The 101,836-nt window shown below is 38.3% G+C and overlaps 13 protein-coding genes and 2 non-coding genes across 18 annotated transcripts; 9 read left to right on the forward strand and 6 right to left on the reverse strand.

The window, feature by feature from the left end:
• Positions 1-7,956: 7,956 nt before the first annotated feature.
• On the reverse strand, positions 7,957-10,017 carry dynlrb2 (dynein light chain roadblock-type 2). Its single transcript, XM_060886745.1, has 4 exons — positions 9,931-10,017; positions 9,335-9,410; positions 8,257-8,424; positions 7,957-8,160 (listed from the first exon to the last, which is right to left on the reverse strand). The coding sequence occupies exons 1-4, from the start codon at positions 9,931-9,933 to the stop codon at positions 8,117-8,119; spliced, it is 291 nt and encodes a 96-aa protein (XP_060742728.1). The 5' UTR covers positions 9,934-10,017; the 3' UTR covers positions 7,957-8,116.
• Positions 10,018-10,949: 932 nt separating this feature from the next.
• rccd1 (RCC1 domain containing 1) lies at positions 10,950-15,812 on the forward strand. 2 transcript variants are annotated; one of them, XM_060886345.1, is made up of 8 exons: positions 10,950-11,239; positions 11,313-11,507; positions 12,910-13,075; positions 13,794-13,915; positions 14,707-14,808; positions 14,917-15,069; positions 15,164-15,193; positions 15,301-15,812. In XM_060886345.1, exons 1-8 carry the CDS (start codon positions 11,038-11,040, stop codon positions 15,456-15,458), a joined length of 1,128 nt encoding a protein of 375 aa, XP_060742328.1. In that variant the 5' UTR covers positions 10,950-11,037; the 3' UTR covers positions 15,459-15,812. The 2 variants fall into 2 exon arrangements, with proteins under 2 accessions (XP_060742328.1, XP_060742327.1); XM_060886344.1 differs by having other exon boundaries at positions 14,707-15,069.
• Positions 13,939-18,120, reverse strand: cib1 (calcium and integrin binding 1 (calmyrin)). The gene is made up of 7 exons (XM_060886346.1): positions 17,960-18,120; positions 17,608-17,642; positions 17,259-17,358; positions 16,728-16,881; positions 16,091-16,209; positions 15,897-15,985; positions 13,939-15,810 (listed from the first exon to the last, which is right to left on the reverse strand). Exons 1-7 carry the CDS (start codon positions 18,008-18,010, stop codon positions 15,789-15,791), a joined length of 570 nt encoding a protein of 189 aa, XP_060742329.1. The 5' UTR covers positions 18,011-18,120; the 3' UTR covers positions 13,939-15,788.
• Positions 18,121-23,062: 4,942 nt separating this feature from the next.
• Positions 23,063-30,816, forward strand: metap2b (methionyl aminopeptidase 2b). Its single transcript, XM_060886678.1, has 11 exons — positions 23,063-23,255; positions 26,318-26,416; positions 26,580-26,630; positions 26,727-26,829; positions 26,931-27,092; positions 27,239-27,420; positions 27,537-27,631; positions 27,796-27,892; positions 27,999-28,102; positions 28,575-28,690; positions 29,853-30,816. Exons 1-11 carry the CDS (start codon positions 23,105-23,107, stop codon positions 30,103-30,105), a joined length of 1,413 nt encoding a protein of 470 aa, XP_060742661.1. The 5' UTR covers positions 23,063-23,104; the 3' UTR covers positions 30,106-30,816.
• Positions 30,817-33,109: 2,293 nt separating this feature from the next.
• On the reverse strand, positions 33,110-34,987 carry LOC132856629 (galanin receptor 2b). Its single transcript, XM_060886260.1, has 3 exons — positions 34,956-34,987; positions 34,794-34,857; positions 33,110-34,027 (listed from the first exon to the last, which is right to left on the reverse strand). Exons 1-3 carry the CDS (start codon positions 34,985-34,987, stop codon positions 33,110-33,112), a joined length of 1,014 nt encoding a protein of 337 aa, XP_060742243.1.
• A 1,614-nt stretch (positions 34,988-36,601) lies between these two features.
• pthlhb (parathyroid hormone-like hormone b) lies at positions 36,602-39,304 on the reverse strand. The gene is made up of 3 exons (XM_060887104.1): positions 39,024-39,304; positions 38,359-38,480; positions 36,602-37,683 (listed from the first exon to the last, which is right to left on the reverse strand). Exons 1-3 carry the CDS (start codon positions 39,087-39,089, stop codon positions 37,296-37,298), a joined length of 576 nt encoding a protein of 191 aa, XP_060743087.1. The 5' UTR covers positions 39,090-39,304; the 3' UTR covers positions 36,602-37,295.
• Positions 39,305-52,224: 12,920 nt separating this feature from the next.
• Positions 52,225-58,323, forward strand: tmpob (thymopoietin b). Of its 2 annotated transcripts, none has more exons than XM_060887015.1 (7): positions 52,225-52,440; positions 52,710-52,979; positions 53,072-53,192; positions 54,299-54,475; positions 55,668-55,765; positions 56,507-56,607; positions 56,721-58,323. In XM_060887015.1, exons 2-7 carry the CDS (start codon positions 52,752-52,754, stop codon positions 57,097-57,099), a joined length of 1,104 nt encoding a protein of 367 aa, XP_060742998.1. In that variant the 5' UTR covers positions 52,225-52,440; positions 52,710-52,751; the 3' UTR covers positions 57,100-58,323. The 2 variants fall into 2 exon arrangements, with proteins under 2 accessions (XP_060742998.1, XP_060742997.1); XM_060887014.1 differs by having other exon boundaries at positions 52,227-52,440; positions 56,504-56,607.
• Positions 58,324-58,698: 375 nt separating this feature from the next.
• slc25a3b (solute carrier family 25 member 3b) lies at positions 58,699-64,115 on the forward strand. 2 transcript variants are annotated; one of them, XM_060886586.1, is made up of 8 exons: positions 58,699-58,838; positions 59,173-59,322; positions 60,471-60,595; positions 61,247-61,426; positions 61,891-62,072; positions 62,597-62,769; positions 62,972-63,082; positions 63,560-64,115. In XM_060886586.1, exons 2-8 carry the CDS (start codon positions 59,184-59,186, stop codon positions 63,718-63,720), a joined length of 1,071 nt encoding a protein of 356 aa, XP_060742569.1. In that variant the 5' UTR covers positions 58,699-58,838; positions 59,173-59,183; the 3' UTR covers positions 63,721-64,115. The 2 variants fall into 2 exon arrangements, with proteins under 2 accessions (XP_060742569.1, XP_060742568.1); XM_060886585.1 differs by lacking the exon at positions 60,471-60,595 and adding an exon at positions 60,713-60,840.
• On the forward strand, positions 62,141-62,367 carry LOC132857598 (small nucleolar RNA SNORA53). The gene has a single exon (XR_009649592.1). It is a non-coding gene; the product is annotated as a small nucleolar RNA SNORA53 (small nucleolar RNA).
• Positions 63,283-63,495, forward strand: LOC132857597 (small nucleolar RNA SNORA53). Its single transcript, XR_009649591.1, has one exon. It is a non-coding gene; the product is annotated as a small nucleolar RNA SNORA53 (small nucleolar RNA).
• A 1,075-nt stretch (positions 64,116-65,190) lies between the features above and the next one.
• On the forward strand, positions 65,191-69,546 carry ldhbb (lactate dehydrogenase Bb). The gene is made up of 8 exons (XM_060886475.1): positions 65,191-65,330; positions 65,805-65,941; positions 66,743-66,860; positions 66,987-67,160; positions 67,243-67,416; positions 67,596-67,713; positions 67,813-67,936; positions 69,150-69,546. Exons 1-8 carry the CDS (start codon positions 65,276-65,278, stop codon positions 69,315-69,317), a joined length of 1,068 nt encoding a protein of 355 aa, XP_060742458.1. The 5' UTR covers positions 65,191-65,275; the 3' UTR covers positions 69,318-69,546.
• golt1bb (golgi transport 1Bb) lies at positions 69,539-74,179 on the reverse strand. The gene is made up of 5 exons (XM_060886477.1): positions 74,024-74,179; positions 71,575-71,666; positions 71,282-71,460; positions 70,827-70,908; positions 69,539-70,250 (listed from the first exon to the last, which is right to left on the reverse strand). The coding sequence occupies exons 1-5, from the start codon at positions 74,046-74,048 to the stop codon at positions 70,212-70,214; spliced, it is 417 nt and encodes a 138-aa protein (XP_060742460.1). The 5' UTR covers positions 74,049-74,179; the 3' UTR covers positions 69,539-70,211.
• Positions 74,180-74,502: 323 nt separating this feature from the next.
• Positions 74,503-80,371, forward strand: slc35b4 (solute carrier family 35 member B4). The gene is made up of 10 exons (XM_060886476.1): positions 74,503-74,728; positions 74,899-75,012; positions 76,397-76,499; positions 76,600-76,649; positions 77,179-77,260; positions 77,388-77,448; positions 77,567-77,676; positions 78,477-78,552; positions 78,962-79,037; positions 79,666-80,371. The coding sequence occupies exons 1-10, from the start codon at positions 74,652-74,654 to the stop codon at positions 79,910-79,912; spliced, it is 996 nt and encodes a 331-aa protein (XP_060742459.1). The 5' UTR covers positions 74,503-74,651; the 3' UTR covers positions 79,913-80,371.
• Positions 80,372-82,516: 2,145 nt separating this feature from the next.
• On the forward strand, positions 82,517-88,361 carry chchd3b (coiled-coil-helix-coiled-coil-helix domain containing 3b). Its single transcript, XM_060886913.1, has 9 exons — positions 82,517-82,719; positions 83,422-84,439; positions 84,572-84,665; positions 85,190-85,370; positions 86,356-86,370; positions 86,643-86,726; positions 86,805-86,875; positions 87,643-87,778; positions 87,960-88,361. Exons 1-9 carry the CDS (start codon positions 82,639-82,641, stop codon positions 87,984-87,986), a joined length of 1,707 nt encoding a protein of 568 aa, XP_060742896.1. The 5' UTR covers positions 82,517-82,638; the 3' UTR covers positions 87,987-88,361.
• A 1,602-nt stretch (positions 88,362-89,963) lies between these two features.
• gpr22b (G protein-coupled receptor 22b) lies at positions 89,964-94,733 on the reverse strand. The gene is given in 4 exon segments (XM_060886746.1): positions 89,964-91,628; positions 92,519-92,540; positions 92,543-93,558; positions 94,329-94,733. Coding segments are annotated over 3 exon segments (1,404 nt in total). The 5' UTR covers positions 92,601-93,558; positions 94,329-94,733; the 3' UTR covers positions 89,964-90,304.
• Between the last annotated feature and the right edge of the window lie 7,103 nt (positions 94,734-101,836).

Below are 101,836 nucleotides of genomic sequence, written 5' to 3' on the forward strand. Positions count from 1 at the left end.
AACTATAATAATGAATGCTGTTTTTAGGTCATACTGTATATCATAATTTATTATTGGATATCTGGTTATATGTTACATGCAGCACTAAATGCACTTGTTTTTCATTTACCCAGCCTAGTGCAATGCTGAGAACAGATCATATCTCTCTGTTTCACACAATATGATATTTATGAGCCTTTAAATTATCACTGTGCTCATCTATTAAATGAATATTTTATCTTTTATTTTATATTTATCGTTGTCTTTACTGCACCTGACACATATGTATATGTGATCATCACTGACACAAATTTCAACACTTTTCCCTGCATGAACAAAACAATAGAAAATGTCTTTACTCATTACTGTTAGAATGGAAGTCCCAGGGCAATTGTTTAAACTTGTAATGGGATTTTTACTAGTGTAGAACAAAAGAATATATTTAAGCATGTATTGTACAGATGTTATTTTAAAATTCGCATGTACGATAAAAACATTTTGAAGCTTTCGATAAATGTTCAAACAAACGCTCTCTGCACATGTACATATGAGAATGGCTATACCTGCTCCCTACACAAATTGTTCTATTCTAGCAGATCTATACAGTTTAACACATGCCTAATGTTATATGATTTTTATCCCCTCTTCTCTATTGGTAATATAATGCTCTCAGTGCTACATGAGGCTTACAGGACAGAGGGAAAAAGTGATGCTGTAGGAAACTGAACATGACAAAGCTGTGATAGCTGTGAAAGCTGTTATATACTTTATATAACCCAAATATCTTACTGCAGATTTATTTTTAAAAAAAAGTTTCTTATGTCGGTTACATAAGTCTATTACATCCTAATACAGTAGATTTGATTTTGAAAAGTATATATAAGTGTTTTATTGACATGCAACAGCTTAGATGTCCATTCTAAATGAGTTTTTAGGAAACTGGGAAAGTGGGTTTGTTTTTTCTCCACTGCAGTAATTACACAACCTGCAGATGTGGTGACTAGAAATGAGATTGAAAATGCGACATTTGTCCTTTAATGATCGACAGGAAGAAAACAAAAACCTGAAAACTACAGAAACCAATGATGTCATTAGACAGCTGGGGGCGCATCCTCCCAAATGACCTTTTTGACCTTTGTGATTTGGCCATGTGACCCGATCCTGCCTGACCCTCTTTGTGTATGTGTGATCATACTTAATAGGTCCACAACCTGTGTGATTGTTAGCTGAATCTAAACACACACACACACACACTCACACACACAGTACCTATTCACTCAGGATTTGCTTTTTCAAGAGGCTGCAGCTGAGTTATTCAACCATCTGGTGAATCCCAATTACAGACTGTGGACTTAATGTAATAACACTAATCACATTATCATTGTGCATCACAGCAGCTCGGTCAAATGTGCACAAGAACCCTGTGTGTCACTGGGGAAACCGATAGACTCTCAGATATCACATTGGTAACATACTGTGGTCAATGATCAACATGTTTAATCCCCTAAGAGCTGTTTTAGATAAGCAAGTGTAAAATGACCAGCTCAGTGTATTGTACCTGTTCCCAGGGCAGCTGTGTTCTCTCCAGTGTGAAGGCTTTAACCAGTGCTGCACACATTAAAAACAACAACAACAACAACTGTGTTAATAAGAAAATAGATCACACCTATATAAAGAAAATCTGAAGTTAAAAATCATATTGAAAAACACTGTTAGCGCTTATAATGCTAAAAAAAAATAGAGGAAATAGAGTTACAATAAGAGGCCTGGGCCTTTACTCATCCTCATGACTCAGAGAAAAGTCTTGTAACAGTAGTAAAAAGATTTACAGATAAAACTCTGAGTGACTAATTGAATGAAACCAAAGTTCATAATTTCAAGAAAAGAAAAAGTCATCTAATGATCCACAGATAAAAAAAATCTTATTGATCAGTGGGTGCAATTCACACATAAAACCTTTCCATATAATATTACTATGTATCTATATCTATACTTTATTTCAGAGCTGTAATGTTTTATTTTTGCAATAAATGTTTTATTTCTGTGACTCAGATTAAATGAACATGATTGATGTATATTTTCCATTTTAATCTGCACATTTTCTGTTTTTTTTTTTTCCTTTCCCACCTGTTGCAAAATTTTCTGACTATGTTTGTAAAGCAGCCAGTAAGAACGACATCAGTTTGTCAGGGCAGATCCTGAGAACTGGTGGCCATACAGAATTGTATTGACTCGTTGAATATAGGAATTGTCGCACCAGAAGGAAAGCTTATCAGCACTATGTCAGCTGCATTTGGTTTGGGGGGGGAAACGCAACACAAAACTGAAGTAAAAACGTAGCTTTGCTAGATCATTAACCATGACTATTAAAATGAAGTGCTAGGAGGATATCAAAATACCTCAAGAAAGATAAGTAGCTTGTAGTGGCCTGGATCACATGATTCTGCAATTACAAATTCACAAGAAGCTTTTAGCAGGTGTTAGAAGACATTAGCAGTAAAAGCCCTGGCTGTGTCCTTTCTTTAGGTACAGTTCTATAGCTTTGCCTATTTTCTGTGGCTCATTATGGGTGCAGCCCTAATGGAATAACAGCCAGGTACATCCCCAGGCTTTAAAGTCCATGAAGTCCATCTTGCCAGCAAAACACTAACACACGCATGGATTTGGTAACACTGACAATGAAAAGCTGACAGCTCCTGACCACAAATTGTTCATAGGATAAATCATCATGGGATTAAAAGCAAACACTGGAGACATACAGAGAGAGAGAGTGCGAGAGAGAGAGAGACTGAGGCACTGTACCAGATAACTCCTTACAGTGATCCTTATTAAACAAGCTCTACACAGAAATTAAATATTTAAGAACTGCCTCTTCACACAAAGTATGGTAAAGTCAATGCCATTACAGTGATGTGTTCATTGAAGCATTCTCAGGCCACACTTAAACACCACACACACACACACACACACACACTCACTCAAACACACCCTCTTGCATGCACAAGCACCATCTGCGTTGCGGTAATGTGATGCAGGAAAAATACCTCAGGCATACTTACTTATTTATAATTTAATGAATCACTCCTCCCAACACACACACACACATACACTCAAACACACACACACACACAAATGTGATAATAGCTAATAGATTCCCATGAGCCAGAAAGCAGAAACACAGGTTAGAGAGGAGAAAGGACCGCTCTGCTGCTCAATGTTACTGCTTTTGGCTATATTGTGCTCCAAAAGTGCCTTCGCCTCATTAGCAGCCTATTGTGTCCTCTGTATAGTGTAGTGCACACAGAGAATGAAACCTGCTATAAAAACACCTCATGCATGTATGAGCCTTGGGGCATTTGTAGAAAATGATGATGTCTCCAGCTATGTTACACATTTAACTTGTCAAGTAGCACAGCTGCAGGCACATACCCAGTGTATTGCAATAACTTTACTACATTATACTCTCCATGCAGCATAAATATCAGCCGCCAAATTGCAAATATACAATTAAAGTAAAAAGTGGATAAACAGAGAGTGCTGAGTGAACGCATGAGTGAATACTAAAGTGTAGTGTTTCATCTTTAAGATTTCTGACAGATGGCTCACAGCAGCTGCAGCAAAACACTTCATCTCTCAGCTAAAGGATGGGATTTGATTAATTTACCAGTAAACTGATGATACTTCTGAGACATTCATTAAATGTTGTAAATTACAGGTTATATACTTAGATCAACCTCATAAAGACACCGTTAAAGACGTTAGAGTTAAAGCGGCATTGCCTTCCATAAACACACCCTGAAAATGCTTTCCCTACTGTAAGAACATGTTTGCCAGTACCACATTCTACTTTAATCACACTAATTGACCTGCTCTTTAATTTGTTGCTTAATTGCCTTGCACTGATCATCCCTTCACAAGGCCCTGGCACCAGAGCAGGAGGCCACTGAACCTGAGAACCCGCCTGCTCTCCCAATGCCACCTGCCAACAACAGGCACTGATGGGAAGGTAAGATGCAGCAGAGAGCAGATGGCATGCGCGCAGGAATTAGATGAGCAGAACATCCCAGCTGAGCTGTACCAAGCTGGAGCAACCAGATCCCTCTCAATGCTATTAGAAATTATAACTGAGCCATTACTACACATCAGGGATTTCCTCTCACAGGGTGATGTATAGAGGGGCAGGAAAAGAAATAGACTGTCTGCAATCGATCAGAGGCAGGTTTTATAGACTGCATGATCCTGCTGAGCTTCTGTGCATACGTTATACCAGAGAAAGAAAAAAGATTAGGGCATCTTATTAAGCTTATTTAAACAAATAATTTTGTGAAAAATCTAATTTTCTCAGCTGTTTTCTGCAACAAAATATTGTTCTAGATTCTGTAAATAGGTTTCATGTCACACAGTGTAAATATATAAGGTGGATATTTGTATCTAAATCCCAATTCCAATTTAAATTCAAACAAACAAGGTCCCCTGTAATTGTAGACCACAAAACACCGTGAATAAGGCAGAAGCAGGACATTATCAGTGACAGCCACATCACAACAGATGAGTTCAATAAATTCTTTGCCTGCTTTGAGGCCCTCAACACCGAGCCTCTGGGGAGTAAGCTGGTTATTGGGAGAATGCAGAATCCACCATTTACAGTCTCATCAGCAGATGTAGCAAAGACCTATGGGAAAATAAACCCATGGAAAACAGCTGGCCCAGACAACATCCCTGGAAGGGCTTTCAAAACCTGCTCATCAATGCTATCTTATGTCTTCAAGGATATATTCAATTTGTACCTCACACAAACCTCAATTCCCAACTGCTTGAAGGGGACCATCATCATAGTGCTGCCTAAAGTAATAAAAGACCTTGTCTCAGCGATCGCAGGCTTGTTGCCCTGGCTCCACCAGTGATGAAGTGCTTTGAGAGAATTGTTATGAATCACATGCAGACCATCACACCGGACACTCTGGACCCCATAAAGTCCAAACAGCTGCATAATGGACACCGTTGGCACAGCCACACACACACTTCCCTCACATACCTAGAGGCTAAGGACAACAATTTTTAATTGACTATAGCTCATCATTTAAAAAGACAATACCATCTAAGATCATCAAAATGTGTTCCTCCCTTGGTGTGCCACCCACTTTCTGCAACTGGGTGTTGGACTCTCTAATAGGCAGAACCCAGTTTGTTAGAACAGGGAACCACACATCCAGGACAATAAATATAAATCACAGAAACTCTGTAGAGATGTGTGCCCCATCAAATGAGTGCTTTTAACTTACTTCAAATTCACATTTTAATGCATATTTTACATTTTCTGTTAATCCAATAAACCTCATTTCACTACTGAAATATTACTGTGTCCTTCAGTAATTTGATAGATCAAAATAAAATTGCTGATCCAAACACCCAAATATTTATAAATGAAAATCATGGAAATTGTCAGGGGTTCCTAAACTTTTGCATATGCCAAGCTTTACCGCACTCAGGGCTCAGGAAACACCAACATCAGAGGTGACCTCTAGTCTCGCTCAGGCTGCTTCACACTTATCTCTTCTCAGTACATAAGCTGGACACCATCATGAAAGTGAACTGCTGCAAGAAGATCTGCTTCTGTTAGTAAAAAGCTGATCTGAAGACTCAATAATCTGAAAACACAATAATCATCATGAGTCTGAAGCACAGCAGCTGTCTTCTGGTTTCCTGACACAGTCTTGCTGAATTTACAGTTAATGATATACAATATAACTGGAATTAAATCCAACAGTGAAGATTTTGGGTCAGATAGACCTCTATTATTTGCTGTCCAAATTCACCAATTCGTTCATAGAGAAAATCTAAAACAGGCAGCAAATGGACAGCAAATACTATAGATGACTGATTACATTTGGAGTAAAACACTCAAAAGATATAGGATGTTTCCTGCTTTCACTTATCATCTAACACTAAATAAAGTGATGGGGAACGAACACAACAGATTCACATTCTGTCCTTATTACTATTTACAATAAAGCCTGAAGTCAGGATGTACATTCTTTATTTTCTAAGTGCAGTTTACTGAGAATTAAGACTGTGCACATACATGACAGAAAGTGGAATAAGTGTTGACGGATTTTAAACAGTGATGCAGAGACATTGCAAGCACCTATACCACTCACAGAAAAATCATACAATCTTCAAGTGTGTATAAGCACACGACTTGCATACGAAAGTGACACATGGTTTTTTAAGTGGATTTAAAAATTTGAAAATAAATAGAAAATAAAATGAAAAATACAAATGAAACAACATATATATGTACAGGAATGTGCCAAAAATAGTAACCTAACTCAACCATTTATGGTGTAATAAAATCAGAGAGATTGAATTCTCCTGCCATTAAAAAATTGCCTACACAGGTTATATGAGTCTCCAGAATGAAATGACAGACTAAAGCCTCATTGTGCTTTATTAAAATCTGATGGTGTAATGAAGCCAAATGATATACTCACCTGACAACATTAGCTAATTTAGGCACAGCTGAAAGCATTGAAGCAGAGCATCAGCAAACAGAAGCAAATCAGTCATAGCAGGCTCAGGCTTGAGCAAAGCCAGGTTTCGGGTGACATTTGCCCTGGCCAAGCCTGTGTCACCAGAATGCTCTCCTTCTCCACACAGTACAGCTGCTGCATATGAACTCTGATACTGAGCGGACGCTACAGCGATCAAATTATAGCAGCCATTTAATTTATTAATCCGCCATGGGTGTGTGAACTTGCTTGTGTGTCAGAGAAGGTTCTACCTTACACACTCATACACAGTGACTTGTAACATGCTTATGGAAACAGATTGAGACTACAAACCTGTGGACTTTGTTCTGCTCCACAGAATGTTATTAAATTAATCAAGAAAAAATCATACAAGTAGATTAGCTGCAAATTAAAGTCTAGTAGTAGGACTGGACCTGTGGCATAATACAAAGCATGTCATAGTGACACAATACATTATTATTATTATTATTATTATTATTATTATTATTATTATTATTGAATAACCAGTGTCATATTTTAAATTGTGATTATTCTTTGGATGAGGTCCAAGTCTAATGTAAGAGTATAAGGTGTGAGTAGAGAGACGGACTACAGGTCATCAGGGAAAGAGCCTCCGTTCCTCAGTAAGTGAGCAATGATTGCAATATTAATGAGCTTAGCTCAAGATAACTAATAGCTTAATGGTAGATATTGTTTAAATCATGAGCTGCATCAATTGTTTTAACTTTGTATTGAGATGCACACTGCCATGGCTTCTTTTTATAAGAAAATATTATTAACATTTCTTTATTATTATTATTAGTAGTAGTAGTAGTAGTAGTAGTGGTGGTGTCTAAAAGATCCCATTATTTATTTTGACTATATTATTGCATACCCTTACTTTGATGTATCTATCTGAGTATATTTTTGAGTATACTACTTATGAAGTACAGTCTGTAATAAGACTGAAATAAAATGATGTTTTCTCTTGATAAAGGTTTGGGTGGATTATAGAAAGAAAGAAAAATTATTTAGTTCTTGTACTGATAATAATTAACCAAAAAAGAACTGGGATTATCATTAAACCCATTAGTCAGCATGTAATAAATATAATAAAAGAACGAGGTAAAGATGACTGAAAGAATACATAGCTGTAATGGTAAATGTGTTAGGAAATATCTAATGCACTCCTATGCTAATCAGTGTGACATTTATTGTCCCACCAGCTGCATCTCTTATCACTATAAGTTTTTGTTCTTTTCCTCCTTCTTCCTAGCATCCACCATCATGTAGCCTTTATTCTCAGCTTTCTCTGAGATTTCAATCCTGAAAAGAACCTTTAGAAGAAGTTAGGTGAGGAAATCGTATATTCCATGTATATAGCAACAGCTCCATCTAGTGGACAGTTTAATGAAATAAAAACTAAGCACATTTAAAATGTCACTAAAATGAAATAAAGACCTTCCACTCCAGTTGACATTTTATTTCATTAAAGTTTTCATTGAAGTGTTTTTGTAAAGTTTTATAGAAATGCTGTTAACATGTAATTTCATGTGCAGAAAGCAGATTAACAACGAAGGCAATTAGCAAATAAATGAATGTGTGTTTGTTGATTCTTTCCTTCAGTTCTATTCACTTGGGTTCTGGATCACTATCAGAAGATAGTCTTTGTCTGTGAATGAAAAGGAAAATCAAAACTAGCGTTAAACTGCATATTGTTTATTCTCTGTATAAACACAATATAACTCTGATATGTAAAGTTGTTTACCAGGTGCCACCATGATCTCATGTTTTTTGGACCTCATGCGTAGAAAAGTGAGGTCATTCTGAGGGTCTATGTCTCGGACTGTGCTCCTTGCTTTCATAGCGAGCTGATGAAGTAAGCCTGCGTACTGCACTGTGGTGGAATTGTCCAATGTCGTTCTAATGGGAATACCTGAAAACATCACGGTCAAGGGTGAGGTTTTATTGCACAACAGTGATTTTAGAAAGAAACAACCATTTTATTCAAAACACAATATAATGAAGTACATGGATAAAGTATTAAGTTGCCCAAATGTCCAAAAATGGGATTTTACTTATTTGCTTTGTTCATGTTTGCAAATAAATTGGCTTCAGGTCCAGTGTTGTAATGAGTTAAATAGTAGAGAAATAACAGATTTTTAAATAAAGTACAGTTTAAGTACATTAATTATAACCTATGATGCAAGTGCTGAAGCAAATCACTGATTTCAAACCACTGATTTTACTGCTGCAAGTTTTCTTGAAAAATCTGCATGAAAATGTAAGATCAAAATGTCAGATGCTAAAATGCTGCGAGTGGATGGATGGACAGAAAGTTGAGCCGAAACGGAAACAAAACATTAAGGCAGTTGTTGTCAAATAAGGGTCCGAGAAGCATAGCCAGAGGATCTGTTATATTTATTTGTTTGTTGGCAGTGTAGAAAACCTTACCTATCATGTTCATAAAGATTACTTTTATGTATGATTGAGCTATTTATGGTAATTGTTATCACTGTTTCCACTTGAATTGTGCTAGTTTATTTCAAACCTCAATTTCTTACAAATGTACTGTCTATAAAATATCAGTTTGAACCCAATATGTTCTGTGGGTGAAAATGTCAAATAAAAAAACCTGTAAGCCAAGTTGATGTTGCAATAAATAATAAGCCTTTTATTGTAATACACATATGTGCTTATGTTTCACTTAAATCACTGTCTTGCTTCAAAAAAATCAAGATGCATATGTGCATCAGTGTTGTACAGTAAAATCATTTAGAATAAATAAAATAAAAGGGATTCTCTACTGTAGTGATTAAAGGGTTAAAAACAAACAGGTGTGTTACCTTCAGCATTGACAACTATTGTCCCTATAACACCTTTGTGTGTCTGAATCCTTTTCAGTGTTTCCTCCACTTCAGCCTGGAAAACATCAAGAGAGGAAAATACAACTTACATCATGGTTTGGTGGCGAGCAACATATTTACACACTAAATAGCTCCATTACAGACTGTCAAGCTACATCTGTCTGATCTGTTCTGTCTAATCTGTCTGATCTGTTCTGTCTGATCTGTTCTGTCTTATCTGTCCTGTATGATCTGCTCTGTTCGATCTGATCTGTCTGATCTGTTCAATCTGCTCTGTCTGATCTGTTCGATCTGTTCTGTCTGATCTGTCCTGTATGATCTGCTCTGTCTGATCTGTTCTGTCTTATCTGTCTGATCTTTTCTGTCTGATCTGTTCTGTATGATCTGCTCTGTCTGATCTGCTCTGTCTGATCTGTTCTGTCTGATCTAAGTATGATTAGTCTACATATTTATATCCAGTACAAAATTCGAAACTAAACTGTAAACAAAGCATTTACAAGCTAGTGAGCCTTTGTAAAGCGGTATAAGAAATTAGCGCTCATTGCTAACGCCGTGTTAAAGATCACACACTTTACCATGATCCTTTCTGCACTTCCCTGTGCGTCGCTTTTGTGTTTCTGTATTGTGTCTTTTGGTTACTGCGTGGAAACGGAAGTGTGAAGCAGGAAACAGTCAAACGGTTAAAACCTTTAACGTTAAAAACATTGTTTTCTTTTCAGTTCTGAATTTTTATTTTACCTCGAACGAAGATTTGCAATGTTTTGAGCCCCTACTGGTTTTATTATATAAATTGTAAGATTATTTGAATACATGTAAAATTCATTGTGAAGCCATCACTTAGAATCAGAATCAGAACCAGAAAGACTTTTATTGCACAGGAATTTGTTTTAGTGTCACACTTTTCCAGTCCGCAGAAACAACAACACAGACAATAAAAATAAGATGAGAATAATTAATAAATAAATAAATAAATCAATAAATAAATAAATAAATAAATAAGCAAGCGAATAAATAAATAAATAAATAAATAAGCAAGCAAGCAAATAAATAAATAAACATATGTAAATACAAATAGACAAACATATTAATTGAAAAATAAATACAAATAGACAAAAACAATTTATAAATTGAAAAATAAAAAAATTGTATGTACAGTTGTGCTATAGATGATAGAATTCAATGCATGTATAAGTGCGTCCTGATCCTGTATCACTAGTGATTCAGTGCTTCAGATCCTGACCACAATAAAGTATTTACTGATGGTGGATGAATTAATAAATGTATTTTAAAACACATATTATTAATAATAATAATAATAATAATAATAATAATAATAATAATAATAATAATAATAATAATAACATTAAGACTTTTATTTTGAAATTCTTACAAAAATTGAATGCTGCTGATGTGGAGGAATTAATAAATGTATTTTAATAAATGTCTTTTAAAACATTTTAATATTGAATAATATTTAATAATAATATTATTAATAATAATAATAATAATAATAATAATAATAATAATAATAATAATAATAATAATACAATTAAGACTCTTATTTTGAAATTCACTTACAAAAATTTAATGCTGCTTCGTTCACACTGTTCCAATAACTTAAAGGGTGTAAAATGTATTAATGAAAGTCTTAGTGGTTTGTTTCTGTTAGGAGATTAACGTCAATGAATTGGTTTGGTTTTGGTTTTAATGGCTTTGGACAAATAGACCCCCAGAGAAAAGATGAAAAGAAAGGCATGACAGTGCTCAGTCCTGTGGAGCTGGACTCTTTGTGTACTTGTGCTGAGACTTTTAGTAAAACAGGTTTAAGTCCAAAACAAAAAATTGTTGCATGTTGGAGCCGAAGTGCTGCCCTCCTCATAACAGGTAAGGGTTTGTGTTTTAATGTTGTATAGTTGTGTGTATCCACACGTCATGAGCTGTAACGTCTCCCTTGCAGGTGAGCACCAGTGTGTGTGTGTACATGGAGCTGACAGCAGTGGTTTGGTGTCAGAGAGTGAAGGATGTCAGGATGTGCTGATCACTGAGAGCTGTTTAACCCTCAGATTTACTCACACTGTCCAGTGCTGGAGTTTACACAGAAATGGAACAGCACTTGTTTGGAGTGAAGAACTAAACACAGCTGAAAAGACTGGTAATGTGATTATATACAGCTGAAAAGACTGGTAATGTGATTATATACAGCTGAAAAGACTGGTAATGTGATTATATACAGCTGAAAAGACTGGTAATGTGATCATATACAGCTGAAAAGACTGGTAATGTGATCATATACAGCTGAAAAGACTGGTAATGTGATTATATACAGCTGAAAAGACTGGTAATGTGATTATATACAGCTGAAAAGACTGGTAATGTGATTATATACAGCTGAAAAGACTGGTAATGTGATTATATACAGCTGAAAAGACTGGTAATGTGATTATATACAGCTGAAAAGACTGGTAATGTGATTATATACAGCTGAAAAGACTGGTAATGTGATCATATACAGCTGAAAAGACTGGTAATGTGATTATATACAGCTGAAAAGACTGGTAATGTGATTATATACAGCTGAAAAGACTGGTAATGTGATTATATACAGCTGAAAAGACTGGTAATGTGATTATATACAGCTGAAAAGACTGGTAATGTGATTATATACAGCTGAAAAGACTGGTAATGTGATTATATACAGCTGAAAAGACTGGTAATGTGAATATAAACAGCTGAAAAGCATCCCAAGTGTCTTGGATAAGTAGAGTATTGATACTTAAACCTTTAACTGTAAAAATAAATTCTGTTAATCCAGCTAGTCATATAGTAAGCTAATTAGTAATATTTGTACAATGATATTCTTGTTATTTTCTGAATAAGATAAGAAACCCCCAAAGCATGAGGAGAACATGCAAACTACATAAACTCTAGAGCCGAGGCAGGAATAGAACCCTGGAGGTGTGAGGCAATGGTGCTAAACACCAAGCCACCATGTTCCCATCCCCAAACTAGCTAATATGCTAATATTTAAAAGTTCAATAATATATCTATTAGTTTTCATAAGAGTGGGATGTGGTGTATAGTACAGTAACATCTGTTGATGTCACAGACACACTGCTTATGCTTACTGGACCCCACTTTGAGAATTCTTGGCTTAGAGCATTCATTCATTATCTACAGTAACCCTGCTCAGGGTTGTGGTGGATCTAGAGTCTGTCGCAGGAATGCTGGGCAGAAGATACCCTGGATATGACAGTATTCCCTGACACAGAGCCAGATTAGTACCATCAGTGTGGGATGAATGGCTAAAAAATCCTCATAGACTTTAGGTCAGAGATAAACAATTCCAGTCCTTGAGAGCCTTCATTCAGCCCTTCTTTGCACTGATTTATTCCTCTGATGTGTTTTTATCTGTTTAAAAACACAGACTGGCTGCTGGAGGTCCCTCAGTGCTGGATCAGTTTTGTTCTGAAAAGTAAAAGCATTGTATGCAAATTGCATTGGATGATTTAGTTGTATGCATTGTATCTAACTGTTGTGTTTATTCAATTGAAAAGAGAATGCTCTTCCGTTACCGCTGGTCCCAGGGGGATATATAGCCTCCAAGCCTCCATTTTTTCGCCCCCTACCTATCCAACTGCGGTCAGTGAGCCTGGCACTGGGCACCGAGCACGCTGTTCTACTCACAGCCTCTGGGACTGTGTATACCTGGGGACATGGCAGGTAAGATATCCAAAATATCAATTACCCTGAGGAAAAAAAGATATAATTTCCTGATTACTGATTTCCTGTTGTTTTTTTAATGAAAGAATAACTAATACTAAATAAACAGCATTTAATCAAGTACCTGCACACAGCACTGTTAAATTCTCAAATCTAACTGATCAGAAGGTGTTGATTCATTTTGTATTAATGTGCTCATTTCCATATTATCATGAACTGATTGAATCTTTCTGTAAGGAGACATTTGTTTAACATTTATGATTGCAGTGCAAGGTGTCAGCACTTTGTAACAGTCAGTAAGTTTTCCTCCATGGGAGCGTTTTCAGTAGAGGGGCGATTGTGCTTTTGTTATTCCTAGGTAAAATAATAAACTGCATTTTTCCTGTATTTCTAAGAGTTTTTCTAGCTGCTATGACATAACGAATAAAAATGAATTTGTCTTATAACATTAAATGTAATTGGTTAATTTAATGCAGTTAAAGAGCAATAATACATCCCATACTGTCACTTTTTTCTCTAATAGCAGTACACCCATTCATTTATTATTTATTAATGTTGCAGCCTTTTGACCTTTTGCATACTTATAAATGGTTTATACACGGCTCCTGTTTGCATTGCTTCTGTATTCTTGCACTTTCTTGCATTATACCCCTTAAAGCATACTGTTGAATGGTTGAGATGACTAAAGTTGCTATGGCTTGTCTTGTTCCTTTGGCAGTCATGGTCAGTTGGGTCATGGCACTCTGGTGTCAGAGGATGAGCCTCGAGCAGTAGAGGCTCTGTGGGGAGTCCCGATGAAATCTGTTGCTGCAGGCGGCTGGCATTCAGCATGCATCAGTGGTGAGAATAAAATATTCCAATAGTGCAATAGAGTCACAAGTCTGCATAGACTTTTATTAGAACTGTGGATTACTGGCACTCTTTAATATGAAATTTAAAAAAGTTATTATACACAGATATTTTATACATTCTACAAAGAATTGCCCTGTTGTCTGTGTGATTTGTTTATTTATTTTAAATCTTTTTCATTTCACTTTATACAGGTTGCACTGGTTCAAGAAAAATTAAGTTACATGTGTCTAAGTGATTATTAAAGCTTATTAATAATTTTCACACATGTAGAAAGCAATGATGAGAATTATCATTTCTGATGAAATTGTAAAAAATGTTGCAGTGATTTTCTCAAAACACATCATTACATAAACTATTCATTTTAACAGGTGTTTGGGGTGAGGTGATTTGATGCATAACATCACCCTAACTCGATTCCTGCATTTCTTGAACCTACAATAAGGATTTACTCAGACTTATTTTTGTCACTTGGTTCAATTATCTGTTTATGGTGAGCCAACTACAGGAACAATCCAAATATCGTTTATTCTGGGTCATGGGTGACACTTATGTGTCGATGGGAGCAGCTAAACCAAGGTGTACACTGAGCCAAAGGCTTTAGAACAATGAAGATTTAGAAGTACATTTTCAACCATGCACAGATTTTTCTTTTCTGTTTCATTTAATTATGTACCAAAGCACGATGCATTTTTAAAAAATCCTGTGTGGAAACATCCTACAATGCTGCAAAAGCATTATGCAAAGCTGAAGTAGTTCACCACATGTGTTCATGAACACAGCTGGAGGAGATCTGTACGTATGGGGCTGGAATGAGAGCGGACAAATTGGCCTGCCGTCAAAAGGCCTCAGAGAAGAGCGTCAGAGTGGGGAAGAAAGAATTGGTGAGTCAGGCCAAAACTGTTCTCCAGGCACACAAACATCTCTCTCCCCCGCTCTACCTCTGCCAGTGTGTGTGTTTTTCTTTTTGATGTGTGCATGTTTCTCTATAGAGCAAGACAAACTGAAGGGGAGAAAAAAGGAAAATGAGGGCACCGCTGATGTGTTTATCTCAATTCAAGCGTTCCCTGCCCTGGTTGATGTATCAGAAGCAACTGAAATTAAGAAGGTCAGCTGTGGATCCCGCCACACAGCAGCCATCACCAGTAAGACTCTGTAACATCTCTTTCCTGTTTTTTAGATTTTGAGTCTTTAGAATCTTATGGTGTTGGAATTATTTAAATATATTTTATTCTTTAGGCACTGGCGATCTCTTCACCTGGGGATGGGGTAAGACATTTTACATTTTAGTAAGATTTGTAAGGTTTAGTACTAGTTTGTGGACTGTTCAATTCGGTGGCCTGATCTGATGAGCTTCACTTTGCTTTTCGAAACAGGTCTCTATGGCCAGTTGGGTCATGGTTCAAGATGCAGTTCAGATGAACCAAAGATTGTGGAGTTTTTCTCCAATGGTAAAATGAGTGTGGAAGATGTTATCTGTGGATTATGGAACACATTTGTGGCAGCAGTTCCAAAGGAGCGTGTCCCATCATAAATATAGATAAATACTGTATCTCTTCCCTAAGGACTTTTCACTTTTGTCTTAAAACTGAATAATAAAAAAGTTCACAAAAAGAAAAAGGAAAAATACAATCTTATCAAATATACAAATATCTGTCTAAACAAACGTGAAAGTGAGTTTTAGACATAAACGGAGATATTGAAAATATTTGCAACTACAAAAGCAGTTGAAATAGAGATACAGGAAACAACAACCACAATTATAATTAACATGTTAACATATTAGTAATGTTGGCTGAAGAGCAAAGTGCGCACACGTTGAAAATGAGCTGGACATAAAAATGTCTCTTGTTCTCAGTAGTCTTCACAACACAATCTTGAAAGAACTGGAAAGTATAATGTTTAGTTAATAAGTGGGACAGGAATGTACCTGGAGTTAAATCATCAAATACAGTAAATCTCTGTTTCTTACCTAACAAAATCTGGAGACCTGGAGATAACATGCTGAAATTCAGAGAGGTTTACAGTCCCATCTTTATCAATGTCCGATTCCTCAAGAATCTGTAAAGTAAACGTTGTGTTCATTAGAAGAGTAGGCAGCATTTATAGGCATGAAAAAATGTCTAATAACGCTAAGTTAGAATTGTGTGTGCACAGCATATTCACATTATTTATGAGCTGACTCATTTCCTCAGGAGTAAGTCTTGTGTCTGCAGACTCCCCAGTCAGACAATTCACCAACTTCTCGAGATCTCCATAATCAAGTGTGCCATCATCGTCAAAATCTGTAATGATTCAATAATGTGATCAATTCTTAACATTTATTTCATGAAAAATTACATTTATAAATTGCTTTTGTTTAGGTACATAGACTTTAGCTCACATATAAGGCCCCTATTTGTAGTTAGTAAAGCGTTAAAAGAAGAAAGTGAGTTTGATCATGGTATGGTTGTTGGTGACAGATAACCGTTTTGAAATTTACAGAAACTGCTGCTGACCTGGGTTTTTCCACACACAATGATCTCTAGAGTATACACACAATAGTGTTCATTACACAGCAGTTTCAGAAATATTAGCCTGTCTGACAGAGTACATTTTCCCCAATTATGACATATGACTGAAGGCTAACTGAAGCTCTTGTCTTGTATCTGCATCATTTCTTGCAGTGCTCCTAATAAATTGGGCAGAAAGTCTATTGGCCAGTATTTTACGTGATATACATGGTTAGCAAGTGTATGTTTGTATGTATATATATATATATATATATATATATATATATATATATATATATTATATTCCTTACCAAAAATTCTGAAAGCATAGTGTGATTTGATTTCAAGCGTAGCTGAATCGCTAAAGGCACTCAGGAGATCCAAGAAATCTTCAAAGCATAAGCTCCCATCCTTTGTGTCTGAGGTGGAGAAGACGTGGCAGATCCTTTTTCGAAAGGGATTGGACTAGATTGTAGGCAATGAATTGCACAAAATTATCCACAGATGTTGGGTGTATACATACACATAAATAACATAAATGTCTTTCAAATAATGTAAATACGTAAGGGGGTTACGATAAATATGATTATCGAAGGCTACTGAATATCATCTGGCAGAGATGGATTTCAGTTATGGTTCAGGTTACATTGTGATCATCTGATAACTAAAAATGCAGTCACTGTACATCAGTACTGTTCATCTAAATGGGTGATCTCATGGTCTTTGCACTAATACACCTGCTTCAGCTTATCATACTGACCCATACTGCGTATATGTGCATCATCATCATGAGTAATGTCACCTGAAACACAAATAAACCTGTTCCTGATGTTTTTACTCACCTTGAGCTCCGGCAACGTACAAATTTTATTCACCGGTACCCTGGAACCGACTTGTTGCCTGTCATTCCTGTCCAGGAGCTCAGTGAATCTTTTATGTGCCCTTGATTGTTAAAACACAAACAGTAAAACGCATGACTCTGGTGTATTGTAACGATACACCAACATGTCAGTATTCACTAGCAGCTCATTTCCCATAATGTATCAGATAAGTCATACATTAACTACAACAAAGTTCTTATCAGTTATTAGTGATGCACGTAAACTTCTAATCATTTCTTAACACAGGCTATAATTCAGAATGAGACAGTATTTGGTTGCATGAGGCAGATTAAAAGTTTGTTTTACTTACAGCAGTATTTCCTGTTTAGTGAGGAACGTGAGCTCCTAAACACACAAAGCGACATCATTAAACGGTGTCAATTTACCTTTAACCGTCAGCTGATGAGTTCATATCGGAAACCATTTTCTCTGGACGGATTTATGAAAACGAGCTTCATAAAACAAAGAACAAGTGTTTTTTTTTTTTTTAAAAAAAAAATAACTAAATAAATAAATATGCGAGAAAACAAACGGTGGTCGTAACCTAACACCAACATGTTCCACTTTGTAATATGTACTAGCTTCCGATGCTAACAGTTAACTTGGCTAGTTTTCTAACATGCCCAGTAACCACAAAACAAATAAGTATAATAATTTAATACCTGATACTCCGACAACTGATCCTTTGGTAATTTAGTTGCTGCGTTACCCATAATATTAAAAGCGTTAGTTGTCAGACGACGGTAGGTCTGTTATGGTTAATTTTCACAAACAAACTTTACAACTGAGGCGAACTTCACTTCCTCTTCCTGCCTACGTGTGAGTTTCCTTGGAAACGTATTTGCATAGAATTACGAAGTTCACAGATAACAAAAATACGTCTTTGTTAATTTCTAAGCGTTTTATAATAGACATTTTCCTATGTACACATTAGCATGTAATAGCAATAAACAAGTGAACACATCTGTTAAGTACTGTAACGTCTTTACATACCAGTGAATAACATATAATCCACTATATCTTCTCATCCCTGGTGCTTTAAACAAATACATGAATAAAATAGAATTGAGGCAGGATTTAACGGACCTGAAGGTTATGAGTCTTGCCCAAGGATCCAATCTTGGCAGTTTTAGTGCAGGAAATTGAACAACTGTCTGTTCCTCTATAAGCTGCATTACAGTCATGATTGATTGATCATGTTACGTTGCAGGACAAAGGCGAGTGAGGATCCAAATGCAGATTTTCAAGTTTTAATAGTCCAAAACACAAGAAACAGAAGAACAGACAGGCAGCAAACAGGGCTAACAGGACACAGGAATAGGCACACCAACATCCAACATGAGACAACGACCAACACCAGGGAAGTGAACAAACAGAGTATAAATAAGAGACAAGGACCAATCACACAGCAGAACTAATTAAAGACAAAGACAAGACACCTGAAGGAGTACAATGAATGTCCATGGAAACCAAAGAGTGGGCGGGGCAAACAATTAACCACAGGAAAAGACAGCAGACAGAAACAGGACAGAAACACAGACAGACTCATTACAGAGCCCCCCCCCTAGGAGTGGATTCCAGACACTCCAACGCAGAACTGGAGGGTGGCGGAGCGGAGGCGGAACAGGGGGTGGGAAGGCGGGCCAGGTCCACGTGGCGGAGCAGGAGGCCAGGGCGGAGCCGGCAGAGCAGGAGGCCAGGGCGGAGCCGGCAGAGCAGGAGGCCAGGGCGGAGCCGGCAGAGCAGGAGGCCAGGGCGGAGCCGGCAGAGCAGGAGGCCAGGGCGGAGCCAGAAACCAGGGTGGCGCCGCAGGCAGGGTCAGCGACCAGAGCAGGACCGGAGACCAGGGTGGCGCCGCAGGCAGAGTCAGCGACCAGAGCAGGACCGGAGGCCAGGGTGGCGCCGCAGGCAGAGTCAGCGACCAGAGCAGGACCGGAGGCCAGGGTGGCGCTGCAGGTCGGGCCAGAGACCATAACGGCGTTGGCGGCCAGGGTGGTACTGGAGGCGCTTTGAACCTGTAAAGACGGACAGGAAAGGGAGAGACTGACAGAGACAGGGAGACAAAGCTGGGGACCGCTGGTTCCGTCGACCCGGTCGGTTCGGCTGGTTCTGTCGACCTGGTAGGCCCGGCTGGTTCTGTTGACCCGGTCGGTTCCGTTGACCCGGTCGGTCCGGCTGGCTCGGTTGACCCGGTCGGTCCCATCGACCCGGTCGGTTCGGCTGGTTCTGTCGACCTGGTCGGCCCGGTTGGATCCGGTGTTTCAGCGGGTTCGGCAGGTTCGGGCGCTTCGGCAGGTTCGGGCGCTTCGGCGGGTTCGGGCGCTTCGGCGGGTTCGGGCGCTTCGGCAGGTTCGGGAACCTCAACAGGTTCATGTGCTTCAGCAGGCTCGGGCGTTTCAGCAGGTTCGGGCGTTTCAGCAGGTCCATGCGCTTCGGCAGGTTCATGCGCTTCGGCAGGTTCATGCGCTTCGGCGGGTTCATGCGCTTCGGCGGGTTCGGGCGCTTCGGCGGGTTCGGGCGCTTCGGCGGGTTCGGGCGCTTCGGCGGGTTCGGGCGTTTCAACAGGTTTGGGCGCTTCAGCAGGTTCATGCGCTTCAGCGGGTTCAAGTGCTTCAGCAGGTTCGGGCGTTTCAGCAGGTTCAGGAACCTCAACAGGTTCATGTGCTTCAGCAGGCTCGGGCGTTTCAGCAGGCTCGGGCGTTTTGGCAGGTTCAGGCGCTTCGGCAGGTTCAGGCGCTTCGGCAGGTTCAGGCGCTTCGGCAGGTTCAGGCGCTTCGGCAGGTTCAGGCGCTTCGGGTGCCTTCGGTGCTCCAGCCGGTGCCGTAGGGATGCCGGCCGCCCGAACCGACGTCATCGGGGTGTCCGCCAGCTTGGCGATCAGCCGGTTCCCCCGGGCCTTGCCCGAGCTTTCCGGTCTGGCACCCATGTGGACGGGTTCGGTCACCGGTGTGCACAGGTCTGGGTCGGACCGAGGTACTGTAGGGGCCTCGGGCGTCCGTGGCTGGCCTGGCTCCGCAGCCCACGGACCCCGATGCCTACTGCCCCCCCCCAAAAAATATTTAGGGCCGGTGTCCGACTCTGTCCTGTGCACGGTTAAGGAGGACCCACCCAGGAGCAACGCTACGTTGGCCAGGTCCGAGAAAGGCCCCACCTCTCGGCCCAATGGCACTAGGTAGCGCAGCCCGTCCTTCAAACCATGCCTGAACAGGTCCTTGAGGGCCCTCTCCCCAAAATCCACCTGATTGGATAAGTCCAGGAATACCTCCGTATATTCCTCAATAGGGGAATCTCCCTGACACAAACAAAACAAAATTTCACAGTATGAGTTTATTCAGTGATTGAAAACCAGAAGATCAGAACTACTGATCGGAAGGTCGTGAGTTCGAATCCCAGTTCCGCCAAGGTTCCACTGCTGGGCCCTTGAGCAAGGCCCTTAACCATCAACTGTTCAGTCGTATAAATTTAAATAAAAATGTGAGTCACTCTGGATAAGTGTGTCTGCTAAATGAAATGTAAATGATTTAACTCATTCTAAAGATTGCATTCCTTTTATGTTTGAATACCGGGCAGATCCAAAAAACATTTCACTGCATGTCGTACTCTGTACGTATGTGTATGTGACAAATAAAATTTGATTTGATTTGATTTGATTGCATGGACTCGATTTGAGCTAGTTGACGCAGCGACTAAGTTGTTAAAGCTTTGACCTGTGGAGCAGAAGGTCATGAGTTCTACTTTCAGCACATCTATATTGTGTACTGGGTTCTTGAAAAGACATATATTGCAGCTGTAATGGATTGTATGTTATTTTATACCTCATAAGACAGTACTTCATTTGTTTATAGTACATTTTACAGTGTCTTGCATCCTTGTTGAAAGTAAATTACTTAAAGTCATTACTGTATTGTTGTGTGCCTCAATGAGACTGGCCGGTTTGAACAAACACAAAGTCTATATCTATCATTGCCTTGTATTTTCGGCTTGTGAACCTGTCACCTATTGTTACGACCCCAAATGGTGTTTAGGGGTATGGTTTGGATGTAACAATATGAAATGATTATAAAGTTAGATTTCTGGTGTGTATGTGGCAATCAACGACAAGGACAACAAATAGTGGGCAAAACCTGTCTCTATTATCATACAAATGGTGGTGACAAAAGTGGTAATATGTATGATATCTACAGAAACAAGATAACAAAAAGCACAAAGTGGAAAAGAGCCATGAGCGGTGCCAAAACAAAGAAATTAGCAAAACAAAACTGTGCTAGCTTGAACATAACCCTCTAACCTGAACTACAAAGAAAAGTAATAAAAACAAATCTTCAGCGTCGATGACGCCCTAACTAACCTATACTTCCTATAAAAACAAAAGATACAGAGGGTGGCACGCGCTCCTAACCTAGTGTGTCTAATACAGAAAAGCTTACCTACGTGTTGCACAATGTATGTCACGTGACGTACTCACCTGTCCAGTTTTCCCCAAAATAAACAAAGTTATATCCACAAAGCGAAGAACACAGGCATCCAGATGCAGAACGAGTGACCCGCAAGTCACATACACAAAGTGACCCTCAAGTCACGTACACAAAGTGACCCTCAAGTCACGTACACAAAGTGACCCTCAAGTCACGTACACAAAGTGACCCTCAAGTCACGTACACAAAGTGACCCGCAAGTCACATACACAGTGACCCTCAAGTCACGTACACAAAGTGACCCTCAAGTCACGTACACAAAGTGACCATTCTGGTTGATTGGTGGATCGACGGGTGATGTCACACAGGATAATGAAGATTGACAGGAGATGCCCAATGGTAGGATCTGAAAAGATAGTGGAGAAAAGAGAGAGAGAGAGAACAAGAACAAGCAAAACAGCGAACCCACAAACATAGTTCGTAACACCTATCATGTGCATTGTGAGATCAAATTTTTTGTAAACAAATATAGAAATTATATAGATGTAGACTGATCCTGGCTCAGTGTCAGAAAAATCTGTTCTGATTCACACAGATTAGCACGTCATACAAATAGGGAAAACTATTACAGTTTTAATGCTGAGCTTACTAAATAGCCATTAATAATACATTGAAATACTTTCTACATGTACAGGCTTTAGGTTCTGTAATGATTCTAATTCCAATTTCCAAATCTGCATTCTATCTGTTTGAAGTCAATCTAATTACAGCACCACACTTTATATGTTTAAATAGATATTAACATTTCATAATAGAATTTTGCCTTTTATTATTAAACATTTTTGAGTGTTTACTTTACACACTAAAGACTCGGCTAGAAAAATGTTTTTTTTAAATCACTTAATTAATTAATTAATTAATACACCTTAATATACAATATGGTAAGATTTTTTTTGACCACATTAATTTTGTTTGTTTAATAAAAAGGATAGAAATGATAGACGGGTCGGATTTGGGGCTCAATCCACAAATTTGATTTGTGGATTATTTTAATGCAATTTATTTTATATAATCCCAAAAGAATTACATATTTGCCAAAATATACCTGATTTTTGTGGTTATAAATGAATAATACATTAAAATTGATAAAAGATAACAGGAGAAAAGGAGGAACCCATATGTGAAGGATCAGGAATATGGTTTGGAATTAAATTACATTTAAAGTGACACATGAAGTACCATCAATGGAATAAAAACTGAACTTTGTAATTGTTGTTATTTAATCTTTGCTGTGTATGTTTGTGCGTGAGTGTATGAAAGGTGTAAAGCGTGTGTTGATGTCGAGCCGCGTGTCTCCCACGTGTCTGCGCTGTGGTTCTCCCCTGTGCAAACATGGCGGACCAGGAGATGGTGGAGCAGGAAGCTCGAGTGGAGATCCTTCAAAACGGAGACGCACATGAGCCGAAAAACGAAATAAATCACGCCGACGACGCGTCGAAAAAGAAAAAGAAGAAGAAGAAAAAGAGTAAAGCGGCTGTCGAGGGTAAATAAACAACAATCATAACACAAATCGTGTTCATGCTCGCTAACTATCTAGTGTTTCCAAGTCTTGTTCAGATTACGTGCTATTTCCAGACTCACTGCTAACTTAGACTGAGAAACACTAGAAGCAGTTTCTAAAGAGTTCTTACAGTCCAGAGTAGACTGAATATGACTAAGTGTCGTGTTTCTGTAGTTAGTGCTGTACAAAGCGGTTGGAACGGTTACGTAGGCTAGCTTTAAGCAGCTAATGCTAGTTTGTGAAAAACATGCTAGCAACAGTAGAACCGGTAAAAATCTGATACAGGCCGCACTACTGGGACAACGTGTTCACAGACAAACATAACACTGTTAGGATTAAACATGGGTAATGACACACACTTAGCACTGCTGGAACATGCAGTCCTGATCTAATCACACTCATTTGTGTTCATTTACTGCTCCAAACCTGCTCAATGCACAGCTGGTCTCATAAATCTGAACTGCTCCTCACCTGTAGTTTGTGAAGGACTAATTACATCAGATTCCTGCTTTGAAAAAAGGTCCATATTAACAGCTGACAGAATGACTGAATGGCAACAACAGTTACCTTTTAATAGTCAGCCATTAGTGATTAGTTCATGGCTTATAAATAAGACATAAGTATTGAAGAGTTTTGATGTTCATGTTAAACCTTTTGACTTGAGAAATAGATGTAAGATTTGTTTTTTCTTTTTTTTTTTCCTCCAAACAAGCTATGTCATCAATTTGTTTATCATAATACAGAGGATAAAGAAACGAAGAACGTCTACTTTCTGGTCTCATGTTTCTATCTCTGTAGCTACTAGGTTCTGGTTCATTCAGCTTTCTTCTTCTTAAATAATTCACATAAGCACCAATTTCTTAAATACTGTCTCTCTTATCTCTGTTTGTCTGCTATGGTATACTATTATTTTTATATAGTAATATTTCTCAGTTTACTGCATCCACATCCAAACTAGTTCATAATCCCTTTGTTAGATTGACAAAGTGGACACATTGATTATGTTGATGTGAAATGTCCGGTGTGGTGGTAACAGGTTTTATCGCAAGTTTGCTAAAGTTGTCAGTCCATGATCAACATAATAAAATGCACCAGTGGACTGGATCAAATGGACATAATGATCCAACATTTCAAGCCTCAGTAGAATATACACCCTAATTAATACAGCTTGTTCTATCCATTAATAAAACACATTAGTAAGAATTTTATGATAACCCAGTAATAACAGTGACTGTGGTTGAGAATTTCATTAAGAAGCTAATTTTTACATTTGTACTAAATTTGTATGCAGATGTTTTTAATCAATTGTCTGACTATGGTAAAGGAACATTGTAAACGTATTGAATATCATTATATTTAATTTTTTTGTAAATGTTGTACAAATTTCTTGGCCTTTGCTGTAAGTTTGTTATGCCTATGAGAGGTTTGTTTGCCATTTTAAGAATTAGATTCAGAATCAGGTTTATTGGCCAAGTAAGTGTGTTGACACACACAAGGAATTTGGTTTCAGATGTTTGTGACTCTCAAAAGTACAGACATAAATAACACTATACTATACAAGACAAGACAATACAGACTATACAAGACAATGCAGATGATGTGATACAATATAGACAGTATGACTATTAACTATGAATACAGATTATATGACTGATCAGTTATACATAAAGTGTGAGAAGTGCATGGAAGTGCAAATAACAATATTGTTCGATAATATTTTGTACACTATACAGCAGTAGTGTAACATACACGGATGATGTGATGACGGACAGTTCTGATAATGCTGTACTTATAGATATGAAGCTTGAAATATAGTTATGGTAAGTTGTTAATCAGGGTGATTGCCTGATTGTTCCTGTGTCTGGTAGTTTTGGTAACCAAAGCTCTGTAGCACCTGCCAGAAGGGAGGAGCTGAAAGAGGTTGTGTCCAGGGTGTGAATGGTCAGTAGTGATTTTTACTGCCCGGTTTCTGGTTCTTGTATCGTACAAGTCCTGGGAAGTGGGCAGGGGGGCACCACTTATATTTTCAGCTGTTTTTACTGTGCATTGCAGTCTGTTCCTGTCCTGTTTTGATGCTGCTCCAAACCAGATGGTGATGGATGTGCACAGGACAGATTCAGTGACTGCAGCGTAGAACTGCATCAACAGCACGTGTGGCAGTCCCGTACAACCTTAATTGACATAGAAAGTACATCATCTGCTGGGCCTTTTTGATGATGCAGTTTATGTTGCACTCCCACTTCAGGTCTTGGAAACTTGAAGGTCTCCACAGATGATATAGGGCTGTTGGATATTGTGAGGGGGAGTAGTGTTGAGGGGTCTTTCATAAAGTCCACTATCATCTCCACACTTTTGATGGTGTTTGGCTCTAGGCTGTTCTGACTGCACCATTACACCATGCAGCTGCTTCACCTCCTGCCGGTATGCAGACTCATCGCCATCTTGGATGAGACCGATGAGTGTAGTATCATCTGCAAATTTCAGGAGTTTAACAGTTGGGTCACTTGAAGTGCAGTCATTAGTATAGAGGGAGAATAGCAGTGGGGAGAGGACACATCCCTGAGGAGCACCAGTGCTGATTGTCCGAATACTGGAGGTTATACCTCCCAGTCTCACCTGTTGTTTCCTGCCTGTCAGGAAGCTGGTGATCAACTTCAGATGGGAGGGGGTATAGTGAGCCTTAGGAGTTTAGAGTGGAGAATGTCTGGAATTATTGTATTAAAAGCCACTGGTGAAAAATTGTCTGGAGTGAACTACCCAATGTTAAGCAGTTCTTCCCTGGTGTAACTTATCACGGTAGGGTGACCAAACACACAGAAAGTAAACAAAAAGAAAGAAAGTACTAGAAAGAGTCGTGCCGAGGCTACCATGCACGGCACCATCTTGGTTTGTATTTGGTGACAGTGTTAACAGGAGAAAAGCCTAAGCATTATCTCTTCTGTGTGAGATCGCTGATTTTTTTTCTGTTAGCTCAAAAAACTTTTAAAAAAAAAAAAGCGGTGCATTCAATACTTTTTACATTTGTGTGTTTTTGAAATGAACAGGAAATGCAAACGGAGAAGATGCTGACATCAATAAAGTAATAAAACAGTTGGAGCAGCAGGCTTTGGATGACCAAGAGAAAGAAGAGGATGGCGAGGATGGTTTGTTCTTTTTTTTTTGTGTGTGTGTGTGTGCTGAATGAGTAATTTTGTAATGATTTCCTGAGTACTCTGATCAACATGGCATGCTGTTGAGAAACTGTTTCTTATGGAGTTTTTTTATCTATTTTTTTTTTTTTAAAAAACATTTATTTCTTTTTTAAAGATGGTGATGAAACTGGAAAGAAGAAGAAAAAGAAGAAGAAGAAGAAGGGTGGCAAGTTATTTATTATATAATATTATGGTTAAAGTGCCCCAATTTAACAGTGGTAATGTCCAGGAATTTATTGTTTGTGCAATTTGTCCTGTTTAGGCAAGGTTCAAACAGATCCTCCGTCTATTCCCATCTGTGAACTTTATCCAAGTGGCATTTTCCCCAAGGGGCAAGAATGTGAATACCCACTTGTACAAGATGGGTAAAGATTAATAGCACCTCACTCATTCTAGATGTCTCATATTGTCTAATGTTGGAAAGTCATAAGTGGTTTATGGTGGCCCGGTCCTGTGTTCCAAACAGTCGTGAGGCTGCATGGAGAATGAGCAGTGAAGAGAAGCGTGTCTTGAATCAGGCAAGCGAGGAAATATGGAACGATTTCAGACAGGCTGCAGAGGCACATCGGCAGGTCAGGAGCTATGTCATGAGCTGGATTAAGCCAGGCATGACCATGATTGACATCTGGTAAGTTCACAATTTTACTCTTACCCTAATTTTTAATTTTTTTTTTTGGAGACTTCCACAGTTTAGTACTATTCAAAACAAGTTAGTGTCCATCCGCCCTGAGTTTTTGATATTATAACTCCTTGCTGTGGTATTACCCATTATAGTCAAAAGCTGGAGGACTGCTCAAGGAAGCTTATTAAAGAGAATGGGCTCAATGCTGGCCTTGCTTTTCCTACCGGCTGCTCCCTCAACCACTGTGCTGCTCACTACACACCCAACGCAGGAGACCCCACAGTGCTCCAGTACGACGATGTCTGCAAGATTGACTTTGGCACGCACATTAATGGTCTGTAGGATACATATAGGAGAGCAGCACAGTGTATCTGCTTGTTATATTTATATTTATATTTATATGTCTTGTAATAATTTTCTTTTGTTAAGTCTGTGACTTTTGTCTTGCAGGTAGAATTATTGACTGTGCCTTTACTGTCACTTTTAACCCAAAGTATGATAAACTGCTGGAAGCTGTTAAAGATGCCACAAATACTGGAATTAAGGTAGACCTTCACAAGGATAGTGTAATGTTTACTGTTTTCATATAGATCGTAGTTGGTGGTAACTTGGGACTAGTAGTTTGCTTTCACAAATCATACATTTCAATTAGTATTTCAACAGTATTTACTTTATATGTTTATATTCTAAAATTGTCTGTGTGTGTCAGTGTGCAGGAATTGATGTCCGTCTTTGTGACATTGGAGAAGCCATTCAGGAAGTCATGGAATCTTATGAAGTGGAGTTGGATGGAAAAACATACCAAGGTAGATTTTTAGTGTGCCATGGTACAACTGATAATGCAACTAAAACTAGGCTCTATTTCAGGTTGGTAATGTTTTGTTGAATTATATATTATGTAATTTTCCACAGTAAAGCCAATTAGGAATCTCAACGGCCACTCAATTGGGCAATACAGAATACATGCGGGAAAGACTGTGCCTATTGTCAAGGGTGGAGAAGCGACCAAAATGGAGGTTAGTGTCTTTAAAAATGAATTTTACCTTTTTAAAAAAATAAAATGAAATGTCTTCAAATACATCTATATCTCTATATTAGTATGTTTATTGTGATGATTGTTAGCCTTGGTCTTATAACTAGTTTTTGCATGTTGCTCTCAGGTAGCCCTACAATAATATAAGCATATTGTATAGTGTGTGTGTTTTAGATATTTGTATATGAGCATGCATGTATATATGTGTTTGTCTTAAATTTTGCTGAGGGTGTATAAAAATCTGTTAAACCTGTTAATCAGCTACTGGCAGCTTGTTAGAAGTGAGGTGTGGTTAAAACCCATTTTTAACCCTCCTTTTTTCTTTTTGACACAACTTTTTTTTTGTCATTTGCAAGTTACATAGTAAAAGTTAGTAAAATGTTGAGAAATGTAATCTTTTAATCATGGATGATGTGCCTTTTGTGTGTAAGTCTCACCACCCAACTGTTTTACAGGAAGGGGAGGTATATGCTATTGAGACTTTTGGAAGCACTGGAAAAGGCATGGTGCATGATGACATGGAGTGTTCACATTACATGAAAAACTTTGAAGTTGGACGTTTGCCAGTCAGGCAAGTCTTCAAAACCTTTACAAATTACATGCAAGTTTAAAGATTACTAACCAAGAAAGAAATACAGCATAAGAAGTGTTTTCATCAGAAATAGCAATGTAGTCACAATGTTATTCTTCCTAACACAAAACCTTGTTACATATACCAAGTAGTTCTGCAAAAAACTATTTTAAATATGTTTTTATGTTGATAACATATTTCCAAATAGAATGTTTCTAGAATTTTGCATCAGTTCATGGGTTCAAGCAATTATAACAAGGTTAACAGTTGTTCTCAACAACCTCTTCTGCTGCAATCGTATACATTTTTACCTGATACGTTTTTGTGACACTTAGCAGTAAACAATGTAAAATAAATAAAAATATTACCCTAAAACTTTCATCCATTTAATTATTTTTTTATTTGGAAGCATGCTGTATATTGGCACAGCTAGAACACATTTTTGCCAACCTATCAGAATGTGTTGGTTTACACCCCTTCTTCACCCATACAGATATTTCTGGTGCTGACATGATTGTGATTACGTGTTACAGTCTTACATGCTATGAACCGTTTATCAGTGTTTTAGTACATGCATCCTCGAGAAGACATGCCAGAATATGATGCAAATATATATGATGTACTTTTCCTGTATCCACACTCCAGCAGCACAAGCTGTACAGATTTCTGATAAGAGCAAAGTGTAGCATTAAGTAGTAGTTATGCTTCTTTATCATATCACTCTACATTTGAAGGAGTTTGTCTTTGAGTTTGTGATTTTTCGTTGTAGAAACTTTGGCCTCCCTCAACTGTGACCAAAATAATGCAGTTATTGATGAATGAATGGATGAGCTTTTAACCATGTCTGCATTTCTTGTTTTCTTGCCATCTATACAAAACTCTTTATTTTATTATTCTTATTTTGAGTAACAAAATATATATAACCATATATAAACCAGTCACATTTTAAGTACAATGGAGTACTTCAAATGTTTATATACAGTTTTATATATACTTTATATATATATATATATATATATATATATATATATATATATATATATATATATATATATATATATATATATATATATATATCCGAGGACAGGGCCTTAGTAATTTCTGAAACATTTGTGTGTTCTATAAATTGTAACGTGGTCTCATATTTTCTTCACCCTCACAGGCTTCCAAGGGCTAAGCATTTGCTAAATGTTATCAATGAGAAATTTGGTACATTGGCATTCTGTCGTCGCTGGCTTGACCGTCTGGGCGAAACCAAATACCTGATGGCACTAAGGAACCTGTGTGATCTGGGCATCGTTGACCCATACCCGCCTCTGTGTGACACTAAAGGCTGTTACACGGCTCAGTTTGAACACACCATCCTACTGAAGCCAACCTGCAAGGAGGTGGTCAGCAGAGGCGACGATTACTAAAGCTAGTACTCACCAATTTCTCAAAATTTCACTGGCACACATGGTCATGTGTTGTTCAAGTTGCTAAAACAGCTAAATGCATAGTGGGTCTGTGCCGGAGATTACAGAATCTGGAAACATTGTATGGAAATTGTTCTCTTTGGTGCTGGCATTCTGAAGGCCATTTGCATTTACCATGCAACAGTCCAGTGCTCTCTTTCTACACATACTGAGCAGCCTCAAGATTAGGAAATGTAAAATTTTGAAAAATTGGTGGACTTCTCTTAATGTATAACATGCTTGTTAGCCCAGGGAATACTAAGGTTGACTGTATTATTAAACAACAATGCAAAAAAGTATATAGAAAGTGTGTGGAGAACATGTTCACTGATATATGTGTAATGTTCCTTCAGCATCTTTTATTTGTAGCCATATTTGATTACATTCTTTATTAGAACCACGCACAGACTAATAAGACTCAGTAGAAATTGGATTGCTGAAGTTGTTTAATCACAGTGTACATACAGCTTATACATGCATTCATGCTTTTTTGCATTTAGGGAAAGAAATAATATGCCTTGCTTCACTTGGACTAGAACAAAAGATGATGGGTGTGTATAATAGCCTGGAATGTTTTGGCTAAGCTTTTTCAGACTGAAAACAGTCATCTCTCTGGGTAAAGCACAATGCTGTTATATTTTGAATTATAAATAAAATTTGTAAGAAATTACAGTCACTTTCTCAGCTTTTCTAAGCAAGTTGAAATGTTGAAACAGTGATTTTTAATTCAAGCAATGCAATACAATAAAAAAATCATAACCCAAACTTAGTGTTTACTAACATGAACAACAGAAATCTCGTAAATGGACTTCATACTTAATTTTATGTGTATTGTCATTTGTATGTTTCTTGATTTTACAAGATGCTGAAAGTTTTGAACAACTCATTTGTCTGTTGTTGACTGATTTGGCCTGTATAATGGTAGGGTTATAAACCTCTCCTTATGGTGATCCTTCATCATCTACAGTTGAAGGAATGCTATATTACAAATAGTATTTGGTCTTCCCTAGACTGATTTTTGGAGGCACAGAGGATGACCCTTTACTGACTCCCAAGTGTGCCAAACCTGTACCAGCATGATGGTACCCTTGTACACCAAACAAGGTCCAAGAAAATATAGGTTGCTAAAACTAGAGTGAAAAATCGAGTAGCCAGCACAGAGCACTGACCTCAACACTACTGAACACCTCTGGGATGAACTGGAGCACCTAATCCCCACATCCATGCTCCAAAATCTAGTGGAAAGCTTACAGGTGGGGGAGACTAAATCTGGAATCCAATGTTCACATGGACGTCAAGTGGACGTGACGGTCAGCTGTCCACATATGTTTGACCATGTAGTGCATGTAAGAATCCTGACCCTGACATCACTGACTTTAACATAGTTGTGTATTGGTAAACACTTTACTAACAAATCTGGGTCTGTGGCCAGAAATGGACACTGATAAACACCAGAAGACTGAATTAAGACAAATTTGTCCTTGGAAAGATTCACAGTTCACTGGTGTATGGCCTATCAACCAAATGATAATAATATGGTCTTATGCAGTTCCTTACCATTGATGGAGGTAGAGGATGGCTAAAATTAGGCATAGAAACAGTCAACTGCAGTGAATGACTGTATAGGTACAAAGAACACCTGATAAAACAGTAAGTGAATGTAGCTATAAAGCTTTTTGACACAAAAAAGACCAGAAAGTATGTGTTGCTAACAGTCTTAAGTCCAGTGAAACAAAAATAATTTCCATTTAATACATGTTTGGTAATATTATCTACTTTATAGATTTTTCTACTAATTTTTAAGTTGTTTTTCCTGCATCTTTTTCTCTTGTTCTTGGCTTTAAGATTTTTGGATGCATGAATAACTTTGTTGTTCCAATTCTGCCACAACTCTCAATACCTGCTTGTGATCAGAAAAAAAACAACAGAACATTTAGTTCAGTGTTAGGCTCAGTTCGATATCTAGGAGATTATGACATATTAACTTTAATTCTGAGACACTCTGTGAACCACAAAATATGCTGTGGGTGACAGAGATAATGAAATAAATGGTTAAATCTGGCAAGGAAGGCCAAATGAAAAAAGCATCATAATATTTATAGTCTATATGTTTCTTACTCTGTCTATTTATATATAATTAAATATTAACTAGTACTGTAAAGTAGTACAATGTTACTGTGGCTGTGATTCACTAGGTGGTGTTGCAGTGCCCTTAACGCAAGTGCCCTTGCACTTGCTACACACTTTTTTTATCCAAACCTGGGTTGAATCGGTGGTATTATATAGCATCAAACATTTATCATGCATAATTGAGAACTAATCATTTTTAGTGAAAATTATAAAATTTCTGGTATCATTATATTGTTATATATTATATTGCCATATATTATTAAAATACAGAACAGTTGCAATCTCAACCTTATTGCTAATATCAATGTAAATCACTGAAAATAGAAAATAGTAACTTACTAGTAAAGTTACAAAACCGTCCAGAGCACAGAACATTCAGTCAGTTGGTCAAATTCATCTCCGTGGAGTTGCAAGATGGTTAAAGAGGCTGAATTTTCCCTTTACAAACTGTCAAGGCAACTATGGGATGAGGATTTTAAAATAACACAATTTGGGCAACTATTTGATAAAATACAGACTCTGGGTTCTCTGAAAGTGTTACAGTCTTCATGTCTATTTGGATAGATATAAAAAAAAAGACCCACTTCTTAGTTGGACAGGGCCCTTAATTTTTAAATGCATTTGCTGAAAAAAAGTTTTTTCTGTTTTTTTTGCATTCAATAAGTTTATCTATGTCACATAGTAGCATTCCACTTTTCAAGAATGTATATTTTAAAGTGACTTTTTTTTGTTTTTTTGTAGATTGTTTTATATATATATATATATATATATATATATATATATATATATATATATATATATATATACACACAAAATCAGAACAGTGTAGAACAGTTCAGAAGCTTTCAGTAACACTAGTAACCTGGGGGTGCACCCTGGTACGATTGCATTGAAAGAGCCAGGCTCGCTGCATTCCCCGGTAGCGCTTAGCCAGCAAAACATACAGAACTGGATTAACACATGGGTGCAGGTACTGTAACACTGTGCAGGTAAAATAGAACATCTCCCAAGCTTGGCCATGTTTATAGAGATCCAAATACACACACAGCTCAAGGACATAACCAGGCAGCCAGCACACAGAGAATGTCCCAGCTGCCAGGAACACCATGAGTGAAGCTCGCCGTGTGTTCCGAGCACTGGCCATAGACATCACTGGGCTCTTGTGGAGAAACAGAGCCAAGCGCACATAATTTCCAGCAATAACCAGCATCGGTATGAAGTAATACAAAACAAACTGGCTTAATATGACTTGGTAGTGGTGCTCTTTGATGGTGGGCAGGCAGAAAGTAAAGCTGGGGAGCCCTGGGCCAAGATGCTCTTTAGTGGCAAAAATACGCAATGGCAAGCTGATGAAGAAGCTCAGAGCCCAGGCCAGGATGAGCATTAGCGCAAGGAGGTCTGTAGAGGGTGGGTGGTAGGGGTTAGTGATGACCATGGCTCGAGCTATTGAGACAGCACATAGTGAGTAAGTGCTGGCAGCCAGAGAGAAAGCCAGCAGGAACTGGTAAATCTTACACGATGCGTCGCTTAAAGGCCAGGAGAAACTGACAGCTGAGTGTAGAGTGAATGGAATGAGAAGCAGCGTGAGGAAGTCAGCCAAAGCCATGCTGAGGATCAGCACGTCCAGACGATTCTTGCGTAGAGTGTTGTGTTTAGCGAAGAGGGTGAACACTAGCAAGTTAGCCCCGAAGCCCACACCCAGGATCACACCACAGGTACAGGCGAAAATCACACCATAGCAATTACTGTAAACCTGCAAGTCAACAGCTTAAGCTTTAAGTATCACTGTGACATATATATATATATATATATATATATATATATATATATATATATATATATATATATATACATATATATATATATATATATATATATATATATATATATATATATATATATATATATATATATATATATATATAAAGTAAGTACTATATAATAAGTAATCCCATCATGTATTTAAAAAAAACTAAAATAAAATAAAAAATTTTATATATATGAATTTATATATAAATTTTTTAATTTATTTTTTAAAATCCATGATGGGATTACTTATTCTTATACAAACTCTTTTACATAACTATTTGCATTACCATTCATTATCAAGTTACTCACCATAGTTATTCAGCTTAAGAGAAGGCTGTGTTTTACAAAAAGTCCTTTCCCAATGAAGAACAACATCCAAAAAGTACAATTACAATAAATGAAATGTGCTGTTGTGCAGTGAAACTGGAGTCATCATTTCAAATCTCAGTTGTAAGAGATGAGACTTCCCATCAGGATGTTCAGGCAATTAGTCACAATCGTCAAGGAATATTTAAAGGGGAAGAGACAGATTTGTGCTACAAGGGCAATACTACATATACAGGGCCAAGAGCGTGTATGCTTTAATGCTTTCAATAGATAAGCATAATATGCTTTATATTTTTCAAATTTATACATCAAATTAACAAATATACAATAAGCCCTTACTGCTGATACATTTACTTGTTTTTTGCTCAAATGTTTTGACATACTTGGAGAATGTAATTAAAAATGGCATAGAATATTGGGCTTCCTGACTGGAAGACCTCAGTCAGTCTGGATCGGGAACAGCATCTCCAGCACCACCACACTGAGCACTTGGACCCCTCAGGGCTGTATGCTCAGTCCACTGCTATTCACCGCTGCTGACTCACGACTGTGTAGCGATGCACAGCTCAAAACACATCGTCAAGCTCAACCATCGTCAAGCATCAGCAAGAACAACGAGTCAGCATACAGAGAGGAGGTGCAACAGCTAACTGCCTGGTGTATAAAAATAAAGAGATGGTTGTTGACTTCAGGAGAACACAGAGAAACCACTCAATGCTGAAAATTGACAGATCTTCCGGGAAGATTGTTAAGAGCACCAAATTCCTTGGTGTTCATATGGCAGAGAACCTCACCAGCTCCATCAGTAAGAAAGCCCAGCAGTGACTCTACTTCCTACAAAGTCTGAGGAAAGCCCCTCTCACTCCCCCCATCCTGACCATGTTCTACAGAGGGACCATTGAGAGCATCCTGAGCAGCTGCATCACTGTCTGGTATGGGAACTGCACAATCTTGGATCTCAAGTCCCTTGAGCAGATAGTGAGGACAGCTGAGAAGATCATCGGAATCTCTCTTTCCTCCATCATGGTCATTTATAATACACGATGCATCTTCAAAACAAACAGCATTGTGGATGACCCTACACCCCTCACACACACTCTTCACTCTCCTGCCATCTAGAAAAAGGTACCATAGCATTCGGGCCCTATCAACCAGACTGTGCAATAGTTTCTTCCCTCAAGCCATCAGACTTCTCAACAAACAGAACTGAACGATACCAAACACACACACTCAAACCCAACTGTGAACTACACTGGACTTTACAAATCAGTCACTCACTCAACTGCTGTTTTTGCACACTACATAAGTGTGTACAATTGTGTATACAATTCTTCTACAATGTACTTTATGACAAAGTATGCACACTGGTCAGTGCTATTTTGTGTACTTTGTGTATTTTGTCTTGTAGTGTTTTGTATTGTCTGTTTGTACTGTCCTTGTCTCGCACCGTTGCAGTAGGTTGCACATGTTGCACTTTATGTGGCTAGGACTTATGTCCTTAGCTAAGTGTTTTATGTAGCTTTATGTCATTTTTTGTAGCACCATGGTCCTAGACAAATGTTTCATTTCACTATGTGTACTGCGTCAGGGATATATGGTTGAAATGACAGTAAAAGCTTCTTGACTGGACTTGATGTGAGAATATTGATGTGAGAATTCATTCTGTTTTTTGCATCATATAATCAGTTCTGTCTCCTGCATCATATAATCAATTCTTCTGCTAGGATGAATTGATTTGGATGAAGCAATATCCTTTTCATTGACTGACTGTTATCACTCTCTGCTCTTTATTACAACTTCTCCCAAAACACTCAGGATGTTGACTTAAGGATACATTATCCATTAACATGTATTTGAGTGCATGACTGTTACCACTTTATTTACACATTAACAGCATTATGCCGTTGGAGGCAACACGTGAAATGGAAAAGGACTAAATTTGCAGCTAAACTAAAGAAAATATAAGGGGTTGTAGATACAAAATCACTGATATTTTGTGGACTCCCTTTTCCATGACCACGTTTGTTATGGAAACATGACATTTCTCTTAATTACATCATGCTCATGAGATTTATTGATGATGCTGAAAATGGAAAGCATAGCAGGAGCTATTTTTTTTAACAGAATTTTTTTAACATTGATCAAAAGAATACTGACATACAGGTGTATAGCGCAGATTTCTAAAGTGCATTGTTTGAAACTTTTAGAAAAGAGCAGCATTGTGATACCTTTACAGAATAAATATACAGTTCTAGTCAAATAAATAAAAAGTATGGGTTATTAGTTTAGTACATGAAAAAAATGCATATGACTTTTTATTATATCAAGCATGGACTGATGCCACAGTGGCGCAAGTATTTATGCTGCCTCATAGCTCTAGGGATTCTAATTTGATCCTGAGCTCAGGTTACTGTCTGTGAAGCATTCTCTCTATGTCTGTGTTGGTTTTTGCCAAAAACATGCCCAAAGGCAGACTGGTTAGTGTTAATTACTCCTGTATGTGAATAAGTGTGCATAGTGTCCAGTAATTGGCATCCCATTCCCTAGATAGGCTCCAGATCCACTGGGACCCTGACCAGGATGAAGCAGTTACTGAAGTAGAATGAATGAATAAATGAAATACAGACTTATTAATGTATAATTAGATTCACCTTTCCACTAAAAAACTTTCAAGATTTCTGTAAAGATTAAATAATATATTGATGTAATTGTGAGTCAAACAGTGCATGGGACAAAGAATTCTACTTCTAAGGGACTGTTTTTTATGGTGATGAGAGAAACTAATCTATGGTAAAGAGGTTTAGAGGCCATGGTCCAAAGTGTATGATGGTGTCATTGCCTCTTGTTTCACAGTCGTCTCCTCACTTACTCTTAGTTTTCCCTGCTTAGTGAGCTCTTAATTCTACTTGGGCTTGTATTGAGCATGGCCATCCTCTTCGTTTATTGCTCTCTCTCCACTTAACCAAACATACTCTTTTCTTTCTCCCAGTGCCAGCTGGCTGCTCTTTGTTGGTCTCCTGTGGCAGGGAGTTGATTGTGCCTGTGCTCTCTAACTGAAAGTCCAAAAGAAAGTCTTTGGTGCTGCTGGCAGTTTTGGGAGCTTGGGCACCCCAGGTTACATGCTGGAGGTTGGCTCCACTACTGGATGGAGTGTCCCACACATTGGCAGTATGTACTTGTTTAAAAAGCTCCTGCAGCCAGAGTTGTCGCTTCCTGTCTTGCAGATAACTTCCTCGGTCATGCATAAGTTGGGCTTGACTCACTGACCGTTTCCTGGAATTTTAAAAACAAACCCACTTATTATAGACATTTGCTTGAGCTATCTCTTTCCGAACAGTGTATCAGTTCATGAGATTATTCTCAGACTTGTCTGATTGTACTTGGATTCTCTGCTGTATTCCTGAGGTACCACTGCTTTGACTACCAAAATTCCTATCTGCCAACATATTATGCGTAATACTTACTTATTAAATGGTTTATATAATATAGATTTTTTTGGTTTTATTTGGACTTCTTCTAAATGGTTCACTTTCTTATGGGTTCCTGTAGAGAAAAAAAACCATAGAACCATGAAAGATTGAATATAGTAACATTAAAGCACACAAACAAAAAATGTGCTCTGTCACTTTTCCGATGTAAGTACAGACTCTTCAGTCCTATTCAGCCACATGTAGGCTAGTAATTCTATGCTGCAAATTTGCCAAGGTTTCAGACCAGACCATTCCATCAGAGAGAAGATTAAAAGCTCATGGAAGCAGAGAAATAGTTTTAAACTGTGCAGAGCAGTTGGTCTCCTGAAGAACCCGTGATTTTAGTAAATAATGTCAAATGAATGTTCCCCTTGGAATCAGAATTTAAAGTGTAAATATTGTGTTAGGTGTGGTCAGTACTCTTAACAATCATGTTTACTTTTAATCAACAGAGTGTTTACAGGACATCAACACATACATTCTGTTGCTGAGAGCGTGTATGGGTTGCCCTTGGACAGGTAGAGGGATGCTTAATAAGAGCACAGCAAAACTCCATTGCCTTAGCATCATGCTCGTCCACAAAACTCTGCAGACCCTCATCTGGAAAAGAGTTAGACTAGAGCTAAATATGTTTCAAACAAAAAAAGTGCAGTTACTGATTTAAGATTATGTTCTAAACATGGATATATCATTTCAAGATGGATTTTGTAGTCGAGCAGTTCAATAATAGTAGTTTTCTTCAAAAGTATTTATGTGATATCTTTGTCATACAGTGTTTCTATATAGCGTTTTTCTATATAATAAGGATGTGATATAATCTGATAATCAGCATAAATGTAAATTTCTGTTACTGTGTATATATTTTTCTAATGAAGATTAAATTATTAATGATTAAATGGTAAAATCCATAATAAATGTCCTTTCACACATAAACACAGAAATTAATTAGTTACAATTAATTTAAGTAAACTGACCTGTAATATCTAATATTAATATAGTAATATTATATAGTATTATAGTAATGTAAATTAATATATAAATTTACATTACTATACTGGAGAAGTAAGTAAGAAATGTAATAGTGATTTTGAATTTTAATTGATTAAGCAGCATAAAAAACCTTTTCATGGAAAACATACTTACATGTACTCCAGAAGAGCAGTTCATTGTGTAATGCATCTCATGGCCATTTTGCCGTACCCCATACATGTAGCCACGTTCCAACTAAACCATGTCTGGATCACATTAGCTCTTGGCTGAACAACGGTATATCCAAATGCAGAACGTCCAGCAATCAGTAAGCCAATATCAGCTGAAGTATTTTTGCCTCCAGATGCGTGGTGGAGAACCTGCTGGCTGCTCACACTGCTGAAAGGGATTTATGGCACTCAATCTAGGCTGTGGGCGTCTCTGATGCTCTCCAATGGTCCACCAAACAAGTCTAACAGAATGAGCAGGGAAAATGAGAGAGAGTGCTCTGTACTCCAATTTAACTCTGTGTGTGTATGTGTGTGTGTGTGTGTGCCTGCCAAAACGTATACCAGACTGACACCACACACACTCTGAGAAACTCACAGGCACACACCTTCAGTGGAAAGAGGTTGGCTCGCAGGCTCCCAGAGAGGGGGATAGGGGAACACTAAATAAAGGACAGAAGAGGCCATAGTAGTTTAAACCTGTTCCATTAATGTTTTAGCATTTCCACTCACATTTTAAGTGTTTATTTGATCTTTGGTCAATTGAATTAATTACATCCATGATTAAGGTCAGGACAATTTGAGTTCAGGAAACTGAACTATACTCATGTCATAAATATGTTGAAGCAAAACAGAAGTGGAATTTTAGAGCCAGAGCTGGTAGAAAGGTGCACTCACTGAGCAGAGAGAACAGAGACCCTCCCTTCCCAATAGATGTGCAGAACTGGGTGAAATAAGCAAACAGTGTTGGCTGACCACTGTCCCAAGAGATCCTAACCATAACCTCAGTGAAACCCTGCCTGTGGGTAGGTCTCCTGCCCTACTAAGCAAACCTCCTAGCCATTTAATGGTTAAGGTGGTTTTTGAAAAACACACAATTCAGTAACACTTCATTTACTTGTTTACATAATGTGTTAATATGCATTAAGTTGTTAATCAATTTTAACAGACTCTACCTGTAGACATACTTTACTTTATTTCTGTTTCAAACGTCTGTACCTTGATGTTAGCATCTCTCATGAACAGTGTCTCTTAACTTTCTTTCTTTCTTTCTTTCTTTCTTTCTTTCTTGTAACAGCATGTGACAGCATTCTTTATTTTATATCATAACAAAAACAAAGCATTATCACCATTGGCTACAAAAGATCCAGGTAATAATAACAATGACAATGACAATGATAGATAGATAGATAGATAGATAGATAGATAGATAGATAGATAGATAGATAGATAGATAGATAGATAGATTGATTGATTGATTGATCGATTGGTTCTTTGATTGATTGGTTGATTGATTATTTAAGCCTCTTTGGATGAGAGCAGGGGGGCACGGTGGCTTAGTGGTTAAGCCACCTCCAGGGTTGGGGTTCGATTCCCGCCTCCGCCTTGTGTGTGTGGAGTTTGCATGTTCTCCCCATGTCTCGGGGGTTTCCTCCGGGTACTCCGGTTTCCTCCCCCGGTCCAAAGACATGCATGGTAGGTTGATTGGTATCTCTGGAAAATTGTCCATAGTGTGTGAGTGCGTGAGTGAATGAGAGTGTGTGTGTGCCCTGCGATGGGTTGGCACTCCGTCCGCACAGGCTCCCCGTGACCCGAGGTAGTTCGGATAAGCGGTAGAAAATGAGAGAGTGAGTGGATGAGAGCATCTGCTAAATGCCATGAATGTAAATGTATCTTAATTAGTGTAGGAATTGGTGTTCTGTTCAGTTTCAATATATCAGGAAACAGCCCATCAATGAAACAATAAATTGAAAGTGGCTATTACTGGTGAAAATATTTTTCTTAAGTGGTGTATGTCAATTTTATCTATTCTATTCAAGAATAATGTCTAACAAGTGTCAAATATGATTTCCACATCCGAATCCAATGTCTTGTTAAGAATGTTCTTGTGCTGTTTGGCCAATTGTACCTTGTTCTGTTCTATAAACACACACAAATAAGTGACATAAAGTTTTGCTCTTGGCTTTGTAAAATGAAAAGAGCAGTTTGGCTTCTGTGAATCCACGGAGCTCCAAGTATAACCACAGGTAATTGAACTCTGTTAGCATGAAAAGCTTTTTTTTGTAGGAGAAAAACTTTGTGGTCTGCTCACTGAGACAAGCAAATGAATAAAATGTGTCATTTAACACCGTCTGTGTTACCCCATTGACCACTGCCACTTGACCCTCTCAGCACTTGGACAAACTCTGATACAGCACCTGCACTGGATCGGTTCGTCACTATAACCAGCTTTAAGTGAATCATATGTCACTTGAGAAAGAGCATAGCTTTGGTCAACCAAACCACCCAGTATGGAATCTTGCTGCGAAATTATTAAGACTGATGTCCCCAGCAAGGCCAATATTTTTTGTTCTACCACTGAACGTCGGCAATTTATCATTCAAACATCCCACTGGTTTGTGTTGTGTAGGTACTTTTGGACCTCAGTTCAGTGGGTTTGATTCTGTGCCAGAGACAACATGGCCACCTTGCCAATAGACCGTTTAGAGCCCAAGTTGTGAATGCTTGTCTGAGAGTTACAGTAAATCCTTCTGCTAGCAGCACTAAGAAGTTTGGAAACCTACAAGGCTTCTTTGCCCACCCTCCCCAAACCTCCCACCACCTTTTTGCTGCTTGAATCTCACATCTATGTTCTAACTGTTTTGCTCCTTACAGAACACACACATTATCAATTAGCTTCATATGGGCATACTGTTGTTCTACATAAAACATGGTCAAGTGAGTTTCTAAATGGGCAGTGGAATTCAAAACTTGTCGTACAATTTCCTAACAAGATCCCTGCAGCCATAGGAAATAAATTAGTCATCTGAATCAAGTAGCAAGTATTATGTCTGTTTCTTGCATAGGGAAAATTCTGTATTTTATCAAAGCTACCAGCAATGTTGCAAATCAAGTCCTTGCATAATAATTAATAATCACCTATACTGAGTATTAGATACTAAATGCTCATTGTGGTACAATACATAAAATGTCATTTCTGCAGCTACTGAATAATTTTAAATTATTGAAACCAAATTATTAACAGTATGCTACGACATGGTATTAGAAAAACGATTTCACTTGTTTCAGAAAATAAAAGCAGGTGGCATCCTATGTGGTCTGTCAAACATTCCATAGCAATTGAACTCCATGCACAAACATGTCTTGATTTTATCTAATAGTCTGGAGGGAAAACTCTTCCAGTAAACGGTTGGTTTGTTTAGCAGCCTGCCACCCAACCATACATAAACTAGACAAATATTTACTCCATAATGAAGTGCCCCATCTCTACTAATTAATTATTGAAATATCACAACACAACACAACACAATGAATGTGAAAGAAGAAGAGATTTCTTCAAACATGTACAATCATTTCCAAAGTTGAATGCTGATAGCTGAGGTAATTAAACAGCTTTTTGGGATCATACATCATAGTAGTTACAGGTTCTCAACCTCGTCCTCTGTTGTTGAGAGGGGGGCCTGAGGAGAAGTCTGGGACACGGCACACCGGAGCTGTGTGTGCTGTTGCACAGTAAGGCCTTTTGCTGGCTGCCATGGCGTTGGCGACCGCAGAATTGCAGTGTTTACTTTAAAGCTGGTGCATAAGAGAACAGCAGACCACCGGCACTCGCCACCCGCTGGGCCCCGGGCAAATCCTATGGCTCATCTTTGTTTAAAATGGCTCAGGAACCTGTCGACTGAACAGGGCCAAGCTAAATTTAGCAACAAACTGAAAAACCTTACTCATTCTTAAAAAAAGAGGCTTAACTTTCCATTGAGCGAAGGGTTCAGTAAAGTAACATACAAAAGGTTGAAAGAGTATTGTTCTCCATATTTCTAATCACTGTGCTTTGTTACAAGTGATGAGATTTGCTTTTTATTAATCAGTCCTTACACACATTCTATGTTTCCCAGATCAAAACAGATCCCAGACTAAGACAAAACAAGAGAGAGGTTAGTATTTAAATAGTATTATATAAATATTGAATTCTATTTTTTGTATGGTCCATACCAACAACATTTAAATTATCCTGAATCTGGAGTTGCATGTGGTTATATTTATGGAAGGGGTTTTAAGAATTGTCTAAGTCAGCAACACTTGAGAAATAATGTTGGCAATTGTATTCAAGCATAATGATTCCTATAATCATGGCATGTTGAATCAATCAAAGCTAAGTTGACTGATTCTGTGTAGTCTTATAAGCCAGGTCCTGTTTCTCAGGAAAGTAGGACGGTTCTGCTGGTAAAGGTAATTGTGCTTGGCATCATGAATGAACACTTTGTGCCAAGCTCTGTATATTGGATCTCCAATGTGGAATTCCAGCGATAACAAGCAATAGTTACAAAAATGGAAAATGGCAAGGTAGCACAGTAGGTGGGAAAAGGCATGGGATTGTACCTATTCAAGGTCTGCTAAAGTGATCTGACAAATTTCACACTGCTTTTGAATGCAACCCTGTATTGATATGAGTTGACCTTTATCAATATCTGCCAAACAAAACAGCATGATGGCTCAAATAATAATTGGACAAATAAATGGAGAAGTTGCTTGGCACATGATTCATAAGGAGGTGGGCTGCCAGGGTTCGGGAATGGGCGTCTCACTTTCCTGCAGTGAGGGATGTTGACATCGAGGTGTGTGTCCTATAAGTACAGTTTGGACTGTCAACAGGGGAATATACTGTGCAAAGGCTGCAGGATAGGTTTTTCCATGCCAGGACAAACCTATTCAAGTCATATGAAAAGCTACCATCTTAGTCTGGCCTGACACCAACAGCCTGATGGTAATTACTTATGAATAACATCCTTTGAGGAGCCTTTTGCTTTAGGGTTTGTCAAGAATAATGTCCTCGCTTCTTGTTTTGCACCATAGTAGAGCTATCCTTAAGAGAATATTGAGTATCACATCCACCTGAGCTACCAGCCAACAACTTCAACAACCTCACATAAAGAGGTGAAATTGAGATGTATGTCATGTCACCACCATGGGATGATGGCTATTACATATTGTGAATAAGTTCTACAATAGAATATAATATATAGTTTTAAGAAAAGAAAAAAGTCTTCTTCTTATGATTATACTCTTATTTAAAAATGTATATGAAATACAAAGCCCAAAGTGTAGGATTGTCAAATTAAAACAAACATATAATTGTCGATTTCATTGATTTGATACTGATTTCATTGCTTGTAAAATTCTTATGATAGTCCATGATGACACACAGTACAACCATATAGTCGACTGATCAGCGTTTATGACCAAAACTCTTCATCATCCATCTGAACAAGAATAATGAACACTTATGGCTTATGATATTTTCCTCTTGTCATCTTAATCCAAAATCAAGGTTAATTTGGGCCTGCTTAGCATTTTTATATTCATATTATACATGGAAGGATGTAGTCAGGTGATCAGGGTTTTCTATAAGTTGTTACTTCTCTTGTGTCTTATTACATTTTAGTTAATCTGAATGAGTTAAATTTACTGTATTGCCGAATAACACCAGATGCACCATTTTTCTTTTCTGTGAGTAAAATCTATTCCACATTTTTGCAAGATCTTATTATTTAACAACTGTGTACAAAATATTTATTTATTGGTTCTTATGACAGATAAACATGGTTCTGATCATCCTGCATGAACTTACAAACCATGTTTTTATTAAAAGCAAATCCAAAAACACAAAAATGTAAAACTGACATTTATAAGTATGTTATCAACTTTATAATATAAATATACTTGCTTATATAGCTTATACTATGCTTTTCCTTAAACCACTTTTATACACACAATTGCTAATAATTGCTTTATGTCTCTTAGATCCATTTCCTGAGGGCCCCGCTGTTATGCTTTAAAAGACACTTTTCTGTGATTTTTGGCTTATTTGGTATAAATTATAATATTTTCTGTATAAATGAAATACAGTAAAGGCTGAAGAAGCGTTTCTTAGAGGTTTGACAGTACAGTAGTTAAGGAAGTACTGCCTCCAACCTGGCAACAGCATGTCATAGAAGCCAGTGAGGATTAATCACCTAATTTCTCACACGTTTACCCTTTCGTTGGTTCATTGAGTATGTGCAGGCTGTAAAAGTGAACTGTGAGGAAGTGAGCCCAGCAAAGTGTAGTATTTGGACAGTGAAATAAAAAAATTGCTTGCACAGAGTCCAGCGACAACTCTGCTCATACCCACATTAACCTTTCAGTGTTATGTTCAAACATTACAATATTTTTTAGTTCAGCTTTACATATGAATACATTTATGACTGTATCAATTGACTCATTATTTACTCAAACCCCAATTTCTGAAATGTCAAAAAAAAATCTTGATACTAATACTTGGTACTCTTAAGCTCTTCAGTAGGGAAGTCCTAAGAGGCCATGCATTATTTTATATATTTTTTCTTGTTTTGTCCTAAAACGACAATTTTTCTCGTTATCTCAACATAACAAAAGTGGTTTAGTCAAGAAAACGACTTAATTATCTCTTGATCTCTGCATTTACCCCAGTGTTAATATGTAATGTATTATTAAAATATTAAGCCTTTATTCTCATAAATACTGTCAATTGTTTTGTAGCATATTTATTTCAAAAAATATCGTTTTGAATTAATTTATTGTTCTGTGATGTAATAGCTTGCGGACGCTCGCTTTCCTCTTTCAGCGCTAAGTACAGTGGGGCAAATAAGTATTAGATATACTGACAATTTTTCAAGTTTTCCCACTTACAAAGAATGGAGAGAAATGTAATTTTCATCGTAGGTACACCTCAACTGTGACAGACAGAATCTTAAAAAATCCAGAAAATCATATTGTATGATTTTTAAATAATTCATTTCTATTTTATTGCATGAAATAAGTATTTTATCACATACCAACCAGCAAGAATTCTGGCTCTCACAGACCTGTTAAAAGCCCTCCTATTTTCCATTCATTACCTGTATTAATTGCACCTGTTTGAACTCGTTACCTGTATAAAAGATACCTGCCCACACACTCAATCAATCAGACTCCAACCTCTCCATGATGGGCAAGTCCAAAATGCTTTCTAAGGACACTAGGGACAAAACTGTAGACCTGCACAAAGCTGGGATGGGCTACAGGACAATAGGCAAACAGCTTGGTGAGAAGGCAACAACTTTTGGTGCAATTATTAGAGAATGGAAGAAATTCAAGATGACTGTCAATCTCCCTCGGACTGGGGCTCCAAGCAAGATCTTGCCTCACGGCGTATCAATGATCCTCAGAAAGAACTACATGGGAGGACCTGGTCAATGGCCTGAAGAGAGCTGGGACCACAGTCTCAACGGTTACAATTTGAAACCACACACTACACCGTCATGGATTAAAATCCTGCAGTGTGCGCAAGGTCCCCCTGCTCAAGCCAGCACATGTCCAGGCCCGTCTGAAGTTTGCCAAAGACCATCTGGGTGATCCAGAGGAGGCATGGGAGAAGGTCATGTGGTAAGATGTGACCAAAATAGAACTTTTTGGTATAAACTCCACTTGCCGTGTTTGGAGGAAGAAGGATGAGTACAATTCCTAGAACATCATTCTAACCGTGAAGCATGGGGGTTGAAACGTCATGCTTTGGGGATTTTCTGCAGATGGAAGAGGATGACTGCAACATATTGAGGGGAAGACGGATGGGGAAATGAATCATAAGATTTTGGGCGAAACCCTCCTTCCCTCAGTAAGAGCATTGAAGATGGGTCGTGGCTGGGTCTTCCAGCATGACAATGAACCCAAGTAGCATTTCACGGACCTCGAGTTGCCTAGTCTCCAGACCTGAACCCAATAGAAAATCTATGGAGGGAGCTGAAACCTGAAATATCTGGAGAAGACCTACAGGGAGTGCAGAATTATTAGGCAAATGAGTATTTTGACCACATCATCCTCTTTATGCATGTTGTCTTACTCCAAGCTGTATAGGCTCGAAAGCCTACAACCAATTAAGCATATTAGGTGATGTGCATCTCTGTAATGAGAAGGGGTGTGGTCTAATGACATCTACACCCTATATCAGGTGTGCATAATTATTAGGCAACTTCCTTTCCTTTGGCAAAATGGGTCAAAAGAAGGACTTGACAGGCTCCGAAAAGTCAAAAATAGTGAGATATCTTGCAGAGGGATGCAGCACTCTTAAAATTGCCAAGCTTCTGAAGCGTGATCATCGAACAATCAAGCGTTTCATTCAAAATAGTCAACAGGGTCGCAAGAAGCGTGTGGAAAAACCAAGGCGCAAAATAACTGCCCATGAACTGAGAAAAGTCAAGCGTGCAGCTGCCAAGATGCCACTTGCCACCAGTTTTGCCATATTTCAGAGCTGCAACATCACTGGAGTGCCCAAAAGCACAAGGTGTGCAATACTCAGAGACATGGCCAAGGTAAGAAAGGCTGAAAAACGACCACCACTGAACAAGACACACAAGCTGAAACGTCAAGACTGGGCCAAGAAATATCTGAAGACTGATTTTTCTAAGGTTTTATGGACTGATGAAATGAGAGTGAGTCTTGATGGGCCAGATGGATGGGCTCGTGGCTGGATCGGTAAAGGGCAGAGAGCTCCAGTCCGACTGAGACGCCAGCAAGGTGGAGGTGGAGTACTGGTTTGGGCTGGTATCATCAAAGATGAGCTTGTGGGGCCTTTTCGGGTTGAGGATGGGGTCAAGCTCAACTCCCAGTCCTACTGCCAGTTTCTGGAAGACACCTTCTTCAAGCAGTGGTACAGGAAGAAGTCTGCATCCTTCAAGAAAAACATGATTTTCATGCAGGACAATGCTCCATCACACGCGTCCAAGTACTCCACAGCGTGGCTGGCAAGAAAGGGTCTAAAAGAAGAAAAACTAATGACATGGCCTCCTTGTTCACCTGATCTGAACCCCATAGAGAACCTGTGGTCCATCATCAAATGTGAGATTTACAAGGAGGGAAAACAGTACACCTCTCTGAAGAGTGTCTGGGAGGCTGTGGTTGCTGCTGCACGCAATGTTGACGGTGAACAGATCAAAACACTGACAGAATCCATGGATGGCAGGCTTTTGAGTGTCCTTGCAAAGAAAGGTGGCTATATTGGTCACTGATTTGTTTTTGTTTTGTTTTTGAATGTCAGAAATGTATATTAGTGAATGTTGAGATGTAATATTGGTTTCACTGGTGAAAATAAATAATTGAAATGGGTATATATTTGTTTTTTGTTAAGTTGCCTAATAATTATGCACAGTAATAGTCACCTGCACACACAGATATCCTCCTAAAATAGCTAAAACTACAAACAAACTAAAAACTACTTCCAAAAATATTCAGCTTTGCTATTAATGAGTTTTTTGGGTTCATTGAGAACATGGTTGTTGTTCAATAATAAAATTAATCCTCAAAAATACAACTTCCCTAATAATTCTGCACTCCCTGTATATTGAGGTGTGGGCCAAAATCCCTGCTGCAGTGTGTGCAAACCTGGTCAAGAACTACAGGAAATGTCTGTAATTGTTAACAAAGGTTTCTGTTGCAAATATTAAGTTCTATTTTTCTAATGTATCAAATACTTATTTCATGCAATAAAAAGGAAATTAATTATTTAAAAATCATACAATGTGATTTTCTGGAATTTTTTTTTTTTTTTTTTTTTTTTTTTATATTCTGTCTCTCACAGTTGAGGTGTACCTATAATGAAAATTACAGATCTCTCCATTCTTTGTAAGTGGAAAAATCGGCAGTGTATCAAATACTTATTTGCCCCATTATATCTAAAAGCCACTCCTACAATATATATGTGCAGCTAGTTTAACTGTGCTTTCAGAAACAGCGGCTGGATTAACTGCAGTAGGGTCACTATATTGTCTTCGACATGTCAATCACATGAGTCCCTGATCAAAGTAAAAGCGCATGTGATGCTGCTTTACAGCACTTTTGCTGCCTCTAGAACATGTTCTTATGCAGTGATCATGAGAAAATTAAGTCATCAATACAAAACAACTTTTATGTCAAGATAATGAGAAAAATTGAGACATGACAAAACAACTTTTGTTATGTTAAGATAACAAGAAAATTAAGACATTATCACAACAAAACAAGAAAGATAAAAAAAATTAAATAATTCATGGCCTCTTACGACTTCCGTACTCCAGTCTTTGATTCAAAGACAAAAACGCATGATTTGTTCTTTTCATTTTAAATTATGTTTTTCTCATTACCTTAAGCATACTCTACATAAACCACATGAAAGTATAGTTAGTACACCTGACATAAAAGCAATTATACAAATGGATGGATGGATGATATTTTATGAATTCCAGCTAATTTAGATTTTATTGCTTTTACATTTTAAAGCAGATTCTTTATAATATAAATCAGAAATCAGAGAACCCATTAGAACCCACATGCAAAACTCCACATAGGTAGTAGCCTGAGTGCAGAGTCAAACCAAGAACCCCGGGGCTGCAAGGTGGGAACACTACCTGCTGACCACACTGACCACACTGACCACATTTAATGTATACATTTAACACAGACATTTTTTTTCTGAACAGAAAGATCTCTTGTGCATCATAGCCATTTATGATATATGACATACTTTTTCAGTGAAGGACCCTCTTTCAAGAGCGTTATTGTATTACTGACTGAGCCTGAGCTTCATCAATTCTAAATTAAATTTAGCAATCTCTTCATTCTTATTGAGAGATGCTTTTGCCAGGCTTGTGAGTAAATATAACTAGATTTGTAAAGTTCGTCGCGACAAACTTTGATGTTGGCTTTGACGAGGCAAGTATTCGCAAAGGCCGGTGCGAAGTGGACATAAGGGTCAGTGTTACTTTTGGAGGCAAGTGGACAGAAAGATAGGGTGCCAAAACATTTGGAGGCAAGTGGAGATGAGCATGTGACGTCATCCAAATACTCCTGAGGAAGTTCCCCTCATTGGGCTGTGTTTTGATATGTCACATGTTCATGTTGTGCAAATGTTTTTATTTTCACATGACATCAAGTGACGCCATCAGAATACCCGCGAGGCAGTTCCCCTCATTGGGCTGAGTGTTTTGATATATCACATGCCCATGTTGTGCAAATTTCTTTTTATTTTCACGTGACATCACGTGACATCACGTGACGTCACGTGACGTCACGTGACGTCACGGGGTGGGGCTGTGGTACAACCGAAAGGCCAGTCGGTACACCAATTTAAAACTTTGTTCAGAGTATCACCCTAAAGGAGCTGGCCAAGTTTGGTGTAGAGAGTTCAAAAGCTTGCTGAGTTATAAACCTCCAAATTTTATAATGGGAGTCTATGGGAAAAAGGCCATTTTGAGAACTGGTACCGGAAGTACCGGAACTCGGATCGCTTAGAAAAGTAATAGCAACAAACTTCAGACCAGGGTCTACAACATATCCGAATTTGGTGCATGTGGCTCAAAAGCCCTAGGCCACATTCAATTTTATAAATGTTTGTCTAAGTTTAAATAGGAAAACAGAATGTTGGCTTCTACAAAGCCAACATAATCATTGACTCATATTATGTCAATAGCCATTCTTTACAACATAAAACATGACATATATATAAAGAGTTACTATCTTTCCATAGAAATATGCTTACTGTAACTAACATCAGTTGAGACTGACTGTCCAGAATCCATTTAAACCCTGCATTTTATTATTATACCTAATTTTAATTTGTCCCTAAATTTCTAACTGTCTGTTTGTCATCAAATTTCACTCATTCTTTATCAGAGGAGCATAAAGATAATGTGTCTACAGTTGTGTACATGAGATATAGCCTAGATTATAGCAATTAGGCCACCATGATCAATTCTAGCCAAAGCAACTTCTGATGAAGCCCCTGCTTGCTCCAATGTGCCACTGACAGGGTTTAAATTCGCTCTAAAGGTTACAAAGGCGTAAGTAAGACTAGATAGTGCTATTCAAACCTAGCCCTGAATGCACTCTTTTGCACAGCACAGGTCAAGAGAGAATTACCTGATCAGAATTACCTAGGCTTTAACATCTGGTTCAAGGTCTTGATGACATCATCCAGACACAACTTAATTTGGGGCTTAAAGAAAAGTGGTACTTACGCACACCTAGAGTTAAGGCAGACTGTTCATGTGAGAAATTGTACACTTTTCATTGCCTTCCAAAAGCAGACAAAACTAAGCAAAAGTCAGGAGCCTGAAATTACCTCCTTAGGCTGGTAGCTATAAAACACTAGTAGAGTTCGGACACTGCTGCTATTTGCCTAATATTAATTGTAAGTAATAATAATCAACATCATCTTATTTTATTTTTGACCTTCACCGTAATGCACCCTGAAGTCTGTACACTAAAACCCAAGCTTTATGGTACGACATTTTCAGGCGTTGTCTTGGCTTTACATCAGCTTTTATGTACTCAAAATCATTTCTCACATCCTTAAAATACATTACGGACTTGTTTCCTGTAAAGGTAGTTGTGAGCCTCCGAGATCGTCAAATTGGGCATTGCCTTACTGTCTCAAGCAACTGGATGAACAAAATATTCACATTTACTACTGTAATTTAGCCACGGGGCACTTTTTTTTATTATTGTGCTCCCATTCCTCTAGCAAATAGGCGACGGATATGCTGATGATATCCTTTACAATCCCTGTCTGAATGAACGACTACTAATGTCTGTACTTTTTTATTTAGTAGACGTTCATTCAGACAGAGCTTGTAAAGGATATATAAAATCGGATATATAAAATTGTAAAGAGCACAATAATAAAATCCATATATTTTTATTATTATATTTGATATATATATATATATATATATATATATATATATATATATATATATATATATATATATATTTTTTTTTTTTTTTTTTTTTTTTTTTAAATAGAAAACAATATTTTTGGTATCTGTCCTTAAATCTTAAGTATCTGAGCCTTGGCATAAATGCTTCATGTACAAAGAGCCTTATCATGTTGGGCATGTGACAGAACAGACCGAACTGCATGATAAGACTGTACAATAGCAGCAGCTCGGCTCAGAGCGGTGAAGGCCGCCATCTTGAGGAACTTTTGTTTTGTTCCACACGGCAGTCAAGGGGAATAAAAAAGCCCTAAGATACATAAACAGTTTCGTACAGGGGGCTGCGAGTTACATTTTTTTTTTTTTACCCCTCACGCAACATCTTATCCTGCGTGGTTTGCGTCTCTTACAGACGTCTAGACGCTCAAAACCGAACCGGTTTGTTACGAAAGAAAACACACCGAATCCATTATCGCGCTCTTTTATGCGGCGGTTGGTCGTTTGCTCTGCACCAATCCCGGAACGCGATACTAAACCAAACTAGCCAATAGGGGCTTGTTTTATTCAATGTGCCAGATTGAGGCGCGCACGGGCCATCGGGATACAGCAAGCTAAACAGAGGTAGTTATTTTGTTTTTTATTATGTGTAAATAAAACAAAGCCTTACAACACACTACGTGTTAGTTATTATTATGATTTCATGGGTGTTTGGTGGCGGTAACAAGCCCTCTTTGGGAGTAAAGAGTAACATTAAGTGGTTTGCCGCGTAAATCTGTGAGCGGTTTGACGTTTTGTCAACAAAGGCGCAAGTTCATTAACTCTTTAAGATGTGTTTGTGTGCGTCAGTATTGTGGTGTACTTATTCTAAACTCAACTGGCTTTTTTATTAGATAAGCTGTGTCTACTTTGGTCTGGAAACAAGCCGGTAAAACATGGCGGATTTCCTCGAAGACCCGTCCGTTCTCACAAAGGACAAGCTAAAGAGCGAGCTGCTGGCGAACGACGTTCCTCTTCCCACCGGCGAGCACAGAAAGGACGTCTACGTCCAACTTTACCTCAAACACCTGACCGTCCTGAACAAGAAACACTCTCAGGCTGATACTTTCTCCAGTGACGACGAAATAACGCCGGTGATCTCGAACAGAAGTCGATCTGGGAAGGTAAGTTGTGTGTTTTCTGTTTTTTTTAAGAAATCAAGAATGTTTTTAATTCAATCGTCGAGATAATCTCTCGCTTTGTGGTTAATATGCAGAAAGCTACAAAAAAGACGGATAAGATTCGTAAAGAGGAGGAGGTGGAAGTCGCCAGTCTGACCGACAGAGACTTGACGGATCAGTTACTGAAGTATGGCATCAATCCTGGTCCTATAGTCGGTAGGTTTCTGTCCTACAGGTACAAAAGTGAGCATGTTAAGCGTAGTGATTAAGGTGTTGAGCTACTAATCAGAAGGTCGTGAGTTTGAATCCCAGGTCCACCAAAGCTGCCACTGTTTGGGCCCCTGAGCAAGGCCCTTAACCCTCAATTGTTCAGCTGTATAAACATGGGATCATGTAAATCGCTCTGTGGATATAAGGGTGTCTGCCAAATGCTGGAAATGTAAAATCCCTTTTTTTTTTCTCTTTCTTTCTTTTACTTTTTTAAGGCATGATTTCAAACTGATTAAAACCTTGAACAGTTTGCAGTTTAGGAAAAAAGGGGTTTTAAAAATGTCCAGTGTATTCAGACAAAGAGATCAGAAGTGTCAAATAATATTACTACTAATAAAGTATTTTCTATGCAATTTTTTTAAAGGTCTTATGGTATCACAAACTGTATTTGCAATAGCATGTTCTATTTGTGGAAGCGTACAATCGAATGAAAACTGCAAAATGTCAAAATACAAACATGAACACTGCCTGTAAATGCACTCTTTTTTTTTGTGTGTGTGTTTCTCTTTACAAGTAGTCAGAGAAAGTGCCAGACACTGTAGGTTGGTAAAATAAATGCGAAAATGCAAATTAGTTATCATTTCGACTGTCTTAATTTATGCATCCACAAATAGTAAACACAATTGCAGATACAATTTGCGAGTCTTTTTGTATAATATGTGGAAAATACTTCCATAGATTACCATTACCAATGGTGAGGGCCTAATATAGAAATGGAGTACACATACAAAAAAAAAGACCCAGAGACTGACTGACTGGCAAAACTGCAAAAGAGAATAAAATGAATGTATTTAAATTATATTCAGAATAATCTTTTTGATTGACAAAAGCATGCACTCTGATCCTTTGGATACATAGTAATTAAGGAACTCACATTAAATATTTTATCTTTAAAATTGGTTTCATTCATTTGAAGTCAGTGTGTACAGATTTTCATACTTGTTTATTTTATTCTACTCCAGTAGATAGTTTACTTCAGTGAAATATTTGCTCAATGGCAAAGCACTTGTGGTTATCGTGTTTTTTCTCTCCTCCTTCTTCATGTGCAACAGCCTCAACTCGTAAACTTTATGAGAAGAGACTTCAAAAGCTGTTAGATCAACCTCCTTCAGAGACCACATCCCCTGAACCTGAGACTGCAGTTCCAGAGTCAGTACCTGTGAAGGCAGACGGAAGTCAGAATGGCAAAACACGTACGGTGGAGGATCAGTACAGCGACAAGGAAGAAGGTTGGAACATTTGCGGCTAATGTCTGTTGTGTTTTTTTTGTATGTTTTAAACCAATCACTGGAATTATGTTGTTCCTCCTAAATCACATCCCTATAATATCAGCTGTGGAATAACTGCTTTTTCAAAACAGAAATGTACAGTGATTTTGTTTTTTTTATTATGCTTCTCCTATAATAAAACTGGAAATTCAAGTTTTAAACCAGGGGTGTAAAACTCAAATTCACAGTGGGCCAAAATATAAAACTGAGATAAAGTCACGGGCCAAACTGAATATTTATTGAAAAATTAACTACAACTGATATGTAATGCTCAACCTTTTTTCATATGGAAACAAACTTTAGTTTTGCTTGAACACAGGATTTGGAACAACCAGAGCTTGATATTACAAACACATAAGAAATTAAATTTGAAATAAGACACATCAGTGGTGAGACACATCAGTTCATTTCTTATTTAAATAAATAAAATAAATTATGCCTCACACTGTATCATTTTAAGTTCCTTTTTGAAGTGGATCTTTTTCAAAACCAACAACAAAACAACCAAAAATAATAATTTAATTCAGTGAAAATCCAACTTTTCGACTAGTGTCTTCTTATGTTATATTCTTTCGTTACAGACGAAGTAGCTCCGCACACTAGACAAACAGGTCTGTCCTTTATATTCGTGAACAGATAATCTGCCTCCCACCTGTCTTGAAAGCTCCTATTGTCCATCTTTCGTTGGCCCATTTTTGTGGAGGGTGGAGTTAACTTGCCCGATGTGACTGTAGCATGGTTGTTAACAACTGTCAACAGAGAATGAGGGGCGCTTGCTGTTCGTGACTACGCGACAATACAGTGGCAAGGCATTCTGGGATTTGTAGTATTAGCGGAACATGCGGCTAGCCAGCTGTAATGCACATTTGATATGATCTCGCGGGCCAAATATAATTACACAAATTTGGCCCGTGGGCCTGAGTTTGACACCCCTGTTTTAAACGTTTATTTGTAAATGGAAAAAGATAAGACTAGAGTCTTCTAACACCATAATATAATAAATTCTAAGCAAGTATGAAAAGAAGTTCAGTGAATTCAGTAATTCAAACAGTCAATAGCGTTGAATTGGATGGTAGTTAACAGTGCTTTTCATACATTTTCAATTGAATTTTCTTGATTTCCATGTATTTATTTCTGATATTTTTGTTTGCAGATGTTGAACCAGAGCCCGTTCCTGTAGCACCAAAACCTGTTAGAAGCCGAGGAAAAACACCAGTGACCACCAGGACAAGCAGCCGGCTCAGCAATAAGGTAAAGTACAGAGTGACGTTAGTGAATAAGTGCTGTAGTGCTACAAAGCTGCTAGAATGAATTAATTAATTAATGAATTAATAATCCAGTAGAAGATTCACATAAATTGATATGCAATTTTTCTTTCTTTTTTTTTTTTGGAAACTGAGCGATCTTTGGAAAGCTGAGTAATGTGTCCATACAGAACTGAGTGAACTGTACTCTGGTATTTAGGAAATCCTCAGCTAGGTGGAAATTCACCAGTTTTTGGACACACTTTCTTCATTATAGAACACATTGCTTGCTATTGAAATAGACATTGATGCTCAAATCTGTGCAAGCAATAAAGGAAAAGAAGAGTGTGTGAGACCTCAACAAACCATGAAGGTGTTTTTTCTTATGGATAATTATACTTTGTAAATGCACCTGCTAACCAATTTTAAATATACAAATTTTGGTTTAAAATATGAGAGAAAATCATGTCATGTTTCGCAAAATCTATCAACAACATTGCTAGAATGAACATATCTTTTAGAACGTAATAATTTGTACATTTATTTGACTGCAAATAAAATTATAATGAATACTATCAAAATATTAATATAATGGTCTTTTTTTTAATTGCTTTTGCCAGTTTTGTTTTAAATATCGAGCATCCTTTAATAACCTCTATGATTATTCTTTGTCTCTTGGTACTGTTGGTAAATAAGGCCACTGTGCCAGCAACTGACTTGACTATACAATTTGTGACGACTTTAGCAGGTAGAGGAGACGAAAACAACTGATGAGCAGTCATTTACTGACAGAGGTGATATTTTAAAAGAAATCTTCCCTAATGAACCTGCAACACCCACAGGTATTAGGTGAGTGTAAATCTTAAAATAATCTCAGACTTAGCAAATCTCTGTATAAAATTTTGGTTAAGATTAGTGGTTGTATATTATGACATTATCCTCACACTGTTGCTTTTGTACAGTGCTACCTGTCGGCGACCTATTCATGGGGCAGCTGGGCGTTCGGCGTTGCCGCTTGACCTCTGGCCAGAGGAGTCTTTTTTACACCAGCGTGTGTTCACAACCACCAAGTCATCACTCACACACACTCACAGCACTCCATCTCATGCACCATCAATCTCATCTCCTCAATCTGAGCTGCGTCCACACCGTCGCTCCTTTTCCATCTGGCTCAAACTGCTGGTGTTCCTTTTGCTGGCTGCCTCACTTTACTATGTCTTTCAGAATGTGAGCAATGAGCAGATCGACTCCTGCGTGCTCTTCTTACAGGACAGGGTGGTCACGCCCTTCCTTAGTGCAATTGGTGTTATCAGCCAGGAGGAGAATTCTGGGAGCAAGTGAATACATGTTCTCCCAGTGTTGCATGAGCTGTCTTGATTCTCAGACTTGAGCCACATCCCCATCTGATAGATTGGAGGATCAACATATTGGCAGGGTTTGTGCTTATAATTATTTCTGTCCAACTTTTAAGTCATGTCCATTTGTGTGTTTTTATTAGTCTTTAAACTGTGTGAACTGTGTTTTCACCTTGCCTTTTTTACTGTTTTGTAGCAGGTTATAAGAACAGGAAGAAATAGTGATTTTTGTAGCCTTGTATCATGAAACAATTGCCACTGTATGGTTCCTGTAGTCCATTTAGACAAACTACATGACAAAATTGTTTTAGATAACAACAAAATGCTTTTCTACAGGGCATTAGTATGTGTTAATTACAGGCATTGAAACTCATCACAATGTGAGTTTAAAAAAAACTGGGGCATGCTAAAGAGTACTATTTTGTGTGCAGTGGAATTTTAGTAAAGATTATTGTATGTAAATATTTTTTGCTGTGCTGATTACTATCGTTATCAGGATAGCAAAGATATCTTTGTTGGTAATTGTATCTTTTTGTTTCTGTTCGTTTGTATAGTAGCATGGAAATGTGCCCAAACTACTAGACTACCTGATCAGTTATGCAGTTTGCTTTTAGTGCCACTTGTGCTGATTCTACATCAGACCCTGTTTCACACTTCTACACACTCTGCCATCTTTTTTGTGACTTTTATTCACTGATGAATCACTGGTTTTGTGTTGGTTGACGACTTGAGTATGTTATCTATGTTACGTGAAAGTATACTTTGTCGTCTTAACACAAACTTTATCCACCTTCAGAAAGTCACGTTTGTGTCTGTTGGACAAACATGAAGTAGTGTAGAACATTTTTAGTTGAAATAAATACATTCAGTATAAACTTTTTTTTGTATTTTACTATATGGATTCAAAAATGTCTGAGTTTTTAACTGCAATATTTTTCTAATGTTTTTTTTTCTTCTTCTAAAAATACCTTTTTAAAGACAAGTAACCATAGCTCTTTGGAATGGTATGTGCCAGTGAGTTACAGCAAACATGTAAGTTTAAACCTGCTGTCTGAAAGGCAGAAAGTGTTTTTAAAAATGGAAATAAATTTTGCACTTTGTCACAGGGCAGCTAATAGGATCTTAACGGTTAACTGTAACTTTCATTCTGGAGTGTCTATCTTTTGGTTAAATACACAATTGTGCAAAATAAAAAAAATATATAAAACAACTGAACTCGTTTTACGTCTTCTGTTTATTACATAGTTTAGTTTGTGTTTACCGTCTCCCTGTTGATGTGATAAGTTCCATTGTTTGTTTTTGTAGCTTAAGATTGTAAACCTATGAATGGTCCTTTCCCATATATCAGAAAGTATATAATTTACATTGTCATTCACTTTAGTTTGACCTTCATCAGCAGTAAAGTGCACTGCAGCAGCCTGTCAGATCTTATACATGTTTAAGATCTGTTTCATGACTTGGAATAGTTTGGACCACGCTTTGAGTAATCGTTTTGCAATGAAGAAAAAAGTACATTTTATTACATTGTTATATATACACACATATATATATATAAAAATTCTAATGAGGTTCTGACCGTCGTCGAATCAGATTGGTCAGTAGGGCAGGTGACGTAGGCGCTTCCGCTGCTCTGCGGCCGGTTAGAAGGCGCCGGTGCGGTGCTCGAGTTCTCTACGAGCGGCCGGTAGAGGAAGACGGAGGCGCCATTTTGCGACGTGTTTAAATGTAAGGACTTTTTAATACAACGCTATCTTTCTGTTATTGTTTGTGACTGTTTACTTTTTCATAGATTAACCCTACTCTTAATATTATTACGGCGGTTAAGCTTGTTCTTTAGATTATTTTTATTTACTGCTCTGTTCCTGACTAGCAGGCTAACGCCGAAAGCTAACGCTGAAGCTAACGCCGCCGTTTGTCATTGAAAAGTGTAACGTAGCAAATAAGCCACACAGTTATGACGCCGTCTATTTATTTAGTTGTCACTGTGAATATTTAGTCGGTTATTGTATATTTTTTATATCAGCTGGGTCAGTTATTTGGTTTGTACTTTGGTTGTTAGCTACAGACACGATGTTTCCCAGCACGCTGCTACACCTGGCGCGGGCGAATCCGTTCAGCGCCCCGCTGTTCACGTTGCACAAGACGGAGGAACCTTCACAACCTACCGCTAACGGACAGACCCGCAGACTGGCAGCAGCTTCCGTGGCTGGTGGGTTGCCAGAAATCACGAGGTTTCAATTTCTACAATGAAAACACTGATTTTTTTTTTCTTCTTCTTTTCTTTCCAAGCTAATGTTGCTAATTTAAAGCTTGTAGCATAGCCGCTGTGGGTCAATTCATTCTAAGCTCTTTCTCTAGTTGTTGTAACTAATGAAGTAAAGTGACTTAATACCTCATCAGTGCTGTTTGTTTTTATACTATTTCTGTTTTTAATTGTTAACTTGATGCTTCAGTGGACGTCCGTTGCACTGGAGGTCGCAATTTAAAGGTCAGAATGTTAACGTTAGCAAGCTAACATTAGCAAATGGTCATATAGTAGCTTAGCATTAGCATGCTAGCTAGCCGGTGTAGATAGGTAGTGCAAAACCGTAATTTCCCATTTTCTTCCCTTTACTAGTCATTTATGGTGCGTTTATAGTTTCGTGTGATTCTTAATAATTTGTGACTGCCTGTTTTTTTTGCCAGTAAGATTCCAGGCCTGGTTGGAGTTTCCACGGAGGGCAACGAAGGACAAAGTTGGGTCAACCGATTATAGTACAAATCGTGGGGGAAACTTTATGACGCTTTGTTTAACAGTAATATGTGATGCTACACAGCCACTGAATATGAAATATCGAAGTGTCCTAGAGTACAGCGCGTTCCCATTAACGCGTCTCCCGCACATGACCGTCTGAGATATTGGACTTGTTAACAACGCGCAACGCCATTGGCTCGTTTCGAAACTGGGGGATCCTATTTAACATGAACTACACCGTAGTTACAGGAACTTTTCGTCCCAGCATATTAAAATGTATGTTGTAGTAGTTTTGGCAAGAGGTCTGGGTTGTAAAAGTACTTTCGGATCCTCTTTTGGATATTCAGTTTTCTAATATGACACAGTCTAAGACCTTTTAAAGTAGATTTTCAATGATCGAATGGGTGAGGATAGGGTTTAAAGGTCAGTGAGTTTGTTTTGCTGTTCTATAATGACCTCTCCATGACCTGTCCCTTCTGTTGGGTCACCAGAAGCAGTCGGTCAAGTTTAGTTTAGCTAAAATCATATGGATGAAAGTATTATTTTCTCGGAGGTGCTCCAGTAATGTTTTATATAGACATTCTAAGAGTGTCTGATGATTGTAATGCCATGTTTCTCTTCAGAGGGAGACAGCTGTGAATTTGGCTCACAGAAGTATTTCATCCTGTGTGGCTTCGGTGGGATTCTGAGTTGCGGCACCACACACACTGCGGTGGTGCCGCTTGACTTGGTTAAATGCAGGATGCAGGTCTGTTTGGGCATGAATACTAGTCATGTGGAGTGTGTGGCCCTGGCACTTACCCAGCATGTTACATATTGTGTTGTGATGCATGAGCATGTGTGTGTTGTGTTCCTCATATAACAGACTCTGGTGATAGCTGTGAGTTTGGTTCATCAAAATACTACGCACTCTGCGGCTTTGGGGGCATCTTGAGCTGCGGTATCACACACACCGCTGTAGTGCCCCTAGACTTGGTCAAATGTCGGCTTCAGGTCTGTATCTCTTTGAGGGGGAAAGAAAAGTTTAACTTGATGTCTTATTTATTTTAAGCAGGCATGAATAAAAGACCTATATTTGTATAACCATATTGGTATTTACTAACAAATTGATCAGAACAGTTCAATCTGACCTTTTTAGTATGTTTTGTGCATTTGCATTAAAGGTTGCATTTGGGTCACTTCATGCCTTCTTATGTAATTGTTCTACTGATCATCAATGAAATTATCATTTAAAAACCATATTTTCTGTTGGCATTTTAAAATGCATGTGTATTCCATTATCAACCTTGTAACATGGTGTGCACTTATCATAACCAACCAGTTCACAGAATGAAAGTGACCTTTTCATGTTTCTATATGTACTCAAGGAGCAGCTAAACTAATTGAATGTCTCATTTAGGTGGACCCTGCGAAGTACAAGAGCATCTTTAATGGATTCTCAGTCACAATCAGGGAAGATGGTATGCGGGGGCTTGCTAAGGGTTGGGCGCCAACATTCATTGGATACTCCATGCAGGGTCTCTGCAAGTTTGGCTTCTATGAGGTGTTCAAGATTGCGTATGGTGACCTGTTGGGAGAGGTGGGTTCCTCTGATGGGACAACCTAGTCTCACTACAAAACTAGTGGTCCCTTTTCACAATTGTCTGTACATTTCTTTAAATTGTTGTCCGATTGTTCACTTATTCATTTAAATAAAAATGAATAAAAACAAACAAATACAATTACCAACAAAGATCTTAGTGTTCCTGATAACAATAGCACAGAAAAAATGTGCATACATTAATCTTTACTAAAATTCCACTGCACACAAAGTAGTACTTTTTAGCATTAAAAGGTAACCAGTGTCAATTTGGTGTGCTCACAGTATAACCTGGTTTATAAACCTTATTTATTAGCAAATACCAAGTTGACTGTTAAGCTGCAGACTGCTTGTGTTTGTCTGTTTGTCTCAAAGTAGAAATTAGTCTACAATGAGTTTGTGGCCAAATTGTGTCTGTGTCTGAATCAGGCCACAATTTAATGTTCCTTGTTCTGCCTAAACAGGAAAATGCCTACATGTGGAGAACCTCTCTGTACCTTGCAGCCTCTGCAAGTGCTGAGTTCTTTGCTGATATAGCTCTGGCTCCAATGGAGGCATGTAAAGTGCGCATCCAGACCCAGCCTGGCTATGCTAACACCCTGAGGGAGTGTGCCCCCAAGATGTACGCTGAGGAGGGTCTCTGGGCGTAAGTATCCTTTCTTTATTTCCAAAAGACTTTCGAGGATTAAAACATGGTCTTGAGCAAAATTGCTGCACACGTTCCTTAGATCCACCTCTGGGGAATCCTTCAGCTCTGGTGCTGCTGCTTGTTTGAGAGCACAGCTCCAGGGTGTAGGTTCCCAGCAGCTTTTCTGGCTGTACAGTTGGAGGTGCTTGAGTCATTGGCGTGTGAGAGCAGTCTACCTGCTCCTTCAGCCAAGCTGCTGCCCTGGCTCCCACAGTGGACCTCACCAGGGTAGACGAGCTGGAGGGCGGACACAATAAACCAAGCTGTCTATCACTTTGTAGATAAAGATTCATACTATCTTGAGGCTTTTGTTTTTTGTTGTGTGTTTGAATTAAACTTGTAGCTGACAGATCCTGAGTATATGGTTCCAGATTTTGTGCTAATACTATAAGCAGGTTGCTTTCTACGGCTGCAATTATAAAAAAAATAGCATTTACATCTCTGGCAGCTGAGAAATTTGTTTTCCATGTTCCTTTTGGCAGTTTCTACAAGGGGGTGGTTCCTCTGTGGATGAGGCAGATCCCCTACACCATGATGAAATTTGCCTGCTTTGAGCGCACAGTTGAGCTGCTCTACAAGTATGTGGTACCCAAACCCCGCAGCGAGTGCAGCAAGCCAGAGCAGCTGGTCGTCACCTTTGTGGCTGGTTACATTGGTAAGCTTAGCTAATTATAGCCATGTTACACTGCTATTAGTACTAGGTTCACTTTATTGCTTTGTCTCAGTGTTTTCTTTGTTTTTTTATTTTAATAAACATGAGCTTAAATCATGTGTGCCACAACTGCTGTTTTGCATTAGAGGTAGGTGTAAAGATGTATTAGAATATTGACTGCTGTGGTTTTTATCTTCCTGTGTAGCTGGTGTTTTCTGTGCCATTGTGTCACACCCTGCCGACTCTGTGGTGTCTGTGCTGAACAAGGAGAAGGGAAGCACAGCAGCTCAAGTGCTGAAAAAGCTTGGGCCCAAGGGTGAGTACTTTACATTCTACTTTTAACGTTTACACTTAAAAAAGTGACATTAAGCAAATGTATACCACAAGGATGTCTGCCTGGTATAAGATTGCCTACTGTAGCTTGACTTGGCTATGTAATTTGGAAAGATCAAAATGAAGTTTCTGACTTAAATGCCCTGCTTTTCATACTGTGTAATGTGTTTGGGTTACATGGACCACACACTCCTTAGATCCACCTCTGGGGAGTCTTCCATCTCTGAGTGTCACAGCTCCCAGATAGAAGACTCTCAACAGCTTTTCTGGCTGTACAGTTGGAGGTGCTTGAGTCATTGGTGTGTGAGAGCAGTCTACCTGCTTCTTCAGCCCAGTATTTACCCTGGCTCCCATTAGTGGATTTCACCAGGGTAGACAAGCTGGAGGGCGGACAAGAACTTTAAGATGGGATGAATAGACCGTATTGCTGGTTTCCTCTGACTGTGCTGTTTCTTTTCAGGAGTGTGGAAGGGTCTAGTGGCCCGTATCATTATGATCGGTACCCTGACCGCCCTGCAGTGGTTCATCTATGACTCTGTGAAGGTGTATTTCCGCCTGCCCCGTCCCCCTCCCCCTGAGATGCCAGAGTCTCTGAAGAAGAAGCTGGGTCTTACAGAGTAGAGAACTGCTCATTCCTCTGTCCATCACGTTCCCACCTATTTTCTGTATTTAAGCTCCCACTGCTACACTGTTCCTCCCAGGCTGCTGCTCTGGTCATCTGGACACTGAGAGGGATTTCCTCTATGTATAGAGGTTTAGTTTCAATTATGACATGAGTGAACTCCATCTGGTTTTAAACTGTTTGTCAGTAGTATGATTAAAAAGACGACCTGAAATGTGTGAGGCTGTCTCTTTGTTTTAATGTCATTTTGCACATATTGTCCTCAACTACAATAACTGATATCCAGCCTTTGTTCCAAAAGTATTCCAAGTTCACACTCTTTGGAGTACAGTGCATTATTTGAATATTTATCAAGTACAAGGGATGAAATAAAGAATGTCCACTATTGATGATATTACATTGTCTTGAACTCCTTGATCTGTTTTTATGCTTCAGCACTATGGGTATCTAAGTGACTAGCTCATAAAACATTAAAAGTGTCTTTTTGATAAGAAGAAATGGGGGAAGATATTTTGCACTTAGTTTGTTTAATAGGTACTTGGTTACAATCATTTTGATTCAGAAATTTCCTTTTAGTCAAAAAAGAAAAATTTGTCCTTGAAGCTACAATTCTATGCAGCTCAAGAAGTTAAGGTTTTCTTTTCATGAATATGGATTTGAGGTGTTGTGTACAGGCATGCCATGCAAATTATATTCAAAAAACTGACCTGGTTGGCTTTAGTCCATTAAATCTGTGTCCTCTATAAAGCAAGAGATTCTCATTTGAAATAAAAAGCGATTTACATAAGCAACACAAATAACCAATGGCACAAAATACAGGCTATCCTTTTTATCAGTGGATTTAAAGACTTGATTTATGTGCTATTCAATCCTTGTGCTTCTAAATCTGACAATTCTTAAAACAAGCTAGATTAAATATGATGTATAATGTTCATCTGTTCTTGGGAAAAATAAAAACTATTTATACTATGGGTTCCTGAATATTTTACATTTATGGACCCCCTCAGTAGAAATGTATTCTATAAACAATTTTTTAAAAAGAATTTTGGGCCATGGATCCCACTCTCAGAATCGCTGGTGTATTCTGCAATTTACATAATGTATTACAAACTGGAATTATTTTAACCCTGAATTTAAGATCTCCTACCCTCTGTCCTATTTTTATGAGAATTAATTCTAAATTAATGACTAAATTCATGAGGATTAAATGCAATATAATTAAAAAATGTTAAGTGAATTTCTTTGTCAGTTTGTGAAGGCCAGAATTTGAGTAACAGCCATTCAAAATGCTATTCATTGGTCTTTGTTATACAGAGCAGGTCTCACTGGAAGAAAGTGTCATGGGATTACAGTAACACCATTAGCTGTCTGCCGACAAGGCTCACTGTTTTACTACACACAGTCCTCAGTGGAGGAGGCGTGGAGTCGCTGAGACTCAGCCCTCCTCACTTCTCTCCTCCTGCTCTGTCTCTGCTGCAGCTTTGAGGAATTGTTGCACAGCGACGCCAGCGCCGAAACACTGCAGTCACCTGCTCTCCTCTCAGCTGGCCTGCCATGTTTATTTCATGGTGGTATTTGTACCTGGGAGCTCAAAGAATCTACAGGGAAGGCAAGTGTTCAGATGATGTCTGTGCCAAGCTGCAATGCAGCTAAATGTTTGTGTGCAGTTTGTGTGTATTGAGAGAGCAGTGGGTTTGGGTCTCTGTCTTCCATAATGTGGGTGTGTCTTATATGTGACCTTGATGTAAGGAGATATCGAATGAGTTGTTTTTCAGAGGACAAAAAAGAGCTCACTAAATAAAAAAACCCCAAATGTAAAATACTGCACAGATATACTGTATATGATTCCCACTATAGCTGGTGATTTAAGTTAGAAATATTTTTAATGATTAAACTTTATCTGCATTTGTGTGTTTGTGTAAATACCGATAATATTGAAACCTGTTGATTTTGCTCAAGCAGAATGTGCACATCTTTTATTTCATTAACCAATGTGTGCCAACCATAAATCAAATAATGAATCTCTCAGACTCCTGCAAGTTTGTGTACATTTGCACTGATGCATGTAGTTTCTTTCTTTCAGTGCAAAACATGGCATCGGTGCTACAGAAGCTCATCACCCCCCTTGTCAGTGGAGCAGTTGAACCTCCCAGAAACAAGGTGACGGTGGTTGGAGTGGGTCAGGTGGGCATGGCATGTGCTGTCAGCATCCTGCTGCAGGTAAGACTTGTGGACTTCTGCACTCTTGCATAGTACTGTTTATACATTTAATGGTTACATAAACTCAGGTATGGAGAAGCTTCAATGTATGGTGTTTTTTTTTTTTTTTTTAAACAAACAGTTGTTAAAGTGGTCCCTTGCTGTCATAGAAATTATACACAGCTGAATGTAAAATAAGAAAATGTACTATTACTTGACGGACCATAGGCTGTTGTTGGCTTATGCAAGTGATTCAGTCTGACACTAAGTGATGACAGAAATGAAAAACAAAACAAACAGCAAAACTGGTACAAGAGAGGAGTTCAGAAAAGCAAAAACCTGAAATTTAATACTTCTCTTTGTTTAATCAGTAAATAATTACTGGTTTAAATAGTTAAATATTTAAGCTTTTACAGTAGACTGTGAAAGGCCTTTAAACGATTCTTAACTAATTAGGAATGCATGGAAATCAGACAGAAATTAGTGCTGCCACATTATAGCCTAGAGTTCCTGGTTTGATATTGAGCTTGAGTTACTGTTTATGCAGTTATTCACGTTCTTCCATGATTTCTCTGGGTTTCTTCCTCCCACCTCGCAAAAACATGCCAATGGTTTGGTTACCCTGAATTGTCCCTAGGTGTGAATGAGTGTGTGCTTGGTGTGCTTTGGTGGAGTAGGTGTACCAGGACCAGGCTGTATTGCTGCCTTACACCTAATCATCACCAGGAATGATTGAGATCCACTGTGATTCTAACCAAGATAATATGCATACTGAAGATGAATAAATGAGGTCAGACTGCTCTGCCTTCTATTGCTGTGTAGGAACTGGCTGATGAGCTGGCTCTGGTGGATGTGATGGAAGACAAGCTAAAAGGAGAGACGTTGGACCTGCAGCATGGAAGTCTCTTTTTCAAAACTCCTAAAATTGTCTCAGGAAAAGGTAAGTGTTACTAGTTAGCAGCATTACCGCATGACAATAGTTGTGACCAGTCCTGCTGTAATACAGGCAATTGTGCATTAAAAACCTTGACTGTAAAATGACTCTCAGTTGCTCATGTTTCCACAGATTACTCAGTGACAGCAAACTCACGCATTGTGGTGGTGACAGCAGGTGTACGCCAGCAGGAGGGCGAAAGCAGGCTTAACCTTGTCCAGAGGAACGTCAATGTCTTCAAGCATATAATCCCAAAAATAATCAAATACAGCCCCAACTGTATCCTTATTGTTGTGTCTAACCCAGGTACTCAAACAGCTTCTTGTAAATATAAAAGTTTGAAGGCAAAACTTTTACTTTGGTAATCCCAAGTCGGGTGTGTATGCAGTGGATGTTTTGACCTACGTAACCTGGAAGCTGAGCGGCCTGCCTAAGCACCGCGTCATTGGCAGCGGTACAAATTTGGATTCGGCACGTTTTCGGTACCTGATGGCTGAACGAATGGGACTTCATCCCAGCAGCTTTAACGGCTGGATTCTGGGAGAACATGGTGACTCTAGTGGTAAGACAGCAGACAGAATCACTATGTCTTTCTTTAAAGTTGTTTAAAGTTGTTCTGACACACACGGATGCTTGCAGATGCTTTTTTTAATTAGCAAGTTGTATGTATGAGGTGGCACAGGTTTCTGTTTTCTCTATGTGCACTTATTCATAGTTTAAGATTTTCCATTTGCTTACTAGTTCCTGTTTGGAGTGGTGCAAATGTAGCAGGTGTGAATCTCCAGAAACTGAACCCAGACATTGGCAAAGACAGTGACAAGGAAAGCTGGAAAGAAACTCATAAGTTAGTAGTTGATAGGTATGTTAATTTACATCAAATTTTAAAGTTTCCCATTTATCTGACCACCACAGAAGCTGTAATTATACAATTTTGTGCTTTTGTGTTGATTACCTGCAGCGCCTATGAGGTGATCAGACTGAAAGGCTACACGAACTGGGCTATTGGACTGAGTGTAGCAGATCTGATAGAGAGCCTCATTAAAAACCTGAACAGAGTTCATCCCATTTCTACTATGGTCAAGGTCAGTAGCTAATAAATTAAAAATGCACGTAGTACCTTGAAATGTTACTAGATTAAGCTACATATGATTGTCATATCAATGATATGACAATTTTTTAAATAAATCAATTTGACTGGATGTTGGTGAATCAGGATCTTCTTCTGTATGTATAAGCAAAAAAAAAGGAGGACAAAAAATCCAAAACTGGACTGTGAGCAGTTTGTAAACATTTATTTTTGTTGCTCAGTATTTGGTTGCAGTTTTCTTAAAAACTCCTTCCCTGTTCCCCTCTACAAAATTGTTTGCACAGTGTCCTGTTAGTTGGAGAGCAATGTTGAGCTCTCATCAGTCACCGCACACGGGTTAGGGTCAGGATTCTGACTGGGACGTTCAAAGACATTTTATTTATTTGTGGCGTTCTCCTGAAAATGCACTTCCTTTAACGTTGTGCTTTTGAGACAGGAACTCCTTATCGGCACTGACCAGACTGTCAGTTTTACTGCTAAAAAGCATCTGCATAACCAGTGACAGCTGGTCATCATATCCAATGTAGAGTGCTAAAAAGCAAACCAACTATCTGTAACTCTGTGCTATTGTTAGGAAATCACTAATTTAGCTAGCACTTTCATGCAAAATGTTGTGTAATTTGTGCTCATTTAACCCCTTTTAGACCAGCCAGCGTTATCCATAACAATTCTCTACATTGCAGTCTGATCATAACAATAATAACAATAATAATAAACCATATAAGATTCAGGCCACAAATACCAGTTTAACTTTTAAAGCCTGAAAGTTTCACCTGCTCTGAGACCAGCTTTAATATATCTCATTTCATTACGTGCTTGGAGAAGTAACATAAGGTGCTGCAAAGTCAAATTTAGCCTTAGAATTACAAAAGGAATGAATCCAAATAATTTTAATCCAACAATTTTGCTTTTTCATTTTTAATACATAGTAGAAAATCATTTTCCCCTTTTCATTTTACATGTTTTTGGGGTTAAATACATTCCTGAAAAAAAGCAAATGCTTTCATATTTATGGCACTTGACCCTTATCCAAAGCAACCTACAAATTAGGTCATTTTTATACAGCTGCGCAGTTGAGGGTTAAAGGCCTTGCTTAAGGGCCCGGGAATGGCATTTTGGTGATCCTGGGATTTGAACACACAACCTTCCGTATCAACAGTCTAACATTTTAACCACTGAGTTTCCACTTCACTTTTTTCCCCCCACAGGGGATGTATGGCATCAGTGATCAGGTGTTCCTGAGCCTGCCGTGTGTGTTGAACAGCACAGGAGTGAGCAGTGTGATCAACATGAACCTGAATCAGGACGAGGTGTCTCAGCTGAAGAAAAGTGCAGACACACTGTGGAACATTCAGAAAGACCTGAAAGATCTGTAGGAGTTCAAGCAAGCAAGTTCACAAGCTTTTCAAGCAAACATCTTGACTAATACAGCAGCTTTAGTAGGTTTGTCATTGATCTCCTGCTTCTAACACTAATATGAGCAGATGTTGGACTAGATGCAACTCTCATCTGCTATGTGCAATCAACGTGTAAATTGTATGTACACTAATCTGATTAATTTGTTCTTGATTGTGTGAAAATAAAGAATCAAACAGTATTTACAGACATTGAGTTTTATTAAACTGTTGCTGTCTCTGTGTAAAAAATGTACATCGGTCTTATACATTACTTAAAATACGTATTTACATGTAGTACTGTGTGTTTCACAAAGGCTACTAATTCCTCACTGAGCCAGTAACATGATGAGGTTGGTGGCTCATTCAGCGTGCTGTTCTTGCGTCCCGTTTCAATACAGCACACTCTTAAAAGCAGTTGGCACCTGAACAAGCAGAATTCCAGTAACACCATCATACATAGAGATCATTCAACATTTCTGTAACAGCGGCATAAAGAAAGCTAAGAGTGAAGTAGCAAACTTCTGTTCCTCCCACAGCAGATTGTTCAAAACCAGAAAGTAGGCACACCATCATAACGCGCCCTCTATTGGTAGAAATCTGTGTTACCTCTCTGACGGCGGCAGTGCAGCAGAGAAAGTGGCCGAGCACAATTTGGGCTGTTGATCAGTTTCCAGAAATAACAGCTCTCTGCTGGTCACGTTGCTTTTACAAGGTGACTACATGTGCCACATAAAAGCACTGCCTTTTCTCAAACGTGAGAAAGTCTCATTTCAGATATTCACTGGTTGCTGATAAGGGCGTTGAGTAACAAATAAGATTGAGGAATTTAAATAAGTGTTGACACAGAGAAAAAATTTAAATGGACTTTTGTTGTTATACCATGGCGTTGCTTTCACCAACTTTGTCCACCAACTAAAAAAAAAAAAACATACAAAGCCATTATTCATCTTGATATTTTTAAAGAAAATCAACTGCAAGGATTTTCAGATGCATCTGATTTAATCCAATCAATTAAATGATTAGGTGTGCCTATTCAGTGAGATAAACAAAATACATTTTTATGTTTCTGCCAGTCAACATAATAAAGCTGATCATAAAAATATCATCATCATCATTAGTCTGTATTATCTTGTATAGTATAGTGTTATGTCTGTACTTTTGAGAGTCACAAACAGCTGGAACCAAATTCCTTGTGTGTCAACACACTTGGCCAATAAACCTGATTCTGATAACTGTTACTTATGTAAAGTTGGTATTTGTTTTATTGTCCTGCTACATGCACCACACCTGCCAGTGTATGTGAAGGTCAGAAGATTTCACAGGAGATATATTTAATGTATAATTTTCTCAGTTATTAAAGGCTGTGTCCTGCATCCACTAGTCAGTGTATAGCCACAGATGTAAAACATTCATCCTTTTACTCAATTTATTCTAAACATGGATATGTTTCTGAAATTCCAATGCAAAAAAGTTATGTGCAGTATTTACCCCACTGATGCCAGGGAGATTAAGCAGTGAACCGAGAATGGGTATTCTTCTGATGAAGCCAACTGCCACTGGGAAGAAGCCCCTACAGCACACACAGAGTGGTGAAATGTTGGGTTCAAATAACTGGCAGCTGCATAACAGCACCATAAGCCATACATAACCACTTCCTGAAAGCTTAGAAGTTTATACTGTTCAGCCTTTTCAAAACTTAATCCATAAGACATTATAATGTATGACATGCGACATACTGAACGTCTGCCATGGCCATTATAATCATTACTTCCTCGCTGTCCTTTGTGGCAGATAAAGGCAGCCAACTGAGGTACTGAAGGTAGATCTTAAGCTTCTAAGGGAAATTAACTGATTAAAATGTCCAAACTACAGCTGCAAACAGCTGTAAGGAATATGGCTAAAGTGAATGTGAACATTGCAGTATCTAGCTTTCCCAAACTCACCTGAAAAGGAGGAAGAAGCCATAAATCTCCAGTACAACACCAATAATCGGCCATCCAATCAACACCACAAACACTCCTCCCAGAAAGAAACTTGTAGCTTTTACTTTGTGTCGCTGAAAGAAGAATCTGAAAGTGCGCTCCAGACCAATAACAAATGACAAGCCTGCAACAAACAAGATCTACACACACACACACACACACACACACACACACATTTACTCAGGACAATCTGGTAACGGTATAGTCTTGGAGTTACTCAGATTTTGGTTCAAAAAGTCTTCTAGCACACTCACATTTCCTATGGCCAACAGAGCTTTATCGAAGAACAGGATCATCCCAAAGAAAAGGAAAAACACGCCGAAGCCTGTTAATCCCATTCCGATTTCTATTCAAACAGAGACAACTTTCTTGAGCATAGACAGTCATATAAATCACATTCAGCACTGAAGATACACACACACACACACACACACACACACACACAGCAGGTAAAATAAGTATTTAACACAATCACCATTTTTCTCAGTAAATTTATTTCTAAAAAGGTGATATTGACATGAAATTTTCACCAGATGTTGGTAACAACCCATTCAATCCACACATGCAAAGAAATCAAACCATAGGTGTCTGTAAATTAAGTTATGTTTAATAATGTTAAATGACACAGGGAAAAAGTATTGAACACGCTTACTGAAACATATTTAATACTTTGTACAAAAGCCTTTGTTGGTAATGACAGCTTCAAGACGCCTCCTGTATAGAGAAACGAGTTGCATGCATTGCTGAGGTGTCTTGGCCCATTCTTCCACACAAACAGTCTACAAATCTTGAAGGTTCCGTGGGCCTCTTCTATGAACTCTGATCTTTAGTTCTTTCCATAGATTTTCAATGGGATTCAAGTCAGGTGATTGCTGGGCCATTCTAGCAGCTTTATTTTCTTTCTTTGAAACCAGTTGAGAGTTTCCTTGGCTGTGTGTTTGGGATCACTGTTTTGCTGAAATATCCACCCTCGTTTCATCGTCATCATCCTGGTAGATGGCAGCAGATTTTTATCAAGAATGTCTCTGTACATTTTCCCATTCATCCTTCCTTCAATTATATGAAGTTTGCCAGTACCGTATGCTGAAAAACAGCCCCACACCATGATGTTCCCACCTCCAAACTTTACTGTTGGTATGGTGTTTTTGGGGTGATGTGCAGTGCCATTTCTTCTCCAAACATGGTGTGTATTATGGCATCCAAAGAGTTCAATTTTGGTCTCATCTGACCAGACTATATTCTCCCAGTATTTCACAGGCTTGTCCAAATGTTGTGCAGCAAACTTTAAACAAGCTTCAAAATGTCTTTTCTTCAGCAGTGGAGTCTTGCATGGTGAGGGTGCATACAGGCCATGGCAGTTGAGTGCATTACTTATTGTTTTCTTTGAAACAACTGTACCTGCTGATTCCAGGTCTTTCTGAAGCTGCCCACAAGTGATCCTTGGCTCTTGGACAACACTTCTGATAATTCTTTTCACTCCTCTGTCAGAAATCTTACGAGGAGCACCTGGTCATGACCTGTTTATGGTGAAATGATGTGCTTTTCCACTTATGGATTATGGACCCAACAGTGGTCACTGGAACATTCAGAAGTTTTGAAATCCTTCTGTAACCAATGCCATCAGAACGTTTTGCAACAAAAAAGTTGCAAAGTTCTTGAGAGAGTTCTTTGCTTTTACCCATCATGAGATGTTTCTTGTGTGATACCTTGCTAATGAGACCTTTTTATAGGCCATCAGTTTGGACAGAACCAGCTGATATTAATTTGCATTGACAAGGGGCAGGATTGCTTTCTAATTACTGATTGTTTTGGCTTTCCATGCCTTTTTGCACCTCCCTTTCTTCATGTGTTCAATACTTTTTCCCTGTGTCATTTAACATTATTAAACATAACTTAATTTACAGACACCTATGGTTTGATTTCTTTGCATGTGTGGATTGAATGGGTTGTTACCAACATCTGGTGAGAATTTCATGTCAATATCACCTTTAGAAATACATTTACTGAGAAAAATGGTGACGTGTTCAATACTTATTTTACCCGCTGTATACATACACACACTGTATACATAAACACAAACACACACTGTATACATAAACACACACACTGTATACATAAACACAAACACACACACTGTATACATAAACACAAACACACACTGTATACATAAACACACACACTGTATACATAAACACACACACTGTATACATAAACACAAACACACACACTGTATACATAAACACAAACACACACACTGTATACACAAACACACACTGTATACACAAACACACACACTGTATACACAAACACACACACTGTATACACAAACACACACACTGTATACACAAACACACACTGTATACATAAACACACACACACTGTATACATAAACACACACACACACACATACATATATATATATATACATATACATACACATACACATACACATACACATACACATACACTAACATTCCCCTGCCACACTTCCTAACCCTAGACGTTTATGTTTTTAAGCTTTTAGTTGTATGTTTAAGGCTCTAGTCGCTTGTGGCAGAAGTCTGCTTGTTTCCCTCAGGCCGCTGCGCCATGATGGCTTTCATTCATTCAAACTACCGTCACATCGCGACCATTAAAGTCCTCCAGCGCCTATTCGGCTAATGCTAGTTAATCATGAGATAAACACAATGAAGGGTCACTCACTCTGCGAGTCTGTTAAGGAGATCATTTTGCAATCTATAAACTTCCGTGTGAGCAGAAATCAAAGCGAAACGCCGCACCGTCATATGTCGGCAATCGCCACGTCTTCCGGAAACACGTAACCACGCAACACTCTGGAGCATTTGGAGAGTTATTTCTGCGCTGCAATTGCGCAATAATTGACAAGATTTGTCTGTAAAATAAGCGACTTAAATTAAGCTTATATTAGTATTTACTCACGATAAAACCCTGGAAATCATATTATCTTGACATGTAAACAATTTATTGATAGATAATCGGTGTATTAATTAAAACACCATGGCGTATTTTTAACGTCTTCATGGTAGCCTCGATATAGAGTTGACCGTCCTGAACTCATAGCGTGATTTAAACGCTGCTTTTGTGGGAAATGTAGTTTATTTGTTTTCTATTTACTACGGCGGTGAACGGGAAAACACAACAGTATGGACTACAACATCCATAAAACCTTAAACGCGAACCTAAAATGAACGCGTCCATTGACAGTTTTTGCTCTCATTGACTAGTTTATGACAACATGCCACTAGGATTAGTGTAGTTTTTGTGTTGACGTTTTCACCCCTTTGTACAACAGTCTTTAACGCGTCTGAAGATGAACACGGTGTTTGCAGTGGCTTTGGTGTTTGTGGGCTGCTGCAGTAATGTTGTGTTTTTGGAAGTTTTAGTGAGGTCTGTGTAACTTCTGCTTATTTAACTGTGGCTTTATATGTTATCTATGTGCTTTGTAATGGGTATATATTTAATAACAAAGGTATCTGTTCCCTATCAGATCATATATCAGGTTACTGACCTATGAAATGAATCTTAACCTGACTTACTTTTCTATTTGAACTGTTTAGAGATTTCCCAGGATGCGGAAACATTGTTACTTTTGCCCAGTTTGTTTTTATTGCCCTGGAGGGATTCATCTTCCAGACAAATTTCGGACGCAAGAAACCAGCCATACCAATCAGGTACTCAAAAACACTGTGAAAAACCTGCACACACACATACATATACATACACACACATACACATATACACATACATACATACATACACATATACACAGGGATACACACATATATTGAATGAAGAAACCAGCAAGAAACCAGCCATACCAATCAGGTACCCAAAAACACTGTAAAAAACCTGCACACACACATACATATACATACACACACATACACATATACACATACATACATACATACATACATACATACATACATACACATATACACAGGGATACACACATGTATTGAATGAAGAAACCAGCAAGAAACCAGCCATACCAATCAGGTACTCAAAAACACTGTGAAAAACCTGGGACCTGGGAGCTCAGTGGTGTTCAGGTGTTGGATCATTGATCAGAAGGTCATGAATCCCAGAGCCACCATGCTGTCACTCCCGGGGTCCTTGAGCTCTTAACCCTTAATTGCTCAGCTGTATTTGAGATCAATGTAACCTGGATAGCTGAATCACTGGCTATTTTCAAACAATGGTTGAAGACCTACTTATTCATGAAACACTTCAACTAGCACTTCCTTCCTTGTTTTTTTGCACACATATATTTGTATAAATTTGAACAATGTTTTAGACTCATGGTATATTAAGTATGTAACCTAGTGACCCAGAGTTAATGTATAGACATTAAAGACTTAAGCACCTTTGTACGTCGCGCTGGATAAGGGCATCTGCCAAATCCCATAAATGTAAAAAGACATTACAGCCTAAATTCTTATAGTAGTACTACAGCCCACCGTGGCACTTGATAATTACTGGCAAATATATACACAAAAATAAACCTATTTCTTTTTATGTTACATTGTGTTAAATTGGTGCAGCTTTCTATAAATGTGCATCGATTTATTCCTTCATTCATTCGTCTTCAGCAAACTACTTTATCCTGGTCAGGCTTGCAATAAATCCATAGCTTATTTCAGTTTCTCTCACTGTGAATACACACACACACACACACACACACACACACACACACACACACACACACACACATGCAAAAACACATGCAAAAAAGTCAAGCTGCTCAAACTTGTATACCCTCTTTGCCTGCTAGTAAATACTGGTACAAAGGAGGAAGCAGTTTCTGAATTACTACTAATAGAAAATGAAAATAAGAACAGTATGGCAATTATAACAATTTAGTAAGAAATAAAGAAGTTGTAAAATCATTTACCAGCTACAAAAGATGGTGTGCCAGTTCGAGCATCTCAACCTGTGCTGCTTTGGCAGCGGATACGATAGCTCAGAACAAGCTTATGTTTTCAGCAAATATTTTTATTGGTCCAGAAATAATAAGTGTGTTAATGCTCTACTATGTATTTTGTTTCTTTATAGAAACTATGTGATAATGGTGACCATGTTCTTCGCTGTAAGTGTTATAAACAACTATGCCCTGAACTTCAACATCGCAATGCCACTGCACATGATCTTCAGATCTGTAAGTCTCACACATCTGTTCAGTAATCCATCAATTTGCAGTCACCTTTTTGAACAGGATCAGAATATAAACCATATAAATGACATTTCTTTTCTTGCAGGGCTCCTTAATAGCAAACATGATACTGGGTATCATCATATTGAAAAAAAGGTAGGCTAGATAAGCTTCTTTATTTTTATTATCTTTATTATTTTTGGGTTTGTGCATGTGTTTTTCTGCCTTCACAGCTTTTTAGTAAGGATCAAATTCATAGAATTAGATGGTCTTAATTTTTGGGTTTTTTTTATCCACACTGGATGAACATCTTGTTGAAAGTTAACCTCCTGGAAGAGCAACCATAATTCCATTAATCTCCACAAAAGCCTCAGAACCACAAACAAAAGCTTTTCTTTTGGAAAATGAAATGAATCTGTGTAATTCTTATTAATTCTTTTACAAACATTACAAACATGAATTTAGAATTTAGATGCATTTTGAATGTATATACTCACACTCTTGCTATGTATCTACAGATACGATTTCTTTATTCATTTCTTAGTTTCTATTTCAATTCCATTCCATTCCATTTTGGTATATTTACATTCAATTGCTCACTGTTTTGTTTAATATTAATATGAACCATTTGAATATTTTTGAGCATGGACATCCTTACCAATGTGCTGTTTTGTCTCTGGTTCAGGTATTCATCAAGTAAATACCTTTCCATATTTTTGGTATCAGTAGGCATCTTTATCTGTACCATCATGTCTGCCAAACAAGTGGTAAGTACCTGGACCGATGTTTTACCATCTTTTTTTCTTAGTGGTATAAAGTTGTATATCTCATTCTTAGTTTTGCAAAGATGTATTTGCCTTTGTTAGATTGTTTTCCTTAACATCTTTTTGCTAGAGTGCTGAAAAGGCTGCTACACAAGAGGAAGGAATGTATATCTTCTTGCATTGGCTTTTAGGTATCTGTCGGTCTATGCATCTTTTATGTTGTTGCAATATAACAACAGGTTTTTAGAAAATGTTTAAAAGACTACACCGGTGTACAGGCCTGAAGTTTTTTTTATTTTTTTATTTAAGGTATTGGTATGCTGACCTTTGCCCTAATAATGTCTGCTTTAATGGGCATTTTTCAAGAGACTCTGTACAAGCAGTATGGCAAGCACTCGAAGGAGGCTCTCTTCTATAATGTAAGTGAAATATTCTGTGACGTATTAGATCAGAGGTTGCATTTACACCTGGTCTCGTGTGATCAGATCAAAAGCAAACGAATCGTCTGTGTCTCCGTTGCTTGTACCTCACAGCGTCAGACTTAGTGATAAATGCGTGTAGCATGATTAATATGCCATTTGTGTTCCATTTTGAATATGTAAGAAAATGGAAAGTAAAGATTAAATACATTTACTCTTGAAGTAAATAAAGCAGACAAAGGCAGCTTGTTACCAAGAAAAGTTCCATCATTAGACATTTACCTTAAAGGATAGCTTACAGCTCCTGTCTCCATCCATTCATGTAAATGTATGTAAATGTAAAGTAAACCTCCTTACTGAAATCTTCAAAATATCAATGATAAAATGTTTTTGTTTAATAACAAACGTTTTAATCTGTTTATTTATTAAACTTAAATTATGTGGAGGATCCATTTCTGTGGAGGATCCATCTCCACTATAAAAATTAGATTAGCACAAGTGCATTCATTAAAAACTTGACACGATTTTATGTGGATTATAGCTGTAGTCTCTAAGCCATGCTGTTATAGAAAATGAATCAACAAATGATTTAAAGGAGCAGATCTGAGAATTCAAGCACCATGGTAAAAATCATAAATATCTGATTATAATTTTACATTTCATATCACACTCAGGATTTTGAACTGTTTACACACATAACAAATTAAATAATGCCACAGGTGTGAATGTGGCATCAAATTTACGATGTATGGATTTTCTGGTCCAGTTCTTTGCCAGTAAAGTTTCTTTGCTTTTTTCAGCATTGCCTGCCATTGCCAGGGTTTCTGTTGCTCTCAACTGACATCTATAGCCATGCTGTACTCTTCAGTCAAACCAGTGAGTCTTACTACCATTTATATTAGGGCTGTCAATAGATTACATTTTTTAATCGTGATTAATTGCACGCTTTTTGTGTGATTAACTGTGATCAATTGCACACTTATAGTGAAATTAAACATACACTATTTTGTTTAACATGTTTATTTTTTGACAACATTTTAACATTCCAGAGCGATGTACAAATGTGCTCTATCGATGTCTCTATCATTGAATACATTAATTCAGGTTCACTAGGTTACAGACTTAAGATACCATGAGCCTAAAACACTGTTCAGAGTTGTTTTTTTTTAATAAATACACACATACAACAAACAGGTTAGAAAGTGTTATTTTTATTACTATGTGAATAATGCTAGCAGATATTAACTCTTATTCCTCTAAGTGTCTTATTGTCATTTTCTTGAAGCTCCTGTGGAAATCCCTGTGATTGGTCAAAGTGTGCCAGTTATGTGGTTGCATTTAGGAATGAATGTTATCACCCAGTATCCTTTGACATATGTCAATATTTTCATATATGTATATATATATATATATATATATATATATATATATATATATATATATATATATATATATATATATATATATATATATATATATATATATATATATATATATATATATACATGTATGTATACATACTGATCAGCCATAATATTAAAACATTCCTGATGAATTACTTTGTAGTGTGGTGTAACACATTATCCTGCTGAAAGAGGCCACTGCCATTAGGGAATATAGTTGCCATGAAGAGGTGTAGTTGGTCTGCAACAATGTTTAGGTAGGTGCTACGTGTCAAATTAACATCTACATGAATGGCAAGATCCAAGGTTTCACAGCAGATCATTTGCCCAGAGCATCAAACTTCCTCTACCTGTCTCCTGGTACCATCATTTGCCATGGTGAATGACCCCATTGAAAGGTGCCATTGTACCAAGGTAATCAATGTTATTCACTTCACCTATTAGTGTTTTAAATGTTATGGCTGATGGGTGTATACCAACACACACACACAAGATGCGCTATTGCTCTGCTTAAACATCCATCTGTCATTACAGAACCTTTTAACATTATCAGTTAATTCAGTCCTTAACGCTGCTTCTTCCTCAGATATGTATGCATTCGGGGTGTATTCATCCTAACCACAGAGTGTACCTCCCTTACTGTTACACTAGTAGTGACTCTGCGTAAATTCCTGAGCCTCATCATCTCTATATTGTACTTCCGGAATCCATTCACAGCCTGGCACTGGGTTGGCACAGCTGTGGTCTTCATGGGGACCCTGCTCTACACTGAGGTGTTGCCCAGCATCCACAGGGCAGTTAAAAGAGAGAAACCAAGCATGAAGACAGAGTAAAAATGATGAGCACAACAAAATACCTCTGTGTGTGTGTTTGTTTGTTTGTGTGTGAGAGTGTGTGTGTGTTTGTGTGTGTGTGTTTGTGTGTGTGAGTGAACCCTCATGCCTATGAGCATTTTTGGATAGCAGATTCTATCACTGCTATGAAAGTTCTTTATTCGTTTAAAATTCTCTGAGGCTGTATTTTAGAAAAAGGCAAATTTCATTTTCGTGTTCAGGAAAATTACTGGGGTTTGGCCTAGATAGGGGATTAAACTTTTAGAACAGAAATGTGTAGTGCAGACTTTAGTCGGCTTGTATGTAATGTATACATTTTATGTCTCAGGATTTTATTGTTTACTTGTGAGTCTCAAGATGAGTCTTAATGTCCCTGATAAAGCATTGTTTTAAAGCCCTCATCTAAATCGCATTTCCACCTCTTTCTGTTGCTATAATAAAATTACCCCATTTTTATTATTCTACGGTGTGTTACTCATCATTTGTTGTCCATCTACTTGTTGCCCTGTTTCTAAGTGAATATTGTTGGCTGCTCAGGTAAGATACAAACACAAGTCAGGAATAAAACACAAATTGTTGGCTGGGTTTTTATAGGAAAATAGAGTAACAATGTCTTACATGAAGTTACTATTACAACACTGAAGTGGGTGTTAACAGTAACTTTCTGTAATTGTTTGTTATAACAGCAATAAACAGGGAGCTTACCAGCCTGTCTTTTTTCCCCATTTGAAGTAAATAAGACAAAATAGTGGAATGCACCAATTGCTTTGTCCCATGGTGGAACCTTAGTGAGATTGAAAAAGCTCTGACATGTAAGACTCCTTCCAAAAATGTTAAATAAACATCTCCTAATTAAAATCTTTACCATATCAACTAGTATAGTCTTTTTTGTTATCTTTAGCCTTATTATTTGTTTCTATCAATTATGAGCTGTTACTTTTGAGTCTATATAGCATTAGAACAAGGTCATTTAAATAAACCTGTGATTTGAGTTACAGTTAAATTATCGTCAGAACTGCTGTTATAGAAAATTAATCAACACCTGACCAATCAGAATAGAGAATTCAACAGATTGGTTGCTCGTCTTTTGAAACTGGAAAAATGTTTTGGGGTTAACATCTGAGTACAACTTAATGTGAAATATTTACATAAAACTTGCATAGCTTAATTTTTTAGTTTGTATACGTTGTAATTACACAAACAAAATTCTTGAAACCGCCCACTTTCTAATTAATTAATAAATCTTTCACTTTTAAAGAAGCACATATTTTATTTTATAAAATTTTGTACAAAACACTTTGCTAATGCACAGTATAATTGTACCATGGCAAGCGTGTGGCATTCTTGAGCATACACGACACAATCAGGCAACACAAGCACCAGCTAAAACTGCACACTGTTAGAACTGAGGTCTGGATCTGTATGTATGTATGTATGTATGTATGTATGTATTTATTTATTTATTTATTTGTGAATGTGGAATTTTGCCAATAACAGAGTTATGTTCATTATAAAAAATTTATGTTTTTCAGCAGGACTGTAGTCAGAAAATACCAACACAACATCCATCCAAAATAAAACACTGTTTTATTTTAGATCTAAAAAAAACCCAAATACATCTTGCCAAAATGTCATTGTGAACGAACAATTCCAAAATAAATGAACAACAATTTTGTCAGAGGCATCACAGAAAGAGCAACTGGAGGAGATTTCACTTTTAAACTTTTTTTAAGTAATGACTTGCTGGATAGTATTTATAAATTATTTTGTAGAAAATTTATTTCTAGAATAAATTTTAATTCATTGACTGACCAGTAAAATGTTCTTGTCAAACCAATTTTTTTTAAAAAAAATGGACTTATTCCTGTAAAGAACTGTACAGTTATTCCAAATAAAATATTTGTGGGTTGAGAAGTTGTGTTTAAATATCAGAGACCAAGCCAAAAGAACCTGCCTATGAAAAGCTGAGAGTAGCTGGTAATTTATCAATTTTATAATCGCAGATCAAGAGGAATTCGAGACCACCAAATTGGGAAAAGTTAAAGTAATTGGGGATGTAGTTCCACAAAGACCCTGGATGCTTCCTAAACTGTTTTAACCAATTAACCTTAAAGGTGTAACTAAGAGTACTAAAGTCTAAGAATTCGAGACCACCTTTTTTAAGAGTGTTTGTTAGAGCCGACATTTAAATATGGTGAACTGATTGCTTCCATAAAAAAGTGAAAAGAAGCTGGTCGATGGTTTGACCTAATTTAGGGTCTAGAGATATTATAAATAAAAGATCAGCACAGTCTTTAATAGCAGAGAGTTCGCATTTCTGTAAATTTAATCCAGAGGCTTCTGAAAATAAGTTCATAGCACGAATTGCCAGGGGAATCTGTGTAGCATCTTTAAGAAAAAGGGTTGTGTCATCTGCATGTTGACTGATAAGTGCCTGTCCTGCAACAATAGATATAACTTTAAGCTGCTCGGGGTCTGGATCTGTAGTCAATGTGTTGACTGTCTGACCAATAGGAAGCGCTGTTGCTAGGAAGCGCTGTTGCTAGGAGCTCCGTGTCGCTGTCCAATGGAAAGCATCATTCTTGGAACAGAGGATGAGGAGTAGGAGGCATTGGTTGGATGTTGTACCATATGAATGGGTTTCGGCTCCAAAAACTATAAGTTTACTATAAGTCCTCAATCTGTGGCTTTAATTAATGTGATTTACGGCGTGTGTCCTGATAGAGATGGGGGGCAGCAGCAGCTCCGGACACGTCACATTGGAGCCTGAGGACGCAGAAGGGGTCGTGTTTGTGAAGGGCATTCGGGTGAGTTAGTTACAGTCTGACATCTACAGTCTTACAGCTGAACTTACAGTCTTCTCTTCCTGATTAAATACTGCAGAGTTAAACTTCTTAACACATTCTGCAAGAAAAGCCCAGCTAGTAGTTTATTCGGGCTCACTGTCTGTGTGACGGGTATTTAAACTCGGTAACAGTCTGGTTTCATAAAGGTACAAAATGTTTAGCACAAAATATTATTATTATTATTATTATTATTATTATTATTATTATTATTATTATTTTTATTATTATTTTTATTATTATTATTATTGTTATTATTATTATTATTATTATTATTATTATTATTATTATTATTATTATGTCGTCTCCAAAATGACTAAACTTAATGTGTACACAGAAATGTTATTTAAAAAGTGTGTTGATAGATTGTAGAATTTAACTTACAGTTTATTCTGTCCCTGTTTTCAAAAAGTTTGTGTTTAACAGGAAATTCAGGACAATAAGGGGGCTAATGGCTGCAATAAATTATGGTGCACCTTTGCAGGATGTGTCTAATAACTACATATTGATTTATCTTTTGAATATTATGATGTGATCATGGGGATCAATACACCTCTTCTATTTATGAATTTAGGAATTTGAAAAAGTTTCCAGTTAGAACCCCTTTAAAAAGCTTGAATTTTTCACACGTTTTTTTTTTTTTTTTTTTTTACATGTGGTTGGCAGCTGACTGGTAGAGTGATTGATCGCATGAAGGAGCCTGAACCATTTCAGTGTTCTATGTCCAAAAGCTCAAAATGTCCTCCAGCAGATCAGCTTTTAACCCCTCAGAGTGAGACACTTCCCCCTACTGAGCTTTTGGCACCAAAACTGCCCCAACCACCTTCTTATGCAAGTGCACTGGTACCACCACCTCTGCAGGAGTCTGTCAGTCCCCTAGTGTTAGTGAGTCAGGAGACTCCAACACCACCTACATCCACAACTGCTGTTGAAGCAGTTCCCTCTGTCACTCATACTACACCTGAGTCTGTGCCTGCTCCTGTGCCTTCAGTTCAAGAACATGTAGTTATATCCATGTCCACTGAATCTGTACCTCCAGCTCCATCTGCTGAACCCTTACCAGTAATCACATCTCCATTAACTCTCACTGAACCTGTGGCAATGTCCCTACCTTCTGAACCTGTTCCTGCAGTATTGTTACCTTCTGCTGAAACTGTGGACATTTATCCACCTCCGCCTCCAATTACTGATACTATGCATTCTCCTTCACCTATTGAACCAATACCCATTCCTGTGGAAGACCCAACAATCCCATTAACTAATGATGTACTCACAGCTCCACCTGTTGAAGTCATACACATCCCTCCAATCCCTCTGACCCTAGATTCAACTACTCCAGATGAACAAGTAGAGCTGCCTACAACACCTAGCTCTGAGCCAGTAGCTAAGAATGAATTGCCACTTTTTCCTGTTACACCACTCACATCTCCTACTGAATCAGTGGAAATTTCAACAAACATTCCACCTGCACCTGTAAAGCCCAGTGATTTGTCCAGCAACCTGGAGAATCTGCTTCCTCCTCCACCCTCTCCTGCTCTAGCTGTGAAGAGTGAAGTTCCCTCAGTGGGGCAGCTTGAATGCCCTCCTAATAAAAATACCCCAGTTCCAACACTTGTTTTTGAGCCAGCCATTCCACCAGTGCTGCCTTCTCTAACTGAAACAATTAGTTCTCAACAGGCTGGGGGTAAGGCTTGATCTTGTTAATGATCTGTTCTCATGATTTGTTTAGGTCCTTGCATCTAAAATGAGCCTTTCCTTGAATATCTTAAAGTCTTTTTTCTCCAAGGGCAACAATTATGCTGTCTCTTGTATTTAGTCAGTGAGAAAGACCTGAGGAAGCATATCAGAGATGAACTGCAGAAACACCTGCAAGAAGAGATAAAGATGGCAAAGCTAAAGATCCATAAGCAGTAAGTGCATGACGATATCTTATAACAATTTTAACATCAAGTATGCATTTCCATCTGTTATCTTTGTTTATTATATCCCTTGGTTACATGTGCATTGTTCATTCATTCATTCATTTTCTACCGCTTATCCGAGCTACCTCGGGTCACGGGGAGCCTGTGCCTATCTCAGCCATCATCGGGCATCAAGGCAGGATACACCCTGGACGGAGTGCCAACCCATCACAGGGCACACACACACACACACATTCACTCACTAGGGACAATTTTCCAGAGATGCCAATCAACCTACCATGCATGTCTTTGAACCGGGGGAGGAAACCGGAGTACCCGGAGGAAACCCCCGAGGCACGGGGAGAACATGCAAACTCCACACACAAGGTGGAGGCGGGAATCGAACCCCGACCCTGGAGGTGTGAGGCGAACGTGCTAACCACTAAGCCACCGTGCCCCCTGTGCATTGTTCAATATGTATATTAAAAACTAGTGCTGGTGTGTGCGTGTTCATTTGTGTGTGTGTGTTTCAGGTTGGAGAATGAGAAAGCTAAGGCTGAGGCAGAAGCTCAGGCCAAAGCTCAGCAGCAGATCCAGGAAGAGGTTCAGAAGATCCTGGAGAAGGAACAGCTAGCCCTTCAGCAGACTCTAAAAGATGCAATTATTCAGGAGCACAAGAACATTCAATATGCGCAGCTTGCAAGCCAGTATTATGTAAGACATTCTGAGATCATTACACATGCACAACATGCAGAACGAGCTTTAACACATTTGGTGATGTAGAGTAGCTTCTATCTCTTTAACCAAACTCTTTGTCAAAAATGTGCCACGTCTGCAACACTTTGTAAGCTCAGAATTACACCAGCTAAAGGGAGAGTAAAAGAGGACAACCTTTTTTCTTTTTTTGTGCAAGTGGAAATGTCACCCATTTGTTTCTGAAAATAAACTGAAACATAATGACCTTTATGGCTTTTTATAAACAAATCACATCTAAGCATCCAACAAGATTCCTTATTCATCAGGTTCACCTTTAGCACATTTCGATGTTGTAACACACGTCTGTGCAAATCTATTCAGTTGTGCTCAAAAAAAACTTATCATGAATCTGTGCAGAGTTTCACATGTTCTGCCCATGTCCGCTTAGGTTTAACTCGCCAGGCTTCACAGTGACTCTGATCAGAATAAAGTGGTTACTGAAGCTAAATGAATAGCAAAAACTAAAGAAAAATAAAAGAGAATTTCATTGCATTTCATCAGGTTTTTTGCAATAATCTGGACAAGGGTGTAGTCGTGCTTCACTCCTACTGTCCTTACATCCAGTCACACCATAACCCTGACCAGAATAATACATACACTTACTAAACCTGCATAAATGATTTATAACCACCCCTCACCTTAACGCAGCCATTACTGAATGAATGCACTGTGTATGTTTCACTCTTTTTACAAAGAAAGAAGTGTTATGATTTGCATTTTTAAGTGTCTTTATATAATTCTAAGCTTACAGTGGAGTTAAGCAAAAAGTGAATTGTTGCTTAGAAACCATCATCTGAAAGCTGTGACAGGAAATTTTAGTTTTACCATTTAATTGATGCCAGCTTTTCATACAGTTACACACACTTTGTTAAAATGCCTGAATCATTTTAACTTCCATTTACCTCTCTCTTTTTCTTTTATGATTTCTGGTCCTGCATTTCAGTGGATGGAAAGGAAGGTAGGTGCAGTGCAGCTTGGTCTTGCGTACAGCATGCTTTATTACTGTCACTCCCAACTCTTCCTAAATTGTTCTTCTGAGCTAAGGTTCTCTATGTAAAAATATTAGCTTTACATTCAACTAGTGCATGAAGAGGGACAAGGCTCACTTCTATTTGCTCCATATCCTATAGCGATATTGTTATTGAGGATGACTCCAGTAATTAGGAGGCTTAATATAGAGTCCCAGCAGAGTTGTGCTCTTTGTGTAACATGTCATTGTTTCTGAAACAGATCAAGAAGCTGGAAAAGAAGGAGATAGACCTGGCAAAACGGGACTTGATGTACAAAGAACAGATTGCCCAGCTTGAGGAGAAGGTAAGAGACTTGTGCATTATGAAAAACAACAATCATAACAATCATACCCATGCTCTTTGTTTGTTTTTTCTTATGCAGACAGCAAAGTTCACCAGAGTCACAGCAATCAGCTTTAAAAAGGGTCTGGAGGAAACTCAGAAACGTTTCAAGTGAGTGAATCTGAGCATGTTCTCTGTGCTTAAATTCACTTAGCATGTTCACAAAACATTTAGAAAGTCAAATCTTAATGTTTGTACCATTGTGCTGCTGCAGAATCAAGTGTTAAAGAAATCGTGCTAAAGTAAACCTAATAAGAAGATTGCAAATGAATACTATTCACCCATAATCTATTTACACTGCAAAATCACATCTTTGCAAGTTAAACCATCTTGAATCTAGTCAACATGATCTAGCATTTCCAATTAATAGATTAAAAGAAATCAAATCTAATACCATTAAGCCTATTTCAACACATATTTTACTATTTGAAAGATTTTCTTATTTTCTTGGCAGGTTATTTTGCTCATTTCTGGCATTATTATTTAAAAGGAGCAAAACTGTCTGTCAACACCACATCCTATTAAAGATAATCATAGAAATGTGTAGTAAAATAGCCTTAATTCATAGCTTCTGAATATTTTAATCTTATAATAGGAAACAGATACATTTGACTAGATTTCAGATATTGACACTAAAATCTCTTTTTTTGCACTGTATGTGTGGGTATAGACAGAAGATGATACGTTTTAAGTAAGGATTGAAAAGATAGGACTTGGCATGGGATTACTGCCCACTGGACCTAGATTGTAAATTACAACTATCCTGTCTAATGGGAGATGGTATAATTATAAAACTCTCTCTCTCTCTCTCTCTCTCTCTCTCTCTCTCTCTATCTATCTATCTATCTATCTATCTATCTATCTATCTAACTATCTAGGAGGTGCCAGATGAAGCCAGTTTGCTCAGAGCTACAGAGCAAGATTTTGAAATGTTATTTGCAAAATACTGGCCAGACTCTGACATGCTCCAATATTGCCTCGCTGTATGTGAAGTGTGTAAACAATGTTAAACAGGTACAGAAAAACTTAATTTGGTTTAAAATGAATTTTCTCATTATTTACTGTCATTTATGCGCAAATTAGTTGAAAGCCTGATGATTACATCATAGTGTATTCAACTTTATCAATTGAAATCAGATTTTTTAAGTATCTTTAGTATGCAATAGGAATGCTTGTGCTTCTTCTCTTTCTCCAGAATAAGAAGGTGAGCACGGGGGGTTAAACCTATTTCCAGGATGAACATTACTCTTATGGTAGAAGAAACAACCTGGCAGAGAAGGTTGCAAGCAAGCAAGTTAATGCAGCTGTGCACCTTGCCTTCATTCTAACTGTGTTATTACTATAATTAGAATGCAAAGTATGGAGTTCATAAACATGCTTCTAGCATGATTTAGTGTTGTTCACGTAATGTATTCTAACCCACCATCAGTGGGTGTTTGACAAAATAAACACATGTACAGTTCACGGCAAGGAGAAGTCACTGTGCTTTGATTCTACTTTTTGCTCATCTGAAAAAAGTGGACTGAAGCCCATTTTGTTATTTCTATAAATCTCTAAGATATTGCCTGTGAAGGAAGAACATGAAATACCCCCATTAAATAGTCAACAATGTTCTAGTCTTTTTGCTTGTGAAGTTGTGAAGATGCATGTCATTTGCAATTTAAATGGCGTGAGTGGGAGTGAGTATTGAGCTGACCTGTACTTCAGAGGGAGACCTCTGCCAAGTTACAAACATCTTTTAAAATTTCTCCACAAGGCTGTGCTGTGGTTTAAAGATTTCCCTCCTCATCCATTCCACACGATCAAACCTTATCAGTCTGCTTCATCACTTCTGAACCACTCGGCAAGCTCGACGTATACATCACCAATCAGTGTTACAACACGTGTTATTCAATACAGATGTGTGATATGCAACGTGCTAATTAGTCCAAAAAAGGCACATCGATTCAATAATCTACTGCAACAGTGGCAAGAGAAAGATAGTGGAAAGACTTAAATGTAATGAGTTGCAGAGAGTTTTCGGGCAGCGTCCCACTTCACTCCACCTGTAGAACACTTTTGTTATTATCCGTTAAAGCTGTCAGATGCTCTCCCACACTCCTACACACTCACACAGAACAATCACACATCACACATTCCCTCGCTCACTTAGTTTCACACATGCCCAGGATTACACATGCAAAGCAGCCCTACTGAAATATGTTCACTCTCCTTTTTTTGAGCTGAAAAAGAGCAAGACAGGAGCTGCATCTGACATTTAAGACTAAAGCTCTAGAAACATGAAGTGAGGAGCTCATTTTGAGCTAATGACCTTTTTTGATTGCTCTGAAAATCCAAACATTATGAAAGTCAACAGAAGCCATGCTGGCTAGGTTGAAATCCTTATTACATTTTTGGCTGTCAAAACAAAAGTGACCTTGATCAGACAGGGAGCTCAGGCATTTTATTAAGACATGCAATGCTCCAGCACATTAAACAGCTGGGCTCAAAAATAGGACCTGGCCCCCTTCAGTAGTGAGAAACAGTTCTCTTATGGGTCTCTGTGTATAGAAAACAGACAAAATCCTAAACACAAGCAACCTGCTTTTGCTGGAGGGAAATTGATTATTGAATGTTTTCCATAATTTATATGCCTCTGGGATGGAAAGCTCTAAATATAAGCTTCCACTGTCTATTTAACATTGATCTTCCCCTGTGTGTTGCAGAACAAGCCATTGCCACATGGCTTACTGTAATATTGATGTGGAGGCCATCCTAATTTAAGCTCTTTTACTTAGTCTGGATGCCCTTCAATATTGGAAAGAAAACACAAGTTTGTGCACTGAATACTCCAATGTCCTTGAACAGAAGAGCAAATTGTCTGTGTCTGTGTGGAAAATAAGGTGAATGACTCTCCAGTCTCCTATTACATTCTGCAGTGTTGAAATAAACCAGTCATTACCCTTGCTCGCAAGTCACTTTGTGTAAGGCATAATGCCAGTTACTTTACTTGGCTACAGCTAATTGTGTTTGTAATAATTTGCTAAATAGTAATTTGTTTGATGACTTACTAGTCTAAGATAAGGACAGGAAGAGGACAACATAATAAACATAAGGGTCATAAAAGTGGTATTACATCAGCAAGGGTCAAAGGTGAGCTACTTTCTGATGGACAGGGCAGTAATTTTATGTTTTGAAACCCGGAGAGAAGCTTTTGCTTAATTTATTAAAAATGTTTGTATGTGGCGCCTATATATTCTAATATTTATACATACAGTATTTTATGTGTGCATATATACATCTCAATTATAGAATTTTATATACAGTGTTATAAAAACATGCAGTTTTCAACAGCACAGTGAATGTCATACTAGTATACTAAATTTTAAGTTCATATAAATAGTAATAAACTCATATTAATTTATATATTCACATCTAATTGAGTTCCATCTATAGCACACACGTTAGTCAGTCTCTTTCCACTATGACTGTAATGAAGATTTTTAAAAGTTCGGTTTTTGAGGCTACAATGTGTACTGGTGTTCCTGCCGGTACTGGTATTTAGTCAACATCCTCTGATGATAGACACTTTTGTTTGGCTTCATGATCCTCAAATGTCACTTTTTTGTTCCTCTTTGGATCAATCCATGAGTTTTTTATGACTGAATTGGTGGGCAAAGGATCTGTCTCTATGATGGACACCACCCTTTTTTTCATTTTACTTTTTAGAACCTTTTGAAATTTCTGACGCGTGAACGCATAGAGGAGTGGATGGAAGACCGTTGTTCCATACGCCATGACCAGGAGGCCCAGACGTAGCTTCACATTGAGGTCACTGGGGCCTGTGCTGAGGATGATGCTGTTTAGAACAGTAATAGGGGTCCAGCACAGCAGAAAAGTGGAGATGATAAGGAGCGACATGCGGAAAACCCGCTTCTGCCTTTCCCGCCGCTCCCGGTGCCGTTTCACAGCTCGCCGCAGGGCAATGATCACAGACACTGAGGTTCTCATGCCCAGTGGCACATTACGGGTCCCACTGCTGCCCTGAGAGCCATCTGTGACTTCAGGCAACTGCTGTTGTGAGGACGACATAAGTGAAATGTTCTTTTTCCATCGCATCTTCTTCTTCTTCTGTGAGGTGTGGAAGCGCGTTCCGATGCGGATGTTTAACGCTTGCAAGATTTTAGAGTAAGTGACCAGCATGACCACAGCAGTGAAGCAGAAGATAGGGATCTGTGCAACCAGGTGGTAATACAGACCTAACTCAGTGTAGTACTCATTAACATGCACCACAGCAGTCTGGTTGGCTTTGGTTGGCTCTGGTCCAAAAAATCCCACCTCAATGAAGGGCACCAGGAAACTAAGAAAAGACAGCACCCAGATACCCCCCAACAGAGCAACTGCTCGGCCCATGGTCAGCACACGATTGGCTGGTTTGACAGAGATATCATAGCGATCAAGTGTGATTGCTAGCACATTTGCTGCTGTGGCCACACTAGCAAAGGACACACAGGCCTCATGGAAACAGCAGACCAGCACAGTGTCACCTTGCAGAGAGAGAAGCAGCACAACGATGGTCAGTGGGATGCAGCACACACACACCAGCACATCGAGCACATGCAGGTTCATGGTCACGATGTTGCTAACAGAGTTGACCAGGTTGGACTTCATGCAGTACAAGACGAGCACAGTGAGGTTGCTGCTCAGGCCCAGCACTATCTCTAGCATCAGGAAGCCAGTTAGGGAGACCTGGAAACTGAGGGGATAGGGGTGAGGTTCGTCCGCCGTCATGGCTGGGCTTGCTGTCTCCGTCATGTCCAAGACTGTAACGTTACTCATGATGCCTTTTTCCTCCTGTGCTGAAGGGATAGACCTGTGCATTATTCTGTTTCAAAAAAGGAAGGGAACAGTATTAGAAAACAAATTCAGGACAACATTATGGAGATTATGTGTTCAAATGATTAAATATAGCACACTGAACTATACTTATGAGTGTTCACAAGTAAGGAGGTTGTAGTATAATTTTACACACAATATTAATACTATATTATTTTAGTTAACACAAGTAACTACAAATATGCATGTTTTATTTTATTGCTTCTAACACTGATATCTATGAAAGAGGGCTGAAGAAAGCACTGCAAATATCAGTTTGTTGTTGTTAGACTGTGGTGTTCCATAGCAATGAAATGTTGCCTGTTTTATCTGTTTTTCTCAGACTTGATAATTGTAATACAAGGAAAACAAAAGGGAACAGGAAACAGACTAGGGCAGAGATTTTTGGAAAGCCACCTTAAAAACATCAAGAGCCACAGGCACAAATGCCAGTAACCTTTTGTAATTTTTAGAAATATAAATCCAGTCGCCTGCATTTCAATGGGTATAATACATTTTCACAGAATCTTCACAATACCGTATTGGTGGCCACAGCATGAATGTATGATCAATTTATTCCATGTGTAGGCTCCTTACTACAACGTATAAGTAAGTGGTTATTTTCTTGTTTATGCCTTTGGCAATGTGTATTTGTTCGAGGAGGAAGACCAAGAGCAGAGGCAAAGGGCTGGGGGTTGGGTGTGAGGACAGCACATATTATATAAAGCGGCTTCAAGGTCGTGTATGGACACTGATGGCCACATAGAGCTCAAGGTAACATTAAAAAACAAACAAATCAGGTTTAGGGCAGAACTGAACTAAAGATAACATTTTGGAGTTGTTTTGGAGATATGCCTTGACAATATCCTAATATTAATTATTTAACTCATAGAAACTTACCCCTCTCCAGAGCTCTGTCTTTCTCAGTATCCACAGCGTGTGGTTGGCCCAGAAGAGTCTGGGTGGAGTCCAAGTTGAACATCACAACCAAGCATTTTTAAAGGAGAGTTTTGCACCTTTTTGTAATCCTTGCAGTCCAGCAGGGAATTCACATCTCCTGGTTTCCACAATAGGTTGGCACTTCTTTATTTTTTTAATCAAACTGACTGCAACTCTTGGGTCACAGCCATGTTCTGGTTTAAAAGTAGTAGGCCAGTATCCACATTCCCTGTGGGTCATGGATAAAACTGTCCTATATCTCTCACATTTAGAAACCCCTCTCTGTGCCCATTTTATACAATTGGATATAGTACTAAAACCCATAAAGGAAATCCAGAGAATGGTTTGGGATCATTCAGAGCAAAGTTCACGTGTTGATCTATTAATACATCCACTTCAGGTTTAAAAATAACTGTCTTTAAAGCTTTAGATGCTTCCAGTTTTTCATCGGCTTCAAATGACCCTGTCCTATATCAGTGTGCCTTTCTGTTGCCTGCACTGTATTCCCGGTAATTAAGATTTTATGGACCAAGCACGGTGATAAGTCCTTATTGATTTGCTGTTGTTGATTTACATAAGCCTCCACCAAGGAAACCAAGGTCACAGTATTGGTGAGGTCAGCCCTTGCGAGTGGATATGTGTGTGTGTGGAGTGGGGACTTTCATCCCCCTTGTTAGCAGTAGCCCATAAATCCAGTTTTGTCATTGCTGTGGCGAGTAATAAATCCATCCGCTTGTATTGAAGTGCATTCAGTTATTTATTTCTTGCCACTGTTTTGCTTGTTCATGTATATAATGACCATTTCCATCTCCAGTATAAGCTCCACCGAGCAATCTGGTTTCATATGCTTCATATAAGTCAACTTATACTGTGGATAAATTATGCGTCTTTTTGCCATGGGTCCTGTCTTGGCAAATTTCCAGAAGTATCGGGCTGGTGCTTGTGTGGACCAAACATTGCCCCAAAAGCATCTTCCCTTTCAGCTCCATGTCTCCAGATGCCTAACAGAGGAAGACAGAGCAAAAAAGCCTCAATGAACAAAACAGCTTGCATTAAGCCTGTCACCATATTCCCCATACATGCTCCTGTTGCAGTCTGAGGAAGTGCATTGCCTCTGGATTTGATTATGGTCTCTTTTAAGGTAAGTGAAAGGACAGCTAGGGAGCTGCAGAGGATAAGGACCAGAAGCTTACATCTACTATACATACACACAGTTTCCCACTCTGAGCAAGTCCTTTTTAGGTAAGGTGTATGGGTTCCGAATCAGGCCCAAATCACTGTGCATTTTTCTGTGCATATATCTGTGGATTTTATAATACAGAATTTTATGAGGTTGCATAAGGGCTTTTAAAAAAATTAACCTGTTAAACTGGAAAGTTCACCCCAAACCCCATAGCCCATTTTTTACTGATGAGAAAATCTGATGGTGATCACAAGCAATCCACATCAGAGAATTGCAAGTGTGAATTAGAAGCTAATGACGACTTGATATTTGTATACTACAGGAAGCTCAACATTATCCAGCAAAAAGCACAGGATATGCATGCAAACAGCTTACTGACAGAAATTACTTCTCTTGTGTCTTTTTTCCTCTCTATCTTTCAAAGAAGAGCTGGTGTATCCATGGGAACCCAAACTCATGAGCTCTGCTTTCTCAAATAAAACCTCACTATATTAGTTCACAGTGTAACAAAAAAAGTGACTTTCGAAGATCATCACAGAAAATGTGCATCATTCTTATTAGTCAAGGTTGTTGATGTCACAAACTTACCTCTAATATAATGGAAGTCCGAGAAGGTATACCTGTTTCATAAGAATCTTACAAATCCCAAGTGGTATAAAAGGAAATATGTTGCTTGTGGGTTTCACTACGGTATTTCCCTGAGGTTTCCAGAGTCCCTGAGATGAGCATTAAACATCCATAGTCCTTTCATCATCCAAACAGTCAAGTGTGCCAAGAAAATGAGAATACACAGACAAATACAGGCAGTCCTCACACTTTCTTGTCCTGTCTTCCTTATCCCTGTTTTCTGTCTTGCTTTTTCTCTATTACACATATGTATACATGAACACACATTGCCCTCTTTATCTCTGCTTCGCTCTCCACGCTGGTGTGTGTCAGTGTGTGTGTGTGAAAGCTTGGCTCATCTACCCCAGCACGCTGTTGCACACTCTCACCCCACTCCTACTCTCTTTCTCTCTCTCTCTCACTCTCTCTCTCTCTATCTCTCTCTCACTGCGGAGGTTTTGCAGTGCTACTCTCTGTCCTGATTGGTTTGTTATAATGGAGTTAACCCCTTTGTCTCCTGCAAGGGGAAAGCACTCCTGCTTTTGTTTTTCACCAATTTTTGCCAAGCTTTAATAGTGATGTGAGCTACAGATCTGCTTGTTATCTGTATGAAGCTTGAACTAGTGAGCACATGATATGTGAACACTTGTTATTCAATAGTCATATTCCTTGATCAAAATGGGTAGTTTTCCTCAGGGGTGAAGGGTGCAAAGAGGGTATAACTGATCAGATTACTTTTGGAGTGTGTGTGTGTGCTTGTGTGTGCGTGTACGTGTGTGCGTGTGTGTGTGTGTGTGTGTTCAGTTGATTTGTGCGTGCATTAATACAGAGAGGGTGCCTGATTGATAGCTTCAATTATGTTGGCCTGTCACTTGGCAGAGGTACCCGTCAACTTCAATTCATTTTGCATGGCTCATTTGCCAGGTGAGCTAAAAGCTAGGGGGTGGGGCACAGCTTCTCATCTGAAGAGACAGTTACAGCATGCGTGTATGTGTGTGCACTGTGTCCACAGTTTAATTTAAAGCATTGCTAGCTGAAAACCCACGCTGTTCTTCCTCCCACTCCCAGCTCACATCAACAGAAGTTCCATGTTGTCAAGTAGGTGTACAGGAATAAGCCATTACTACAGAAAACACTGCTGTTGTTTGGGGACATAAAACAACAGCATTTCTTTTTTTTTTTAGCAGTGATAATAAGTTACTTCTGCTAATATTTACATTTTATAGAAAGCTTTTTTTTTTAGCACTGGTCATGTAATTGTGCATAAACGTGCATGTTGTTACGGTAAAGTTAGTATGTCTACATAGTGAACATATCTGCACTTGCAATAAGGGAAAACCTCTTTAGAGTGCAGGTAGTGTATTATTAAGTGGCACATATTCTTCTTTGCTAAAGGCAGTGCAACTCCTCAAACTTTTCACTAAAGACAGACTCAATATTTCATTTTCACATTAATTTTTCAGTTGGATTTTCCTGCAGTCCCCAGACGTTTCTGACTGATATTCTGTTATTCTGACTCATTTTTCTTCCCCTTTGTTCTGCACTGAGTGTTAGAGAGACAGAGAGAGACAGAGAGAGACAGAGAGAGACAGAGAGAGAGAGAGAGAGAGAGAGAGAGAGAGAGAGAGAGAGAGAGACTACAACCAGAAGTTCTTGCTGTATGTTAATTTTATATAATCTTATATAGCATATTATGGTATGAATTATGAAATTAATCAAGGGTGGTTTGATATGGTCTGACACGAGGAAAATGTATTTTCCCTTTTATAACAGTACAATCTGAAATATTTTACTCTGCTTATATGTGCCACAGTGAACTTTTTTATTCATTAACACAACACATTGACACACATCGTTGAAATGTTTTTCTCACATTTAATTTTAGGAAAGTTCCTGTTCCAGCTATAAACATCTCACCAGCATCTCTTTTTACATTCTCTTGAATTGAATAATGTTACTGACAAAACAGAAACAATGCAAAGTCCTCTGCCTTTAAGATTCTCCTGTGATGAACACCTTATAAAAATCTGTTTATTAGACTTAGATAATGTGGCATGTGTACTATATAAGTTCCTCGTTCATCTGAAAATCTATTTATTTCTCCTAAAGCATATCATTCATAAATGACTCTGAATGATTCAGTAACAACAGTGAACCACACAGACTACTAAGGGGTTCATTGTGAATTACAAGAAAGAATACTGATGTTGGATAAATGTAGGAACTGAGAGGAATCCTTATCACACTCCAGCACTGAAAATTTCTTATTAAAGTTAAGAAATGTGTAAATGCATTATTCAGTAGAATCATTTTTTAGACTATTAAAGTTAAGAAATGTGTAAATGCATTATTCAGTAGTGGATATTATAAATCCTGCCAGACCGTACTAAAAACAAGTATACTTTTCCTTCCGAATGTTTGAAGTTTTTAAATCTTTCTTCCCTGCAGTATCTCTCCTGTGCACTGAAGCCTGAGGCAGTGGGATCTCTAGTAGATTAGCTATTTGCTAATAAAGCTGCTTGCCTTTGTGTTACTGAGGATGCTGACTGTGTTTTAATCAATGAGCTCTTAACACCCACTGTAAGACTGTAGAGTACTATCTGAAGGAGCCAAACCTGCATTGAGGGGATCCTGAAACATAAAAGAGAACATGCAAAAGTCAAGACTATTCTCATATAAAAGGGTTCCTTTAGGAGGTTTAAAGGGTTCTAGTTTTATAAAGACGATATTTGACCCATTGTGTATGGCTTTACAGTACATAGAACCTGCCAGAAGAATGAACCAAAAAAAAATTGTGTGTTAAGCAGAACCTAATTTCTTGATTTCTAAGGTTTTACCTAAAGTATTTAAGTGGTTATTTTTTTTGTTAATAGACTTCCCTGACTCTTAAAAAAGGTGATAAGTATCAAAAGAGGGAAACTAACTAAACAGCTAAATAAAGTAATAGAGCTCTGTCATAATTCAGGTGTAATTTCATTAATATGCTCTTTGAGAACCTTTGGAAAAAATCCATTCATTTTAGACAGTTTAAATTACTGTCTCCTTCCCTCTCTATCATGTGCTCAACTCTAAACAGCCCACCTCACTAGACCACATAATTTAATTGTTGATGATTCCTATTGTTGTCTCTGACATTTAGTGTGCTCTCTTTCTCTTTAGCAAAGCACAAACGAGTTCTAATTTGACTGGGTTTTGAAGAGGTTCATCATTAGAGGGAAATTGAAAAAGGATGAATTTTAATCCTAACCTGAATTTGAAATGAAACAGTGCTTAGTTGTTAAGTTTTTAATCTTTTAAATTGATTACACTGGGCAAATCTGTTCTATCGTTTGCTGGGGCAGAAAGGGAACGACTTCTGGGACATGCAGCACTTCCTGTGTCAGTAAGCTGTGTTTGTGCTGGGGTGTGAGAGAGCAGGGGAAGGCGTGGGAAAGTCTGCTTGCCGCACAGGACGCATTCACAAGGTCATCAACACAGTCTTCTTCTAGCCACGTCGGTTAGGGCCAACTGCAGCGTCATGCTGCGAAAAAACAGAAGCCATGATTATAGGATTAGAGGTTGTCATCAAACAGACCTATATGAGGGTTACTGTAGTGAAGACTTGCAATGTGGGAGTTTAATCATATCAATATGTGTTTATATTGTTTTGTTATCTAGATTTGACATTGATATGTGCTGACTAAATTCCCTGTGGTGTTAATTTTCTGAGTGCCAATCAAAGTTATTTGTTTTGGCAAATTTAAATGTTCTGTCTTTAATTCCCAGATTCCCAAAAAGAAAAACTGTGTGCAGTATGGGATCAGGGGAACATAAGACAGCATATCAAATGAAGCTTAGCCATAAATAGGTACTAAAATGAAATGAATGGGATGTGAGTTCATCCATCATTATGTCAATGTACAGAGCCACGTGCAGTTTGGCTACTGTGGCCTCCCACAAAGTTGCGTGAAAGTCTGCTTGTTTTTTCTCCCTAGGGAATGAGACGTTTGTGAGTAGGGAATTTTTGCTGAGAATCACATGGGGAATCACATGAACATCTCTACAAATATATGATACATGAACATCAGTAAAAGGGGTCATACGTGTATATAGGTCATTTTAGCTTTCTCACGTTTCCCCCCTCATATATTTGTGGTACAAGGCTGTAAGACAGGGCTGTTTGGTTGCAGCAGTGGTATTGTTTTTTTCTCTCTGATTTATACTATGATTATATTTCTTCACCTAAGGTCAATCAATACCTCTGCAAGTGGTATTCCGTGTGAAACAGCTCAGTCTGACACATCATATACAAATGCACTGGGTACATTTGATGTTGTCCACAGTGCTCTTCACCGAATCTATGCTGATCCTTCAACCTCTGAGACATCTCCCTGGCTTCTCTTCAGAGGACCCTTGTTAATATTCAATGAGAACTATCTGCCACAGGGAGAGAATAAGCCAAGTCATGCATAAACATACACTGAGATTTAATTATATTCCTTGGTGAGAGCAATTGAAATTGCTATATGCATGATGTGAGGAAGCAAAGGGGAAATTAGATTTTGGAAGCACCTGGAAGTTAATGCTTTCGACACAGCACAGGGAGATTTGACAGGCATTAGGATTAGGATGCTCCAGTTACCAGAATTCACAAATATGAGGGATGTTAAGGTCAACAACTTTGGGCAGTATTGAGAAAATGAAGTTTGTTAAGGAGGAAACATCAGATTTGAACATCAGACAGGTTAATGAAGGAGAGGAAATGTGTGAAGAAAGTCCTGCTCTGTTTGTGAGTGTGAGTGGCAAGCAGGGTCAGAATATGTGTTGACTGGTGAAGCATAGCAGCAAACAGGGATTTAGTATTCTACATGGAAGCTACCTATCTGAACTCGGTGCAGAACCCCAGCACTGTAAATTAGCTGTGCCTGAAAGCAAGAACTGGCCTCTCGCCTCGCATAAAAATCACACCAAGAAATATTTTATTTAGTTCTGCTATATGTGCAAAGGCATCAGGAATATCAGGTAAACTGAAATATAGCTCACTATACTCACGTTAGACTTATCAATTATTTGCAAGATCAGTTTCTTTTCCTTGTCCTTAGTTTTCCCCAAACAGGAACCTCCTTCCTACTGTAAATTCTCTTGCTTTGTTCCTCATCTATATTACCTAATGAGCCTAATCTTTATTTTAAACCTTTACTTTAATAACAAGAAGGTCCCTCTGTTCTAAAAGGGCTATAGTTAATAACAAGATAAAGTATTGTACTTTTCTCCATTGAGTTATTTTTGTTCCCCTCCGCCAGATTCTATTGCATGGTCTATCTGTCTAGTTGATGAAGCTGCATAGAAATTGAGGCTAATGTTTAAGTGCAGGTGTATGCTATTTATTATACCTGAAAAGCAATTAATGATTGCCCTTTCTACATCAAAGATTAAAGCACAAATAACATTTCTACTTTAAAAACAGTGTTTCTTAAATGGGCAAAAATAGAAAACCTGACACTGTGCAATGCAATCCATCTAGTTCATTGTCATGGTTACTGTTCACTGCTTGCACAAACAGTCTTATTATGTTGGCTTATGCCAGTGTGTCTGTGTACTTCCGTATACACATGCACACATGCGTACACTTCATTTATACCTTTTACTTCGGTGGTTTAACTTTCAGCTCTTACGAGCATTTATCAGCGCAAGCTCTCGAAGCGTGACAGTTGTAATGAACCTATTAAGCATGAAATTGAGTTTTGTGATCTAGAGAGGGAGGGAAAAGAGGGAGAGTGTATACACTCTTCATGTTCTCCACATTTTGCTCACAAAACCTAATTAAACTGTTAGAGATTTGTCTTAACAGAGACAGGATTGTGCACTAAGCTTTATCAGTATTACAAGAGCTTGCTTTAATGTAGTGGGTATTTCAAATAATACATCAACTTGCACAGAATTTTAGTTTCCAGTTTAAGAAAAGAAGTATGTTTTTTTAATTGCAGATATTAATGTGGTTTGGATTACTATTCTTATTCTTACTATTCAATGTTCTGTATAGTACATTTTGTTATCTGCTGCTTTAAAAGTGCAAACATACACCAATCAACCATGACATTCAAACCACTGACAGGTGATTTAAATAACAGTGATTATTTCTTTATTATGGCACTTGTTAATGAGTGGGATATATTAGGCAGCAAGTGACCAGTCAGTTAGTGAAGCTGATGTGTTGGGAGCAGGAAAAATGGGCAAGCATAGAAACTTTGACAAGGGCCATATTGTGATGGCTAGATGATTGAGTCAGACCATGGTCTTGGCAGGTTTTGTGCAGTGTTCCCGGTATGGTAAAGGTAAACTGGTGACAGGGTCACTGGACATAAGGCTCATTGATCTGCATAGCAAAGGCAAGCCATTCCGACACAATCCTAAAGAACAGCTACTGTAGCAGCAACTGCTGAAAAGATTACTGACTTAAAGAGTCTTTAGCTAATGCCTTGATGTCAGATACAACAGCACAAATTCAGAGGTTTTCAGAGGTGTTTTGGCAGCACAAGGAGGCTTACGCAATATTAGGCAGGTGGTTATGATATGGTTGAGGCTGATCAGTGTACATTTTCCATGCTACATTCTTTCACATATAGGAAACATGTCATTGCATAAAATTTAATGGAATACTTGCCAAAATACTTATGGATCAAGGCAAAGCTCATAAATTGAACTTGGCAGATGACCAAAGTATTTGAATATGAACTTGACCTGTATACAATTTGAATAAAAGAAATCTATTTTTCAATCATTTTGAAGCCTTCCAAGTCCTACAAAATAAGAGATTACAGCAAAGATGATCATAGCTGGATATTGTGAACAGTTCTGTTTTTTTGCTGCATCTCCCGCCTACCTGCCATGGTTTATTGAGCTCTGTGGTGCGGTCAGCATGCCCCCTGTAGAAGCACGGGCGCTCTCCATGCCCTCTTCTCTGCCATCTGACTCCCCATACTGATATGTACTCACACACATGCACGCACACACACACACACACACACACACACACACACACACACACACACACACACACACACACACACGCACTAACCTCCATCTGCCCACTCCCACACTGCTTCACCAGCTCAGCGTCGTGGGAGCAGCTTCAGAGAGGTGCTTTCGCAGCTCATTCCTGCACCATCTTTAACACCTGTGTCTCTCTGTGTGCTGTTGGCGCATGAAGGCAAGTGTGGTGGATTTCAGGCTTTCAGTTTTTTAAAAATTCAACACAGATGGGCTGTGATAAATTAGAATGTAAGACAATGACTGTAAGGTGAACCCCCTTTTATCACTATTTTGTCCATTGCAAAGATGTTATAGATGCGCCACAATTTTGCCTCAAATTATGACGGTAGTATGAGATGAGCTTCCAGGTGTCAGAAATACACTTTAATCAGAAAATTCTGAAAGAAATCAGTAAAGATGTGCACTCTTCTCAATCCTGCTTATGACTCACATGAGAAAGAGAGAAAGGAGGCGATTGA

Source organism: Tachysurus vachellii, chromosome 14, assembly GCF_030014155.1.
Source record: "Tachysurus vachellii isolate PV-2020 chromosome 14, HZAU_Pvac_v1, whole genome shotgun sequence".
NCBI lineage: Eukaryota > Metazoa > Chordata > Actinopteri > Siluriformes > Bagridae > Tachysurus > Tachysurus vachellii.

Bases quoted from the DNA above. Each gene is read 5' to 3' on its own strand.
- pthlhb (XM_060887104.1), bottom strand. From the start codon at position 39,089: ATGTATGGGGTACGGCAAAATGGCCATGAGATGCATTACACAATGAAC. The intron at 38,481-39,023 runs GTAAGTATGTTT...ACTCTTTTCCAG, and splicing joins ACTGCTCTTCTGGAGTACAT to ATGAGGGTCTGCAGAGTTTT. The intron at 37,684-38,358 runs GTATGTGTTGAT...TTAAAATTCCAG, and splicing joins CACGCTCTCAGCAACAGAAT to GAAACGGTCAGTGAGTCAAG.
- cib1 (XM_060886346.1), bottom strand. From the start codon at position 18,010: ATGGGTAACGCAGCAACTAAATTACCAAAGGATCAGTTGTCGGAGTAT. The intron at 17,643-17,959 runs GTATTAAATTAT...TTGTGTGTTTAG, and splicing joins ATCAGTTGTCGGAGTATCAG to GAGCTCACGTTCCTCACTAA. The intron at 17,359-17,607 runs GTAAGTAAAACA...TTAACAATCAAG, and splicing joins ACTAAACAGGAAATACTGCT to GGCACATAAAAGATTCACTG.
- dynlrb2 (XM_060886745.1), bottom strand. The intron at 8,425-9,334 runs GTAACACACCTG...TGATGTTTTCAG, and splicing joins AATAGTTGTCAATGCTGAAG to GTATTCCCATTAGAACGACA. The intron at 8,161-8,256 runs GTAAACAACTTT...TTTCATTCACAG, and splicing joins TGAGATCATGGTGGCACCTG to ACAAAGACTATCTTCTGATA.
- LOC132856629 (XM_060886260.1), bottom strand. From the start codon at position 34,987: ATGTGTTTTGAGCTGTGCATCGCTACACAGTC. The intron at 34,858-34,955 runs GTGAGTCAGCAG...TTCCCGATCCAG, and splicing joins CTGTGCATCGCTACACAGTC to ACTGACTGAGGTCTTCCAGT. The intron at 34,028-34,793 runs GTATGTCAAAAC...GTTGACTTGCAG, and splicing joins TTTTTAATTACATTCTCCAA to GTTTACAGTAATTGCTATGG.
- tmpob (XM_060887014.1), top strand. From the start codon at position 52,752: ATGGCGGATTTCCTCGAAGACCCGTCCGTTCTCACAAAGGACAAGCTA. The intron at 55,766-56,503 runs GTAAAGTACAGA...TGACGACTTTAG, and splicing joins GCAGCCGGCTCAGCAATAAG to CAGGTAGAGGAGACGAAAAC. The intron at 56,608-56,720 runs GTGAGTGTAAAT...GCTTTTGTACAG, and splicing joins GCAACACCCACAGGTATTAG to TGCTACCTGTCGGCGACCTA.
- ldhbb (XM_060886475.1), top strand. From the start codon at position 65,276: ATGTTTATTTCATGGTGGTATTTGTACCTGGGAGCTCAAAGAATCTAC. The intron at 65,331-65,804 runs GCAAGTGTTCAG...TCTTTCTTTCAG, and splicing joins TCAAAGAATCTACAGGGAAG to TGCAAAACATGGCATCGGTG. The intron at 67,937-69,149 runs GTCAGTAGCTAA...TTCCCCCCACAG, and splicing joins CCATTTCTACTATGGTCAAG to GGGATGTATGGCATCAGTGA.
- slc25a3b (XM_060886585.1), top strand. From the start codon at position 59,184: ATGTTTCCCAGCACGCTGCTACACCTGGCGCGGGCGAATCCGTTCAGC. The intron at 62,073-62,596 runs GTAAGTATCCTT...TCCTTTTGGCAG, and splicing joins GCTGAGGAGGGTCTCTGGGC to TTTCTACAAGGGGGTGGTTC. The intron at 63,083-63,559 runs GTGAGTACTTTA...GTTTCTTTTCAG, and splicing joins GAAAAAGCTTGGGCCCAAGG to GAGTGTGGAAGGGTCTAGTG.
- golt1bb (XM_060886477.1), bottom strand. From the start codon at position 74,048: ATGATCTCCTTAACAGACTCGCAGA. The intron at 70,909-71,281 runs GTGAGTTTGGGA...TGTGTGCTGTAG, and splicing joins GGCTTCTTCCTCCTTTTCAG to GGGCTTCTTCCCAGTGGCAG. The intron at 70,251-70,826 runs GTAAATACTGCA...TTTTTTTTTTAG, and splicing joins ATCTCCCTGGCATCAGTGGG to TTGGTGGACAAAGTTGGTGA.
- metap2b (XM_060886678.1), top strand. From the start codon at position 23,105: ATGGCGGACCAGGAGATGGTGGAGCAGGAAGCTCGAGTGGAGATCCTT. The intron at 26,830-26,930 runs GTAAAGATTAAT...TGTTCCAAACAG, and splicing joins TACCCACTTGTACAAGATGG to TCGTGAGGCTGCATGGAGAA. The intron at 27,093-27,238 runs GTAAGTTCACAA...TACCCATTATAG, and splicing joins ATGACCATGATTGACATCTG to TCAAAAGCTGGAGGACTGCT.
- slc35b4 (XM_060886476.1), top strand. From the start codon at position 74,652: ATGAACACGGTGTTTGCAGTGGCTTTGGTGTTTGTGGGCTGCTGCAGT. The intron at 75,013-76,396 runs GTACTCAAAAAC...GTTTCTTTATAG, and splicing joins AAACCAGCCATACCAATCAG to AAACTATGTGATAATGGTGA. The intron at 78,553-78,961 runs GTGAGTCTTACT...ATTTTCTTGAAG, and splicing joins TGTACTCTTCAGTCAAACCA to CTCCTGTGGAAATCCCTGTG.
- chchd3b (XM_060886913.1), top strand. From the start codon at position 82,639: ATGGGGGGCAGCAGCAGCTCCGGACACGTCACATTGGAGCCTGAGGAC. The intron at 82,720-83,421 runs GTGAGTTAGTTA...TGTGGTTGGCAG, and splicing joins TGTTTGTGAAGGGCATTCGG to CTGACTGGTAGAGTGATTGA. The intron at 87,779-87,959 runs GTACAGAAAAAC...CTCTTTCTCCAG, and splicing joins GTGTAAACAATGTTAAACAG to AATAAGAAGGTGAGCACGGG.
- rccd1 (XM_060886344.1), top strand. From the start codon at position 11,038: ATGAATTGGTTTGGTTTTGGTTTTAATGGCTTTGGACAAATAGACCCC. The intron at 13,076-13,793 runs GTAAGATATCCA...TTCCTTTGGCAG, and splicing joins TATACCTGGGGACATGGCAG to TCATGGTCAGTTGGGTCATG. The intron at 15,194-15,300 runs GTAAGACATTTT...TTTTCGAAACAG, and splicing joins TCTCTTCACCTGGGGATGGG to GTCTCTATGGCCAGTTGGGT.